Here is a 144,179-nt window from a genome sequence, read left to right as displayed (position 1 = left end):
CTGCTTTTAATAGTGTTTACATCATAGGAGCAGAGACAATCCATGAATAAATATAAGATATGTTAATTGATAATGAGTTCTATGAAAAGAAGCAAAGCAGAGTAGAGGGAATTGAGAGTGACTGGCAAGGCAGTATGTGTTCTATCTCAGAGTTATCAGGAAAAGTCTCTCAATAAAAAAACCTAAAGGAAGTGAAAGAGGAAAACCATGCTAATATTGGGGGGGGGGGGGGCAAGAGTATTTCAGGCCGAGGGAACAGAAGGGGTAAAATCCTAAAGGTGGGGTAAGTTTGACATAATTGAAGAACAGCAAGGAGGCCAATGGAGCAGAGAGTAAGGGGGTGGTAGGTGACAAGGCCAGAGAGGTGGTAGGGATGCCAGTTGGTATAGGGCATGGTTAGGAATTCATATTTTGTATTGGGATCTCTAAGTGCAATGGGAAGGCACTGAAGGGTTTTGACAGCAGAATGACCTAATCATTCTGAGTTATCTTCTGACAAACAAAATAAAATACCAAATAACCTGACAGACAAGTTTAACGAAATGCTTGGGGAGAAATGATTCCCCTAAGAACAAAAATTCCCCAAAACTTGTATAAAAACAGCTCTTTCAAGGGAACTCATGTGAGGGGTGGGGGAGGGGGGACATTATAGAAGAAGAATGCATAGCATTTTTACACTGAAATAAATCAGGAAAGCCAAAGCTACTTTTTCTCAGGATTGTCAAAAAAAAAAAAAAAAAAAGCGTTGGTGCATAAATTTTAATACTCTCTCCAATGCAGAAAATAAATATTTACTGAATGTCCACTATAGGCAAGTCACCTGGCAAGTTCAGTTTGGATGACAAGACAGGGCTCTAACCCTAAAAGCACATATAAAACATCTGAGAAGATAAAACACATGCACATAAAAGACAACGCAAAGCAATGTATGAATGCTGAAGGGGAGCTGGTGCCAAGGCCACAGTTTATAGGAGAATGGGCTGTGCTCATGTATGAGCTTTAGAGGGACACAGGCTCTAGGAGAGGTGGCCTGGGTCTAGCACAAAACTCAAGAAAGTCAAGAAGCTATGCCTAGGCTCAGAGACTCGCAGAGTTTTATAACTGGAAGAGACTCATCACAAGAAAATGATTCTGTATGGATGGTGACAGATGTTGACTTACGGTGGTGATCACTTTGCAATATACAGATGGTCACTAACTTACAATGGTTCGGTTTATGATTTTTCAATGGTGTAAAAGTGATATGTAGAAAACACACTTTCAAAATCTGAATTTGATCTTTTCCCAGGCTGGTGATGTGCAGTACAACACTCTTGTGATGCTGGGCAGCAGGCCAGAGCTCTCAGCCACACGATCAGAAGGGTACACAACCAATACACCTACAACTACACTGTACCCATAAACCATCCTGGTTTTCACTTTCAATACAGTATTCAGTTATATAAAATATTTAGCCCTTAGATTATAATATAGGTTTTGTGTTAGATGAGTTTGCCCAAATATAGGCTGACGTAAGTGTTCTGAGCACATTTAAGGTAGGCTAGGCTAAGCTATGATGTTTAGTAGGTTAGGGGTATTAAACGCATTCCATTTACAATATTTTCAACTTAGAATGGGTTTACCTGAATATAATCCTGCCCTAAGTTGAAGAAGATCTGTATGCAAACATTAAACCATTACATTATACTCCTGAAACTAATATGTTACATGAAAGAAAAAAGAAAATTTGAGATGATTGACTCTAACATTCTTATTTTACAAAAGAGGAAAAACAGGTCAAGATCCTAATGGTTAGTGACAGATCTGGACCTAGAACTAAGGCTGTTGAGTTTTAGTCCATTGCTTTTGCACACCACCACCAGAAAAATGATAATGAGCTTATGGAATTCTTAAAATTATTAGCCAAGGTTGGAATGAGCCTCATGGGACCATGGAGAACATGGCTAATGTGGTGGTTAGAAGGATACAGACCTAGGAGCTAAGTGATCAGCAAGCTGGGAAGAAGTAGTTAGATGTAGGATAATGGAAAATATATATCGGTCCCTGCCTCTTGTTCCTGGCACAGAGCTCCTGAAATCTTTGTAATTTCCCAAGTGATAAGAATACTAGGAGCATCTTTTGTTCTAATAATTGGTCGTTGATCCTGGCTCCTGACACAGGTCTCCTGAAATCCTTGTGATTTTCTGGGTGACAGAGTGCCTTTTGTTTTATGAAGGTGACTCTGGATTTGCTCCTGGATGAAGGCTGTTCACTGGAAAGACTAAGCCATGATTAAAGCTTGGAACTTTCAGCCCGCCCTCATTCTCTTAAAGAAGGGCTGAACATGGAATTAACGATCAATCAAGCCTATGGATGAAGCCTCCAGAAAAATCCCCAAAGTAGGAGCACCTGGGTGGCTTAATTGGTTAAGCATTCAACTCTTAATCTCAGTTCAGGTCTTGATCTCAGGGTCATGAGTTCAAGCCCAGGGTTGGGCTCCATGCTGGGTGTGGAGCCTACATTAAAAAAAAAAAAAAATCCCCAAAGTACAGGGGTCAGGGAACTTCCAGATTGGTGAACACATGTCTAGAGAGGGCATGGAAGCTCCCCATCCCTTCCCACATACCTTACCCTTCTCATCTTTTCCATCTTGGTATTTGTCTGCATCCTTTATCCTAATTCTTTTATAATAAATTAGTAAACGCCTGTTAACTGTTTCCCTGAATTCCATGAGCTACTCTAGCAAAGCAGTCAAACCCAAAGCAAGGATTGTGGGATCCTCTGGTTTACTGCCAGTCTGTCAGAAGCACAGATAACAACCTGTGTGGGTGACTAGCTTCTGACGTGGAGGTGGAGGGGACAGTCTTATAGGACTGAGCCTTCAGCCTGTGGAATCTGATGCTGTCAGAAGGTAGATGTCAGAACTGAGGTAAATTCTCAGACAGCTGGCTGGCTAGCTTCACTAAGCCTCAGGGAATAACTGATCAGTAATTTGAGGCATCAATAAAGTGGGTGTAACACTGAGCAAGGGTGAGAAATCCTCACCCTGCAAATCTGAGCAGGATGCTCACAGAGACTGACACTGAGGGTTCACACTATTACAAGAGGTGGAGAGGAGCCCAGGAACATGTCAGTAAGAAATCACAGGGGAGGGAGAGGATGGCTGTAAATTGATATGTTTTGGACTTTTTTTTTTTTCTCTTTAAAAGATATCCCCCCCCCCTTTTTGTTGTTTGGTCAGATACAACTCCTACATGGATAGTGCTGGCAAATAAAAGATGGAACTAAACTATCTGGGAATATGAAGGTGTGTCATCCTCTTCATACTTAATAAGGTATATCTGTCACTTTTGTTCTAGAAGGCCTTTTTTTTAGTTTTATTGAGACATAATTAATATACAACATTGTATAACTCTAAGGCGTACAACATAATGATCTGATATATATATACACACAAATAGAGAGAAAGAGTGCAAAACAATTATCACAGTACATTTAATTAGCATCCATTACCTCACATAGTTACAATTTTTTTTTTTCTGGTGGTGAAAACTAAAATCTCCTCTCAGCAACTTTCAAACTGGAAGAAATTTTTAATGTGAGTTTCCAGTCAATCTTCCAATCTTATTAAGATTACTAGAGAGATCCAGCTCTGAGAGAGAAGGGAATTTCTGGCTTTTCTCGTGGACCAAGAGAGACACCCACCCAATCGAGCAAGGAAGGCAGCTTTCCATGAGCTAGTCATGCCCCTATCCTCACTACTGTGGAAGGAAGTCACACCCAAGAGAGGCAAGAGTGGAAAGTGAGCAGAAAGCCAAATCTTATCCTACACAGAAAGGAGAAAGAATCAAGGCCAACTATGTCCACTTTCCTCTCTCGTTTCTTTTTCACTTCTCCACTCTTCCATCATTGTCATTCATTAAACAATATCGAACTCACACCAAGCAGACTCTGGTATTGTGGGAGATGAAAAAATGAATGTGACATAGGTCCTGCTCTGGGTCTGATGGGAGGGTGGGATTACTCATGGCAAATATCTTAAACATGAAGAGATTAAGTAAGAGCTTTAATAGAATGCTAAATGTTTAATGCATTAGTTATTTAATGAAAATTCTATAAATGGACTTTTAGTTTTTTTTAAAAAAGATTTTATTTATTCATTTGAGAGAGAGAGAGAGAGAGACAGAGAGTAAGACCAGGAGCAAGGGGGAGGGGCAGAGAGAGGGGGAGCAGTAGGGTCCCTGCTGAGCAGGGAGCCTGATGCAGGGCTCAATCCCAGGAGCCTGAGATCAAGACCTGAGATGAAAGCAGACACTTAGCTGACTGAGCTGCCCAGGTGCCCCCTTTCTGCCTTGTTTATAAGCTGTTCTCCTGTCCTTGAAAACATGAACGAATCAATGAATCAATGAGAAAAGTAGGTGAAAAACTGAAGAGTCTTGTATGGCAAATAAATTTTCATTATTTGCTTAAAAAAAGATTTTATTTATTTATTTGTGAGAGACTCAGAGACATAGGCAGAGGGAGAAGCCAGCTACCTGCAGGAAGCCAGATGGGGGACTCAATCCCGGGACTCCGCCCTGAGCCAAAGGCAGACGCTCAACCACTGAGCCACATAGGCATCCCAAGTTTTCATTATTTTTGTTTATTTAAAGAATGTCAGGTGTACAGAAATGGATTGAGAATAATACTTGTTTCATGACACACCCTCATCATTGGATTATCTTTTATGATTTAGTTTAAGGCAAACATCCACGAACCCAGCCCCATCACAAAACCTACCACCTAGCTTTGTTCTATCTATGCATGCTTCCCTTCCTATCCCCCTACCTCACACCTCCAGGGGAAATCATGCTCCTCAATCTTGTCTCCCTAATTTCCTTACTTTTCTTTTTTATAGGTTTTGTTTGTTCATTGTTTTTACAGATAGATGAGAAATATTCCATAAAAGTACCTTTTAGTTGTCTATGATTTTCCTCAAAGAATATCATGTTGTAAACATTTGGGGCATATTCTTTTTTCACTTAATTTTATCTATTATATAATATTTCATTATATATGTGCCAGTTTATTCATTCACACCCGTCAGCAACTGAGTTACTCCCAGGTGTTTGCTATTGTTAACTGTGCTGTTATGAACATTCTTTACACATTTTATAGTGTAGACGTGCTGCAGTTTCTTTTGGAGATAGACCTATGTGTGTGATTGCTGGGTTGTGGAGTATGTGAATTTTTCAACCTCAGAAAATAATGTCAACCTCTTTTCCAAAGTGGTTGCACCAATTTATGTTCCCTCCAGACTCATTTTAACTTAACCACCTCTAACTTAACCTCTCTGTATCTACATACAGTCACATTTTGAGGTACTGGGGGTTAGGACATCAACAAATGAATTTTGCAGGGTGGGGGGTTACATTATTCAGCTTATAACATCTTCTATTCCTTATTTACTGAGAGTTGGTACGTGAATGGATGTTGGATTATATCAAATGCTTTTTTTTTTTTTTTGCATCTATTGGTAAGATCATGTTGTTTTCCTCTTTTAACCTGCCAATGTGATTATTATTTTCATATGTGCTAATTTTAATGTATTTAATAAAAGTGAGTATACTGTATTTAAACTTATTTAATGCTCTTCTTTCATGTTTATCCCTCTAGCCTATGAAGAGGAGCAACATATGCCACTCTAAAATATGCCCTTTGGTATAGTGATTACTTTGACTTGAGAAACATCAAATTCTGGGAGAGGCTTTCTCCGATCTTCCTATATCTGCCTAAAGACAGATCCTTGAAAAGGAACTCAATGTTATAAATCCCATCCCCAGAAGTTTCATCAACCAGGGAGGGCTGAATCTTATCACAGGAAAGGAGACCAGAAGTCAACACCAATCCCTGACAAACTTTGTCACAAGCTATCATACCTCCCATCTATTCTTCCAGGAGCTCATTCATCTTTGCTAAAACTCAGTTATTCTTCCCTAAGAGGCCTACATAACCCCTTCCCCTTTCCTTATTAAGATGATATTTAAGTCTAAATTCTAAGCCACTTCAGAAAATTACTCATTTTCCCCTAGGTATCTTCCATTCATACATGAGGCATACATGCTGTTAAACCTGTTTGTTTTTATCTGTTAATATTTTATTACAGTGTCTCAGCTAAGAACACAGAAAGGTAAAGATAAAATTATTTTTCCTCCCCTATACCTATAATCAGCACAAAGCAAGAAAAAGATTTTTATTTATTTATTTATTTATTTTTAAATTTTTATTTATTTTATGATAGTCACAGAGAGAGAGAGAGAGAGAGGCAGAGACATAGGCAGAGGGAGAAGCAAGCTCCATGCACCGGGAGCCCGATGTGGGATTCGATCCCGGGTCTCCAGGATCGTGCCCTGGGCCTAAAGCAGGCGCCACCCAGGGATCCCAGAAAAAGATTTTTTAATTTGTGTAAAATAAAAGCCTATTCCTGAATGTGGTAATCTTTTATTTTTTTTAAGTTTTATTTTTTAAAAGATTTTATTTATTTATTCATGAAAGGCAGAGGCAGAGGCAGACTCCCTGTGGGGAGCCCAATGCAGGACTTGATCCCAGGGCCCTGGAATCATGACCTGAGACAAAGGCAGATGCTCAATCGCTTAGCCACTCAGGCGCCCCTGAATTTGGTAATCTTTTAAAAAAAATTTTGTACATAGTTTAAGTTTGCTATCTTGTAAAAAAAAAGTTTTTTTAAAAGCAAAAATTCAAATCCATGGACATGGACATTTTTCCTTCCTTTCTACTTTTTTTTTTTTTAAGATTTTATTTTTAAGTAATCTCTATACACAATGTGAGGCTCGAACTTAAACCTTGAGATCAAGAGTTGCATGTTCTCCTTTAAAGGTGAATATGTGCCAGGTGCCCCTCCTTTTAAAATGGGGTGCAGGGGCACCTGGGTAGCTCAGTCAATTGAATGTCTGACTCTTGAGCATCTGGATCAGGTTATATGGTCTTGGGGTTGTAGGATTGATCCTTGTGTCAGTCTCTGCTTCTCCTTCTCTCCTTCTCCCTCTGCCCCTCCTTCTGCTTGTGCTTTCTGTCTCATAAAAATAAATAAATAAATAATAAATAAATAAATAAATAAATAAATAAATAAATAATATTTTAAAAGAATGTGGTGCAATGAGCAGAGGAAGCCCAAAAGTTGATCCATGAAAATAATAATTTTCTTATCATTGTATCCCTAAAAAGGTATGCAATGTAAACATTCATTCTGCTTTTTTTGTGTGTATGCCTATCTTTCCCAATACTTTATTATGAAACTTTTCAAACAAATAGCAAAGATGAAATAAATTTGAGTACCAATATATCACTACCTACCATTCCCATTAACATTTCTGTATACCTGTTTATCACATACCTATCCATTCCTCTATTGATCCATTAATCCATCTAATTTTCTGATGCATTTCCAAGTAAATTTGAAAAATCAGTATACTTCTCCCGAAATACTTCAATTTTTGTATAGTTGACTATTGTCAAGTATTTTTCAGAGTTTTAATTTCTTTTGATGTAGCATTTATATACAATAATATGTTCAGATCTTAAATGAACACTCATGGAGTTTTGACAAGTGATACACCCATGTCACATTGAACTCCATCAAAATATAGAACATTAACATTACCCAAGAAGGTTTCCTCATGCCACTTCTTGCTCACTTCCCACCCCCAGACACAGAAGCAACTACGTTTTCTGATTGTTTTTCTGCCTTCTTTCTGTTCTAGAATTTCATTCATCATTCTGCTTTTATTTTATGTATGTACATATGTATGTATGTATGTATGTATGTATTTTACCAAGACCCAAGTACAGAGATAGTTGATTGGATTTATGATGCTTTATTTGGACTCTCCAAGAAACGCTAGAGTGGATATGTTAGTCATCATCATTCTACTTTTAAAAAAAGGACTTGGCTTAGATAAAAATGTGTGAATCAGTAGAAAGGAAGACAGACAAATCACTACATCTAAACTTTTTTTATTACATAAGCCATTTGTTAACATTCACTTCTAACAGGAAGGATAAATCTTAGAGGAGAAAATTTCATTTACAGAAGCATGGTAAATTTTGTATTTTATTTTTTTAAGATTTATTTATTTTAGGGAGAGGAGACAGAGAGAGCGAGGGGAGGGGCAAGAGAGAAGGAGAGAATCTTCAAGCAAACTTCTTCCTGTGTGCAGAGAATGACATGCAGCTTGATTCCACAACCAGAAACCAAGAGTCGGATGTTCAATCTACTGAACCACCTAGACACCCCAAATTTTGTATTTTTAAAATGAGATTGTGGTATAATAAAAATTAAATATTTGGTCTTTGTTCCACTTCCTGGCATAGAGTTCCTAAAATGCTTGGAGTCTTGGGAATGACAAGTATCTTCTCTGTGGTAATGAGATGTTTCAAGGTGGACGCCCCTAGATAGATTCAGGATGGGGGGCTAGCCATCAGAAAATCCAACCAGGTAATGAAAGGGTTAGACCTTTTAGCCCCACCTCCCTGATCTCCAGCTAGGGGAGAGGAGTCAGGAGATAATCCAATCACCAATGGCCAATAATTTAATCAGTTGTGCCTATGTACTGAAACCTTGAAAAAGCCCCTAAATGATGGGTTCCAGGAACTTCCAGGTTGATAAACACAATGATGGGCTGGGAGAAGACTATGCTCTGAGAGAGCATGCGAAGTCTGTGCACACATAGTCCCCTCTCCCACCAAAACCTTACCCCATGCATCTTTTCAATTTGGGTGTTCTGGAGTTGTATCCTTTAAAATAACCTGGCAAGGGATGCCTGGGTGGCTCAGCGGTTGAGCACTTGCCTTCGGGCCAGATTGTGATCCTGGAGTCCTGGGATCGAGTCCCACATTGGGCTCCCTGCAAGGAGTCTGCTTCTCTCTCTGCCTATGTCTCTGCCCCTCTCTCTCTCTGTGTTTTTCATGAATAAAGAAATAAAAATCTTTGAAAAAAATAAATAGTCTGGTAAGCATCAATAAAGTGTTTTTTTCTGTTCTCTGTAAGTCATTTTTGGGAATTATCATACTTGAGTGGGTGGGTGGGTGGGGCCACAGAAACCCCCAAATTTTGGTCTGCTGGGCAAGAAGTGTGGGTACCTAGGCTTCTTAAAACTTTTTTTTAAAGATTTATTTATTTATTCATGAGAGACACAGAGAGTGAGGCAGAGACACAGGCAGAGGGAAAAGCAGATTCTCTGCAGGGAGCCCGATACAGAACTCAATCCCAGAACCCTGGGATCATGACCCGAACCAAAGGCAGATGCTCAACCATTGAGCCACCCAGGCACCCCTTCTTATAACTTCTTATATGTTCACTATTAACAACAGCTTAAATTTCTGCTTCTCAGTTATGTTTTAATAGGAATATGACCATGACCATTAACTATGCATTTGGTGCTATCTTTGCCTTATAAATATTAATATCAGAGAACTATATAAAATAAATAAGGTCTAATGTTAAATCTCTTTTAAGAGATATCAACACAGTATAAAAATAAACGTTGAGGAGTGGGTTGCGATTCAGCCTCATCCCTGACTTCCAGGAAGGAGAAGAAGGACTAGAGGTTAAATTCCACAACAACTCATTAAAAGGTATAGAGATAGTGAAAGGGAAAATAAGGGAAGGGAGAAGAAATGTGTGGGAAATATCAGAAACGGAGACAGAACGTAAAGACTGCTAACTCTGGGAAACGAACTAGGGGTGGTAGAAGGGGAGGAGGGCGGGGGGTGGGAGTGAATGGGTGACGGGCACTGGGTGTTATTCTGTATGTTAGTAAATTGAACACCAATAAAAAAATAAAAATAAAAAAAAATAAAAAAAATTAAAGGTATAGAGAACTTCCTGGTTGGTCAACACACCAAAGTGTTGGGAGGGTGGCTGCCAGGAGGAAGCATGGAAGTTCTGCATCGGCAACCCCAACTGCCACCCCATATCTCACTCTGCATCTTTTCCCTTTGGCTGTTCTTGAGTTTAATCCTTTATAATAAACCTCTAAATGTAAGAAAAATGTTTTTCTGAGTTCTGTGAGGCATTCTAGCAAATTAGGCATCTAAGGAGGGTGGCCTGGACACCCCATTTATGAATGGTTTATCTGAAGTATGGGCAGTCTTGTGGAACTGTGGAACCTGTTGGGTCTGTGCTTATTCTTGACAGTGTCAGAATGGAATTAAATTACCAGAAACCCAGCTGTTGTTGGAGACCTGGTTGTTGGTGTCAGAAAAATCACACATTATCTAGTTTGACTTTAAAACTTTCCTGCAAATAGAATACATATTGAAAATAATAATAATATAAACAGAATCTGAAAAGAAAATGACAAGACTGACACATTTTAAGTTTTCCAGGTAAAAACAGTGTGGCAATCAGATTAGATATTACAAGTAGTTATACAATGAGGAAGAAACATCTGCTTTTTAAGAACTCATGCTGTGGAAGAAACATTTTGAAAGTGGATGTGTAAAATTATTTCCACTGTTTGGTAATTTTTTTCCCCAAAATGATATAACTGTTACCTCTTAAGTCTCACCTGCATAGTAAAAAGATTTGGAGATGCAATTTATGATTTATTTTAAAATTTCAGTGTTTTGAAACTATTTGTTAAAAATATTAAAAATGCAAAATTTCCCAGTTCACAAAAACATTGACTGACATCAGGAAGAAAAGAAATTTACTAGCTAGGTCTTAACAAAAACTGAAAAATTGGTGTATTGAATTAAAAACGAGTATCAAGACCTAGTAAATGCAGATAATAGTGTATTTCCATTAGAATCTTTGTATCTTGGTGAGATATCTTTATTAACTAGAATTGTATTAAAACCAAATGCCAAAATAAACTGAACTAGATCTTTAAAGCTGAGACCTGAAACCATAAAACTATACAAGAAAACAAAGGCAGTAATCTCTTTTGGACATTACCTTCACAACCTTTTTCTACATATGCCTCTTCACACAAGGGAAACAAAAGCAAAAATAAGCTAAGCAAATAAAAAGCTTTCACCCAGTAAAGGAAACCATCAACAATATAAAAAGGCAACCTTTACCAAATGGGAGAAGATATTTGCAAATGATATATTCAAAAAGGTTAATATTCAAAATATATAAGGACCTTATGCAATTCAATACCAAAGGCCAAATAATCCCATTCAAAAATGGCAGAGGATCCAAACAGACATTTTCCCAAAGAACACATACAACAAAAACATGAAAAGACACTCAACTTCACTAATCACCAGGGAAATGCTAATTAAAAGCATAATGAGGTTTCAACCTCACACCTGTCAGAATTGCTAGTGTCTAAAAGACAAGAAATAACAAGTATTTGCAAGGATGTGGAGAAAAAAACTAACTATATGCACTGTCAGTGGGAATATAGACTGGTGCAGCCACTGTGGAAAACAGTATGGAGGTTCCTCAAAAAATTAAAATAGAAATATCATATGATCCAGTAATTCTTCTACTGGGTATTTACCCAAAGAAAATGAAAGTGCTGGGATGCCTAAGTGACTCTGCGGTTAAGCGCCTGACTTCAGCCCAGGGTGTGAGCCTGGAGTCCCAGGATCAAGTCCCACATCAGGCTCCCTGCATGGAGCTGGCTTCTCTTTCTGCCTGTGTCTCTGCCTCTATCTTTCTGTGTCTCTCATGAATAAATAAATACAATCTTTAAAAAATATATAAAAAGAAAAAAAATTAAAAAGGACTGATTTCCTTAAGAAAATAAGATAATGAAAATGTTAATTTGAAAAGATACACCCAACTGTTTACTGCAGCATTACTTACAACAGCTAAGATATGGAAGCAACCCAAGTGTCCACTGATAAATGAATGGATAAAGATGTGATACATACACATGTGTGCACATGCGCGTGTGCACACACACTGGAATATTACTCAGTCACAAAAAGAAATGAGATCTAGCCATTTGCAACAACACAGAGAGACCTAGAATGTATCATGCTAAGTGAAATAATTTAGACTGAAAAAGACCAATGACATATGATTTTGCTTATACATGGAATCTAAAAAAAAGAAAAAAAAAGGAACAAACAAAAAGGGAGGAACAGACATAAATACAGAGAACTGATGGTTGCCAGAGAAGAGGGAGATGGAGAGGATGGGCAAAAAGGGGTGAAAGGGAGTGGAAGTTACATCCCCCAGTTATGGAATGAATAAGCCACAGGGGTAAAAGATATAGCCTAGAGATAGAGTCAATGCTATTGTGATAATGTTGTATAGTGACAGATGTTAGCTACACTTGTGGTGAGTATAGCATAACACATAGAAGTGTCAAATCACTATGGTGTACCTGAAACTGATGTAATATTGTGTGTTAACTATACTACAATAAAAAAAATTTTAAAGAAGGGGCACCTGGGTGGCTCAGCAGTTCAGTGCCTGCCTTTGGCCCAGGGCGTGATCCTGGAGTCCCAGGATCAAGTCCCACATCAGGCTCCCTGCATGGAGGCTGCTTCTCTGTCTGCCTGTGTTTCTGCCTCTCTCTCTGTGTGTCTCTCATGAATGAATAAATAAAATATTTAAAACAATTTTTTAATGAAAAAATTATCTAAAAATTAATTTAAAAATAACAAACATATGCAAATGCATTACTCTCACTATATCACTTATTACATTAAATATTGTGGGTAGATGCTAAATTTTTTACTTGACCATATACACACAAAAACTGGACTGGTTTACAATCAGGGTTTTTCCAAGTGTTATCTATGGAACTCTACAGAAGAAACCCCCAGAATATGCATTAAATGCTATTGCTTGAGCCTTGTAGTCAAGACATATCAGCACTAACCTGACCTATCCATCTGTGTTTAATAAGTGAAAGAGAATCAAGCATAGAATAATTTTATGATGCTGTGATTCCCTGTTATTTATCTCTGTTCTCTGTGAAGCATCTCAAGACACTGGTGAAATGCTTCCCACACTTTAATGCATTGATTTTGCAGTGTTTCAACATAGGTTCCACATTAAGTAAAATCAGTATTAATGAGAAGCCTAGACTTTATGCCATCAGCTACTTTATTTAACGGTTTTTGTCTACTTAGTGAACAAAAGGAAGAAACTAGAGATAGAGGAGCCATGGATAGAAGGAATTGAATGAATATAGCTAGAAAGAGAATAGCAGAGATGGCCCTTTCTTCCTCAGGACACTCTTGCCTCCCCATTCTCAAGCTCCTAAACTCCAGAGACTTTCATTTCCACTGCTTTTCATCCATTCACCTCAGACCTAGTCCTCACTCAGAACTGCATGACCTCCAGGGCCTCAAAGAGAGTTTGTTTTCTCTGATCACATCCCTCTTCTTTCCTCATTGCCTGAATTTGTTGACCTGCTTTTCCTTCTTGTAACTCTGGTCCCTTGCCCTTCTCTTGTTTATTTTCCCAGCTGGATGACCTCATTTCCAGTTTCCTTTTCCCTAATTTTTAGCCTAAAAAGGACCTATATTGGGCTATAAAGGTTATAAAATGTCAGAATCCAGAGTCCTTCATGCTACTGACCTCATTTTTTTGTTCAGAGTGCCTTGTAGAGTCTGGTTAGAGGTTCCCTATATTCATAGGACAGCCACTTTGGCACAGGCATAGCCCAGGGACACAATCCAAAGCCGTAAAGCTGAAACTTCTTATTTGGGATTCTAAGATTTTTTTAAAAAACTGAACTGAATAAGTTCCTTGAATGCCATTCAAAAGTATAAAAAGGTAGATATACCAATTAGATTCTATACTCAAGTATTTGTTGAATAGATTACAGTGAAGGGGTGCCTGGGTGGCTCTATGGTTGAACGTTTGCCTTCAGCTCAGGTCATGATCCTGGGGTCCTGGGATTGAGTCCTACATTGGGCTTCCTATAGGGAGTCTGCTTCTCCCTCTGCCTATGTCTCTGCCTCTCTCTGTGTGTCTTTCATGAATAAGTAAAATCTTTTTTAAAAATTAAAAAATAAATAGATTTTAGTGAAAAAATACAAAGCTGTTCATTTTCAATAATTATTGTATTGGAGACTTACTTTTATCAAAAAGAAAGCAACAACAATGATTAAAGTAGAAAGGCATATACGTTTTTCAAATGGGTAGCATTAATTACCTCTGAAACTATATTACCTTATTGTACTTTTTAAAAAAGATTTTATTTATTTATTCATGAGCGACAGAGAAAGAGAGAGAGAGAGAGAGAGGCAGAGACACAGGCAGAGGGAGAAGATGGCTTCATGCAGGGAGCCCAATGTGGGACTCGATCCTAGGTCTCCAGGATCATGCCCTGGGCTGAAGGCAGTGCTAAACCGCTGAGCCACCCGGGCTGCCTACCTTATTGTAGTTTTGAGAGACAATTTGTTTTTTTCTATTAGTCTGAGAGATCATAGGGCAGCCCCGGTGGCGTAGCGGTTTAGCGCCGCCTGCAGCCCAGGGCGTGATCCTGGAGACCCTGGATCGAGTCCCACGTCAGGCTCCCTGCACGGAGCCTGCTTCTCCCTCTGCCTGTGTCTCTGCCTCTCTCTCTCTCTCTCTCTCTCTCTCTCTGCATCTCTATGAATAAATAAATAAAATAAAAAAAATCTTAAAAAAAAAAGATCATAGGTTATAACACACTTTCTCATCACTTATAATTTCAATTGCTTCACATTCTGGCAAAACTTAGTATCAAAAAATATAAGCATTGATACTGTAATAGTGTTGTATGATGACAGATGGCAGTTACACTTGTGGTGAATCTGGCATAACGTATAGAGATGAGTTGAATCATTATGTTGTGCATGTGAACCTAATGTAACATTGTGTGCCAACTATACTCAAAAATTTCTTAAAGAAATAAAGTATTCTTGGGGTGCCTGGTTGGCTTAGTTGGTGGGGCATGCAACTCTTGATATTCAGGTTGAGTTTGAGCCCCATGTTGAGTGTAGAAGTTACTTACAAATAAAAAAATCCGAAAGAAGAAAGAAAAAGAAAGAAAGAAAGAAAGAAAGAAAGAAAGAAAGAAAGAAAGAAAGAAAGAAAGAAAAAATCATTATTAATTCTTTACTGCAAACTTCAGCATTTCTAGTAAATACATAGAAGTTATAGACCTAGCTATATAAAAATTTTGATTTTTTTCAAAGATTTTATTTATTTATTCATGAGACACACACACACACACACACACAGAGGCAGAGACACAGGCAGTGGGAGAAGCAGGCTCCATATGCCTCTTCACACAAGGGAAACAAAAGCAAAAATAAGCTAAGCAAATAAAAAGCTTTCACCCAGTAAAGGAAACCATCAACAATATAAAAAGGCAACCTTTACCAAATGGGAGAAGATATTTGCAAATGATATATTCAAAAAGGTTAATATTCAAAATATATAAGGACCTTATGCAATTCAATACCAAAGGCCAAATAATCCCATTCAAAAATGGCAGAGGATCCAAACAGACATTTTCCCAAAGAACACATACAACAAAAACATGAAAAGACACTCAACTTCACTAATCACCAGGGAAATGCTAATTAAAAGCATAATGAGGTTTCAACCTCACACCTGTCAGAATTGCTAGTGTCTAAAAGACAAGAAATAACAAGTATTTGCAAGGATGTGGAGAAAAAAACTAACTATATGCACTGTCAGTGGGAATATAGACTGGTGCAGCCACTGTGGAAAACAGTATGGAGGTTCCTCAAAAAATTAAAATAGAAATATCATATGATCCAGTAATTCTTCTACTGGGTATTTACCCAAAGAAAATGAAAGTGCTGGGATGCCTAAGTGACTCTGCGGTTAAGCGCCTGACTTCAGCCCAGGGTGTGAGCCTGGAGTCCCAGGATCGAGTCCCACATCAGGCTCCCTGCATGGAGCTGGCTTCTCTTTCTGCCTGTGTCTCTGCCTCTATCTTTCTGTGTCTCTCATGAATAAATAAATACAATCTTTAAAAAATATATAAAAAGAAAAAAAATTAAAAAGGACTGATTTCCTTAAGAAAATAAGATAATGAAAATGTTAATTTGAAAAGATACACCCAACTGTTTACTGCAGCATTACTTACAACAGCTAAGATATGGAAGCAACCCAAGTGTCCACTGATAAATGAATGGATAAAGATGTGATACATACACATGTGTGCACATGCGCGTGTGCACACACACTGGAATATTACTCAGTCACAAAAAGAAATGAGATCTAGCCATTTGCAACAACACAGAGAGACCTAGAATGTATCATGCTAAGTGAAATAATTTAGACTGAAAAAGACCAATGACATATGATTTTGCTTATACATGGAATCTAAAAAAAAGAAAAAAAAAGGAACAAACAAAAAGGGAGGAACAGACATAAATACAGAGAACTGATGGTTGCCAGAGAAGAGGGAGATGGAGAGGATGGGCAAAAAGGGGTGAAAGGGAGTGGAAGTTACATCCCCCAGTTATGGAATGAATAAGCCACAGGGGTAAAAGATATAGCCTAGAGATAGAGTCAATGCTATTGTGATAATGTTGTATAGTGACAGATGTTAGCTACACTTGTGGTGAGTATAGCATAACACATAGAAGTGTCAAATCACTATGGTGTACCTGAAACTGATGTAATATTGTGTGTTAACTATACTACAATAAAAAAAATTTTAAAGAAGGGGCACCTGGGTGGCTCAGCAGTTCAGTGCCTGCCTTTGGCCCAGGGCGTGATCCTGGAGTCCCAGGATCAAGTCCCACATCAGGCTCCCTGCATGGAGGCTGCTTCTCTGTCTGCCTGTGTTTCTGCCTCTCTCTCTGTGTGTCTCTCATGAATGAATAAATAAAATATTTAAAACAATTTTTTAATGAAAAAATTATCTAAAAATTAATTTAAAAATAACAAACATATGCAAATGCATTACTCTCACTATATCACTTATTACATTAAATATTGTGGGTAGATGCTAAATTTTTTACTTGACCATATACACACAAAAACTGGACTGGTTTACAATCAGGGTTTTTCCAAGTGTTATCTATGGAACTCTACAGAAGAAACCCCCAGAATATGCATTAAATGCTATTGCTTGAGCCTTGTAGTCAAGACATATCAGCACTAACCTGACCTATCCATCTGTGTTTAATAAGTGAAAGAGAATCAAGCATAGAATAATTTTATGATGCTGTGATTCCCTGTTATTTATCTCTGTTCTCTGTGAAGCATCTCAAGACACTGGTGAAATGCTTCCCACACTTTAATGCATTGATTTTGCAGTGTTTCAACATAGGTTCCACATTAAGTAAAATCAGTATTAATGAGAAGCCTAGACTTTATGCCATCAGCTACTTTATTTAACGGTTTTTGTCTACTTAGTGAACAAAAGGAAGAAACTAGAGATAGAGGAGCCATGGATAGAAGGAATTGAATGAATATAGCTAGAAAGAGAATAGCAGAGATGGCCCTTTCTTCCTCAGGACACTCTTGCCTCCCCATTCTCAAGCTCCTAAACTCCAGAGACTTTCATTTCCACTGCTTTTCATCCATTCACCTCAGACCTAGTCCTCACTCAGAACTGCATGACCTCCAGGGCCTCAAAGAGAGTTTGTTTTCTCTGATCACATCCCTCTTCTTTCCTCATTGCCTGAATTTGTTGACCTGCTTTTCCTTCTTGTAACTCTGGTCCCTTGCCCTTCTCTTGTTTATTTTCCCAGCTGGATGACCTCATTTCCAGTTTCCTTTTCCCTAATTTTTAGCCTAAAAAGGACCTATATTGGGCTATAAAGGTTATAAAATGTCAGAATCCAGAGTCCTTCATGCTACTGACCTCATTTTTTTGTTCAGAGTGCCTTGTAGAGTCTGGTTAGAGGTTCCCTATATTCATAGGACAGCCACTTTGGCACAGGCATAGCCCAGGGACACAATCCAAAGCCGTAAAGCTGAAACTTCTTATTTGGGATTCTAAGATTTTTTTAAAAAACTGAACTGAATAAGTTCCTTGAATGCCATTCAAAAGTATAAAAAGGTAGATATACCAATTAGATTCTATACTCAAGTATTTGTTGAATAGATTACAGTGAAGGGGTGCCTGGGTGGCTCTATGGTTGAACGTTTGCCTTCAGCTCAGGTCATGATCCTGGGGTCCTGGGATTGAGTCCTACATTGGGCTTCCTATAGGGAGTCTGCTTCTCCCTCTGCCTATGTCTCTGCCTCTCTCTGTGTGTCTTTCATGAATAAGTAAAATCTTTTTTAAAAATTAAAAAATAAATAGATTTTAGTGAAAAAATACAAAGCTGTTCATTTTCAATAATTATTGTATTGGAGACTTACTTTTATCAAAAAGAAAGCAACAACAATGATTAAAGTAGAAAGGCATATACGTTTTTCAAATGGGTAGCATTAATTACCTCTGAAACTATATTACCTTATTGTACTTTTTAAAAAAGATTTTATTTATTTATTCATGAGCGACAGAGAAAGAGAGAGAGAGAGAGAGAGGCAGAGACACAGGCAGAGGGAGAAGATGGCTTCATGCAGGGAGCCCAATGTGGGACTCGATCCTAGGTCTCCAGGATCATGCCCTGGGCTGAAGGCAGTGCTAAACCGCTGAGCCACCCGGGCTGCCTACCTTATTGTAGTTTTGAGAGACAATTTGTTTTTTTCTATTAGTCTGAGAGATCATAGGGCAGCCCCGGTGGCGTAGCGGTTTAGCGCCGCCTGCAGCCCAGGGCGTGATCCTGGAGACCCTGGATCGAGTCCCACGTCAGGCTCCCTGCACGGAGCCTGCTTCTCCCTCTGCCTGTGTCTCTGCCTCTCTCTCTCTCTCTCTCTCTCTCTCTCTCTGCATCTCTATGAATAAATAAATAAAATAAAAAAAATCTTAAAAAAAAAAGATCATAGGTTATAACACACTTTCTCATCACTTATAATTTCAATTGCTTCACATTCTGGCAAAACTTAGTATCAAAAAATATAAGCATTGATACTGTAATAGTGTTGTATGATGACAGATGGCAGTTACACTTGTGGTGAATCTGGCATAACGTATAGAGATGAGTTGAATCATTATGTTGTGCATGTGAACCTAATGTAACATTGTGTGCCAACTATACTCAAAAATTTCTTAAAGAAATAAAGTATTCTTGGGGTGCCTGGTTGGCTTAGTTGGTGGGGCATGCAACTCTTGATATTCAGGTTGAGTTTGAGCCCCATGTTGAGTGTAGAAGTTACTTACAAATAAAAAAATCCGAAAGAAGAAAGAAAAAGAAAGAAAGAAAGAAAGAAAGAAAGAAAGAAAGAAAGAAAGAAAGAAAGAAAGAAAAAATCATTATTAATTCTTTACTGCAAACTTCAGCATTTCTAGTAAATACATAGAAGTTATAGACCTAGCTATATAAAAATTTTGATTTTTTTCAAAGATTTTATTTATTTATTCATGAGACACACACACACACACACACACAGAGGCAGAGACACAGGCAGTGGGAGAAGCAGGCTCCATGCAGGGAGCCCGATGTGGGACTCGACCCCAGGACTCCAGAATCATGCTCTGGGCTGAAGGCAGGCGCTAAACCACTGAGCCACCCAGGGATCCCTATAAAAAGTTTTAAATCAAATAATTTTACCATTTTAAACATAGTCAAAATCCTTTTTTACCACTAAAAGCATGTAAAAATTTACCTATACATCAATAATCATCTCTCAAAGCACAGTAAAACAATTAAAAGGGAAATAAACCAAAATGAATGGACAAGAATTTCTTCCCCTTTCATGATCTGTGCTCCAGTTTGTCAAAATAAAATTCTTTTGTTGCGTATTTGTTTCTGAGGAGCCTTTGTGTACATCTGTAAAAATTACCTATGTTCAGTAACAATTTAGGAAGTGGCTGAGTTACAATGTGTAATTCTCCAATAGAAATGTATCCTTAGAATGTATTAGGTCAGGACAGTGGGGCCAGAATTCACTAAAATTAACACAAAGCCTCCTAAGAAACAATGAATAAGCAATGAATAGGCAACAGAGGAATTTTGACAAACAGGTTTGTTTTCCTTTGAATTTGTTTTAAATTCTCTAACTAATTTTACTATTATTGTGCTTTCCCTGATTCTGTCAGAGGGGACTTTCCCCCTTTTGAACAATTTATTTTAGTTCTGATCAAAGAACTCAGATGTGGGAAAGATTCACTGGATCAATGAAGCTCTCTTCTTTAATTTCCTAACATGAATTATAATTGCTATAAGTGGCCAGAAGACGAAGTCATTGTTTCATGCATAAATTTTTCCTTTGGTCTCTGCCTTTTCAGTACAATAGAAAATATACATGTCAATTTCCAGCCAATTAATAGGGGTTCAGATCCATAGAATTTTTATAATTTCAATGATATTTGAGAGCTGGTACCCTGTTTAAATTGTTGGACAACCCCAGCAAATATTTAGGAACTCCTTAATCCACTCCAGTACAAGACAGCCTCCTGCATTCAATATAGAGCCATGTCAGAGAACTTCAGGCCTCTTCTCAGGCACAAGTCAGGGTGCCATCTTTTACTTTTTACTTTGGCTAGTAGATTTTTCAACTGAGAAATATATATCCCTTTACATATTTTTCCTCTTTGGTGAAGTGGGTCTTTAGGCATAAATCATTTATTCATTATTAGGCCACTATTAATTGAACACCTGCTCTGTGCCAGATACTCTAATAGGTACTGAGGATAAGGCAGTGAACAAAATAGACAAAAATCCCTTCCCTGAGCTTCCATTCTAGGGAGAGAGAGATAGATTAAACCAATAAACAATTCTGTAATGTATTAGATGGTTATATGTTCTGTGGAGAAAATGATAGGGGAAATGGTTAGGGAGTGTGGGGCTGGCAGTGGTGGTTGGTTGCTCTTTCATTTAAGCGACAAGTTGACAACACAGTTGTGCTTCTTCCTTTAGTCACAGTGAGCTACAGGGCAAAGAGTAGATGTAGACCTAATAGTGGTTATATTTAAAGTTGAATAAGGATTTAATAAAAGTTGTGATCTTGCCAAGCATGAAGTAAGAAGGAAGAGGAGTTGAGAGTGATTGCAAGAAGGGATTATCATGATTGACTTTAGTATGAAAGCTGTAAGAAGGGAAGAGGGGACTGTAGGTGAGGGATAGTGAAAAGGTGGTAGGGTTAATGGGTTACTGATTCCGGTGGAAGTGAAGGATTGCTGGAATCTACAAGTTCCTGATTCTCTTCAGGGATGGGAATTGGAAGCCCCATTGATCCTCCATTTTTATTTTGGAGTGTATGACTCACCAACGCCCCTCTTCAGCCCTGTCGGAACCTAAACTTGGGCAAATGGACACTCCTTCACAATGGGTCTTCTTCTCATAAAGAGCCTGAAAATGCAATCAAGGTCAGACAGGCATCCTTGTTACTCAAGAGGGCTAGGAATTTCTGAGGACTTTCAGATTCAGTTATAGCCCTTTCATAGAGACATTCTCTGTTACTTCCTACTATATCTGATTTATATATTTTATGCTAACAGAAATTCTTTAGGTCACAGAGTTTCAGCATTCAAGATGCAAAATTAACTTTTAGTGTTTTCCAATGTTATTTTATTACTTACAAAATCTTGATTGACAGTTAATGGGACCAAAACTTACAAATAAATCTTTTAAAAAAATTTTATAAATAAATCTTCTTAAGTTGATCAATTAGATTCATATTTTGTGGTAGGATATATAAAATTTATGACTTCTTCCCTCACAGATGGGGTGCATGTTTACTGCCCATCTCTCTTATTTGAAATGATTAAATTAAGATAATTCATTGTTTCCCATACACATTCATTTACATCCAAATTTGGATCTTCTACACATTTAAGTTATATATGAGGAATATATATATAATTATATTCAATGCTATTTCTGAACTAAATGAATTTGATAAATGAAATTACAAGTTTATACCAGTGATAAACAGTATACATTTTATTGTTAACACAATTTAAAAACTCACTTTACTTTTAAAAAAAGAATGGAAAAAAAGGGAAAAAAATAAAAATTAAAATAAAAAAGAATGGACAGGCTGCTAATAAAAATATTGATATCTAAGGCAAGTAAATTAAAGTTCAAATTTTCAATCTATGAAATTGAATAGGGAGAAGCAAGAATGGGAACGATGAGTCATACCTATTTTTTATTTAAGTGTATGTGTTATTTGCTCCAAAGCTTTTTTTCATGCTTTGTCAACAATAGGTAGAAAATGTAGAACCTTGAAGATCACTGCAAGGTCTTTGGTTTTCACTATGGGGGAAATGGGAAGCCAATGAAAAGTTCTGAGTGGAGTGACATGAACTGATTACCAAGATCATTCTGTTGCTTTGTTGAGACTAGTCTGAAGGAAGTCAAAGGGAGAAGCAGAAGAATTGGAGATCAGTCTGTTGCAAAAGACTAGATGAAACGTATATATTGACTTGGACTAGTTTGGATTCTGAACGGGTTTTGAAAATGTAGGCACAAAGACTTGCTAATGAATCAAATCCTTTTAAACTTGATTGGGGCAGCCCCGGTGGCGCAGCGGTTTAGCGCCGCCTGCAGCTCAGGGCGTGATCCTGGAGACCCTGGATCAAGTCCCATGTCGGGCTCCCTGCATGGAGCCTGCTCCTCCCTCTGCCTGTGTCTCTGCCTCTCTCTCTAGCTGTGTCTCTATGAATAAATAAATACAATCTTAAAAAAAAAAAAAAAAAAAACTTGATTGGCTGCAAGATGTGAGACGGGATAACCAAAATTTTTAGCCAGAGTAACTATAAGACTGGAGTTGCTATGTACCAAGATGGGGAAGACTGGGGGTAGAGCAGTCTAAATAGGGTTGTCAGGAACTCAGGTTTGGACGTAAACGCCAAATTTAAGATGCTTATTAAACTTCCACGTGGAGACATCAAGTGGACAGTTGAATGTATCAATCTGGAGTTTAAGAAATGGGTTCAGGATAGACAAGTAAATTTGGGAGTCAAGAGCAGATAAGCCTTGACACTGTATGAGCTGCTCCTAGGAGTGTTTCAATAGGGAGAAGTTCCAAGGAGTGAGCATCGGATAATTCCAACATTGAAAAGAAGGAATTAGGGATCCCTGGGTGGCGCAGCGGTTTGGCGCCTGCCTTTGGCCCAGGGCGCGATCCTGGAGATCCGGGATCGAATCCCACATCAGGCTCCCGGTGCATGGAGCCTGCTTCTCTCTCTGCCTGTGTCTCTGCCTCTCTCTCTCTCACTGTGTGCCTATCATGAATAAAAATAAAAAAAAATAAAAAAAAAAGATTTTAAAAAAAGAAAAGAAGGAATTAGCAAGAGCTGACTTTTGGATTTAGCAACATCGAGGTAACAAATATATTTTTTAAAGATTTTTTTTTATTTGAGAGAGAGAGGGGGGGGGTCTTCTATGCATTCTAATACATTTCCTAATACACGTCCACAAATAATAAAGATGTAGTCATCAAGACTCAAAATCCTAAATCACTCTCTTCACACAGCTTCTGTGAAAATGCTCGAATGTCATTTTAAACCCAATGAGCTCATGCGGGCTCCAACTCTTAGCTGCTATCTAACACTGAGCATTGACTACGTGCAAGAGATGGGAGCTTTGGGGAGCACTGGAGAAAAGTAAGAAAAGGACAAAAACAACACAAGCCAAAACTCATGAACTACTCCCCCCCCCCCCCCCCCCATCGCACAGGGCTAATTCATCCATTCATTCATTTATTTAAAAAAAAAAAAAGATTATTTATTTAAGATAGAGACACAGAGGGCATGAACAGGGGGGTGGGGCAGAGGGAGAAAGAGAAGCAGACCCCCTGCCGAGCAGGGAGCCCGACGTGGGGCTCAATCCCAGGACCCCCGGGGTCATGACATGTCCTGTGCTGAAGATAGACGCTTAACCAACTGAGCCACCCAGGTGCCTCCGGGGCTAATTCATTTATTTGTTTTAATGGTAAACTCCTGGGTGGCGCTCCTACTCCTAACCCCCAGGTCTGCACCGTTCCTGCCGCTCAGTAAAGGCTCAACAGTGGTGCACTCACCCCTCGCAAGACCTTCGAGCCCCAGTCCACGTCGGGCTGCGGAGCCGAGACCTGACGCACCTTGCGGGCATCCCGCTCCACAGCCTGGCCACGTGATGCGCTCCGGCCAATGGGACGGCCGCCCGCCGTCGCCCCGCCCACGCCCCGCCCACGCCCCGCCCCCCGCCGCCCATAAAGCCGCCTGCCGCTGCCCGCCAGCGACTGCCGCCATTAGGACGAGAGCTGGCGGCGACGGACGGGGAGGAGCTGCTGCCTCGCACCGCTTCGCCTTGTGCAAGCTGGCGGGAACGATCGGAGAAGGCCTTTTTCACACGACGTGGCGGAGCCTCTGCGCGGACTGCTGCCCTGGATCCGGGCGCTCCGTGCGACGCTGAGCGGGAAACAACCGTTTTTCCCTCTTCTCCCCTCCCCCATCAGCCCTGAGACCGACGAGGCGGTTGGGGAGGCCGGCCCACTGCGTGCCTTGCTGCCCAGGTGAGCTGCCAGTTGCTCTCCTTTGGCTTACCATCTGCAAGCCTGTTGCCCCAGTGAAACCTTTTAAAATTTTGGGGGCTTTTCTCTTAAATGCTTGAGTTTGGTTTTTTGCTTTTTGGGGGGTTTTTTGTTTTTTTGTTTTTGCAAGGAAGCGGTGGGAAGGAGGAGGTTGGGGCGAGGAGGTGAGGTTCCAGTTATACAACTGCCTACTCCCTAACCTGAAAAACGTTCATGGTCTTTGGGGTTCTCTTGGGTCTAGGATTGGCAGATTGTGTATGTACTGCAACTTGGGGAACGCAGGAGAGAGTAACAGAGCTCTAGCAGTGGCTGGCATTTTTGTTTTTTGGTTTTTTGGAGGGCGGGGGTGGTATCTTCATTTGGGACAGGGAATTTCCCACCCTTGATTGATACATTTGTTTAAGCTCTTGGGCCATGCTTACCCATCTGTTGGGTGCTGCAGAACCTGGGCCTGAACTCAACATAGTGGCTTAGGTTAAGAATTCAGATGAAGTATGTACATGGTGCTTTGGGACCCGTGAGAAGGACCCAGGTGGGTGGAAGGGGGTGAGGGAGGCCTCCAGGTAGAGGTGATAACTGAGCTGGGTCTTGAAAGACAGAAATTGGGTCAGAAGAGTGACGGGAGGAGCTCTGATAAGCAGGAGAAAATTTTCAAAAGCATGGACATGTGTGAGCACAGAGTGGGGTGGAACAGTGAAGAACTGCAAGTTTTTGAGTGTGGCTGGGGCAGTGTTGGGCATTGGAATAGTAGCAACGGAAGTTTAATGAACTAGGCAAGTGGTTTATATATGTGTCTATCATGAACAGCGATTGTAAATTACAAAACAAACCAAAACCTCACCATTATATCAAGTGAGGTGGGAGTAACAAGTGATTGAACAGCAAAAAAAAAAAAAAAAAAATGTGGTTTGGGGGGTAGAAAATAGAAACACCTTATTAAGTATTCAGTAAATGTAAATTTATATTCCAGATTCAGGAATGTGTTGATGGAGTTTTAAAAAAAGAGCAAGGGAAGAACCCTGAGGGATATTATTGGATTAGCAGAAGATGAGATTATGAGGGAGATAACTCACTCTGGATTTCCAATCTGATTCTATTTGTTTTCTTGGCAACCTGTTTCTATCTCTGTCAAAGCAGTAATTGTATGTATCCTGTTGTAATTACCTACTTGTAAGTCTCTATAAAGAGACCTTATCCCCAATTCCTAGTTCAGTGCCTGGCACTATTGTAGGTGCTTTATAAGTATGTAATAAATGAACAAATGGAATTTGGGAAAAAAAGTGGTATCCCGGAAACTAGAGAAGAGTTTCAAGAGAGTCACGATAGTCTGGTAGTAGATGTTGCTGAGAGGTCAAGTAAGATAAGACTCAAAAGAATCCATTTAACAACTAAGTATGGTATTAGCCTTAGTATAAAGGGTACTTTTAGAGGAATGACAGAAAAAGTTGAGTGTGAGGTGGGGCGTAAAGACAATGTCCTTTTTTAGGATGCTCTAGTGTGAGGTACAGAAGAGAGAAGATTGAGGCTACAAGGAGACAATAGGATCAAGAGAAGAATTTTTAAGGAGATTTGAGAAAGTGTATATGGAGGGTAAGCTAGTATAGAAATGCTGACAATATAGGCAAGAGAGATCAAGGTCCTTTGTTACCTAGAGTCCCTGGGAAAAGAGTTTAGACAGGGAGGGTGTCGCATTTTTAGACTGAAGGGAGGGGTAGGTGAGAAGATTGAATCATTGTGAAGAATACACATTTTCTAGAAATTATCTATTTGGCTTTAAATGCAGCCTGATTTTTATTTTGAAGAAACCATTTTCTCCCTTGAATTAGAGACAGCTTATTTGATGATGCAGGATTTGGAATCAGTATTTGAGCTCACACTGGGTGGATTGCTTTTGACCTTTCTGAGCCCTAGAACCATCTGGTGTTCAGAATCCAAACTTTTTTTAAAAAAAAAATTTATTTATTTGAGAAAGAGCACAAGTGAGAGGGAGAGAGGGACAAGCAGATTCCCTGCTGAGCAGGGAGCTTGACACATGACTTGATCCCTGGACCCTGAGATCATGACCTGAGCTGAAACCAGATGCTTAACTGACTGAGCCACCCAGGCATCCCCAGAATCCAAACTCTTTAGTTCTATGCTGTACTGCTTCCCTGCATGTGTAAGATCTATTACTTAAGTTCAACCAGAAGTGCCACCACACAGCAGAATAACTTACTCTCTTCCATTTATTGAAATGATGGGAAAATTAAAAAAAAAAATTCTTAAATGATCTTATTCAAAACCTCAAAAAGGGGCAGCCCTGGTGGCTTAGCGGTTTAGGGCCGCCAGCAGCCCAGGGCGTGATCCTGGAGATACAGGATGGAGTTCCACGTCAAGCTCCCTGCATGGAGCCTGCTTGTGTCTCTGCTTCTCTTTCTCAATAAAAAAAAAAAAAAACCTCAAAATTCACTCTATCTAAAAGAGCCTTCTAGGCTCAAGATATGTTAATTTACATTTTTCTATTTTAATCAGCTCAATTCCTTGAGATTTCAGTAAGCACCTAGGGCAACACAATTTAATACTTGCACTACTAAATTAGTAAAAATTAAATTGTGTAAAGTTTTTTCTTGGCAAACTCAAGAAATTGATTGGTCTTGGTGGTTTTTGAAAGCGTAAAACCTTTGCCAAAGAGATCAGACTCTTCCTAATAGTGTCTTTATGTGCATTGAATTAGAGGTGAACTTGTATGTTTCTTGTAACATTTTTAAAAACATGTTTTAGCTTGTGTGTGCGTTTCAGGAAATTTTTGGTTTGTAAGTATTTGCAAGGATGACTGAAATATTCACAAACACTTCAATGACTTTTCTTAGAAGTTTAAATTTTTACTCTTGTACATTGTTGGTAAGGCTATAAATTAGAATAATCTCTGGACAGCAATTAAACATGTAGCCAGGGACGCGTGGGTGGCTCAGCGGTTGAGCGTCTGCCTTCGGCTCAGAGCGTGATCCTGGAGTCCTGGGGTCGAGTCCCACATTGAGCTCCCTGCATGGAGCCTGCTTCTCCCTCTGCCTCTGCCTCTCTTTCTGTGTGTCTCTCATGAATACATAAATAAATACAATAAAAAAAATGTAGCCACATTTAAAAGCATTGTCCTAGAAATTTTTTTTTAAGATTTTATTTATTGATTGATGAGAGATACAGAGAAGCAGAGACATAGGCAGAGAGAGAAGCAGACTACCTGCAAGGAGTCCGATGCGGGACTTGATCCCAGACCCCAGGACCAGGCCCTGAGCCGAAGGCAGATGCTCAACTGCTGAGCCACCCAGGCATTCCTGTCCTAGAAATTAATAGAAATATATCCAAAAGGCCAGACCAAATTCAATAAATCAATAAATGTATATATCCAATAGGTATTGGCTATGTATGGAGTTTAGCAAGGTATACAATGTATACAATGATGTATTTATGAGGATATTCATTGCAACATTGTATTTAATATCTATATGTCCACATTCATATGATATACTGGGCAGCCATTAGGAATAGAGGGGGTTGCCCTGGGACAATTTCTAATATGAATTAAGTATAAAAAACACTATTGCTAAAAGGATACACAAGAAATTGCTGGGATTCCTGGGTGGCTCAGCAGTTTAGCACCTGCCTTCAGCCCAGGGTGTGATCCTGGAGTCCTGGGATCAAGTCCCACATCAGGTTCCCTGCATGGAGCCTGCTTCTCCCTCTGCCCACGCCCCCCCCCTCTGATGAATAAATAAATAAAATCTTAAAAAAAATGCTAACAAAATAATTTACTTGCAGTAAAGAGGGGTCCTAGTTGGCTAGGGGACAAGAATGAGAAAGGAGGGGTGCCTGGGTGGCTCAGTCAGTTAAGTGTTAGACTCTTAGTTTCGGCTTAGGTCATGATCTCAGGGCCATTGGATCGAGCCCCATGCAGGCTCCAAGCTGGGCATGGAGCCTGCTTAAGATTCTCTCTCCTTTTCTCTTTCCCTCTGCCTCTCTCCCTCTCTATAAAAGAAAGTCTTCAAAAAAAGAAAAAGGAAACTTTGTTGTATACCATTCATACTACATGGATATTAAAATTCAAGTAAAAGTTTTATTAAGTCTCTATATTATTTACAGATTATTACCTTTATATTGAACTATTGAGTGGGCAAAACAGATTTGATTTTCAGTTAATTTGCTCATGGAACCATAGAATGATATGACATGGTGATGCTAGTTATGTGATTATCTTCATCAAAGTAAACCAGAACTTTTCCTAACCTATTGTACATTGTCTTTGAGCAATTGTAATGGGTGATTATTATATAACACCCATTGAATAATATAGAATTCTTATTGACATTAGATTTCATCTGCCCATGCTATCTGTCTTTGTAGAAATGTGTCCACAGGTAAAAACTTTTGAAAGCAAAAGTAACAATAAAATGACAACTCACCATAAACATTCAAAACAACAGTAGACTTTCACAGAGACAGAATAGGCTATAGGTTATATATATTTGTCTGTATACTTATAATTCCATAGTTTAATCATCTTTGAATATAAGTAAGTGATTTTAGAGAAAACCTTGAAGTAACCAATCCACTTAAATAAATGACAAAGTGTGACACTGTTCAGCTGATTATGACCCACCATTATATCAAATAAGGTGAAAATCTTTTGAAGGGTGTGGCTGAACCATTATGCTGGTATTTTCTGTTTTTTTCTATTAACCTTTTTCAATAATTAAGAACAAGAGTTACAATTAATAAAAGAAAGACTCTGTAGAAAGTAAAATAGTGGCAACTAACACAGAAATTTGCCAAGAATAAAAAGCCAAAAAAAACAACTTAAAAAAAAATTTTTAAATAAGATTACATTGAACAGAAAGACAGTTAGTTACAAAGAATATTTTATAAAGGAAATGATTCCTAGTCCTCTATTGTAAGCTCTCTAGCTAGAATCCAGGACCTCCAGCCAAAGAACACAGGCATACTTCTGAGATCCTTATCAGATTATCAAATACTAACTTTTTTTTGCTTTGCCCAGTGATAATTATCACAGCTCTTACTCATAGTCTATCTACAGCTCTCAAGCACAATGTACTGTAAGTTTATTGCTTAAAATTTCTAACCTAAAGAAAAAGATACGAAGAAGACCTATATATCTACCAACAATTGTCAATATTTTGCCAAGTTTGCTTGTGTATATAGGTTTTTCTCCTACACCATTTAACCTATTTTATAGATGTTACTATTGACATCAAATTTGTTGAGCATAGATTTAAACATCTTTTTCTACGTAATCACCATACTATTCTCATACCTTTCAATGTGTTCTCACAACAGTCAAAATGAATAATTTCCTAAATTTTCCTAGTTGTCCAAAAACGTCTTTAATAGCTGATTTCAAACCAAAATATGATCTAGGATGATAAATTGAGTTCAGTTATATCTTAATTCAGAGCAGTTACTCCACATTTTCTTTTATAATCTTTGTATAAAAGGCCATTTGTCTTTTTTCATCTTTTTTTTAAACTTGTTTTAGGTCATTTGTCTTATAGGATATTATATTGTACACTTGTCTGTTTTCTTAAGATTTTGTTTCATTTTCTCAAGCATTGTCCCACATAACTTCTTTGCAGTGATGGCAGTGCTCTATAGCTGCGTTGTCCCATGCAGTAGCCAGTAGACATATAAAGCTATTGAGCATCTGAAATTTGGATGAGTTTTTTTATTTTAGTAATATTAATTTAAACTTAAATAGTTCTATGTGGCTAGAGCTTGTCATATAGGACAGTGAAGACCTAGCCCTTTAATTTCCTGTTACATGTAAGTTAAGTCTAAAAGCTTGTTACATATTTTTGGCCAAAAGCCTTTATAGGTACTGTATATATTGTATTTTGTCTAATCAGGAGACATAGTCTTTTATCCCAATACATGCTGTTTCATTTTATTTTTTTTAAAGATTTTATTTATTTATTTATTTATTTGAGAGAGAAAACACAGGGAGGTGGAGGGACAAGCAGACTATGCACTGAGTGCAGAGCCTGATGTGGGGCTCTATCTCATGACCCAAGAACATAATCAGAGCTGAAATCAAGAATCGGACACTTAACCAACTGAAAATAAAGGCTCCTTTTTATTTCATTTTTTAGAACTTTAAAAAGATTTTATTCATTTATTTGAGAGAGAGAGCACTGGCAGGGGGAGAGGCAAAGGGAAAGAGAGAAGTAGACTCTTCCCCCACCTCCTGCTGAGGAGGGAACCCAACCTAGGGCTCCATCTCAGGACTCTGGGATCATGACCTAAACTGAAGGCAGAGGCTTAACCAACTGAGCCACCCAGGTGCCTCATTTTTTTCTAGATTTAAAAAAATTATTATTTATTAGAGGGAAAGTTAACACAAGTAGGGGGAAATGTAGAGGGAAAGGGAGAAGCAGACTCCCTGCTCAGCAGAGAACCCAATGCGGGGCTTGATCCCAGGACCCTGAGATCATGACATCAGCTGAAGGCAGATGCTTAACTGACTGAGCCACCCAAGTGCCCTTTTAGATTTTATTTTTAAGTAATCTATACCCAATATGAGGCTTGAACCCTCAACCCCAATCAGGAATCACATGCTCCACCAATTAAGCCAGCCAGGCGCCCCCCAATACATGCTATCTTAAGTTTTTACTAGTTAGTATTATCTTATAGGTACTACAAAAATCTAATTTTGGGATTTGACTAATTTTGTGCAGATATTTGATCAAAGTACCAGAAACAAGAAAACAAGGACAAGTGGGGTTTGAAATATAAGGGACATATGAGGAGGTTGTATAAATAGAAAAGGATATATAGGATATAAAGGAGGAGAAAAATTTTATTTTTAAAAAATATTTTATTTATTCATTAGAGGCACAGACAGGCAGAGGGAGAAGCAGGCTCCCTGTGGGGAGCCCGCTGTGGGACTCCATCCAAGGATCATGACCTTAGCCAAAGGCAGACACTCAACCACTGAGCCACCCAGGTGCCCTAGGAGAAGAATTTTAAGAGAGTTGTTAGCCATTTTAAATACTACAGAGAAGTTTGGGAAGGTAATTGAGGAAGACAGTGAGGGCTTTGGAATATTTCAAGATGTTAGTGATCTTTGGAAATGCAGTTTCATAAGGGGGTTGGAGAAACCAGATGGATATATTTTGTACCTACGGCTGGTTGGTTGACTGTTTTCTATGTTAATAAGCATGTAGCAAGAAAGGTGTTTTCTTTAGGTCCTTATTTCTTAAGAGGTGGGGGTGGAGGGAGAGAGAATCTTCCGGAGATTCAATGCTGAGCACAGAGCCTGACATGAGGCTTGATCTTATGACCTGAGATCATGATCTGAGCCAAAATCAAGAGTTGGACACTTAACCTACTGCACCGCCCAGGCACCCCTAAGTCCTTATTTTTTAGAGCAGTTTTAGGTTCACTGCAAAGTTGAAAGATACAGAGATTTCCTATATACCTCCTGACTCCCACATATGCTGCCCTCCCCCTTATCAACATCCTCCACCAGAGTGGTACATTTGTTATAGTAGATGAACCTACAATGATACTATCACCCAAAGACCTTAGTTTGCATTAGAGTTCACTCTTGGTGTTGTACATTCTAAGTGTTTGGGCAAATATATAATGGCATGTATCCATCATCATGAGCTAATACAGGCTTTCCACAAGCCCTAAAAATCCTCTGTTCTCTTTTTATTCTTCCCTGTCCTCAACTCCTGGCAACCACTGACCTTTTTGCTGTCTCCTTAGGTTTGCCTTTTCCAGAATGTCATATAGTTGGAGTCATATAGTATGTAGTCTTTTCAGATTGGCTTCTTTTGCTTATATACATTTAAATCCCTCCATGTCTTTTCATGGCTTGATGGTTTATTTCTTTTTAGCACTGATAATATTCCATTGTCTGGATGTTGTTCCAGTTTATCCATTCTCCTACTGAAGGACATCTTGGTTGCTTCCAAGTTTTGGCAATTTTTGAATAAAGCTGCTATAAACATCTGTGTGCAGGTTTTTGTGTGGAAAGGTGTTTTTAGGGAAAAAATTTAAGACACTGACTAGAGCATATCCATAGACAGATACCAGCAAAAATTAATTACAAAAAAAGAATTAAGTGCAGAAAATGTAGTCTTAAGAAGAGCAGGAAATAAAATTATGTATTTTATGATCTTTATGTAGAGGAAAGGCTTCCTAAACCTAATAAAAGAAGAAACAATAATGGAAATAAAGGAATAATTAATGAAATAGTAGGATTCTGGAAAAGGGGACAGAAGATCTTCATGGAAAAGAGATGAGGCACTTATGAAATACAGATTCTGGAAAAGGGGACAGAAGATCTTCATGGAAAAGAGATGAGGCACTTATGAAATACAGAAAAGGAAATAAGCTAAGGAAAGTTAATTTTTAAAGGGTCTCTTGTAAATTGAGATCCTCTTACATTCTGGGAAGGAGGGAGGGGTGGTTGAGAGACTGTAAACAAGTAGACAAACATGGTAGTGGTGAAGCAGAGTAATGGCTGATGGATTAGCATTGGGAAGGAGGGGATAAGAATACCTACTCAAAATGAGGTTGTGAGGGAAAAGCATGGAGAAGATACTTAGAACACGCAACAAGGACTTTGTATTCAGACTATATGAAGAACTAAAAATAAGATAATAGTAGACAATCCAAAAGAAAAATGGGTAGGACTCTTCAACAGGTGATTGAAGAAGATATTCATGTGGTAAATAGACATATTAAAAAGGTGTTTCATATGAATCCTCAGTGAAATACAATGAGATCCCATTATACCCTCACCAGAATGACTGAAATGGAACAAACTGATACCAAATATTGACAAGAATGTAGGGAAGGTAGGATTCTCAGATTTCTGTTGTGCATATAAATTGGTACATTTTGGAAAACTGGTTATCTACTAAAGTTGAACACATATATAACCTCAGACCCAACAATTTTACTTCTGGGTTTATACTCAACATAATGCAAGCACATTTTCATTACAGTCATGTTCATGGAAGCGTTATTTATCAAACATTGGACACAACCCAAAAGTTACAACAAGAATGGATAGACTGGTATAATTCAATCATAGAATACTATACAGCAATGAAGATGAATGAATAACATAGTTAAATCTCACAAACATAACATTGATGCAAAGCCAGACTGTAATATATAGTAAATACTATATTTATGTAAAGGTCAAAATAATCACAATTTAAAGGGATAGAATTGATCATAGTGGTTATCTTTGTGAAAGAGGGAGGATATAGTGATTGGGACACTCCAAAGATAGACCAACTTGAAATAATTATAAAACAGTAAGAACCAGTTTCAGTTGCAAGACTAAAATATCTTTGTTCTTAACGACATTAAGAGTTTTAAGTTTTAGTTCATAGAGTGCCTGGGTGGCTCAGTGGTTGATCGTCTGCCTTTGGCTCAGGTCATGATCCCAGGGTCCTGGGTTTGAGTCCTGCATCGGGCTCCCTGTGGGGAGCCTGCTTCTCCCTCTGCCTATGTCTTTAACTCTCTCTCTGTGTCTCTCATGAATAAATAAATAAAATCTTTTAAAAAATAGTTTTTATGTTTGTGTAACATGAGAAGAGTGTAATGAAGTGTGATGAATTACAAGATTGATAATCACCTCCAAGTTAATTGGTTTCAGCATAGTGTTTCTTGATCCTGGCTACACATCACAAGCACTAGGGAAATTTAAAAAACAAGCAGATTTGCAACCCTTATCTCCAGTGCCCGGGCATTGCTATTTTTAAAATGATCCACAGTAACTCACACCCATTAGAACAGCTGCTGTTAAAAAAACAAAATGGAAAGGGTTGTGAGGATATGGTGAAACTAGAACCCGGTAGACTCTTGGTGAGAATGTGGTGTTGCAGGTGCTGTGGGAAACAGTACCAGATTTTAAAAAAAACAACTTACCATATGATCCCTCACTTCTCACTTCTGTACTTCTGAGGTCTATCCATACGAATTATAGGTTATTGAGGTGATAATTATACACCGATGTTAATAGCACTATTCACAACAGCCAAGAGGTGGAAGTTAACCCGTGTCTATTGATGAATGAATGGATACACAATATGGTATATATATATAATGAAATACTGAACCTTATTAAATGAAGGAAAGTCTGACATATGCTACAGTATAGATTAATCTTGAGGACATTATGCTAAGATAAACAGTCACACAAAAAGACAAATACTATATGATTCTACTTATAAGAGACCCTGAGTAGTTAAAGTCATAGAATCAAGTAAGAGTGGTGGTTGCCAGGACTGGGGGAGAGATGAGAATGAGGAGTTATTTAGTAGGTATAGAGTTTTGGTTTTGCAAGATGGAAAAGTTCTAGAGATTAACTGGTCAAAAATGAATATACTTAACGTTACTGAACTGTACACTTAAAAATGGTCAGATGATAGGAGCACCTGGGTCGCTCAGTCAATTAAGTGTCTGGCTCTGTCTCAGGTCAGGTCTTGATCTGAGGGTTGCAAGTTCAAGCCCCAAGTTGGGCTCCATGCTGGGCATGTAGCCTACTTAAAAAAAAAAAATGGTTAAGATGGTAAATTTTATGTTACATATTTTATCATTTTTTTAAAGATTTTATTTATTCATGACAAAGAAGCAGAGACACAGGCAGAGGGAGAAGCAGGCTCCATGCAGGGAGCCTGACGAGGGACTCGATTCCAGGTTTCCAGGATCATACCCCGGGCTGAAGGCGGCGCCAAACCGCTGGGCCATCAGGGCTGCCCTGTTTATCATAATTTTTGAAGATTCAGAACTGGTTAATATGCAGTTGAGAACTAACACTGTTTTAATGGAAACAAAGATATATTGGCTAAAAATAACACTATTCTCAAAAAATAGATGATCTATTAAGTAATTGCACTTTTCATTATGTTGATATACTTGGTAGTGCCTTTGCTTTTTTATCCTTTAATAATGCTGTTTAGGAATGTTAGATACTGTCTGTCTGAAATACAAAGTTCTGTTTTTAATTTTAGATGTTTTAAAAAATTTTTTAGATGTTTTAGTATGCACTAAAGAGTAGCATTTAGCATGTGTCATATTTCTAATAGGTTTTAAAGTAAATTGCCTTAGGAGTGCCTGCCTAGCTCAGTTGATAAAACAAGAGTCGGTGACTCTTGATCCAAGGATCCTGAGTTCAAGCCCCACATTGGGGGTGGAGCCTACTTAAGTAAATAAATCACTTTAAGTTAGCTAGAAAAATCCTTTATTTTGCTTTTCTGCTTTCAGTGAATCAATAATTTTGGAGTAACTGTATACTACTGTTACATTTAACATTCCTATTATTTTTTACCAGAAACGTAAGACTTTCCCTGCTGAGACCTCAATTTGTGTTTTAGAAAGGCAGAAGTAATACTGTGAAAGTTTGAAATACCTTAAATCATCCAAAACTAAGGCATAATGAAACTACTCTTACCTATACAGACAAAGGTTTGTATTTGTTTACAAATGGATTTATTTATCATTTGGCTTTTTTGTTGTTTTAATCATGATGTGCTGTAAAGTATAATATTACTCTTTAACACTTTTTACTTCCTATAGAAACCATTTCAAATGTGCTTTGAAGGTAACTAAGTTTTGTTTTTGTGTTTTAAGGACATGTATTTATAGGCAACATTGTAATATCAGAATTTGACCCAGTTGACAATGTCTCTGTCAAGTCGACAAACAGCCATTGTTAACCCTCCACCACCAGAATATCTAAATACAAAGAAAAATGGGCGATTAACAAATCAACTGCAGTATCTACAAAAAATTGTTCTGAAGGCTTTATGGAAGCATAGCTTTTCCTGGCCTTTTCAGCAGCCTGTGGATGCTGTGAAACTAAAGTTGCCGGTAAGTATATCTTATGATTATGTTGGTTGTAAAAGAGAAAACCCTTGTGAACCCCTGAAAGAAAGAAACTAGTCTTTAATCTTATAAAATATATTGAATTTAATAAAGACCTCTAATTTATTCTGTATCACTGAAGAATTTCCCAATGAGTATTTTTTCCTAGACAACAAAGTTCATTTTTCTGAGCATTGAAATTCTTATTTTAACAGTTTGGTACATTATAATAGTCCATGTTTTCTTGTTATAGAATGTGTTATCTGACTTTTCTTTTTTTTTTTTTGAATGTGACTTTTTTAAAAAAGATTTATCTATTTAGAGAGAGAGAGAGTATGTGCATGTGTGAGCAGGGGAAGGGGCAGAGGGAGAAGGAGACAATCTCCAGCAGACTCATTGCAGGGCATGGAGCCTGATATGGGGCTTGATCTCATGCCCCAAGATCGTGACCTGAGCTGAAACCAAGAGTTGGATGCCCAACCAACTGAGGCACCCAGGGGGCTCTCGCTTGACCTTTTGATGCAAGTTCTCATGAAGGTGACCTTCATGAAGTTGCTCTTGACACTTCTTGGTAGACTTATGTGCATCATGTATAGAATTCAACTTTAGGTCTTCTGTTAGGTATTTTCAGCCATCTGATAACAGGATGGTTAAGTAATTTATGGCATAGTTAGTAAGTCATGGCACTGGGATTATACTCTGGATCTGTCAGATTCAACAAATTCTAGGTTTTACTTCTTTATGTCCTTCACTTTTTATTTTCCAGGATAGTTCTACTTTTACATCATTGTCTTTGTTATTCTTTGTTATATTTTCTCTGAAAAAAAAAAAAACATGGCTTAGTTTCTCAACACAAAAATTTTGGTTTAAACTTAAATTTAGTTGCAGTGAATTTGTTCTTACTAACATTTAGAATTTCTTCTTAAAAACTGTAGGATTATTACACCATTATAAAGACCCCAATGGATTTAAATACAATTAAGAAGCGCTTAGAACATAAATATTATGTGAGGGCTTCAGAATGTATAGAAGACTTCAACATAATGTTCTCAAATTGTTATTTATACAACAAGGTATGTAAGCCTTATGTTATACTTAATAATTCTTTGCTCTTATTTATAGAAGATGTATATAAAAAGTGTGCTGATTTTGGATTTCAAATCTTGATTTGGGGTATTTTACATATTTTTAAGAATAGTGTTTATTTTTTACTGGATTTCATGATTTTCATGTATCAGTATTTATTCAATCCATTTACCATCATTTTGCCTAAATAGCTGTAACGATTTGTTATGTTCTGAAAAATGAAATACCAATGATAGCTGGTTTCTGTGAGTATCATTTCAGAGCGTTCTCTACCATATTTCTACCATTGCAGTTATAAATGGTAAACTTTATTATATACTAATCTTAGTTAAATGTTCATGGTATGGACTCAAACAAATTACATACATATGAACTCTGTGTCAATTTAACTTAAAGATCTGACACATTCTGTTATGTTCCAGTAGTAGTATTTTCATTTGTGTTCATGCATTGGCTTGTCTGATAATATATGTGGACATTTGGACCTTAACTTTAACTTTTGTTTTCATCTGTAAAACTGGATTTATATATTCAGCTTTTTCTCCAAATAGTATTCCTGTTTTCTAGAGTGCTGCATTCTTTTTAAGCTGTTATATATCTAAACATTTTTTAACTTATATCCCATCTATTTAAAGTCACTAGTGATGCTGAAATGTAATAGAAATTTTGGTTCCCAAACTATCAGTCCCATCTTAAATTTAAGATTTCGCCAATATGAATTTTTTAAAATATCAGAAATAATGGGATTCTGAAAGTGCCATTGGTAACTTAATTTTAATTTAACAGTTCCAAGTAAACTTTTACATTTAACATTTTAAAATGAAGTTCAGTAACTTCAGGAGACTAAGGTACCTAACTTTGAAATAAGTGTTCTCTATTTTAGGCTTTCGCTTTGTAATTTACTTAGTTTTTTATCAGTGGTGAATAAAGCAAGCCAAAGACTTTTAAACAGATAGTTAGATTTAAAAACTGAGTTAGCTTTGCAGCATCATTCTGTCACTTAGTTAATTGAAAAGTGAATCACATTAAGTCAAATCATGCACTTTGCACAGCCATGAACATGTTTTGTTTTAACTTATTTGTGAAGTAGAAATTTTACTTTTTCGTATTAGTAGGATTGGTTGGATTGTAACCCTCTAGTACTAAGAAAGGTTACCTGGGTCATTTTTAGAAGTTAAAAGGGTAGAATGTTAGAATTTAAAATATGAACTGATACTTCTACTTCTTACACTTAATTTAGAAACAGTAAATACTGTTTAATAATGTCGAAGAGTACTGTGTCACTGCCCTTCTAAGGTAGCCTGAATTGTTGAAATTTGGTACAGTGACCATATTGTGTAACCTTATGTTTATATATTTTCTAGCCTGGAGATGACATTGTTCTTATGGCACAAGCTCTAGAGAAGTTGTTTAGGCAGAAATTATCTCAGATGCCACAAGAAGAACAAATTGTGGGTGGTAAGGAAAGAGTAAAGAAAGGTAAGACAGAAAAGGTTTAAGTTTTCTTACTTTCTCTGTCTTTTGTATTATATATGAATGTATGTAAGTACATGTATAAATATAATGACTAGAACTAAATAATAAATCCTTCAAAGGAGATAGACATTCAGAAGTTCTTCTATATGCTAGGACACCCAGATGGCATGTCAGCTAAGTGTCTGACTCTTGTTTTGTAGTCAGGACCTGATCTCAGGGCTGTGGGATTGAGCCCCACACTAGGCTATGTGCAGACTTGGCTTCGAACTTTCCCTCCCTCTTCCTTTATCTACCACCACTACCATGTGCATGTTTCTCTCTCAAAATAAATATATTAAAAAAAATCCTTCTATATCCTATTGTATTCGTATAAAATGTCCATTTAAACAATAAGGCAAACTTTGAAAAGAAAGATGGCTATCATGCAAGATTAGGGAGGATTGTATTGATTATGGCTCCAATGCCATAGTATAATATAGTGCCATTCACACAGTAGGCACTTATAAATTTATTAGTATTTTTTAAAAGATTTTTTTTTTAAATTTTTTTTTTTAATTTTTATTTATTTATGATAGTCACAGAGAGAGAGAGAGAGAGGCAGAGACACAGGCAGAGGGAGAAGCAGGCTCCATGCACCGGGAGCCTGATGTGGGATTCGATCCTGGGTCTCCAGGATCGCGCCCTGGGCCAAAGGCAGGCGCCAAACCGCTGCGCCACCCAGGGATCCCTTTTTTAAAAGATTTTATTTATTCATGAGAAATACAGAGAGAGAGAGAGAGAGCCAGAGATACAGGCAGAGGGAGAAGCAGGCTCCATGCAGAGAGCCCAATGTGGGGCTTGATCCTGGAACTCCAAGATCACACCCTGAGCCAAAGGCAGACGCTCAACCGCTGAGCCACCCAGGTATCCTAATTTTATTAGTATTTTTAGTGGATTTTGTATCTGTACTGTACTAATAAGAGGGCCAAAATTGTCAATGTTCCTTGTACCAAAAGATCCCATAGCTAAGAATGAAATGTTACTGTTGAGTCTGAATATCCTCCTTTTTTCTCTTTCTTAATTAAAACCAAACCAAACAAAAAAACCACTTTACAGCTGATATTTTAATATGAGCTACAAAATAATCTTAAGTATTCAAATGGATTTATTGTAGAGGTTAACCAATCCTGTCATAGATGAAATGTTTTATTTTTGGATCAGTCATGGTGTACATTTTAGATAAATTCCTTAATTCCATGTTAGTTTCTTTTTGTATAATGTTAGGAAAATATTTCACTTTCATGGTTGTAAATGTTTATAAAGTTAAGTGGCTGGGATGTAGGAGACTTACCCCACTACAAACATTGTTTTTATTGGTAATGTATACTTTTTTCCTTGTTGGTAGATCTTTAAGATGGGTCATGACTTAAAGCTTTACTTAATCCTGTGAGATAGCCACTCTTTTTTTTTTTTTCTTTCTTTTTTTTTTTTTTTTTAAGATTTTATTTATTCATAGAGACACAGAGAGAGGGGCAGAGACACAGGCAGAGGGAGAAGCAGGCTCCACACAGGAAGCCTGACGTGGGACTTGATCCTGGGTCTCCAGGATCACACCCCAGGCTGCAGATGGCGCTAAACCACTGCTCCACCGGGGCTGCCCTAGTCACTCTATTTTTATTAAGATTTTATTTATTTATTCATGAGAGACACAGTGAGAGGCGGAGAAGCAGGCTCACTGCAGGGAGCCTGATGCAGCACTCATCCCAGGGCCCGGGATCACGACCTGAGCCAAAGGTAGATGCTCAACCACTGAGCCACCCAAGTGCCCTGATATTCACTCTTTTATTAAAGTTTTTATTTTTTTTTCTCACCTTTGGAAAAGATTGAACTTAAGTCTGAAAATATAAGGCCTAGGGTTCTGAAAGAAAATTAAAATAAATCCTTACAGGGGTGCCTGGGTGGCTCAGTCGGTTAAGCATCTGCCTTTGGCTGAGGTCTTGATCCTGGACTCCCAGTAGCCAGTACCAAGTCTGGCTCCCTGCTTGGGGGGAGAGTCTGCTTCTCCCTTTGCCCCTCATGTGCCTGTGTGCACATTCTTTCTATCTCTCCCTTTCTCTCAAATAAATAAAATCTTAAAAAAATAAAATAAAAATAAAACAAACCCTTTTAAGTTAGATAATATATAGATTAGTATGCAATTTAAATTGTTAAAGCAGAGTGATAATCATTGCTGACTTAAAATATTATTTCTAGCATGCTTCCCTTAAAAAAACACTTTAATACATTCCTGATATTTAAGTTGTAGCTACATTTTCGGGTGATCAGATAACTGCTAAAGCATAAGTTTCCCTCAGACAAAATTTCTTTGACTTTGTTTGTCAATATGTATTTGGATGTTTGTCCCTTATAATGCCCATTTTATGGGGTTACCACCCTAACTCTCAAGTTTAATTTACATTTTAGTTTCAAATAAAATTTGAGGGGCACCTGTGTGGCTCATTCGGTTTACCAGGGGACTTGATTTCAGCTCAGGTCATGATCTCAGAGTTCTGGGATAGAGCCTTGTGTAGGGCTTTGTGCTCAGTCAGGAGTCTGCTTCAGGATTCCCTTTGTCTCTTCCTCCACTCTGTCTCTGTCTCTCTAAAATGAATGGAATAGGGTGCCTGAGTGGCTCAGTCAGTTTAGTGTCTGCCTTTGGCTCAGGTTATGATCCCAAGGTCCTGGGATCAAGTCCTAAGTCAGGCTTAGTGAAGAGTCTGTTTCTCCCTCTGCTCCCTTCCCCCACTTGTGCGTGCTCTCTCTCTCTCTCTCTCTTTCTCTCTCTTTCTTTCTCTGTCTCCAATAAATAAATAAAATCTTTTTAAAAATAAAATGAATGGGGGGATCCCTGAGTGGCTCAGCGGTTGGGCACCTGCCTTTGGCCCAGGGCACGATCCTGGAGTCCTGGGATGGAGTCCTGCATCGGGCTCCCGACATGGAGCCTGCTTCTCCCTCTGCCTGTGTCTCTGCCTCTCTCTCTCTCATAAATAAATAAATAAATCTTTAAAAAAAAATAAAAGGTTTTTTAATAAAATAAAATGGATATATCTTTAAAAGTAAATATAGCTTAAAATAACAGTGAGAAAATGTTATAATAAAAGTCAGATGAATATTATGCATATATGTGCTTTGGTTCAAAAATGTAGGAAACTGATTCACACTGGTAAACCTGGGAAAGGCTTTAGTGGTGATAGAACTTGAGTCTGGCCTTGAGGGATTAGTGGGATTTGGCTGTGGAGTAAAAATCGAGGTTTCCAATTAATTTTTTCTGGGAGCATTCTACTGCCAGAGTCATGTCATTTTTATGCACAGTGGTAGGGAAGCTGTCATTATGACAGTAGGGAGTCCAAATAATGTGGTTACATGTTGCTACTTTATGGAAAAAGAAAACATTAAAATTTAGTACAGTAAATTGAATTGGTGTTGACTTATTTTTTTTTTTTAAAGATTTATTTATTTATTTATGATAGACATAGAGAGAAAGAGAGGCAGAGATACAGGAGGAGGGAGAAGCAGGCTCCATGCCGGGAGCCTGACGCGGGACTCGATCCCGGGATCGCACCCTGGGTCAAAGTCAGGCTGAGCCACCCAGGGATCCCCGGTGTTGACTTATTGATTGATGAAATACTTGAGTAACTTTTAGGTGCTACAGCATAGTTCTGCGTACCCGGCATATATCAATGAATGAAACAAAAAATTTTGCCACCTTGGAGTTTACGTTCTAGTAGAGAAAGAGGCAAATACATATTATGGGTTCTGAGTGGGCCTCATTAGGAAGTTAAGATTTGAACAAAGAACAAAATTCCAGGCAGAGGGATCAGCTAGAGCAAAAGTCTAAGAACAGGATCCTTTCCTCCTCTGTCACTTTGGGACATTGCCTTCATGACCTGGATATTCTCTCTTCCGTCTTGACCTTGTCAAGGATTTTTATTCCTTTGGTTCTGTTTCTAACATCCTTAATCTCTCTTTTGTAGAGTTAGTCCCATTACTCGTAAACAAGCTGTAGTAGCTTATCTTTTTTTTTTTTTTTTAAGATTTTATTTATTTATTCGAGACACAGAGAGAGAGGCAGAGACACAGGCAGAGGGGAGAAGCAGGCTCCATGCAGGGCGTCTGATGTGGGATTCGATCCTGTGACTTCAGGATCACGCCCTGGGCAGAAGGCAGGCACTAAACCACTGAGCCACCCAGGGATCCCGTATCTTACCTTTAAAATTCATGTTTTGGGGATCCGTGGGTGGCTCAGCGGTTTGGTGCCTGCCTTCGGCCCAGGGTGTCATCATGGGGTCCTGGGATTGAGTCCTGCATCGGGCTTCCTGAGTGAAGCCTGCTTCTCTGTGTCTCTGCCTGTGTGTGTGTGTGCGTGTGTGTGTGCGCGCGCGCATGTGTCTCATGAATAAATTAAATAAAATCTTTAAAAAAAATTTGTGTTTTACTTGTTTCTTTCTGGCTGCTGTTCCATTTTTTGCTTTTCTCTTATACATTCATGAATTCATTTCAATATAAGCTCTAGCTTCACTATATCACCTAGAAAATTCTTAACCACACTACTTTAAAAGTTCTTGTCAGTTACGGTTACTTACAGTTTTGATGTGGCAAAATTTAAGTAAATTTTTTCTATTCTCATTTTATTTAACCTCTATCAGTATTTGCATTAGAAGGCTCTTTTTTTTTCAATTGATTAGAGAATATAAATTTTATTTTCATAAGTCCAAAAATAGAATGTTACTTTGTTATGATTTTGATTTTTTTTCTCACAAAATCAAATTTTATTCAGCCAAGGCAGGAATTAGTAAATAGCTAAATACTTATCATAACGGTTGTAGAAAACTTTGCTATGTTCATCCTTTTTTAAAAAAATTAAATTCAGTTAATTAACATATAATGTATTATTTTTTACAGAGGTAGAGTTCAGTGATCCATCAGTCTTAGATAATACCCAGTGCTCATGACATCATGTGCCCTCCTCAGTGTCCATCAACCATTACCCCATTCTCCCACCTCCCTCCCCTCTAGCAAACCTAAATTTCTTTCTTAGGATTAAGAATCTCTTATCGTTTATCTCAATCTCTGATTTTGTCTTATTTTTCCTTCCCTTCCCCTATGATCCTCAGTTTTGTTTCTTAAATTCCATGTATGAGTGATTTCATTTTTTTTTAAGACCAGTACTCCTTTTAAAATTTTTTAAAAGATTTTATTTATTCATGAGAGACACAGTGAGAGAGACAGAGGCAGAGGGAGAAGCAGGCTCCATGCAGGGAGCCCGATGCGTGACTCAATCCTGGGACCCCAGGATCACGCCCTGGTCTGAAGGCGGTGCTAAACCATTGAGCTACCCGGGCTGCCCAGGATTTTATTTTTTTGATGGCTGAGTAGTCATTGTGTGTGTGTGTGTATCCCCCACATCTTTATCCATTCATCTGTCGATGGATATCGGGGCTCTTTCCATAATTTGGCTATTGTGGACATTGCTGCTATGAACATTGGGGTACAAGTGCTCCTTCAAATCACTACTTTTATATGTTTGGGGCAATAATTGGTAGAGCAATTGCTCTATTTTTAACTTTTTGAGAAACCTACATACTGTTTCCCATAGTGGCTGCACCAGCTTACATTCCCTCCAACAGTGTAAGAGGGTTCCCTTTTTCCATATCCTTGCCAACATTTGTTGTTTCCTGTCTTGTTAATTTTAGCCATTCTGACTGGTGTGAGGTAGTATCTTATTGTGTTTTTTTTTTTAATTTTTATTTATTTATGATAGTCACACAAAGAGAGAGAGAGAGGCAGAGACACAGGCAGAAGGAGAAGCAGGTTCCACGCACCGGGATGCCTGACGTGGGATTCAATCCAGGGTCTCCAGGATCGCGCCCTGGGCCAAAGGCAGGCGCTAAACTGCTGCGCCACCCACGGATCCCCTTATTGTGGTTTTGATTTGTATTTCCCTGATAATGAGTGATGTTGAGCATTTTTTCATCTATCTGGTGGCCATTTGTAGGTCTACTTTGAAGAAATGTCTGTTCATGCCTTCTGCCTATTTCTTGATTGGATTATTTGTTCTTAGGGTATTGAGTTTGATAAGTTCTTTAGAGATTTTGGATACTATCCCTTTATCTGATAAGACATTTGCATATATCTTCTCCCATTCTGTCAATTGTCTTTTGTTTTTGTTGACTGTTTCCTTTGTTGTGTAGAAGCTTTTAATCTTGATGAAGTCCCAATAGTTCATTTTTGCCAGTGTCTCCCTGGCCTTTGGAGATGTGTCTAGTAAGAAGTTGCTACAGCTGAGGTCATAGAGGTTGCTGCCTCTGTTCTCTTGGATTTTGATGGTTTCCTTTCTTACATTTAGGTCTTTCATCCATGTTGAGTCCATTTGTGAGTATGATATAAGGAAATGGTCCAGTTTGATTATTCTGCATGTGGCTGTCCAATTTTCCCAACACCATTTGTTGAAGAAACTGTCTTTTTCCATTGGCTATTCTTTCCTGCTTTGTGGAAGATTAGTTGACCATAGAATTGAGGGTCCATTTCTGGGTTCTCTATTCTATTTATCTATGCGTCTGTTTTTGTGCCAGTACCATACTGTCTTGAGGATACACTTTGTGATAGAGCTTGAAGTCCGGGATTGTGATGCCACCAGTTCTGGTTTTCTTTTTCAACATTACTTTGGCTATTTGGGGTCTTTTGTGGTTCCATACAAATTTTAGGATTATTTGTTTCAACTCTGTGAAAAAAGTTGATGGTATTGTGATATGCATTGCATTGAATGTATAGATTACTCTAGGTAGCGTAGACATTCTCACAATATTTGTTTTTCCACTCCATAAGCATGGAATGCTTTTCCGTTTCTTTGTCTCTTCCTCAATTTCTTTCATGAGTGTTATGTAGTTTTCTGAGTACAAATCCTTTGTCTCTCTGGTTAGGTTTATTCCTACATAGAGTATCATGTCATCTTTGAAGGGTGAGAGTTTGACTTCTTTGCCAATTCAGATGCCTTTTACTTTTTTGTTGTCTGATTGCTAAGGCTAGGACTTCTAGTACTATGTTGAACAACCATGGTGAACGTGGACATCCCTGCTGTGTTCCTACCTTAGGGGAAAAGCTCTCAGTTTTTCCCCATTGGGAATGATATTCACTGCGGGCTTTTCATATATGGCTTTTATGAGATGGAGGTATGTTATCTCTGTCCCTACACTGTGAAAGTTTTCATCAAATGCTTTTTCTGCATCTATTGAGAGGATCATGAGGTTCTTGTCCTTTCATTATTAATTTAGTGTATCACATTGATTGATTCATGGATTTTCAGTCACCCTTGCAACCCAGGAATAAATCCCAGTTGGTCACAGTGAATAATCCTTTTAACTTACTCTTTCTTGAAATTCCTTTATTCTTGGTGCACACTCTAGTTTTGTGAATTTATTTCCCATTCTGTATCTCTTGGCATTATCATCCTTTTCTGTTAAATCTCTAAAATACTAGATTTTTCTTTTCAGGGCTTGATATTAGGTATTCTTTTTCTAAATTCCATGTGTGTGCTATTAATCCCCAAATTTACATCTCTAATATAGTCTTCTCTGAGCAACCAACTATTATCCTCAAGCCACTGGACATTTTCACTTGGATGTCTTATACACATCTTAACATTTAACTGGCTCACAGTTAAACACTGATGTTCCTCAGATTCTTCTGTGTAGTTGAAAATGGTATTAATACACAGTTATTTAAGCTATAATAGTAGAATTTGTCCTTGATTCCTTCCTTGTTTTGATTCTTTCTCACATTCTGTTCATTAGTAAGTCAGTTGTATTCAACCCTCAAATTGTTTTTGCAATGATCCTAGTTGAGGCTACCATCTTCTTACTCCCTGTGATCCTGATTATTTCTGTGGTCTGTTGTTTACACAAGAGCTAAGGCAGTATTTTAAAAATAAACTAGAATACATCATTAACCTGCTTAAAGCTTCTCTTTAGCTTCCCATGTTAAAATGAAATCTAACTTCCTACTGTGGCCCTTTGTGATCTGGTATTTGCCTAATTCTCCATTCTCCTTTTGAACTACTTCTCACTCACTGAAGTTTTCCCTACTGATTGTCTTAAAATACATTTTTACTGCCACCCCATTCTCTGGCTGGCTACTTCTTATCTTTACAGTAACATCTTAATTGGTGTCTCTTCAGAGAGGTCTACATTGGCTGTTTATAGTAGCTCTCTGCCTTATTTTTTTCAACACCCCATTTATTTCCATTCTAGCACTTAACATCACTTGCAATCAGTTTGATTGCTTTTCTCCCTATTAAACTAGACAATGTCCTCACCAAGTACAAAAACTTTGTATGTATCTTGTTCATTATTGTGCCCTAGCACCGAGAATGGTAGCCTGATACATAATTGGCATGCAGTAGATGTTCACAGGGCCCTCTTATGTTCCAAGTACTGTATGAGGCATGAGAAATATTGTAGAGATCAAAACAAAATCCCTCCCCCTCACAGAGCTTTTTGTTCTAGTTAAGGAACTTGGTAAAATTAAGTAAATGTCAGGATTCCTCATTATGCTTTGCTGTTTAGCTTTTGAGTTCAAAGAGCCACAGTTGGGCTATCAAAAGATATGAGGTTATCTCAATCTATTTGTTTCTTAAATTTTAATTAGTAGATAATGAGAACTCAGAGATTGAGGAATATAAACTCTATCTTAAAATATATTCATATCTATTTGGTTCCTGAGTTTGTTAAGAATTCGGAGAGTCTGGAGTACCAATATGATGTGTGTTGAATGTTATAATGGCAGGAAAAAAATAAGAATGAGAGAACAAGAAAGTAATGGGGGTCAAAAGAGAGGGTTGTTTTACATAGGATGGCTCGAGAAGGTAATATTTCAGTAGAGGTATAAAGGGAATTTAGAATGAGCCATAAGGATATCTCCCAGGCAGAGAAAACAGTCTGCTATGCTTACCAAATTTGAGGGCAGCAAGCCAATAGGCTGAAGTGAAATAAGTGTAGGGGGTAGTGATAGGAAATGAGAGTGGGAAGAGTGGGGGTGGGAGCATGCATAGGTAGAGACATCATGAAGGTTCTTACAAGCCATCGTAGGGACTTTGGCTTTTACTTAGTAAGATTAGAAGTCATTGAGCAGAAGGGTTATGATCTTATTTGAATTTTAAAATATCACTTTGATTGTGGGGCACTTGGGTGGCTTAGTCAGTTAAGCTTCTGCTTCTGCTCAGGTCATGATCCCTAGGTCCTGGGATCAAGCCCCGCATTGGGCTCCCTGAGGGAGTCTGCAAGTCCCTCTCCCTCTGTCCACCCCCCCCCCCCCCCCCGGCTCGTGCTCTCACTCTCTCTTTCTCAAGTAAATAAAATCTTTTTAAAAATATCCCTTTGCTATTTTGGGAATAGACTACAGGATGTAAAAGCAGAAGAAGGAAGGCCTCCTAGGGTGCTACTTGCAATAAGAGAATTGATGATGCCTGGAACCAGGGTGATTACCACTTGTAATAGTAACCAGATTCTGGATAAAAAGATAGAGCCAAATGGGTTTGCTGATGGATTGGGATATTAGATTTGAAATACGGTGGAGTCAAAGATCACTCCAAGGTTTTTGGCTTGAAAAATTAAAAGAATAGAGTTACCTTGATAGAAGGATAGACTTTTGAAATAATAGATTCCAGAGTGATGTTGATCCAAATGTCGTTAAGTCATATTTTCTCTGGGAACATACAGGGTGGAAGAACATACACAATTGTTCTTTTGGCAGAATCACCTGAAGGATATATAGATGAGAGAATTATATTCCTATCTGTTTTGTGTCACTCAATCTCTGTCACAATTTTAAAGTTCTTGGATATTTATACAGAGCATTCTGGAGACCTCACATAGTAGTATTTACTTTGTCTCCAGGATGTCTCAAATTTTTGCTTGTATTCACAGCTACCTGAAACTAATCACAGAGCTCTATTAGTGTGAGTTTAATAAGCCAGACACCTTTTTGAATAAAATTGATAAGTCTACCATTAATAGCAGGTTTGGAGTCTCTAGTATTATATCGAAATTGGTCTAACAACTGTTACAAGTATGAATGGGAGGGTTTCAAAGGGGAATGGGAATATTGTGTTTATATTGCTAAAAAACTGAACTAAGTGAATTAAAGTAGAATACTAAGGGAAAAGTAGTTTACATTTTACTCATTGACTCTGGTTCACACTTTAATAGGCATTCAACATAATGTAACGGTTCCTTCTGTTAAAGAAAAACAATCCCCCAAAGCACTGGAAAAAGTATTTAAGCAGCAAGTGATTCCCTCTGTATTTCCTGAGACATCTATGTCTCCTTCAAACATGGCACAAGGTACTCCACTCAACTCTACCTCACAAACAGTGGCTCAAGTAAGTTCATTGTAGCTTTAAAAAATTTCAGTGTAAGGGGTTGTTGTGACTAAACCTTTGTTAAGTTAATATGAAAATTGGTCTTCGGTATACCACAGTCAATCTTTTTGTCTGTGTATATTTTGTAACAGAGACCTAGGATGTGAACCAAATTTTAGAGATTTCTTGGTAGAATTTGAACTAGTTTAGTATATTTTTAGTATTAATATTGATTGCCCAACTACCTATTTTATGTGTGTTATACAACTTCTGTTGGGTTGATAATTTAAAATTGTATACTCTAGCTGATTTCAGGTATTCAGAAACTTTTTTTTAACTGATTTTTTCATATATCTTTCATTTATCTCAAAGGTTTATTCAAGACAATTCTTTGGATATTAGGAAGAAAATACTTAAACTATTTTATTTTACGTACAAAAGAGAAATTAGCCTTTACTAATATTTAGTATGGGGAAGACTTGGTTCTGGCAAGGTTGAAAACTTGCTCTGAATATCCCCGTAATTATAGTTTTTGTTGTTGAATTATTTCAGGTTACAAGGGGTGTGAAGAGGAAAGCAGATACCACAACTCCTACAGCTGCAGTAGTTAAAGCAAGTGGCGAATCTTCCCCAACACTTACAGAACAAAAATCAGTGAAAACACCACCTCTAAAAGAAAATGTGCTGAAGACTGTTTTTCCAGATTCTCAGCAACAATGTAAAGTTGTAAAGAATGTTAAAGTGACCGAACAGTTAAGGCACTGTAGTGAGATTCTTAAAGAAATGCTTGCAAAGAAACACTTGTCCTATGCATGGCCCTTTTATAATCCTGTTGATGTTCATGCTTTGGGGCTCCATAACTACTATGACATTGTGAAAAATCCAATGGATCTTGGAACTATTAAGGTAAATGTTATCTTAATAGGAGGAACCTCTTTTCTTGATTATAAAAGTAACCTTATCATTGTAAAAAATTGTATTAATTCAGAAAAAGATAAGAAAATTAAAATTGTTAGTAAGTCATATCACCTGGAATGAGTCATAGGAAAATTTTTAAATCTCTTTCTTTTTCTTCTATTCAAACATACCCATGGTTCTTTGCCACAATGTTTGAGTTACAGTATTATAATATAACTCTGTACCCTGAATTTTCACTTAGTATATTATGAACATTTTCTCCTTACATATTCAAGATTATATTTTTAATAATTGCATGATTCTGATGCAGTGTTTTTGGGTTTTTTATTTTGTTTTTTTTTTGTTTTTTTGGAGGGGATAAGGCATTTATGTAGTTTCCAGGCCTCTCTACATTTTTTTAATTTTTGGTTGTTTGCTGGCTTCATCCGGGTTTTTGAACTAATTATTATCTTTTTAATTTCTTTTTTTTTTTTTACTTTTTTTTTAAGTAAACTGACCCCCAACGTGGGCCTCAGATTTGTGACCCCAAGATCAAGAATTAATCAACATATAGTTGACATACAATGTTATGATTGAGATGTACAATACAATGATTTGACAGTTCTGTACTTTATGCAGTGCTCACCATGAAAGTATAGATCTGTCACAATATATAATGTTATTATGATATTATTGAGTATATATTCCCTATTCTATACTTTTCAACCCTGTGGTTTATTTCTTAAGTAACAGTTTGTACCTCTTAATCTCTGTCATTTATTTCACTCATCTCCCACGTCCCCCTTGCAATCATCAGTTTGTTCTTAGTACTTATGAGACTATTTCTGTGTATATGAGTGTTTGTTTTTTTAGATTCCACATACAAGTGAAATGATGTGCTATTTGTCTTTCTCTGTCCTATTTCCCTTAGCATAATACTCTAGATCAGTCCACATTGTTGCAGATGACAAGATCTCATCCATTCTACTGTGTGTGTGTGTGTGTGTGTGTGTGTGTGTGTATGTGTGGAGAGAGAGAGAGAGAGCGACATCTTTATCCATTCATCTGTTGATAGACACTGAGGTTGCTTCCATATCTTGGCTGTTGTATATAATACTGCAATAAACAGGGGTGCATATATCTTTTTGAGTTAGTATTTTTGTTTTCTCATATGAATTATTTATAGATCTTGGATAGTAACCCATATAAGATACTTAATTTGCACATCTCTTCTCCTATTCAGTTGGTTGCCTTTTTGTCTTATGATATTCTTCACTGTGTAAAAGCTTTTTTGTCTGATGTACTTTAATGTTGCTTTTGTTTCCCTAGAGATAGAAAAATGTTGCTAAGGCTCATGTTCAAGAGATTACTGTGTATGTTTTCTTCTAGTTCTGTGGTTTTAATGATTTCATTTAGGTCTTTAATCTGTTTTGAATTTGTGTATAGTATAAGAAGGTGGTTCAGTTTTCATTCTTTTGCATGTATGCTAGTTTTTGCAGCACCATTTGAAGAGACTGTCTCTTTATTCTAATGGTTCTTTTGTGGAGTTTTAAGGTTTTCTATATACATTATCATGTCATCTACAAATAGTGACAGTTTGACTTTTCCCTACCGCTTTCAGTGCCTTTTACTTCTTTTTCTTGTCTGATTGATGCAGCTAGAAGTTTGAGCACTATGTTGAATAAAAGTGAGAATGGACATTGTTGTTCTTAGTATAGAAGAAAAGCTTTGTTTTACTAACATCGACTATGATGTTAACTGTGGGTTTTTATATATGGCCTTTATTTTGTTGCAGTATGTTCCCTTTAAACCCACACTCTTGAGAGTTTTAACATGAAGAAATTTGAATTTTGCCAGATTTTTTCTGCATTTATTGAGATGACTGTATGGCTTTTATCTTTCATTTTGTTCCATGTGTTGTGTCCCATTGGTTGATTTTCACAGATACTGAATCATCCTTGCATCCCTGGCATAAATCCCACTTGGTTATGGTGAATGAATTTTGCTGATATTTTGTTGAGGATTTTGCATCTGTGTTCATCAGAGATACTGATTGACTTGTGATTTTTTTTTTTTTTTTGGTAGTGTTTTTGTCTGGTTTTGGTATCAGGGTGATGCTGGCCTCATCAAAGGAATTTGGAAGTTTTTCATCCTTTTCTATTTTTTAGAATAGTTTGAGGAAGTTAGGTATTAACTCTTTAAATGTTTGATAGAATTCGCTTGTGAAGCCATGTGGTCCTCAACTTCTGTTTCTTGGGAGTTTTTTTGATTACTGGTTCAATTCCATTACTAGTAATTTGTCTGTTCAGATTTTCTGTTTCATCATGATTTAGTCTTTGAAGATTGTGTGCTTCTGGGAATTTGTCCATTTCTTCTAGGTTATCTTAATTTGCTGTCATTATTATTATTAGTTTTTGCAAGTGTCTTTGTATTTCTGTGAATATGTTATTACCTCTCACTTCTAATTTTAAGTCCTCTCTTTTTTTTTTTTTTTAAGTTCCTCTCTTTTTTTGATGAATCTGGCTAAACATTTATCAAGTTTGTTTTATTTTTTCAAAGGACTGGCTCTTGGTTTCATTGGTCTTTTCTGTCGTTTTGGGTTTTTTTGAGTCTCTTTATTTCAGCTCTGATCCTTATTATTTCCTTCCTTTTACTAATTCTGTTCAATTTCAAATGTCTTTTCACTTAGAGGAGAATTTTAATAAAAACCTTTCATTTAAATGTTCAAGGTTGGTTTAAGGAATGTATCTTTTCATGGCTTTCCTAAGATCAAACTTGTCTAAGATGATCTGGAAATGCACTGTTTTCCTGCTTTTGTGATTTTGTTCCTCTTCTTTTTTTTTCTAATTCAGAATATCCTCCTTCCTTATCTCTACTTGTCAAATTTCACTGGATATTTTCAAAGTCAAAAAATATGAAACAAGCAGAATTTTAACATTTGTCAAATTTGGAGGGTGGGTATCTGTTTTTGGTATTACCTGTATTCTTCTGTATATTTTAACTATTTCATAATATAAATAAATAATGGAAATTTTCAAGTGATTATTGAACTATACTATTTGTGAATCCTATAATTTTTCCTTAATTTAGGGAAAAATGGACAACCAAGAATACAAAGATGCATATGAATTCGCTGCAGATGTTAGGTTAATGTTCATGAATTGTTACAAATACAATCCTCCAGATCATGAAGTAGTGACAATGGCAAGAATGCTCCAGGTAAGTTGATAGCTGTGCTCTGAAAGTGAGTTTCCTCTGAACATGGTATGGAGATTTTAGAGCCATAACTCAAAAGATAAAGAATGCCCCACTTCCCAAGTATGAAGTGTAATTTATTAATTAGAGTATTAAAATGTGGGGGTTGTTTTTTGAGGTATAGCACACATTAGTTGCAAATCTTTTAAGGAGGCTGCCTTACACATAGAGGATATTGGGGAAATATTAGTGAAGAGGGGGTTAATAGATATCTTAGAGAGGATTGACTAGAGTCCATGTCCCTCTTAAGGTAAAGCTCTAGATTTTTGAGGCTGACACAGTGGGAGGTAGTGGAATGATGCACTAGTCATGGGCAAGAAATCCTTGAAAGGTCCTCCTCTCTACAACTTGAAAGGTCTGTCTTACATAGAAGAGAGGAGAAAAATTGCTATGGTTGGCAGGCAAGGAAGCATGAGTCTTATGTTTCTTCCTTGGTAAATACCCCCCATCCTCACCCCGTTTTATAGAGATAAAATTGACATATAAAATTGTATAAGTTTAAGGTATGTAATATGGTGATTTGATGTATATATTATGTAGTGATTACCACAAGGGAAAGTAGAATTATTATCAAAATATGAGACTTTTGTTAAAGGGTGTTATTGCTGTATGTATTTGAAAATACAGAAAATCTTTATAATCTAAATTTCCATTATAGGATGTTTTTGAAATGCATTTTGCAAAGATCCCAGATGAACCTATCGAGAGTATGCCTGTCTGCTACATCAAAACAGATACCACAAAAATCCCTGGTAGAGAAAGCAGTAGTGAAGCTTCCTCTGAAGATAACTCTTCTGGTGATTCTGAAGATGAACGAGTTCAACGTCTTACAAAGCTTCAGGAGCAGGTATTTAATTGTATTGATAAATTTTTTTGTATTTTTATGAGTTGTTGCAGCAAATCTATTATAAAATCCTTTTTGTAGATTAAAAGTCGTTACATTAAGATCACTTAGCATCTATGGCATTTACTTCTTGGCACATTTGTAATGCTTAATATTCTTTCCCTACCCAAATATCTATGTATCTTTAAATTCTGTTATTTATATTCCTCACCATCATGAGTTCATTCCATTGAAATGATTTATACGACATAATCCAGGATATTTTATGGATGAGATTTTTAACATTGCTACCTTTTGTGAGAAAATGTTAACTTACTCTGAGCTCAAGCCTGAAAAAAATAACATTATCTGGAAATGTTAATTTTCATGGTCTGTTTTTAGTTGAATATCTAAATTTATGGGTTGAGCACATGATAGTATTTTGATTTAATGTATGCCTTCAAAATAATGAATTTGTGGAATGAAATAAGACCCTGACAGAAATGTAATATAAAATGAATTTCAGGATACGTTTAACTTTTGAGTGCCTTCATTTTTTTTCTAATGTCTTTAATTATCTAGAGCTATCAATGTTTAAAGAATTTTTTTTCTTTATCAGCTGAAAGCTGTTCATCAACAGCTACAGGTTCTCTCTCAAGTACCTTTCCATAAGCTAAAGAAAAAGAGTAAGTCTAAAAGGGAAAAGAAGAAAGAAAAGATTAATAGCAGAGATGAAAATCCAAGAAAAAAGTTTAAGCAAATGAAATCAAAGGAAAAGTCCAAAAACAAGTAAGTATCCTTTATAATGCCTTATTCATATAATAATATTATCTAAAATAAATTTGACTAAATTTAATTTTTGTTTAGTCAGCCAAAGAAGAGGAAACAACAGGTGTTTACTTCGAAACCTGAAGATGAGGATAATGCTAAGCCTATGAACTATGATGAGAAAAGGCAGTTGAGCTTGGATATAAACAAACTCCCTGGAGATAAACTTGGGCGAGTTGTTCATATAATACAATCAAGAGAGCCTTCACTGAGAAATTCCAACCCTGATGAGATAGAGATAGACTTTGAAACACTGAAAGCATCAACACTGAGAGAACTGGAAAAGTACGTTGCTGCATGTCTAAGAAAAAGACCGCTAAAGCTTCATGGTATGTATTACTGTGTATCAGTAGAAATCAGTCTGTACTTGTGTTACTTTTTGGTAATACTCTTTTTTACTCTTAAATCACATAGGTAAGAAAATAACAAAGTCCAAGGAGGAATTTCATTCACAGAAAAAACAGGAGTTGGAAAAGCGGTTACTGGATGTCAATAATCAGTTAAATTCTAGAAAATGTCAAACAAAATGTAGGTGGCAGTTTTTTATGTGTTTTTTGTTTTTGTTTTTTAGGATGGCAGTTTTTAAAAAAAAATGTTCTTGTGATTATTTTATTATACTGGCATCGTAATGTGTTTCCATGTTTTGTAGCTGAGAAAACTCAGTCATCCAAGGCTGTTGGAAGTGGTTCCCGACTCAGTGAAAGCAGCAGCAGCAGCACAAGCAGCTCATCGGAGACCGAGAGTAGTAGCAGTGACTCGAGCTCCTCAGACAGCAGTGATTCCGAATCAGGTTAGCTGGCCCTTTACGTGTGCCTCTGTTTGTGGGAGCAGTTTTTTGTTTTTTTGTTTTTTTTTTGTATTATTGAGACTTAAACTTTTAAGAAATGTTTGTCACTTACCCAGAACCTATGGTTTGGATGCCACACTTATTTCATTACATGTTGACAATCTCACTATTTTCTTTAAAAAAGATACTGTGTAAAATGAAACTTCATAATATATGTATATGACTTAGAGGTTTGTAATATTGAAAAGAAGTTTACTAAAGGTGGGAGATACCTTCTTAATACATAATGCCAGATCTTCATGTGAGAAAATAACAAATAATAAAATTCCAATCTTCACTTCTTTTTATAAAATATTATTTGAGGACATCTTTTACTTTACTCCCCATGATATATTAGACCACTCTAATGTTGCAAAGTATATCCTGTTGTGACAATATATTCTAAATTGAATAATCACTTTGAATTAAGACACCAGTCATCCCAGAAAATGTTTAAAGCAGACTCTTAGTCACTTTTGTGTTTTCTTCACTATAGAATATTATCTTCCATTTATAGAAAAATGTACTTCAAATAGAAATTTTCAATTATGCTAAAGTAAGGTACCATATTATTTTAGTAGTTTATCATCAGCTGTATCAAGCTTAATTCATTCATGTTTTCTTCGTGCTCTTTCATTGATGGTTATGTAATTGACAAGTAATCACTGTCCCAGGGATACCAACTTGGCAGTGGCATTCCATTATTGTCTGCCAAAAGGCACATTCAGAATACAGGGCACTTTTGTCTCCAAAATTTTGCTTTATTTTAAATGAGATGTTTCTCGTTTGTCCTGAAATTCAGTTCTCTTTAAAAAAAAAATCCTACACAGAATATTGTCATATCAGGGATTCTTACCATTTGTAAGAATATCTCTCATTTCAATGTGTAGTAAGGATCTGCTGGCTTGCAAGTACACTATGTTTCACTTTTGGTTCTGTTTAGTTTGCATTTACGCGGTACTGATTGCTGCATTTTGTTTTTACATTTCTGAAGTATATAGTGGTAAACGTTTTTGTTAGAATAAAAAAATTACTTTTGTTGGAATTTGTCATAGAAAATTTTTAAATTAATTTAGGGCTCTGATTATACATTATTTCCATATATCTGACTTTAAAGCATAAAACAATGCTGGAAAACTCTAAGTTGCATTTAGTATTTTAATTGTTATTAGCATTTGTAATTTCATCTAATAAAGCATTTGTGGCCTAATAAGTTAGAGCACTTTGTCTTTTATTTGTAGGGTAAAACTGAGTTATCCAATTATGTACTGACTACTGATTAATAAATGCCTTGAGCATTAGTGGGAAAGTGGAAAAGTACTCTATACAGAGTACTTCAATAAAGGTGTTCAAAAATACCTTAATTTTAATTGGAATTAGTTTCTGATAGATTCTTTCAATTACATTGCTTGAAGAGGTTTATTATCCACTGTGTTCTTAAAATGGTGTAATATATGTTTCCCTAATTTTCTAGCTGAAAAAATTATAATTTTTTATCATATTTGTGTTGAATTTTTATTTTATGACTGGCATTCTTGTTTAATGTCATCTTTTTCAATAATGGACTGTTTTTGAAAACATTGTTAAAATCAGAGTAGCACATTTTTATATTTCAGCTGACATTATGGATAGTGTGTAGGTTTGTGACACTAAGGTCAGTCTGTCTTCTAACATGATAGTATGAATTTGCATTTTCCTTTGAAGTTTTTGTTTTATGGACATTGAAACTGTGTACTTCATTGAGAAAACACTGTTATAAATTGCAAACACAATGCCTACCTCCAATGAGCATTAAGTTCTGTTTGAGTTTTTGTTTGTTTTATTGTTTCACAAAATAAATTAGTGAGTGAATTTAGGACCTCTGTCCTAAATATTAACTTCAATTGCATGCATTAAAATGCTGTGAGGTTCTTAATTTTTAGTGTGTAATCTAAGAACATTTTTTACTTTCTTGAACAACAAAAACTATAAATAAAAGGATTATAAATGATGAAAAATAATTAAGTCAAATTGTATCAATAGCAATACTTAAAGTAAAAATAAGTAAAGCATCTACCATTCCTAATTGTGTACATGACATTCTCAAGGAGCAGATGACAAATCCCAAGTCTAAGTCTCAGGGTGGAGGGAAATGGAACTACTTACTGAGAAAATACAATTTGTGAAAATCAGGAATATTAGCAAACGCTTTATCTGTTATATAAGTAAAAATTAACTGAAAATATGCATAAGATTGTAGCTTTAAAATTTATTATGATTCGCCCAGAACTAAAACTTAACATTTGGAATATCTTTATTACCATAACTCTGGTTAATAAGACTTTCAGTTATTCAAGATAGGAGATATGAATAGAAGTTCATTTCTTCAAAATTTTAATAGAGGAAAGTTTTCTGGAAGCTTTGGTGAGAAATTCTTTTTTGATAGAAGGATATTGTCATAAGCCATTTTTTCTTAATCTATTTTTTATACCGGCCTTCTGGAATTTTTATAGCAGCCTGTACAGTCTTCTTAACCAAGTCATAATCTTTTGTAATTTTGGTTATCAGGGATGGAGCTCTACATTAACTTTTCTTAATCCTCCAATATTATTGACTCATATGGTTCTTTAGTTATCCTGTATTATGAGTTGGTCTGTCTTTACTGCAGTAGCATTCTTTTCAGATGTGCAAAATGTGTGTGTGAAATGTTTGAAAGGTAACATCTGTGAAAAACATTTAAGTGTTGTAAACTGTGTTGCAGTTGTTTATTCCACATTATTTAAATGATTATCTTCTATGTATTCTCAAACTTATTTTATGCACTTTTGAAAAATACAGACTCAATTCTGCTTTGCTAAATAGGATTAAATGGCAGAGCTGTGATTTCCAAGGCAAGTTTGATTTAAAAATTCTTTAACACTTCAAACAAGATATTAAGTCAGTTCCAAAATAGAGTTGGAATGAAAGCCCAAATCTTTGAAAAATATAAACGAGATATCTGTGGGGTAGAAACAGTACTTGAGTGCAGATTTGTTGTAATTTGGTTTTATTGTTTATTTTCTTGATTAACAGTGGCATATGCAAATTGTCATGTACAGGTTAGTCAAGAACATTTATTGAACATTGGAATAAATATAAAACCTTCCTAAATTATTTTTTCATAACCATCAAAATGTCATCAACTGTCAGACAGGTTTGACCATAAAGTGAATTTCAGATGCTTATACCCTTGCTGGGGTCTGCTTGTATATACATATAACCTGGTGAGAGTTTTCTAATGTTCAACAATTTTGGCTATCCTGAGTGATATAACAGGGGAGGAATATAATAATTAATAGATTCAGTCCTGTGGATAATATTACTGAGAAATAATCAAATGGGAGTAGCTCATTGGTAGTAATGCTTTTGATAGAAATCTTATAGGAAACAACTTTGGAACTGTCTAAATGTAAGCTCAAATACTTGATTAGTGTAGAGTAGAATATTTTCCAGGAATGTTTATACTTTTAATTGTTTAATATTTAACACACAAAGGAACCCAGTGGTTAATTTGTCGCTTCATTTATTAGACTTCTTGCTTTTATTGGCTTCAGTGTAATATTCAGAGAATGAAATTTATAAAGTTCTTTAACAGGTTCTTTTTTAAAAAATTTCCTTAATCATGAATGAATTACAAATACGAACAAAACAACAATTTTTCTTTTTAGTTCTACAACCTAGGTTTTCTATAGAAATGACAAGGATATGATTTTTTCCACACAAGGGGAAAAGGACAAAAAGGACTTGGTTCAAGTCTAGATTTTGTTTTACCCCTTTAGGAGAAGGATGGTTTAGTGAATGTAGGATATAATAAAATGACAGTGTAGAGTAATCTTTTCCATTTAGGAGAAATGATCAGAGTTAATTATATAAATTTTTAAGACTTTATGACATCCTCATCAGTTAAAGTTTTTTCAAAGCAAAAGCACCATAGTGATAAATTCAAGGACCCAAGCTTGATATATACTTGTATATATTGAGGTCCATATGTGAGCCTTGAGTCTTAGAAATTAGTGATGAATTTTGTCTTGTGAATTTAAAATTTTTTGTCCTATATGGGCCTTCCTGCCTGAATAAGCAGGCTGTGTAGAATAGTGTTATCTCAGTACATTAGAATCACCTGTAAAACTTGAATGGAGAATGGGGCCAGGTATATGTGATGTTAGAAGTATCTCAGGTGACTTTAATGTGCTGCCACGCTTGAGAACCATTGGCCTTGGGTTTTTTCCTTTTGTTTCCACTTTTCAGCTCTAGTTTTAATAATTTAGTAAAAGGAACAGCAGTGTATTTAGTAATGAACCTTGCTTCTCCCTCTGCTCCACCCTCACGTATGTGTTTGCGCTCATTCTCGCTCCTCAAAAAAATAATTGGGTATTTCTCTTATCTTAAAAAAGCACCAAATGCTTCAATAACAATTGCCAAGCAAGCAAATTTTTTAGTTCAAAAGCAAAATGCTTGATTTCTTTTTTCTTTTAATCAATAGAATACATCTTTGGTCATAAGTTTGGGCAAATCATTTAACATCTCTGGACATTCTTTCTTACAAAATAAGGTAGCAAACCCTAGTACTGAATTCCTATTACCTTTCTAAATCCTGTACTAAGTAACACAGTGTGTTTTATTTTTCTAACTTAAAAGTATTTTTTTCCTGCTTATATGGCATAAAGTTCTGGTTTTGCACTACAGTATTATATTTATATTTAGCTTATTATGTTTTTTAGGCCATACTATCTTGCTGTCTCTAGAGCATTCATCTCAGTGCTTTCATAGGTTATGCTATTAAACCAACTCTTGGATTGGTTTAATATTTGATTGCAGCTCTCTTTTTTATTCTATGATTGAATTTTTTGCGTTAGTTTAAAATGAAGACTTCCCAATCAAAGTTTTATATTGAAGTTCTGGGAAAGATTTGAAAATAGAACATATTACTACATAACACGCATAATATTCATTTGCATATTTGCATAACACGTATACCTGATTTGATCTTCTTAAGGTAGGTATGCATATTATCACAGTTCCCCAGAGAATCAGTTGACACCATAATGCTCAATTTCATTAATGATTGTAAAACGTGGGGCTTCTTCACTAATTAAAATGAGATCTTAAGCTTAATAGTACAAATGTGTATGTTGGCCTTTTAATTGCAAAGTCCAGGAACTCATAAATAAATAGAAATAAACAGCTTAAACTTTACTATGTTTCTGGAAGGTCAACTATGTAAGAGTAGAATAAGCCAAAAGGCTGAGTTTTAGTCTGTCATTATTCATCTCTCCATAGTCTGTAAGACTTTTATGAAACATTCTGTATTGGGTGGTTTTGACATTTTTTTAATTGAAATATAATTGGCACACAATATCCTATTAGTTTCAGGTATATAATACAGTATTCAGCATTTGTATACACTGCAAAATAGTGACTACAATAAGTCTAGTTACCAGTCTGATTTTTTTCAATTAAAAATTCTTTGATTCCTTTTGCTACTATCTTCAGATTTGGAGATGGTAATTTTTAAAATTCTGAGTTTTATTTTTATGTATCAGAAAAATAATGCCCTTCAATTTCTTAGTAGAACACTAATGAGGTATGTCATATTTTATTGTACTTAAAGAGTTTATGTAGATCATAGAATAATGTAGTTTAGCTGCATATTTGAATAGTTAAGATGGATGTGTAGATGTGCATATAGTATATGATCATATTAATTAAGTCTGTTTTTTGGTTCAAAGCCAAAACCATAATGTATTCCCTAAATGTGAGAGCTACCTGGATCTATAGCCTCAATCTTTGCTGTCTGTATTTTTCCCTTCCCTTCCATCTAACCCCAACACTTAAATAATACTTACTGGAGTGACATTAAGATGGTTTGTGTCATTTCAAATATTTGAATTCTTTAAATTAAAGCACTTCATTGAGTAGCATTTAGCAGTTTTAACAATGTCCAGCATCAAACATTTTAGGAGAGGAAAGAACAGTAACACATCCAGTGGAAACTGATGGCATTTCAGGAGGCAGAAGGTAATTATTAAAATTAGAATGTTTAAAGTTTGAATAAGATTTTATGTTAAACCAGCTTTGGTGCCCTGGGGCCTGAAGCAAATGAGCTCCGGTGGCTCATGAATGCTGACCTGGAGAGATGGGTCAAGGCATTAACTGCCTATTTGGTGCTTTACCACATTGACCTAGGCTTATGATTGGGGAGAACAGCACCATAACCAACTGTAAGATTAAGAAGAACCTATGAGCACCATGTCAGATCTTTTTATATCTATTCTACCACCAGTGTCCACTATAAAGGTATTTCTAAAGGTAAAGAAGGTAGTGTAAAAACCATTTTTTGCTACATAGTTGAGGCTGCCAAATAGCTAGAAAGTAAATAAAGGATTATTTGGAGTCTTTCCTATAATGTTTAGTAAGCAGAGCAAACTTTACCATGAAATCGAAGCTTCACTTTTCATAAAAGACTCAGATAAGTGACATATCCTTCTCTTTATAGTATTCTTAATTATTTTAATTAAGTCCCTTATGGCTTTATTTATGGCTAATTGATAAAAGATTTTACTATAGTTCATCCTACTTGTTTAAAACCTTATCTGTGTTGTAACTTGTTCCTTTTTAAACTATTACTTATTCAGACTCTTTGCTATGCTATTCTTTTTGCTTAAATAACCCAAATTGAAATTTGCGAGTGGATATTTATTCCATTATATGGAAAAGAAAATATCCCTATTAAAAAGCAAGTATCGCTTTATAATTTTGACTGATTGAAAGGTCAAAACTTGGTAACTATAATAATTTCTTGATCTAAGGTATTAAAAGTATTTTCTTGAAATGACCATTTTATTTCTAATATGAAAAACATTTATAACTTAAATGGTAAGTTTTTAAGCTGCCAAAGAGTGAAATCTTTTTTTATATACATTTGCAGAAATGTTTCCTAAATTTACTGGAGTAAAACAGAATGATTCTCCTAAAGAACTAGTAAAGGTAAGTTAATTCTTCATTTTTTATCTTAGAATTTTAAAATGTATGTTATGTCGCTGGTGTAGCAATCATATAAAATTTGTTTTGATTTTATTTACAATGAAGAGCTGTCACTCTTTTTCCATTTGTTAACTAAATATTGAAAGATGTTTTCCTCAAGAATATTGAACACAGGAACTGTTTGGCTACATTTTTTCTAAAAAGATATAACTGTTCTATAAATAAAACACAGTAGAACAAATTATAAAAGTATGGAATTAGTCTTGAGGTCTAAATACAGAGGGAAGGCCTTGCTTTTTCTATATGCACACAGTAGGATGGTAGGGTATGCACAGTCAGGTGAAATTTCTAAAGGTAGGAGGAAAATGGTAGGGTTTAAGATGAAGCTCATAATTACCAGCTATTAATTTTAGGACATTTAAGATTAGTAGTTGATGTGCTTTGGAAAGGATAGAAGTAATTTTATCTCTTACTAATTCAGGTTGGTCTCATTAAATTTTAATTTTCTGAACTCTTCTCAGATATAGAATTATAAGTATATATACCTTTATTAAATTATACATTTTTAACATCTAACTAGATTAGGGATGTTCAACATAAATACTTGTTTTGAGGGAGCTCTCAGTTGTAAGAAGAAATATAATCACATGGTTAACAGGTTGCATGAGGGACGCCTGGGTGGCTAAGCGGTTTGGCGCCTGCCTTCGGCCCAGGGCGTGATCCTGGAGTCCTGGGAGAGAGTCCCACGTTGGGTTCCCTGCATTGAGCCTGCTTCTCCCTCTGCCTATGTCTCTGCCCCCCCCCCCCCCTCTCTCTCTGTCTCTCATGAATAAATTAAAATATTAAAAAAAAAAGAGGTTGCATGGTTAGTGCTGTAATTTATATTCATAATTTATTGAGAAAATGAAGAATATATACACTGCCTGAAGGAGAGAATGCTTAAAACAGGTTAACTAAAGGGAAAAGGAAGGAATGGTTAGTTACTACATTGACTCAGATTAAGGACTTATTTTTTTAAAGGTGTAGCATGAAGAGAGGCAAAACACAGGTGGTGTATTCAGGGAAATGTGGTAACGGTATTTGTAAAGGATTAGTTGGCTTGGGAGATAGAATAGGGAGGATTTTGAATACCTAGGTGAAGTGTTGACTGATTTGGTAGGCAAGAACGAGTTCTTGAAGGCTTTTGAGTGGGAACAAGAAACATAATCTGTTGTCATAGGTATTGGAGGAATCAAAATTATATCAATGAGTTTTGAAATTTTATACCTATAGAATGCTGTCTTAATGATCTGCTTGTGGCCAGAATTTTTTCAGTGCCCCTCACTGAGGAACAGAATGCCCATTGATAATAAAAAAGGGAATATATTTTTAGGAATATGAATAAATGCATATATTTTTGTGTTTCAGAAAGTGATTTTTTTTTCTGATTTAAACCTCAGCATTTGACTTTAGGTATTGAGCTTGGGCTTATATTATTGTAGGTATAAATATTCCTAGGGCATTAGTTTTATTCAAGCTAGCATAGGTATTCATACACTTGCCTTGTCTTTTCATTCACCCTAACTCCTTTGTTAGATGGAGGAGAAAGACTGTCTTACTCATCTCTGTACTACCTACAACTTAAAGCTTAGTAGATAAGGTACCTAGGCTTTGGTATCTTAGCTTGCAACTGAGTAGATGTGAGATTCTAGGTAAATTGCTTTTATTATATTTAAGTCCCATTGTAAACTGTAGATGGGGATGATAGTTCTACCAAACTCAAGAGATTATTGTGAGAATTGAACTATATGAAGGGTTTAGCCTAGTACCTCATACATTATAGGCATTAAATAAGTGTTAGCTATTATACTAGTTTTTACTTAATAAATTAATCAGAATTTGTTGATAGTCTACAGGTTAACTATCATGTGACTTTTACCCATTCTTCCCATTATGCCTATAATTCAGTAAGGATAGGAGGTAAAAAAAAAAAAGTGAATTAGCCTCTAGATTGGGTATAAAAGCTCAGTTTTTATTTTCCATAGCTCACAGAAAAGCATTTCAAAATAAGCAGCACTATTTAATATCATGCCTCAGGCTATATGTATTATTAAGATTATCTGTTTCAACTAACTCTGCTTAAAACTATAGGATGGCCAAGCCATTTAATCTTTCCACATCTTGATTTTCTCATCTGTAAGAATGGGATAATTATACCTTATAAGTTTGTGTAACTTAAGTAATACCATTTTTTAAGAGTGTTGTTATGTTTTTTCCTCTTGTGTTTTAAATTTTTTTAGTTAAACTACTTGTGTGGTTAAAACTCTGAATGACAATTTTATTTATCTTTGTCTTAACAGATACAGCGTTCTGTGCAAGATAAAACCTCTGCAAAAACTACCCTTGTTTGTCAGACTTCATATTCGTGTGAAACACCACCAAATCACCATCAGTCAGCATTGAATCATCAAGAATTAGAACATTTACAGGGTGTAAAAAACATTTCACCTTTACAAATTCCACCTCCCTCAGGTAAAAAGTTAATTAGTAAATAATAAACTCCAGGTTAGAAAAAATCACTGAAGCACATTGTTAGAGATTATCTGCTTTATACTTAAGATACTCATTACATTTGAATAAGAAAATTATGTGTACAGTTCACATGCAGCTTACTTTCAAGTAGATTATGTACATTGGCATTGGCATATGCCATATATTAAAACCTTCCACTGCCAGTCTACTACTACTACTACTACTACTACTACTACTACTACTACTGAGTTCTGAGCAGATTTAGAATTTTGCTCTAACTTCCATGATGCTTATTTGAATTGGAAAGGTAGGATGGAATATGGAAAAGATAGAGATTATATAGGTAGAGAAATTAAGTTATATACATGAGAAATCGTTTAAAACTAAGGAAACCTGGGCTAGAAATACTTGCCTAGCAGTGGTTCCCATTTGCCAAAACATCTTCGAACATTTTATATTGTTAGATTCATTTGACTAAATATCCTGTCTGTTAGTTTTGTCAGAAGTGAAAATATTGCCTGTCTCATCTTGATTCTCCTGCCAGTGTTTGGCACAAAGGATAATTCTCTGATACTGATGAACTCAGCCTAGGAGTACCTGAACCTTAAGATACTATTCAGGTCTAACCTAAAGGCAGATGTGAATGAATGTTCCTTATCCACATCTCCTTCCCTTTAGGCTGCTCACTGGTTTGTATTTGGCCTTCCAATGACAGTGGTTTCTCCAAAGCAGAAGAAATTTCTAAATTGTTTTACAACACAGATTAGGAGGAACAGAGAAATTTTGATACTCCTTTATTGCTTCTAGTGGTAGCTCCCTACTGTTCTTTAAGTATTTCATTTTGTATTTAACTCAAGTTATAGCTCTTCCCAAAGCAACACTGGAGGGCATCCCAGAAATAAAGATAAAAATCCAAAGTATGAAATACTTACATCCATCCTTTTGTGGAAAAAAGTTTTCAAATTATGCAGGAGCATAACTGAAAATGTAGTAATTCATGAATTACCTTAAATACAAGTGTTCCATTTGGGTCTTTTATTTTGTATACAAGTAGCTTCAAACAGGAGCATAGTGAAATCTGATTTTATATTAGGAAGTGGTTGTTGCTTAACTATATAGAGGATGGATTAAAGTGAAGATGCTCTGGAGTAGTTGGGACCAAGTAAGGAAGCTGAGTGCTGTAGTTTAGGAAGGAAATTATGAGGACCATAACTAAGGCAGTAAGTATGGAAAGGAAATGAATAAATTATAAAAATATTTTTGTGGTGCAGCTGATAGGCTTTGTTATAATAAATATCTTGCCAAGGTATCATCCAATAGCTGGATTGAGGATAAGAGGTAGGGCTGCCCGGGTGGTTTGGTGCCACCTTCAGTTCAGGGCGGGATCCTGGAGACCCGGGTTCAAGTCCCAGGTTGGGCTCCTTGCATGGAGCCTGCTTCTCCCTCTGCCTGTGTCTCTGCCTCTCTCTCTCTCTCTGATGAATAAATAAATAAAATCTTAAAAAATAAAAAGAAAAGAAGAGGTTGTGCTCACTTTGGATGTGTTTGAGGTACTAGAGTATCTAATTGGAAATCTACAACCGTAAATAGGTTTCTGAAACTAACAGGATATAATGAGAACTATAATTTAGGAATTACCAGTGCATAGAAGCTACTTGAAACTGATAATGAATGAACACACCCAGGAAAATGTATAGAGCAGGAAGAGAAAGATCAAGCACAAAATTCTAAGAAACAAAACTTCCTCAGTTAAAATAGAAAAAAGTAAGGTTAAAAGATGATGTCATCAAATCACAAGAATATAAAAATACCACAAGAGTATATACTGCAATGGATTAAAGTAAGATGAGAAGTGAGGAGAGAGGATTAAAATTGGCAGTGTGAGGGCAGCCCTGGTGGCCCAACGGTTTAGCGCTGCCTTCAGCCCAGGGTGTGGTCCTGGAGACCCGGGGTCAAGTCCTGCATCAGGCTCCCTGCATGAAATGGAGCCTGCTTCTGCCTGTGTCTGTGCCTCTCTCTCTCTCTTTCTCCCTTTCTCTCTCTCTCTCTCTCTCTCTCTCTCTCTCTCCATGTGTCTCTCATGAATAAATTTTTTTTTTTTAAGATTTTATTGAGAGAGAGAGAAGGGGGCAGAGACGCAGGCAGAGGGAGAAGCGGGCTCCATGCAGGGAGTCCGACGTAGAACTCGATCCTGAATCTCCAGGATCACGCCCTGGGCTGAAGGCGGCACTAAACCGCTGAGCCACCTGGGCTGCCCAATTAATTAAATCTTAAAAAAATAAAAATTGGCAGTGTGAGTTTTTTTTTGCTTTTGCAAAAGGTTTTTTTACTAGCCATTGTGATTGGGGTAGAAGACAGTTTTTCTAAGTTGAGAAATAATGGAATGTGGATGTACACCAGTCTTCCAGTAAGTTTATTGGTAGAGAAGATAGCTATGGCTTTAACAGAAAAATAGTTTTGGGGGCGTTTTTTTGGTGGGAGTTTATTGGTTAGATGAGGAGACATTGTTTCATTATGTTTGAGTTTTTGAATCAAAGAGATTTGGACATGTTTAAAGGTTGATCAGAAAGAGCCATAATATAGAAACTGTTTTTATTATAGTAAATTCATGGAATATTGGTAGGCATAGCCCTGAAGAAGTAGATAGTGGAAAATAATGCAGTCAAGATGGTCCTTTGTTCCTATTTTAAGAAAACATCTTATCTATGGAAAGTCAGGCTTTCAAAATCGAAGCCTTCTGTTGGAGTAATTTTATTGTATGGATTAAATTTTTATTTATATGTGATTGTGAGTAAAAGGAATTTGTGTGACTATTATATAAAAGGAATGTGAATGTTTGGACAATGCCAGAGTGGCTATTCTATTGCACTTACCAAATTTTTCAGAATCAAGTGTTTTGCATTTTCCAACTGTAGGTGGCACAATGCCCAAGGGAAACTGCAAATGTATAAAAGCTAAAGTTACTTTTCTGGAGTTTAATCTTGATGGAAATAAAGTTTTAGTTAAATCTTCTTAAACAATGAGTTTTTTCACTTAAGTTTTAATAAAAGTTTGACAAAATGTCAACTTTTGTCAATGTTAGGAGTACATAAAAGCTTTAAGAAATTGAATCACATGTTAGCAGTTTATTTCAAAATTACTGCCATCGTTTCCACATGAACTGAAAAATGCCTTTTTTCCTTAAAATAAGTTGGTCTTAAGTTAAAAAAGATTAATGGCCTTATCCTTTTAACTTCTTCATTTCCCAGATTCATTTCTCAGCTTATAAATCTTCACTCAATTATATTAAGAATTTTTTAAAAAATCAAATGCTTATGTTGTCATATCATTGTGAATTAACATAGCAAATGAAAAGGTAAATCAAAGAGTTTGGTATCTAGTAGGAGAAATGAACAACTGGTATACAAAGTAAAAAAATATTGTTCCCTAAAAGAATCAAAACAAAATTTAAGGAGTTGAGGAAGGCAAAATTACCCCATCTCTTTGGCAGATGTATATTTTACAGATTAAGTATCATTTGCACTGGATATTGGAGGAAGAAGTAAGACTTATCTATATATATCTAGGACTGAAAGGCATTTTGGATGGAGGAAACAACATGCATGAAGGTATTTAGGCAATCGATAATTTAATGTGATTAAAGCTTTGGTTGGATAAATAGGCACGTGGGAGAATGAATTTGGAAAGGTACACCAGGTTCAGATCATAAAGAACCGTGTTATCTACAGACTTTGGACTTAATGCTATAGTCAGTAGGGAGCCAGTGAAGATTTTTTTTTTTTTTGAGTAAAGGGTGTGCCTCAAGTTACTTAATTTACAAATATTATATAGGCCAGTTGGAGGACTGGGCCATAAGGACCTGAGAAAGAAGAGACCAACAGGGCTTTTGCAGTAGTAGGGGAAAAAAATGAAGTAATAGAAAGAAAGAAAAGGGAAAGGTTGAAAAAAATGATAAGGGCAGAATGAGCAGGTCTGTAAAACCTGAATATGTGCTAGATTTTAATAACAAAGTATTACAAGCTTAAGTGGCTCAGAATATAGGCTAGATACTGGTACAGGTTGGAAAACATAAGTCTGAGGAAGAGAAGTTTTGTAGGACCAGAGGGTCATCCCCCTAAAAACATTTTTCAAAGAGACCCTTGACACACTTTCTAGGCTTCTGTCACTCTATTTCCTTTGTCATCCCATCTCTTTGAATGTTCCTTACAGATATCTCTGTATCTGCCTAGCTTTAAATGCTGATAACACGGAGTTGTATCATTAAGCCTTTATCTTTTTACTTCAGAGCATTCCAGCCATGTTCCAAAGCCTATGTTTACTAAGCTAGTGATCCCCTCGGCTTTATAGCAATATTCTTGGAACAGCCTTCCCATTTACCCAGTTATGCCATACATTGATTATTTCTACTTATTAGAACATGTAAAAGGTTGGAAGGCAATGATCTATACATCCTGCCTGAATGATCTCAGTGTCTGTGACTTCTAGTCTCATTTTTACAAATCAAGCATCCAGGCTTCATGCATATTTATACAACTCCACTGAACATCTTAAATATCACATAGGCATGTCAAACACAGCATTCCAAAATTGAATTTCCCTATTTTAATGCCCACATTTTAATCTTTCTTGTTTTCTTTAAAAAACACTATTGTTTTATTATCAGCAGGACTGCCCTGCATGGGGCAGTGGACACTGGGTTGAGGATATGTGTAGGATGTGAGGAGGAGATAATGATTGGGTGGCTGCTTTGAAGGAAAGGGGTGATCTGGAGGCCAGGTACAAGAGCCCTGCAGTTTCACTTCCAGCAATATGTAGACCTCTTAAAGGAGTCCTGGCAAGCTATGGCCATACCACCAATAAGATTAAGAAATTCCTGGAAATCTATCTGGCCATCAGAGTTGAGGTCCAGTTTTTTCATCATGCAATGAAGGATACAGAGTCCATCTGGTTCTTTGTGCCAGTTCTGTATTCATGAAGGTTAGGAACTCTGTCTTGGAGAGTGTGCAGTTGTTACTCCTATCCAGCACACTTGGAAAGCAGCCATCAGAGAGTCGATGCACTGCTCAGTTTCAGTAGGGTTGGACATTTTTGCCATACCTGCTTGGAGGAGGCATGGAGCCTGTGACCAGGTGGCGGTGGTGCTATTCCTCTTTAATTCTTGATAATAATATTGCCACCGCTTATCTCAGCAAACTGAGAGTTATTTAGAGTTTACTTCTCTTGTAATATATACTCTATTTTTTAAATACTATCTGGCCTCAAGCACAAAATGGATATAGTTCTAAATTTATAGTTTTAACTCCCTATTTTTCCATTCCTTGTTGAACGGAGAAAACATAGGTACCATTGGGCTATGTAGGGATATACAAATTTAAACTTTCTTTTCATTCATGACTCCTTTGTAACTGTTTTTTCTCACTCTTCTCTGCTTACTCCCATCACTTAACTTTCTTCTCTTCTTCAAGCCTCAACTTCAACTAGTAGGATTTGGCCAGAGAATCAGTCAAGGACTTGATGGGTAGTAGGAGCTTAAATGTAAGTTCCTCCAATATGTAAATGGCTAGGATTTTGTGAGCTTGAATCAATTAACAAAGATAGCAACTTAGTTTTCATTTATCTCCTCTGTCCTTGCTCTACTTGTTAAGCCCTGTAGAAAAGAACTAGGGAGAATTAAAAGAGAAATGACCCAAATAAGTTCATGCATCAGGATGTTCATGGTTGTGTATGACAGAAAAGTCACTTCAAGATGGCTTGAAGGACGGATGCCTGGGTGGCTCAGTGGTTCAGCGTCTGCCTTTGGCTCAGGGTTTGATCCCGCCATCTGGGATAGAGTCCCACATTGGGCTCCCTGCAGGGAGCCAGCTTCTCCCTCTGCCTATGTCTCTGCCTCTCTCTATGTGTGTGTCTCTCATGAAGAATAAATACATCTTTAAAAAATAATTTTAGGGATCCCTGGGTGGCGCAGTGGTTTGGCGCCTGCCTTTGGCCCAGGGCACGATCCTGGAGATCCGGGATCGAATCCCACATCAGGCTCCCGGTGCATAGAGCCTGCTTCTCCCTCTGCCTATGTCTCTGCCTCTCTCTCTCTCTCTCTCTCACTGTGTGTGACTATCATAAATAAATAAAATTTAAAAAAATAATAATTTTTTAAAAAGATGGCTTAAAGGATATAAGGAATTTTGTTAGCATATATAACCACTATAGTTCAAAGATAAGTTAGTCTTTAGGCATGATTTGACCAAGGCTTACGCTCTTTTTCTGTAGTTATCTTTATCAATAATAAGTGAAATATTTGTATGAAAAATTAACAAATAGGATTACATGGTCTATTCTCTTCACCCCAGAGTCAAGCCAACCTTTTACATTTTGTACTCTTATCTCCTCACTAGTTATTATAGGTATTTAGTGTCTTAGTTCTTCCATTCTTTGTGTTTTCTTTGTTTTTAATTTGGCCACCAAGAAGTATCTTTCCCTGGGAGCCCTGCATTGGCTTCAGACTGCTCTTTCCTGAATGACTCACTAGTGTCTGTAGGGTTACCATGATTGGTTTGGCCTAATAAAAACCTGTCTCTAGAGCTGAGCATCAGTTTGCACACTGGAGGACTGTTAGACCAAAGGGACAGATAAAACAGATTTTGGTAGGTGAGTCACGGTGTCAACTATAATGGAGATGAAACAAGAGGACAAATTTCAAGTGAAAAAATGTTTATTTTACAGTTCCTCAACTAAGAATATTCCAAAGTTAAAACAATATCAAAAATTAATCACTTTGTTTTCATAGTTTCTGACCTGGGTGGGGTGGGTAGGGAAAAATGTCAAATTATGGACAAACAAAATGAAATCACTTCATTATACTGTTCTAAAACTGTGTGCATCTAGGTGATACTGAACAGCATTTGAATGGCCTAACTGTGACGCATCAGTCTGATGATAATGACACAAGAGTGTTAGAATCTGAATGTCAAGTACCTGTGCAGAAGGTAAGAGAGTGATGTTATTTTTTCCTCACAGATCTTGGAGGGTTTTAAAATTGAATATGGAAGTGGAACAAGGGGTATTTTAAGCCTTATCTTGCATGAGATTTTGGATCTCTAAGCTTATTTAATTAAAAAGAAATATTCTTTGGCCTCTTCAATTAAAAAAAAAAAAGTTATTTGTGAGCAACACCTCCCCTGTACCCTCTACCATCAGTTCTCATGCATGTATTTAATTATAAGTTCTATAATGCTGGTATTTGCCAACTATCCTGATTTTATTTTTTTAAGATTTTATTTTATTCATGAGAGACACAGAGAGAGAGGGAGAGGCAGAGACACAGGTAGAGGGAGAAGCAGGCTCCATGCCGGGAGCCCGATGCGGGGCTCAATCCTGGGATTCCAGGATCTCACCCTGGTCCAAAGGCAGGTGCTAAACCACTGAGCCACCCAGGCATCCCAATTCATCTCTGTTCTTAATTCTTTTGCACTCAGCAGATTTATTTTGGAGGTCTCCTGCCATCTCTAAAATCTTTATTTTTCCTTTTTGTCTTATTTTTCCACTAGGCCAGGGTTTCTCTAGTTTAGCACTATTGACATTTTGGGCTTGGATAAGTCTGTATTGGGGGTAGGGCTATGCATTGTAAAATACTGAACAGGAACCTTAGCCTCTTCCTCACTGGATGCTAGTAGTACCCTTTCCCCCACCCCTGTGTGGCAACCAAAAGCATCCACTTACATTGCCAGATGTCTTCCCTGGACAGAGGGGAATCACCCCCAGGTGAGAATCAGTGCCTTAATTTTGCCTAGCTGCTCCCCTATCCCTATTATTTGGCTTATCAGAGGAACCAGTGACCTCTAAAATTGTTACATCCTTCCCAAAATTGATACAGTGAGAAGCCAGAACGTTCTACTACTTCTCTATCTAATTGAACATCCACTATGGTGATTTCAGTTTTAGTCTCTCTGTAAATGACCCAAATACGTATTTCTAGTCCTGACTTCCTATGATAAACATTTTTGATGACTTCTCGGTCTTCTGCAGCCTAGGAGTTGCCACGCAGGGGTGGGAGAAAGGGTGCTGCTAGCATCCAGTGAGGGAGGCTAAGGTTCCTGTTCAGCATTTTACAATTCTTTGATTTATTTCTAATATGTCTCCTTTTTTTCCAACCTCATAAACCAGTACTTACTCTTTTAATCTGAGCTCTTTTTAACATAACTGGTCTAACTTGAGACCCTCCTTATTCTAATCCATTTCACTTTTAACATTCTTACATTGTTCTTCCCGATGTGTTCTCTTGATGACATTACTCATCTGTATGAAACCACCACTGGTTTCCAACTTTGACTCCAGAATGAAGATTAAACACCTTTACATTATGACCCGAAACTAACTTTTCAATCTGAACTAGATGCCTTATAACTCATTGCAACTGAACTATTCATTTCTCTCCAGATTATCCCTATTTATGCCTTTAATTATATTCATTCTTAATGAGGAATGCTTGCCATTCTCATATCTATCTTTCTAGTTGTTTTATTCTTTGTTATTCCTGAAAAACTGTCCTATACTCCCAAACCCACATACAAAGTTTACTATTTTAGCATCTGCCAAAATTTCATTGCAGTTAAGTAGAAATTTCAGGCACAAAGCTAGAGACCAATTTTGATCCTTCCTTTATTCCCTGTTTAATATATACCATCGGGTATTGCCATAGTTGTTTCAAACCTCTATCTGAAGATGGTATGCTTTAAATGACTGAGTAGTCAGATGAATTCTACAGTGGGTATTTAGCTTATTCCATGGGTAAAAACAAAAATAGGTTTTATTGACAACATATGGGAAACACTTCCAAAGGACATCTGGGTGACCACTGATAATGTCTGACTTTTATTAATTCATATATAGCTTTTATTATATGAGGTACCTTAACTCAGGTACCTTAACTCAATGTTCACTTTGTTGAGAGTTTTTATCATATAAAAACAGCTGTTGGGGTGCTTGGGTGGCACAGTCAGTTAAGCATCTTGACCCTTGGGTCGTAGTCCAGGGGTCGTGCGATTGAGCCACACGTTGGACTCTGTGCTCAGCACACAAGTCTGCTTGGATTTCTTGCTTCCTCTGCCCCTCCCCCAAAAATAAATAAATAAATCTTTAAAAAAAACAAGGGTTGAATTTGCCCATTCTTTTTCTGCATCAGTTGAAATGGTCATATGATTCTTATTCATTTTGGTAATGTGGTGTATCATATTTAATCTGTGTTCATCAGGGATATTGGCCTATGATTTTTGTGTGTCCTTATCTGGTTTCAGTATCAGGATAATGCTGGCCATAAAATGAGTTTGGAAGAGTTCCTCTCCTATTTTGGGGGAGAGTTGGAGAAGGATTGGTATTGGTTCTTAAAATGTGAAGCTATCTGTTCTTGGATTTTTGTTTGTTTGGAGGCTTTTGATGATAGACTCAGTGTCCTCACTAGTAATCAGTCTGTTTCAGATTTTCTGTTTCATCATCATTCAGTCTTGGAAGATTGTATCTTTCTAGGAATTTATCCGTTTCTTTCCAGGTTGTTCATTTCTTTGATATAATTGTTCATAGTAGTCTCTTATCTTTGTATTTCTGTGGTATCAGTTGTAATATCTCTTTCATTTATGATTCTACTTTTTGAATCCTCTTTCTTCTGACGAGTCTACCTAAAAGTCTGTCTGTTTTCTTTATCTTTTAAAAAAATCAGCTTTTAGTTTCATTGATTATTTCTGTTGTCATTTAAAACTGCTTCTGCTCGGATCTTTGTTGTTTCCTTCTTTCTCTAACTTTGGGCTTTGCTCTTCTTTTTTCTAGTTCCTTGTAAGAACTAGAAATGTATAAATTAGGTTATACATGAGATCTTTCTTGTTTCGTGATGTGTACATTTATCACTGTAAACTTCCTCTTGAATTGCTTTTGCCACATCCCATACATTTAGTAGTATTTCCATTTTCATTAGCCTCAAGATATTTTTTATTTTTTTTATTTCTTCCTTGAGCCCTTGGTTGTTCAGTAGTAGCATGATATTTAACCTCCATGTACTTGTGTTCTTTCTAGATTATTTTCTTGTGGTTCCCTGCTAGTTCCATAGTGTTGTCAGAAAAGATGTATGGCATGACTTTGATATTTTTGAATTTATTGAGATTTTGTTCTGTGGCCTAATGTGATCTATACTGGATAGTGCTGTTTACACTTGGAAAGAATGTGTATTCTGCTGGTTTAGGATGGAATGTTCTGAATATATCTATTGGATCCATTTGGTCATCCAATGTGTCATTCAAAGCCACTGTTTGTTGATTTTCTGTTTGGATGATCTATCCATTGATGTAAGTGGGGGATGAAAATCCCCTAGTATATTGTATTACTATTCCATACTTTCTTTATGTTTGTTATTAGCTGCTGTATGTATTTGGGTGCTCCCATGTTGGGTGCATAAATACTTATAATTGTTATATTTTCTTGTTGAATTGTTCTCTTTGTGATTATATAGTGTCCTTTGTCTCTTATTTCAGTCTTTGTTTTAAAGTCCATTTTGTCCAATACAAGTAATGCTCCCCTGACTTTCCTTTCTCTTCCATTTGCATAAATGCTTTTCCATCCCTTCACTTTCAATCTGCATGTGTCTGTAGTATGAAATTAGTCTCTTGGAGACATCACATGGGTGAATCTTGCTCCTTTATCCATTCCATCATCCTGTAGCTTTTGATTGGAGAATTTAGTCCATTTCCATTCAAAGTAATTATTGATAGGTATGTACTTATTGCCATTTTGTTGCTTGTTTTATGGTTGTTTTTGTAGTTATTCCTTGTTATTGATTTTTCTTGCTTTCTTGTTCAGTTTGCTGGTTTTCTTTAGTAACAGACTTGGATTTGTTCTATTTTTTTACATATCTAGTACTGATTTTTAATTCTTGGTTACTGTTAAGTTTGTATATATAACAGCTTATGCATATAGCAGTCCTTATTACATCGATGGTAAGTTGACCTATTCTTTACTCTTCTCCACCTCTACTGCCCCCTTTACTATGTTTCAGGTATATGGTGTCATACCTTACATCTTTTTATTTTGTGAATCCCTTGACTAATTTTTATAGCTATACTTAATTTTACTGCTTTTGTGCTTCCTATTCTTATTCTTACTTATGGTCTTTAATTCAAGGAATCCCCTTTAATATTTCTCACAGGGCTGGTTTAGTGGTAATAAATTCCTTTAACTTTCCTTTGGGAAACTCTCCTTTTCTGAATGACAGGCTTGCTAGATAGATAGAGTATTCTTGATTGCAGGTTTTTTTTAAATTTCCTTTCAGCATGTTGAATATATCATGCCACTTTTTTCTTTCCTGTATAGTTTCTGCTGAAAAATCTGCTGATAGCCTTATGGGGTTTTCCCTAGTATGTTTTCTTTTCTCCTGAAACTTTTAGAACTGTAGTTTGCCATTTAACTACTATGTGTCTTGGAGTGAACTTCCTTGATTGATTTTATTAGGGGTTTTCTGTGCCTCCTGGATTTGGGTTCCTTCCCCAGATTTGGGAAGTTTATAGTTATTATTTCTTCAAACAAAGTTACTCCCCCCTTTTCTGTGTCTTTTTTTTTTTCTTCTGGGATTCCTATAATTTGAATGTTTCTCTGGTTGGTTCTTTTTTATGTTTTCTGTTTTCTGTCTCTTTTTTGGTGGCTTCATTGAAGTCTCCCACCCTTTCCTGAATTCCAGTGAGTATTTTTATGACCAATACTTTAAATTCTCCATCAGTCATATTACTTATTTGTTTCATTTAGGTCTCTTGCTACGATTTTTGTCCTCTTCTTTCATTTGGAACTTACTCCTCTGTCTCCTGATTGTGTCTAATTCTCTGTGTCAGTTTCTCTGTTATGAAAGTCAGCTATGTCTCCTATACATGAAAGTATTGGGCTTTCGAAAAAAGGTCCTGTGGTGCCCTGCAGTGCAGTGTCCCCTGTTCACCAGAACCTGGGGTTGAGGGGTATCTCCTGTGTGTGTCATGTGAGCCCTATTGTGGCTAAGCCACTTTTGCCTTCAGCCTCCTCATCTGCAATGGCTTTCTCTGCCTGTTGTAGGCAGGATTTGGCTCCAGTTTTATTAGTGAGCCAGTCTTCAGTTTCTCCGGGTTTGAGTTGAGTCATACCAGGCATTTGCCATAGAGGCAGTAGCACAGAGCTGTTGAGTGCTCTCCCTGTGTTTTGCCTCAATAAGCTTTCATTGGTGGTTGAGTCCTGCAGCCGGACTAGATGTCTGCCCCCCAGCCCACAGCCAGGGCTATAGTTGGACTGCTGTGTGTGTGTGTTTATCTTTCCTTCTCTCCAAGTTAGTGGTCACTTTGGAGTGGTACTGGTTCCTGTCAGGGCTGCTTGAACACTGCCCAGCTTATGGCATCACTTTGAATCACTCTCCTGCCAAGAGCATATTGGAGGGGACAGGTACATAGGAGAATGCAGGGTGGAGTACAGTGCCAGCAAGAGCCACTTCAGTTCACTGGACGGGACCAAGGCAAACCAAGTTTTAGGGCACAGGTTTGTGGAAGCATGGGGGCAGAGCAAGAGGTATTAATAAGTTATGTGGAGAGTGTTGAGGTCATGCTGGTTCCAATGTCTAAGCTGAGGGTGAGAGGAGGGAAATGGCATCCACCACTTCCTTTGTTCTTGGAGAAGTCTGTCATTGATTCCTGCCCCTCTGGTTCATCTCCAGCACACAATCTGAAAGGAGTAAACACATCTCCCTCTCATATACACCAGCTGTTTCAAACTAGTGCTTCTATTGCTGTATCTTCACAGTGCTGTTGTGTTCTTCCAAGGATTTGGACTCCACTCTCCCAGTTCTCCCATAGAGCCTTCTAATTTTTAATGTTCCAAGTGTTAAAGACCTGCTAATTTGATTGTAAGAACTTGTGAAATTCAGTCTCTCTGGTCTCCAAAGCCAGATATTATGGTCATCAACCTTCCTGTGCCTAGGGTGGGTGTCTGTTTCTTTCTCCTGCCCATGCTCAGCATCCTTCCCTCCTGCAGACAGTCTCATAGAGAGTCCAGTGGGTCTGTTTGGCTCCTCACCACCCTTGGTCCTTTCTACCCTATTGTGGCCTCTTCTGTATATTTAGCTGTGCAAAGTCTAGTCTACCAATCTTTGGAGTCATTTTCTGAGTTATTTACACTGATGTGTATGTTACCTATTTGTATCAACAGGACAAGGTGAGCTTAGGATCCTCCTCCTTTGCCACCTTCTATATATAATTCCTATACATTTATTTTATTTTTAAAATATTTACTTATTCACTTGATAGAGCACATGGACATGAGCAGGGAGAGGGGCAGAGGGAGAGAGAGAATCTCAGCACACTGCCTGCTGAGCATGGAGTGCAAAGTGGGGTTTGACCCCATGACCCTGAGATTGTGACCTGAGCTGAAACTAACAGTTGGACACTCAATGAACCAAGCCACCCAGGCACCTCTGTATTGGAAAATTTTAAAATACATATATTTCTATGGGTTGCACTGATCTAGATCGTGATCATTTAAGAACAGTGTCACAATCAGTTAACTTTTTAAGAAAGGAAAGATAAGTCATGTCAGAGGGTTCCCAGCAAATTACTATGTCATTCTTATGGCATCATCTTTCCTTCATTATTAATAATTTGTATATTTGATTTAGTTTTCATATAGGACCATAAATATCTTTTTACTTATTTTTATATTCCTTGAAGATTCTCATACTCTTAATATAGAGTAACCCCTGAACAACACAGAGTTGAACTGTTGGGTCCACTTATAACCCAGCTTTTTTCAATACAGTATAGTACTGTAACATATTTTTTCAGTATGATTTTCTCAGTATTATTTTCTCTTTATTATAAGAATACAGTATATAATACATATAACATAGAAAATATGTGTTAATCGACTGCTTATGTTATTGGTTAAAGCCTTTAGTTGACCACAGGCTATTAGTAGTTTTGGGGGGAGTCTGAAGTTACACATGGACTTTTGACTATGCAGGTGTCAGCACTCCTCATCCCCATGTTGTTCAGTGTCAACTGTATATGTTTTACATTAAATTGAAATAATTGGTAAGCATTCTATTTTAATTTGGTCTTAAATGATTAATGAATAGCTTATCTGTTGTCATATTTTCATATTTTAAAATAATTTTTAAGTAAGATTACATAGAGACCTTTAGAATCTTAATTTGATCTATTATTGTATCAAAAATATTGTTTTCCTTCCAGTATATAGTTGACATCTGTAGACATATACTGAATCAGATATATTTGTTTTAGGATATAAAGATAAAGAATGCAGACTCTTGGAAAAGTTTAGGCAAACCAGTCAAAACATCAGGTGTACTGAAATCCTCAGATGAGCTCTTCAACCAATTTAGAAAAGCAGCAATAGAAAAAGAAGTAAAAGCTCGAACACAGGAACTAATACGGAAACATATGGAACAGAATACAAAGGAACCAAAAAGAGTTCAAGAAAATCAGAGGTCAGTCATTTACTGGAGTAAGGGAGCCTAGGAGATATGGACTTTTTTTCATTTCAGTTTCTTTTTGTTCAAGTATTCATTCATGTCTGCATGCATTGACTATGTATAGCAATCTCCATTCCCAATGGTGGACATGTAATTTTAAATATATTTCTTTTTTGTCAAGTGACCATGATTTAGCTATTTAGTAGAATACAAAGCGAATTATAATTGTAAAAAGTAAATTTTATTGATATTTTTAATTGACAAGTAGTATCTACTTTGAAGAGGATAGAAATTATCAAGTGATTAAGATATTAAAGATACTAATATAACTAAATCATAAAGACATCATTATTTTCAAGAAATGTCTTGTTTCCATTCTATGTGTAAGAACGTAGCAATATACTTGCTTAGTTTCCATAACCTTCTCTTTGTTAATATAGATTGCCTTTGCAAAATTTGACATCAAAAGTCAAACTTAAAAATGATATAACATATGAAAGGAGGGATCTAAAACATTGCTTTATGCTTATAATTGAATTAACATATCTTTATAATAAAAACTTTTAAGGAATTTGAAACCTACTTTGAGCTATATTGTTTCTTTAAGGGACCTTGGCTTCACTCAAGAATCTTTTTCAAACAAAATGCAAAATCAGTACCTTGGAGAACAGAAAGACCATCAGCAGTCTTCAGAAGCTCAAGATAAATACAAACTCTGGCTTCTCAAAGACCGTAATTTAGCAAGGGAGAAAGAGCAAGAGCGGAGGAGGAGAGAAGCAGTAAGTAAATTTTACTTTACTAAATCTAACTAAGGAAAGATTTAATAAAGCAGTGGCTTTTACAGGTTCAAAGATATATTCAGGGTGATTTTCAGTGACAGTGAATTTACATTGTTGGTACATTTACCTATCACTCTGGGCTGTTAACTAATTACAAATTAAAAACAAATAAACCCTTTTTTTTTTTTTTAAAGATTTACTTATTTATTTTAGAGATAGAGTGGGGGGCGGAGCAGGGGGAAGAGGGGGGATTCAAAGCCAACTCCACCCTTACCTCACCAACTCCACCCTTACCTCAGAGCCCAAAGTGGGGCTTGATCTCACATCCCTGAGCTGAAAAAAAAAAATTTCATAGTTGGGGGGCACCTGGGTGGCTCAGCGGTTGAGCGTCTGCCTTTGGCTCAGGTCCTGATCCTGGGATCCTGAGATCGTGTCCCACGTCAGGCTCCCTGCATGGAGCCTGCTTTTCCCTCTGCCTGTGTCTCTGCGTCTCTCATAAATAAATAAATAAAATCTTTTAAAAAAAATAAATAGATTTAAAAAATTTCATAATTGATGTCAGTTTGGATGTCATCAACATGAACATTTAGAGAAGGCTTCAGAGTATAGGAAACATTTATTTCCTTTGTCTTATTTATTAGATTTTATTTATTTGAGAAGGAGAGCACAAGTGGGGTGGGGGTGGGCAAAACAGAGGGAGAGAGAAGCAAACTCCCTGCTGAATAGGGTGCCCCATGGGAGGCTCCATCCCAGGACCTTGAGATCATGACCTGAGCCAAAGGTAGAGGCTTAATTGACTGAACCACCCCTGCATCCCTATTTCTTTTGATTTAATTAGAATTCTGTTTACTTTAGCTTATTTTTAATGGCTTCTTAGCATTTAATGAACATACTGAGTGTTATACGTGCGATTTGGTTTAATTTTCATAAATACCTATATATAAAATAAACTTGGTTAAATAATTTGCCCTAGGTTACACAGTAAGTGGCAGAGTCAAGAAAAGCCTGTAGCTTTATTGCTATGCATTTTAGTTTCCTCAAATAGTTAAAGATACTGGTTCATTCAGAAAATAATTTTATGTGTCTAGCACTATTTTGATTATAGAGATAAATGAAACAATATACTCAGTTCATGTCCTTGTTAATAGTCTATCAACACTGATAATTTTCTCTTATTTGGAGAAGTTTAATTTAGTGTTTGTGTAAGCTTTAAGTTTTATTTATCACATGAACAATAATTTAACAAAAATCAGTATTTGAACAGAAATAGAAAATTAGACTCATTACATTAAATAAATTGTGTTCATTTTGTAGATTCTGTTCTAAATGTTTTGATCATTTTTATATATATCTAATGAAGGCATAGATATTTTTAAAGTAACATTGAATTTTTTTTCCTTGTTTCTACAGATGGCTGGTACCATTGATATGACTCTTCAAAGTGACATTATGACAATGTTTGAAAACAACTTTGATTAAAACATTAAATTAACCATCAACTTAAAATGAATGATATAAAAGATTAAAATGTATATGGTAAAATGATTGCTTTAAAACACCACGATACCAATCTTATATTGTACTTGCTCTAAAATGATTAAACAATTTTCACATATATTTTTAATAGCTATATGTTCATTTTCTAAATGACATAATTTACAGGAAATTTTATAATTTTGGATCCCTAAAAATTGAATAAATTCCCAGATGTTATTTATTTTATAAATAATTGTCTGCTATGTATTATAGTCCCTGTCTAAGCAGTAAAAATCCAAAAGAGACCCTTGTTTAAAAATGAAAAATACATAAAAGTGTATCAAAAACAGCTCCTGTTGTTTTTAACTTTTAAAACAAATATCTATCTGCCTTAAAATATTTTGAACTTCTAACAAATAATACTTGGTTTCTTTGTCAGGTTATATAATATTCTCTGCTGATTCTGTATGCAAAATTTATATTGAAATTTAGTTTAAAGAGTATTATGTATGGTTTGGATAATGTTAAATTTGAGCAAAATAATAGTAAATATTATGATGTAAGTTTCTATAGGAACTTATACAATTCTTATATGCATATGTGATAGTAATGAATGTTTTACATTTTTACTTAACTATGTAGTCTTTAAATCTGTAAATTATTTTTGTTTCATCATTCTCAAGTTGCAATTATGTATAAATCATGTGTATCCACTTCATATATTTTAGCATTTTGGACTCTTGAAGTGTAACATGACTCAGGTCCTATTATGATACCATCTAAAGTGAAAACTCTGTGTGTGTGTGTGTATGTGTGTGTTTTAGAGCAAAAGAGAAAGTTTTCTTGACTTTATTTGTTTTTATACTCAATATAATTTTTTGAACTATCTAAACTACAGTCATTTAAAAAATATCAACTAGTGGCTAAATGATAGTGACACTTTCATGAAACATAGCTAGAATCAAAGTAGCTGTCATACTCATTAACTACAACTATTATTAACCAAGTGATTAGTGTGTATATACTAAATAGTATGCATTGTTATTTTCCTAAAAGATTATCTACAGATTAGATAGATCTCTATGTATTCTAGAATATGTATTTTTAGGAAGATATATCAGGTGTACATAGTGATTAGCTTTAGGTGATGGAATTACAGGTGTTTTTTTTCCTTCTCATTCTTTTTAATATTATGTAATACTTTTAAGATCTGTGGGAAATTTTCCATTTTGAAGAGAGAATGAAAATAGTAAGGATTTTTATCAAATACACATTAAATCTTTCAACAGCTGCCTTTTGAACAACTAATAAAACTGATGAATCAGTGAGCTTTGGCTACATCTAAAAAAAGTTCAGTTTTGTTAACATCATTTTATATTAAAGAATAATGGCTTACTTGGAGGTTTTCCTATTAACATTTGGAAGAGCCCTGATAGAGCTGTGTTATGGTTGTCAGTGTTTTGTTTAACCAGCTTAACACTTTAAGCCTTTGTTCAGTCAACAAACTTTTTGGTAGGTTGGTTGAAGTCAGCTTAGCAATCAAAATAATCAGTTTATAACTGATCCTTCCTATATTATGCTTTATTTTTTAGTAAAAGATTTTTGTCTTCTCTTGACTTCTGTGGAGTTTACTTCTGTTAGTTTTATGCATGAAATACTGCATGTAACTTGTCTTTAACTGAACTCTTGTTTTGTGAGGACCCCTTTTCTGTCCATCTGTCACTACTTTCCAGTTTCTAAAACTTGTTCATTTTGTTTTCTGGGATTCATGATTGTTCATCCAAAACATTCCCTACATGATCAAACTTTTTGTTTGTTTCTTCCCATTTTTTGTTCTTGAGTTCTGGAAGTGTGGTCCATGGACCAGCTACATCAGCATCACCTGAGAATGTTTTAGAAATGCAAATTCTCAGACTTCAGAATTACTGAATCAGAAACACTGGGTGTAGGGTTCAGCAACCTTTAGCTGAACACTCCCTCCAGATGATTCTAATACACACTACAGTTTGAGAACCACTGCTCTAACCACCTGGGCACTCTGCTGCAGGCTCTCATTTAGTGCCTGTTTCTTTTCTTCACTAATGTTTTTCTTACCTTTGGGGTGCCACTTGAAGACCACCATGACCACCCCCACCACCCCTGCCACCTTCCCTTTTTCATGATCACCAGACTGTACCACCCATAATCATTTACCATCCCTGTTTCACACCGTCTTGTTCCCCAGAGATTTTAGTCTCTATTTCTCTCTAAATTGACACTTCTCAGTCCCTGAACTCTGCTAATTATCTTAATAGCTAATCAACTTTAACCATTCCTTTATCATTGTCAATAACTAAAATCTTTCCTTAGTCTCAGTTTCAAGCAAGTTAGTCTCTTACTACTTTCTCATATTTTTTTCTAGTTTATTCTAGATAGGCCCTTGACTCCAACAATCATTAGGCTTCACCATGACCTTACAACTCATTAATCCTAGTGCTTTTCATAGTACCTCTCCCCTTCATGCCCTTTTTAAAAAAAAATTATTTATTTATTCACGAGAGACACAGAGTGGGAGGCAGAGATATAGAGGGAGAAGCGGGCTCCATGCAGGAAGCCCGATGTGGGACTCGATTCTGGGGCTCCAGGATCATGGCCCGAGCCAAAGGTAGATGCTCAACTGCTGAGCCATCCAGGCATCCCCATGCCCTTACTTCTTTTTCTTTTTTTTAAGATGTGGGTGGGGATGGGGGCCTTGTAATTTGAGGGTTGGAATTTTTTTTTTTAATTTATTTATAATAGTCACAGAGAGAGAGAGGCAGAGACATAGGCAGAGGGAGAAGCAGGCTCCACGCACCAAGAGCCTGATGTGGGATTCGATCCCGGGTCTCCAGGATCGCGCCCTGGGCCAAAGGCAGGCGCCAAACCGCTGCGCCACCCAGGGATCCCCCCCATGCCCTTACTTCTTATGCAAGTTTGTTGGCATTATTTATACCACTCCCTTGCATATACCCTCAACTCCATTGCTCCTTTCTTTGTTGTATTCACTTGGCAAAAAATCCTAATTAAGTCTGACTGCTTCCTCTGCACCCATTAAGTTGTTTGTGGTTACAGAAACACATGCAACTATGATAACCAATCTCACTTCAAATTCATGAGCATAAACTCAAGTTAGCCATAATGCTGCCCAGAAATCTTACTACCAATGTAGAAATAAGTTTCCCCCCTCTCTATCCCAACTATTGAGAGATCAAAGCTTGTATATTTTTCAGTCTTTTTATGCTCAAAAATTGACATGTCAGGACTTTGAGGGGATTGTTTTTACAAAAACATGATCCTCTATACATGTTACTTGGCAAATGAGTTTTTCTTAATGCATCAGGAGCATCTGTATAGATCTTTAAACGGATATAGATTGATTTGATTCATTCTTTTTAAGAAGGCTGCATGACATAAATTAGAACAGATATATCATGATTTATGTGATCCCCCTATTGATTCAGTTGATTCCAGTCTTTCTCTACCATGAATAATGCTGCAGTAAATACACCACGTATAGAGCCTTACATAATTGTATTGCTATTTCTAAAGAGTAAAGCTCCTAAAATAAGGTTTGCTGGGTCAGAAGTTACAGTCAGAGGGAGTAGTTTTTATTTTAATAGGAGGTACCAAAAGACATTTCCAAAAAAGGCTAGAGCAGGTCACATTCCATGGAGTCTGAAAGTGCCTCTTTCTCATTATCCTCACCAGCATTGGATATTACTGCCCTCATATTCTTTGCTAATCCAAATGAAAAAGTTGTACTCAGTTACTTTAATCTTTACTTCCCGGATATCAAGGGGGCTAACTTGTATTTGTTAGGTGTGTGACTTGCCTAGTAACCAACATCCTTTAGTCATCCTCCTTTTGGGTTATCAGTTTGTACAAAGCCTTTTTTTTTTCTAGGTGGTATAGAAACATTTTTTTCCCCACAATCTGTTGTTTGTCTTCTGAGATTTATGGCCTTTTTTTCCATTTCCATAAAATTTCCATAAAATTTTAAATTTTATGTAGCTGTATGTCTGGATTTTCCTTTATAGTATCTGGCTATTCAGCCTTGTTTTACATTGTATCCCCCCACATCAAAATGATAAAAGTCTCTTTTGTGCTTAAAATCCAGATAATTTTTACACTAAGATTCTAGATGGATCAAAGACATTTTTATGTATATAATAAGAGACAGGGAACCAGATTTCTTTTTTCTAAATGAATTCTCAGTTATGCTGCCACAAGTTACTTACTGACTCTGATTTGCAACAGTTGTCATTCTGTAAGAAATTCATAATCACTTTATCCAATTTGTAAAAGTTGAGTGAAATTAAACATTGGAATTTTGTTTGGGATTAGATTAGAAATAATTTTTTAAGGTTTTTATTTATTCATGAGAGACACAGAAGCAGAGGCAGAGGGAGAAGCAGGTAATTGTGCTGAATTTATGTTTACTAGACTTTGATTCAATAAAATTATCAGCTTGAAATTCTGTACCCAGGAAAACTATTAAAATGAGGATGAAATAAATGAATGAAATTGTGAATATCACTAGATCCTACAACCATTAAGAAGATAAAAAGGAAAAAAAAGAAGATAAAAAGGAATACTATAAATAACTTCACATTTGTAAATGTGAATAAGTGGCCAATTGCCAAAAATGATAAACTACCAAATTTCAATATGAAATAATCCAAACAGCCATGTATCATTAAAAAAATTCAATTGATAATTTTAAAGCTCCTGAAAAAGAAATTCAAGCCCATATGGTTTCACTGGAGAATTATACCAAACATTTAAAGAAGGATTAACATTAAGTCTCTTCCAGGAAATCTATTCCAGAAAATGCTTCTTCTAGAAATTGGTCTGTTATGTGATACAGAGGACATTTTTTTAAGATTTTATTTTCAAGGTGTCTGTACACCCAATGTGGCTTGAACTTACCACTTCAAGATCAAGAGTTGTATATTCCACTGACTGAGCTCACCAGGCACCCCACAAAAGGACAAAAATATTTTTTAAGATTGTATTTATTTATTTGAAAGAAAATATAAGCAGGGGTAGGAGCAAAGAAGAGGGAGAAGCAGACTTCTCACTGAGCAGGGAAGCCTGATGTGGAGCTTGATGCCAGGACCCTGAAATCATGGCATGAGCCAAAGGCAGATGCTTAATCAACTGAGCCACTGAGGCACCCCAGGACAAATTTTATTAATAGGAAGAAGTATACTTCCCAACTCATTTTATAAGGCTAGCCAGTATTACCCTGATACTGAACCAAAGACAATATATTTAAAAGGAAAAAAGCTTAAGGCCATTATCTCTAATGTACTTAGACACCAGAATCTTCCAACAAAATGTTAGCAAACTAAATCCCACAATGTATGAAAATAATTATATACTATGACTAAGTGATTTATTCCAGGTATACAAAGCAGTTTCAACATTTGGAAATCAGTGTAATCCAAAATGAACTCACATTCACATTTAAAAACAACAAAAAACTTCGGTAAGTTTTTCAAGGGAATTACTTCAATTTGATATGGAGCATCCACAAAAAATCTGCAGCTAATGTTACACTTAATGGTGAAAGACTTGACGCTTTTCCCCTACATTTGGGAACATGGCAAGGATATCCACTCTCACCATTCTTATTCAATGAGTACTAGAAATTCTACCCAATGTAATACAGCAAAAAAAAGAAAAGTCATTCCGATTGTTTTGGTTGGGTTTTTAAATTTTATTTCATTAGCTATAATATCCTAAAATAGTACCAAATAATGGAAGCAAGACTAGTCATTCTCATTTACAATTTTAAAGTAAATGGGATGCCTGAGTGGCTCAGTCAGTTAAGTGTCTGACTCTTGATTTCGGCTCAGGTCATGATCTCAGGGTTGTGAGATCAATCCCTGCACTGGGCTCTGCCCTGAGCATAGAGCCTGCTTAAGATTCTCTCCCCCTATCCCATCTTTCTCTCTCTCTCTCTTTCTCTCCCTCTCTAAAAGAAAAATAAAAGATAAAGTAAATGGCCACAGGATTTCACCATAAGCTGTTTGGGAGGTTGTTTTGTTTTGATAACTAATGTTTGAGCAGTTTCTGAATCAATTTAGCTTTAAGGACTAGCTGTTGAATTTTTGCACATGATTTTATATGTAGAAAATCCTAAGGAATATACAAAAAAGTCTTACAACTAGCAAATGATTTAAGCAAGGTCACAGGATATAGAATCAACATACAAAAATCAATCTGATCTCTATTACTAATGAACATATGGTAACTTAAAAACATTAACATAATCATTCCAAAGAATATGAAATACTTAGGTTTATGTTGAACAAAATGTACAGGATCTGTATGCTGAAAATCACAAAATGTTTATGGAAGAAGTTAAAGAAGAAAGACTTAAATAGACATACTATGTTCATAGATTGGGAAAACTCAACATAGGAAAGATTCAGTACTCCTCAAATTGATCTGGTTTAATGCACTCCTATCAAAATCCCAGCAAAGCTTTTCATAGACATAGACAAGCTTGTTTTAAAACTCAGAATGACACAGTCACTAGAATAAATAATACTGAAAAAACAGAGAGGAATCATTCTGTATGATAATAAGACTTACTATAAGGCTACAGTAATCAATAAAATGTGGTATTAGTAAAGCAGTAGACCCCAGAATAAAGAACTGACACCCACACAAATATCCTGAACTGATTTTTGACAAAGGTGCAATTCAATGAAGAAAGGGTAGTCTTTTCAACAAATGGTGCTGGAGCAATTGAATATTCATAAGCCAAAAAAAAATCTTAATTAAAACTTACATCGTATGCAAAAGTTAACTCAAAATGGATCATGGGTTTAGATGTAAAATACAAAAAAGAAAAAAATCCTTGAGGCTCTGTGATTAGGCAAAAAGGCTTTAGACTTGATACCAAAAGTATGATCCATAAATGAAAGACTGGTAAGTTGGATCTTGTCAAAATTAAGACTTTTGCTCTGTGAAAAGATAAGTTACAGATTAGTAAAATATTTGCAAACCACATATCTGACAAGAAATAGTATATAAGAATATATTAAAAACTCAAAAAATACAACAGTAAAAGAAACAATTAGAATGAGCAAAAGACATGGACAAAATTTTACCAAAGAGGATATGCATATGGCAAACACACATATGAAAGCATGTTCACCACTACTAGTAGCCATCAGTGACATACGAATGTAAACCACAATGAGATAGCACTGCACATCTATCAGGAAGGTTTAAAATAAAATAGTGACTACACAAAATGCTGGTTGTGTAAAATGGTATACAGCCACACTAGAAACCAGTTGTTACTTCTTTTAAACAAAACATACAAAGCCATATGACCTGGCAATTGCACTACTGGACGGTTATCCCAGATAAATGAAAGCTTCCGATCACAAACCCACAAAGGTTCATAGCAGCTTTATTTGTAATAGCCCAAAACTGGAAACAACCTAGATGTCATTCAGTAGGTAAGTGTTTAACAAGTTGTAGCAGCATATTCATAATTTAAAATACTAATCAGCAGCAAAAAGGAATGAACTGTTGATACTTGCAATAACTTGAATTTCTAGGGAATTGTGGTGTGTGAAAAAAACTAATCCCAAAAGGTTACCTACTTCATGACTTCACTTTTATAACAGTTTTGAAATGACAAAATTTTGGAAATGGAAAACACATTAGTGGTTACCAGAGGTGAGGGATAAGGTGTGAACATGGTTATAAAAGGACAACATGAGGGACACCTGGGTGGCTCAGCGGTTGGCCACCTGCCTTTGGTTCAGGTTGTGATCCCGGGATCCGGGAGAGTCCCACATCGGGCTCCCTGCGAGGAGCCTGCTTCTCCCTCTGCCTGTTTCTGCCTTCTCTCTGTGTCTCTCATGAATAAATAAATAAATAAAATATTAAAAGAAAAGAAACTTAAAAAGAAAAAGAGGACAACATGAGACATCCCTGTGGTTAAAGAACTGTTCTATATACTTGACTTTGGTGGTGGGTAAACAAAGCTACACTATAAACAAAATTATAAAGTGTAAAGTACACTGTTTGAAGTGTACACAGTTTCTCTATTTCTCATGAGTGCATATAAATTTCTAATCATCTCATTTAAAATTTCAATTTTAGGGCAGCCCGGGTGGCTCAGCAGTTTAGCGCCGCCTTCAGCCCAGGGCGCGATCCTGGAGTCCTGGGATCGAGTCCCGCATCGGGCTCCCGGCATGGAGCCTGCTTCTCCTTCTGCCTGTGTCTCTGCCTCTCTCTGTATCTCTCACGAATAAATAAATAAAATCTTAAAAAAAATTTTTTTTCAATTTTAAAAATACTCAAAATTTTAAAAAAGTATAAAGTTTATTGTAGTAATCATTTTATAATATATATAAAATATATACACATATATCAAATCATTATGTCATATACCTAAAACTAATACAATGATATATGCCAATCGTATCTCAATTTTTAAAAATTAGGAAATTCAGGCTTCCACTTGGGATAAAGAAAGTTGGAAAAGCATTTCTTCACCATTACAACAATCTGAAAAGCCAGAATTTTTTTTTTAAGATTTTATTTGTTTATTCATGAGAGACACAGAGACACAGGCAGAGGGAGAAGCAGGCTCCTCAAGGGAGCCCGATGTGGGACTCGATCCCAGAACTCCGGGATCAGCCCTGAGCAAAAGGCAGACCCCCAACTGCTGAGCCACCCAGGCATCCTGAAAATCTTTAAATTTACGTTTCTTAAATTAATCTGGGGGCTGAGATTGTGGGGTAACCAATAACCTGAAATCTAAGAAAAGACAAGTTCATCAAAGGAGAGACAGGATATAAGTACTGGCTTACCTGAGGCAGATGTCTCCAATGCCATATAATGTGGCAATAAAAACACGATGGGACGTCCCAGTGGCTCAGTGGTTGAGCGGCTGCCTTCAGCTCAGAGCATGATCCCAGGGTCCTGGGATCGAGTCCCACATCGGGCTGCCTGTGAGGAGCCTGCTTCTTCCTCTGCCTGTGTCTCTGCCTCTCTCTCTGTGTTATCTCACAAATAAATAAATAAACAAACAAACAAAAAAGCCAAGCAAATGAAATCATCTAGAAGTAACAATTATGAAAGCCCAGTTGTGGGCTAGTTGAGAATATAGAACCCCTGACAGCACATAAGAAGTTTGCAACCACGTGCAGATTCTTCTTCAAGTATAGACCTCATCAGTACTTACAAGAAGGATTTGAGTGACAGGATGAGGTTCTGAAAAAGCTATCCTCCTTTCTTTTCTTTTTTTTTTTTTTTTAACTCATGAGACACACACACACACACAGAGAGAGAGAGGCAGAGACACAGGCAGAGGGAGAAGCAGGCTCCATGCAGGGAGCCCGATGTGGGACTCGATCCCAGGTCTCCAGGATCAATGCCCTGGGCTGAAGGCAGCACTAAAGGGCTGAGCCACCTGGGCTGCCTGAAAGCTATTCTCCTGATGCAGGCCTGGAAGAGAATAGTACCAGATATAGAAAAACAGAGAGGTTTCTCCAGATCCTTCTTCCCTATCTTCCTTAAGGAATACCAGCCTTAAGCTTCTGGGGGAAGAATAGCAAACCCTGTCACCTAGACAGGGCACTGATGAAGATCTACTGCAGTGAGGAGGGAAGAAAACAGAAACCTTCTAATCTAGGACAGGAGCAGGAAATACATCATGGGTCCACACCATTAGAAAGACCTTGTCACTGGGAACAGGAAAGGATCATTGAGAAAATCCCAACTGCTATCCAAGATACCCTGATATCCTGATATCCACAGTGCCTGTCTGGGAGGAAACAGGACAGCAGAGAATGCCCCTCTACCCTCTGCACTTCCTACCACAGGGTAATAAACATTCAATAACAAAAGCAGTTTACTGCTATCAGAGGAGCAAAAGCATGGAGAAAGGCCATGTCTGTATCACTTATCACCAAGCATAAATAAAGACTTAAAGATGAGCATGTAGCAGGTACTGAGAAAAATTCACCAGCAAACCAGTCTCCACCCTAACCACAAGGTAACACTAGAGAGATTTGAGATCTGTGCTGTGCTGAAGATAACCATAGCAATAATAAAATTCAATTCTAACTCAACTTCTGACTAGATTGACACAACCTCCATACTAAAAGTTAGGCAAAAGAAAACATCAATTACAGGCAAAAACTATATACCTTTGTCTCTATTGTCTCACACAAAATGTGTTTCAACAAAAATTATGAGAAATACAAAACAGCAAAGAAAACAGGAAGTTCCCTGGTAGAAGGAATATGATACCAGACAGAAATTATAACTATATAATTAACGAAAAACACTGAGAATGGTAGAAATGGAGGTAATTATAAATTTCATTTTATCTTATTTACAAATGCCCCAAAATATAACTATCTAAAGCAAAAATAGTAGCATTGGTAGATCCAAAAGAAAGGAAGAAAGCAAATAAGCAAGCAAGAAGAAAGAAATCTATCATTACATGTAGATTTCAATATTCTTCTCTCAGCAATTGATAGAACAAGTAGACAGAAAATCAGTAAGGATCCTAACAGTCCCAAACAGCATCGCCAATCAATTTACCTAATCAACATTTATACCACACTCCAGATAACAACTTTCAAATGCAGTTGGAACATTCACCAAAATAGACCATAATCAGAGACATAAAGCAAACCTTGACAAATTTAAAGGAACAGGCAGTTTTGAAGGTAAACTCTTGGAACATACCATATTTAAACTAGAAATTAACAATGAAAAGATACCAGCAAAATCCTCCAAAATATCTAGATGTTAAGCATTTCTAAATAACCCATGGTAAAAGAGGAAATCACGTGAAGAATTAGGAAATACTTTGAATTGTATGAAAATAAAAGCACAACATATTAAAATTTGTGGGATTGCTGTGGAAGCATTTAGAGGAAATTTTTTTTTCATTAAATGTTTACATTAAAACAGAACAAAAATTTCAAACCAATCACTTAAACTTCTGTCTTAAGAAACTAGAGAAAAGCAAATTAAACCTAAATCTGGCAGAAGAAATGAATAAGAACATAAATGAATGAAATTAAAAGCAAAAAAAAAGAGAACAAAACCCCAATAAAATCAAAGGCTGTTTCTTTGTTAAAAAGACAATAAAATTGGGATGCCTGGGTGGCTCAGTGGTTAAGCATCTGCCTTTGGCCCAGGGCATGATCCTGGAGTCCTGGGATCAAGTCCCACATCTGGCTCCCTGCATGGAGCCTGCTTCTCTCTCTGCCTGTGTCTCTGCCCCTCTCTTTCTGTGTCTCTCATGAATAAATAAATAAAATCTTTAAAAAAAAAGACAATAAAATTGATAAGCCTCTAACCAGACTCAACAAGAAAAACAAAAGACACAAATTACAAATGTCAAGTGTAAAAGGAAGAACATTACCTACCCATAGACAGTGAAAAGTTAATAAAGGCATGGAGAGCTCTTTGGGCCATAAATTCAACAACTAACATGAAATGCATAAGATTCCTAAAGGATACAAACCAGCAAAGAAAAAACAGATCACCTGAATAGTTCTATAACTTTAAAATAGGTTGAATTATATTTAAAAACCTTAAAAAAATAATTAGAAAAACAACTTGAGGCCTAGGTGGCCTTTTTGGAGAATTCTACCAAACTGTATGTAGAGAATCTTAACTATAGGAAACAAACTGAGGGTTGCTGGAGGGGAGGTTGGTGGGAATGGGGTAATTGGGTGATGGGCATCAAGGAGGGCACTTGATATAATGAGCAGTGGGTGGTATATGTAACTGATAAATCACTGAATTCTACCTCTGAAGCTAATAATACACTGTATGTTAATTAAATTGAACTTAAATAAAAAATTTGAAAATTTTTTTATAATTAACTATATTAAAAGATTAAAGAGGGAAAACTATGATTATCCCAAGAGAAGTAAAAGCTCTTTGAGAAAATTTAACCTCCATTTATGAAAAAAAAGAAACTTCTCAGAAACTAGAAATAGACAAGAACTTCCTCAACATGATAAATGGCATCTTTAGCTAATATGATGCTTAATAGTGACAGACTGAATGCTTTCCCCCTAAGATCAGGAATAAATAAGCTAAAGATATCCATTCTTATTAATCTTATTCATTACTGTACTTCAGGTCCTAGCCAGTGCAATAAGACAAGAAAAAGAAATAAAAGGCCAATATATAGGAAAGGAAGAAATAAAACTATCTCTATTCAGGGCAGCCCCGGTGGCTTGGGGGTTTAGTGCCACCTTCGGCCCGGGGTGTGATACTGGAGACCCAGGATTGGATCCCCTGTTGGGCTCCCTACATGGAGCCTGCTTCTCCCTCTGCCTGTGTCTCTGCCTCTCTCTGTGTATGTGTCTCTCATGAATAAATAAATAAAATCTTTAAAAAAAAACGGGGGGGTGGACAGTCCGGGTGGCTCAGCGGTTTAGCACCGCATTTAGCCCAGGGCGTGATCCTGGAGGCCCGGGATCGAGTCCCATGTCAGGCTCCCTGTGTGGAACCTGCTTCTCCCTCTGCCTGTGTCTCTGCCTCTCTCTCTGTGTGTGTCTCTCATGAATAAATAAATAAAATATTTTTAAAAAACTACTAGAACTAATAAGTGAGTTTATCAAGGTCTCAGGGTCCAAGACAAAAAAAAAAAAGATATTTCTTTATGCTAGTAATATGCAACTGGAAATTTTTAAAAGTATCATTTACAATAACAAAAAAATAAATAATTAGGTCTAAATGTTACAAAATATATGCAATATTTGTATGTTTTAAACAATGAAAAACTGATAGAAATCAACAAAGATCTAAAAAATGGAGTGATACATCATGTTCATGAATTGAACAACAGAATATTATTAAAATACTAGTTTTCTCCAAAATGGTTAAGAGATTCAATGCATTTCAATTAACAACTTTTCCCTAAAATAACTAATAATAATTTTTTTGGCAGAGGGGAGGTAAGTAAGTAGAATAGCCAAAACAATTTGTGTAAAGAATAAAGCTTAAGCCTTGCTGCTGTGGACTGTGGGCCACCGGGGTCGGTGAAATATCTCAAGATGACTGGGTGAAAACTTGCTCTAAAAACCATTGACTGGGTAGCTTTTGGGGAGATCATACCCCGAAACCAGAAGGCCATTGCCAACTCCCTGAAATTCTGGAATGAGATGCTTACCTCCAGGTTGGCTACTCTTCCTGAGAAACCACCTGCTATTGACTGGGCTTACAAGGCCAATGTGGCAAAGGCTGACTTGGTAGATGACTTTGAGAAGTTTAATGCCCTGAAGTTTCCTGTGCCAGAGGATAAATACACTGTCCAGGTGGATGCTGAGGAAAAAGAAGATGTGAAAAGCTGTGCTGAGTTTTTGTCTCTCTCAAAGGCCAGGATTGAAGAATATGAAAAAGAGCTGGAGAAGATGAAGAACATAATTCCATTTGATCAGATGATCATTGAGGACCTGAAGTCTTCCCAGAAACCAAATTAGACAAGAAGAAATATCCCTATCGGACTCACAAGCCAATCGAAAATTTATCAACTTGAGTTGGGGTGAAAGCCCTTTCCCTCATCTTATAAACGTTGGACATTAAAAATAATGATATGGAAAAAAAATAAAGCTTAAGGACTCATACTACCTGAATTATAGACCTACTGTACTGCTTTCAAAAGTGTGACAAATGTGGTATTGAAGAAAATATAGACATAAAGATCAATAAAACAGACTAGAGGCTTAGAAATAATCCCATACGTCAAGTGATTTTCAACAAAGGTACAAAGACAATTCAACGGAGAAAGAACACTCTTTTCAACAAATGGTGCCAAAACAATTATATATCCACACGCAAAACTTAAATGTCAATCCATACTTTGTACCCTATACAAAAATTAACTCAAAATGGATCATAGACCTGGTTCCTCAAAAAATCAAAAATAGAATTACCATATGATCCAGTAATTCCACTCTGGGGTATTTATCCAAAGAATACAAAAACAAGGGATGCCTGGGTGGCTCAGTGGTTAAACGTCTGCCTTCAGCTCAGGCTCAGGGCATGATCCCGGAGTCCTGGGATCGAGTCCCACATCGGGCTCCCTGCATGGAGCCTGCTTCTCCCTCTATGTCTCTGCCTCTCTCTCTCTGTGCCTCTCATGAATAAATAAATAAAATCTTAAAAAAAAAAGAATACGAAAACACTAATTTGAAAAGATACATGCACCCCATGCTTATTTCAACATTTACAATAGCCAAAGTATGGAAACAGCCCAAATGTCCATCCATAGATGAATGGATAAAGATGTGATACACACACACACACACACACACACACACACACACACACTGGAATATTATTCAGCCATAAAAAGAATGAAATCTTACCATTTGCAACAACATGGATGGATCTACAGGGTATAATGCCAAGCGAAATAAGTTAGAGAAAGAAAAATACCATATGATTCCACTCACATGTGGAATTTAAGAAACAACAAATGAACAAATATAAAAAGAGATTACCCCCCCCCCAAAAAAAAAGATTCTTAGCTTTAGAGAACTTACGGTTTCCAGAGAGGTGGTGAATAAGAGGATGGGTGAAATAGCTGTGGGGGATTAAGGAGTACACTTATCATGATGAGCACTGAGTAATATACAGAATTGTTTAATCACTATATTGTACACCTGTAACTAATATAAAACATTGTGTTAACTATACTAGAATTAAGATTTTAAAAATAATAAATAGGGATCCCTGGGTGGTGCAGCGGTTTAGCGCCTGCCTTTGGCCCAGGGCGCGATCCTGGAGACCCGGGATCGAATCCCACATTGGGCTCCCGGTGCATGGAGCCTGCTTCTCCCTCTGCCTGTGTCTCTACCTCTCTCTCTCTCTCTCTGTGTGACTATCATAAATAAATAAAAATTAAAAAAAATAAAAATAAAAATAATAAATAAAACAAAGCCATAAAACTTTAAGAAGAAAACATAAGGGAAAGAAATCCTGTTGACCTTGACTTATGCAAAGGTTTCTTACATTAAAGGCCCAAAAGGCGGGGGCACCTGGGAGGCTCAGTGTTGAGTGGCTGCCTTTGGCTCAGGGGTGATCCAGAGTTCCTGGGATCAAGCCCTGCATCAGGCTCGCCACAGGGAGAGTGCTTCTCCCTCTGCGTATGTCCCTGCCTCTTTCTCTGTGTTTCTCATTAATAAATAAATTTTAAAAATCTTTAAAAAAATAAAGGCCTTTTTTAAAAAAAAGTGATACATTGGATGTCATCTGGGGGGCACCTAACTGGTTCAGTGAGCAGAGCATGTGACTCTAGATCTTGAGGTTGTGAGTTGAACCCCACATTGGGCAGAGAGCCTACTTAAAATAAATAAATAAATAATTCTTTAAAATTTTAAAGAAATTCTGCTCTTCAGAAGTCTCTGTTATAAGAATGAAAAGACACGGTCTGGAAAATTATTTGCAAATCTCATGATGTACAATAAAGGATTTATATCCAAAATACATAAATAACTCTCGAATTGAATAGTAGGAAAACAACACAATTTTTAAAAAATGTGTAAAAGATTTTAACAGACACTGTCAAAGATTATATTTGAGTGGCATAAAAGTACATAAAGATGGTCACACATTATTAGTCACAGGGAAATGTAAATTAAAATCTCAGTGAGATGCTCCATATCTCTTAGAATCGCCAAAATTAAGATTGTTTGGACAATCCCAAGTTCTTGCAAGAATATAACCTAACCTTAACTCTCACACATCGCTGTTACGAATTCAAAGTTGTACAGCCACTGTGGAGCCAGTTTGGCAGTTTCTCATAAAGTTAAATGCACACTTACCACCTGACCCAGCAACCCCCCCCCCCCCCTTCTAAGTACTTATCCAGGTGAAAGGAAAACTTAGCTTCACACAGAGATTTCACACGAGTGTTTATAGTGGTTTTATTCGTAACCACAAAACTGGAAAAAAACTCCAATGTCCTCAAAATGAAGAATGGATAAACAATAGGACACCTGCATTCAACCAAACACAAGTAATAGAAAGGAGACCATATATGCAACAGCATAGTGGAATCTCAGATGCATTACGCTGAGTGAAAGAAGCCAAAAATAAAAGGTTACGTATTATATGATTCCATTTATGGAAGAGTCTTGCAAAGGAAAAACTTAGAGGGATGGAAAAGAGACCAGGGGTTTCGAGAGGCTTGCCTTTGGCACCAGAGAGGCCTAGCTGGGCTGATCACCCTTCTGAACCTTGCTGAAGATCAACAACTTCAGAAGATTGTTAGCAATGCAGAAAGTAACAGCATCTGTCCCACGGAAGGGAAACCCCTCCCTGCCTCTCTTGCCCCCCACCCCCCACCCCTCACCCCCCATAATTCCATGATCCAGAAAAAGGCCCTAATGAAATCCTCCCAACAGTTCCCAGGGCACTGCGAGCACTCGAACCCCGGCCCGTGTGGCAGCGGCCGTTCCGCGCGCGGTTCCGGGGAGCACTCGCGGGAGTCTCGGCCCCAGCCTCCCCCGCAGCCGGGCCGTGTGGCCCCGGGCGCTCACCCTGCGGGCCGAGGCCCCTCTACCCCCGCGCCCAGTCCGGGCGCGGCGGCCCCGAGCGCGCACCGCGAGCGCGGGAGCCCGCGGCGGGGCCTCCGGACGCCGGCCGAGCGCAGCCGCCCGGGGCCCGCGGGGAGGCGCGCGGGGAGGCGCGCGCGGAGCCGGCTCCCGCCGACCGGTGGCGGGCCTGGCGCGCCGCCGCGCGGGCTGTCCGGCTCCGCAGCCCGGCCGAGCGCCGCTGCTCGCGCGCCTCCGGAGGGCAGCGGGCCCCGCCGCCGGCCCCGCCCGATGGCGAGGCTGCGGGACCGCCTGCTCCGCCTGGCGCTCGCGATCCGGTCCCTGCTCTTCTGGTCGCTGGTCTACTGCTACTGCGGGCTCTGCGCCTCCATCCACCTGCTCAAACTTTTGTGGAGCATCGGCAAGGGCCCCGCGCAGACCTTCCGGAGGGCGGCCCGCGAACACCCTCCCGCGTGTTTGAACGACCCCTCTTTGGGCACCCACTGCTACGTGCGGATCAAGGTGAAGGCCGGCGCGGGCCCCGCGGGGCCGGGAGGGAGCGCGGCGGCCGGGGGCGCGGGGCGCGGGGCTGCCCCTGCCGAGACGGCGCTCCCGGGGCTCGCGGCGGGGACGGGGACGGGGACGGCGCCCGGGGCAGGCGGGGCGCGGGGGGCGCGGGGGGCGCGGGGCGCGGGGCGCGGGAGGGGTCGGGGCCGCGCGCGCGCGCCTGTGCGGGAGCGCCCGAGAGCTTCCCCAGCGGGGTCCTCGGGACACACTACTGCCTCCCCCCCCCCCCTCCGCCGCAACCCCCTGTAAGGCAGAGCGCTCTCCTGTCACCTTTTTGCCCTTTAGAGCTCAGACCGGCGGTAGGGAGTTGGTGCTGGTGGTGCCCTGTACTGTCTCCTGGGGCTGCCTTGCCCACCTTCTAGAGGCTGAAAGAGTAAATAGAATAAGTCATTGGAAATAGGACTTTATTCAGAGTAGCAGAAGGGAGCCTTCACGGATGACCTAACCAGCATGAAACAATAAATACATGGTGTACGTTTGTGGGCAAGGAAACAGACGTGGGAAGTCAGAGACCAAAGGAATGGAATAAAAAGTAAATGTCAACCATGCATTGAGACTGGAACCGTGCGTGCTTGTCCCAAGCCACCTGGCAGCCCACGGATATTCCATTTCCTGAGGCTCCAGGTGGTGACGGGATATGGCCCTTCATGATGCACCCTGCAGTCTGACTCACAGGCCTTTCAAAAGTAGCCTCACATGAGGGGATATTTATGTCACCAAGTGCAGGATTCCTATTAGGAGCTAATTGTCCAGCTGCTAGAGTTCAAAAGACCAAGGGCACATTTTTCTTATCCTTATTCGGCCTGCGGTTGGTATGAGAATGAAATGAATTGATATTTGTAAAACGAGAGGCTTCAAAAACAACAACAACAACAACAACAACAACAAATAAAACCTTAGAGCAGTGCCTAGTGCACACAGTAAGTGCAATAAGGTATTCGTTCCCTAAATCCAATCAAGTGGCGGAGACTCATCACCAATAAAAGAAGTTATTGAACTTCTGGAAGGGCATTCTGCAGTTGAGGGCAAAGTCAGGTTAGTTATCTTGGTTCCAACCTGAGGAGGAAGAGCAGGAAAAAAGAGCCATCTGGAATTCCTTGTAATGCTCTTTTCCTCTTACTCTGGACACCTAAAGAGTTTCCCCAGAGACAGAACCAAGGAGTGGAAAGAACATTGTCCTGTAAGGTAGGACAAAATGGGGTTCTGGTCACAGCCCTGCACACAATCACCTTTATGAGCCATGTTAATATCTTTGGACTTTAGTTTCCAAATACGTAAAAATGATGGGGTTGCATTAAATGACCTTTTAGGATTTTTTTTACATCTGAAAACCCTCTTGCTTGGGTTACCTGATATAAAACTCAGTCTCTGTGCTCATCTTTTGGTTCTTGGTCTCTTTCTTCACTTCTTTTTTTTTTTTTTTTTTTTTGGTTTTCTTCTTGGCTTTTTCTCCATTTTCTTCTTTATAGTTTGTTTTGTATCTGCTGTATTCCTGTCTCACCCCCATGCTGTTTATTTTCCTTGGGCAGTCTTGTCTCCCACATGCAGAGAGAAGTCTTGAGCACTCAGAGAATTCTGCTGTTAGAAATACATTGACATGACATGAGCAGGAAGCAAGGGGAGCTGTACATGCAACTCCCAACTTAAAATAATAATGTGGGAAGGAGAGAACTAAAAATAAGAAAAGGAGGTGTGAATTATATAACTGATGGCACAGCTCTTGACGGGCAAGCTGAGAAAAGTACGTGACTAGGAGGTAAACATGGCAGGAATATAAATTCAGATCAGAATTATTTACATGTCCTGTGGAATTTGGATGAGATGAAATGTGACACATCAGGAAGATGAAAGTCACAAATTGTGACATTGTTCCAGAGGCCTGTAACATATAAATTGACCTTGTAAGTAGAACAAGAAGGGAAGGTACTATAAAGGGAATGCCAACAAAAGTAAATATAATTTACTCTATTAATAAATCATGTTTTTTTTTCTTTTTGAAATTTAATATTTATTTTATTTCATGATATTAAAGATAACACAAGTGTACTTTCTTCTTGAATCAAGTGGAAATGCTAAATGCACTACTTTTGGCAAAATAACACTAAAATTCCATACCCTCTATTTTCTACTGCAGGATTCGGGGTTAAGGTTTCATTATGTTGCTGCTGGTGAGAGAGGCAAACCACTTATGCTGCTGCTTCATGGATTTCCAGAATTCTGGTAAACTTACCAACCAACTTTTGATTTTGCATTAAGGACTTGGCTTATCACAGTGTCATTTTCTTATGACTTTTAATCGACCTTACTTTGTGATCTCTTACCCAATTATCCTTCCCAAATGTTCCTGAATCACAGGAACACTTTGCCTTCTATTCTAAAGAACAATGCATGGTACCAGGTTAATTTTCTTTTTCTTTTTTTTTTCTTTTTCTTTTTGAGAATTAAAAGAAGTATGGTTTAATGTTTCAGATTTCTGAACCAGCTACAAAACAGTTTTTATACTATTTACTGTGGACCAAATGCCACATTGGGTAGGGAAAGGAAATTGAAAAGAAACCAAATGTATAGAGTGCCTATTATCTGGAAGGTCTGAGCGAAGCCTTAGGTAAAGGGGAGGTGGAGAAAGAAGAGGACTCTTGGAGACTGAAGATGAACTATTTTCTGTGCATGTAGCAATAGGCTCATATGAATGCAGGATAAATTAAGGACCTAAATATTTCACATTAGGAAGAAACCTATAACCAAAAATATACAGTTGCTAGGTACTTAAGAGAAAATGTTCTGTTCTCCTTTGAACCTCGCAGAGTCAAGTAAGTACAAATGAAAACAACATATGATTAAACTTTTAAAACACGAATATCTTTTTAAAAGATGCTGCCTATGGTTGTGAAAAGAAGACTAGATTTTTGGTAACAGTGCTATGATCTTGAGATAGTTCACGAACTAAATGTAAAGAAATTGATGAAAAATAATCCTATTCTCTGAGCCGACTGCAAGGCAGGATATGTGGTATCTTTTGAAAGGCCTGGGGTAATGCCCTGTCCCCAGATTTCTCCCTTATTATCACTCTTAACACCTAGAATTTCACCATTATATATTCTGCACCTCCTTCACAGTTTTAATGATCCTGTGTTATCCAAAGTCCTGATTTAAAATGCATCTAGCTCTGAAAAAGATCTGATCCTGATACACCTTAGTTAATACTTTATCAGTGAAAGAGACTTTATAGTAAATACATTGAGAATGCTAGTGCATGAGGAAGTATTAGGCATTGAAGAAAAGACTGGAGCATGGCAACCTCATCATTTTTCCAGAGCAAAAAGTCTATAGATGTCTTTTTCTGAGATTTTTCCCCTCATGAAGATTTTTCTCCCCTCTGTATTCGCCTGCATGAATAAACATAAGTCGTTTTCATGTTAAACTTTTATATGTTCTTCCATCTGGAGACAACTTAATTAGGTGGTAAACAGCCCAGTGCAATTCAGGCATATGTATGTGGACTCATTTAGTGGAGTGCTTGACATGATTGGCTCACAATAAAATGTAAGTCTGAAGCATTAGTCAAATCTGCATAAAGTAATGTAGGCGGTGAATTCTGGCTTAATCACTTACTCTGCAGGATCCTGCACAATCATCTGCAATAATCTTGCGGTGTTGTCATGAGGATAAAGAGAGTCAAAATATGCAGAAGGCCTTACATGTAGCCCCAGTGAATACTCAGTAAATGGTCATTTTCTTCCTTCACTTCCATTCACTCAGTGTGGAAATCCAGCACTAGCATCCACCATGCATTTATTGATACAGTGCCTTTCAATGATAAAGTATTAGCTAAAGTGCACTGAGATTATATCTCTTTGAGAGCTAGCTGCATCAGGACTTTGGATGATACAAAATCTTCAACTCTAAAGGAGATGAAGAATATGTAATAGTAGAATTCTAGTTTTAAGAGTAATACTAATGAAGACATTTGGAGATAGGCCATTGTCCCACCAATAAAAAAATAATTTCTTGACTCTGCTGCTGCTCCTGCTAATTAACATTTACGGACCATTTACTGTGTGCCAGGCACTCTTCTAAGTGTTTTACATACATCATCTCATTTAAACATCATAGCTACCCTTCTAAAATTGGCAGCATCAGAAAGTAAGGCACACTTCATTTTTGAGCTTCAGGGCTGACCTCTCCTGCTGTCTTCAGTATATAGGAATGACAGTCTGATATCACACACTGATTTTCACCCTTCAAATTTCACACCTTACAGAAACATTCAAGAGAGTGTTAAAAGTTAGCTAACAATGTAAGAACACCTCACTCTAACATTTTGGATCATCATTCTAAATAAAATTCATGATCTGTTGGGGTGTGGTGGTTGATATTGAACTTTTTAATTTTTTAATTCTTAAAAATTTTATTTATTTATTTGACAGAGAGAGTGAGAGAGCACAAGCAAGGGGAGCAGCAGAGGCAGAGGGAGAAGCAGGCTCCCGCTGAGCAGGGAGCCCCGACTCGGGGCTCGATCCCAGGCCCTGAGATCATGACCTGAGCCAAAGGCAGACGCTTAACCAGCTGAGCCACCCACGTGCCCCGATATTTAACTTTTTAGAAAGAAAAGATTTAAAAGCTATTGTGTCTCTCAGCCTCATACAAACCCCGATACTTGTCCATGCTCTTTTCTCTTCTGGAACTTCACTTTATTACATGTGGAACAGTCTACCATGAAGATAAAAATAAACCTACAATTACTTCAGCCACTTGGTAATTGTTTCTAAGAAACAGCCAATAACAATGATATCCTTTTAATATAGGACAGTTGATACCTTCTGTCATATTTAAGAATACTTTTTTAAAAAATATTTTATTTGAAAGAGAGAGTGAGTGAGAGAGAGAGCACATGAGTGAGGGCAGAGAGAGAGAGGAAGAGGGAGAAGCAGACTTCCCTGCTGAGCAGGGAGCCTGACGTGGGGCTCGAACCCAGGACCCTGAGATCATGACATGAGCCAAGGCAGACGCTTAACTGACTGAGCCACCCAGGCACTCCAAGAACAATATTTTTGTACATTTTTCACAGCATTGTCTCATCATTTACTCTTCATAAGAGCCCTTTTGCAAAATAGAAATGCCTGGTGATTCTTGTACGTGTCCTTTAATCTTCAGTGGATGGGGCAGCCTGGGAAAGGCCCAGCACCTGTCCCTGGACATCAGCCCCATTTGCTCTAGCAAAGTTAAGTCTTGGTTGTGTTACTCCAGGAACACCCTTGCTATGATTTTTTTTTAAAAAACAACAGGGGATCTCTGGGTGGCTCAGTGGTTTAGCGCCTGCCTTTGGCCCAGGGTGTGATCCTGGAGTCCTGGGATCAAGTCCCACGTCGGGCTCCCGGCATGGAGCCTGCTTCTCCCTCTGCCTGTGTCTCTGCCTCTCTCTCTCTCTCTCTCTCTCATGAATAAATAAATAAAATCTTAAAAAAAAAACAACAATGAACCCTCATAACTCAGTTACTCAAAGAGCATATCGAATTAACTAAGCTCTGCTGGCCATTAATCTGAAAGCTACCCATTTGTTTAGGGAGAGTCGTAAAGCAGCTACATGGAGATTGCTGATAATCAGAATCCTGTTTAACTATGTCATACCCTAAACCAAGACCACTATGTTGAACCTTTGTCTTTCCTTCCATTCAGACTGTCACCTGTTAGGAGTGACACTATCACCTATTAGGAGTCTAGTCAATTCCATTCAGGAAAAAGTCAAATAAAATCAGAGTTTAGGATAAAGCTGTTTTGATTAAGCCACTTCAAGTCTCTCTCTTGGCTTCTCTTTTTTCAAAATCCCCTTCTCTTTCATTTCTGTCTCCTTTAAAAGCCAAAAACAACAAAGCAAAGCAAAAATTTCAAACCAATTTAAGCTTTTAAGTGTAAATATTATCCTTCTATTAATCAAGTTTTGCCTAAATACACATTAAATTATGAGCTTATTTGTAGACCAAGTAGGTCAGAATATTTGATACTTTAAAAAAGTAGTCATCAATTGGCAATGTATGTAAAAATGATTTTAAACAGAAAAGCGCAGGATGCCTGGGTGGCTTCACCTCAGCGTGTGGCCCAGGGGTCCTGGGATCCAGTCCCGCATCGGGCTCCCTGCATGGAACCTGCTTCTGCCTCTCTCTCTGTGTGTCTCTCATGAATAAATAAATAAAGTCTTTAAAAAATAAACAGAAAAGCACTATACAAATGCAATATATGATCTGCATTTATCATCAACACCTAAGAATAGCTGTTGAGAATTGGTGACATTTAATATTAGATGTTACATGGAAACAATATGAAATTCTGGGTCTTCTTTCTTAAAATCTAAAGGAAACATCAAACAAGATCTGCATCTCTGAGACTGTTAGCTAAATTATCCCAAAATAAAGTTGTTTGTCAGGAGATGGTTTTTTCTCCCACTCTCTCTCCACCTCAATTTGCATCGCTTTTAAAAATATTTGGAGCTGATGCAGGCAGTTTCTTTGAGTTGTCTTCATCACCAGCTGTATGGAATGCATTCGTCATTACTCAAGTGCTGAGGCCAGGGAGGGCTCTTGGTACACACAGCTGAGCATAGTCTGATGACTAGGCCCTTTTCTCTGTTGTGAAGGGGAAAAGGATATTCTACATTTGAAGGTGGCTATCATGGTAAATCGGAAGCCCTCTTATGTCAAGAGTAATCACTAGGAAGGGGGTTATTTTTAGCAGTGTCTCTGCTATTACCTAAGGGTACTAGAAAAAAAATGGATGAAAATAGCTAGCTTTATTTGTCACATTTTTAAGAGTCACTGATTTTTTTTATGTAGGCTCCACACCCAACATGGGGTTTGAACCCACAACCCTGAGATCAAGCATGCTCTACAGAATGAGCCAGCCAGGCACCCCTGAGTTACTGATTTTGCAAGATGTTTCATTCCTGGGTCAGGGGTTCGATTTTGTTTAATATCATATGAATGAAATGCCCATCAGTCTATCTCTGGGGTGATCTCTTTTTCAGTTTAAAGTGTGAATCAAATATGCAAAGAAAGTATGAATTCAAATATGTGCTCAAAAATTTATTTATGAATTCTGGAAAGGTTACATTTAAGAATTTTTGGCAATTTATTATAATAGCTGCCCTGTTTCTTTCTTTCTTTTTTTTTTTTTTAAAGATTTTATTTATTTATTCATTAGAGACACAGAAAGAGAGGCAGAGACACAGGTAGAGGGAGAAGCAGGCTCCATGCAGGGAGCCCGATGTGGGACTCTATCCCAGGGCTCCAGGATCATGCCCTGAACCAAAGGCAAGCGCTTAATTGCTGAGCCACCCAGGCATCCCATCTGCTGCCCCGTTTCTTAGAAATATTTAAGATATTGTTTGGTTCCTCTCATGGATAATATCAATAGTTGAATTTATTTGTAAGGCAATTTAAATTATTAATAAGAGAATGAAATATGCAGGTATTATGTTTGCATACTCTCTAATGCGATTTTAAATGTAAAATATCGCAGGATTCTACACACTACTTTGAGTCAAATTTCTACCTTGAAATCTCTAACTACATGAAATCTAAATGAAGACCCAGATACTTAAGATATTAAAACAATGCATATTTTCTTTTTTTTTAAAGATTTTATTTATTTATTCATGAGAGACACAGATAGAGAGAGAGGCAGAGACACAGGCAGAGGGAGAAGCAGGCTCCATGCAGGGATCCCGATGTGGGACTTGATCCCCGGACTCCAGGATTAGGCCCTGGGCTGAAGGCAGTTGCCAAACTGCTGAGCCACCCAGGGATCCCCAACAATGCATATTGACTATAAATTCCCCAACAGGAACTTGGGGACTTTAGTTGTCCCCACCAGTTAGCCAAATTGTGAATGCTATGAAAAAGTTCTTGAAGGAAATTGAAAGTGCTACTCCAGTGAACACACAAATGATAAGAAAGTGAAATAATCTTATTTTTTGAGATGGAGAAAGTTGTAGTGGTCTGGACAGAAGATCAAACCAGCCAACACATACTTCAGCCAAAGCCTACTCCAGAGCAAGTCCCTAACTCTCTTCAATTCTGTGAATACTCAGAAAGGTGAGGAAGTTGCAGGAAAAAAGTTTGAAGCCAGGAGAGGTTGATTCATGAGGTTTAAGAAAATAAGTCATCTCCATAACAGAAAAGTGTAAGGTGAAGCAGCAGGTGCTGATGTAGAAGCTGCAGCAGGTTACTCAGAAGATGTAACTCAATTCATGAAAGTGGCAACAATAAATTTTCAATGTAGATGAAATAGTCTTATATTAAAAGAAGATGCTTTCTAGGACTTTCTTAGCTAGAGAGGTTAATGCCTGGCCTCAAAGTTTCAAAAGACAGGCAGACAATCTTATTAAGGTGACTTAAAGTTGAAGCCAATGCTCATTGATTATTCTGAAAATCCTAGAGCCCTTAAGAATTATATCAAATCCATTTTGCCTGTTTTCATAAATGGAACAACAAAGCCTGGATGACAGCACATCTGTTACAACATGGTTTGCTGAATATTTTAAACCTACTGTTGAGAACCACTGCTCAGAAAAAGAAAGATTTCTTTCAAAATATTACTGCTCATTGATGGTGCACCTGGTCACCTGGTGTAGGAGCTCTGATGGAGATGTACAATGAAATTAATGTTTTTTTTTTCATGACTGCTAACACAATATCCATTGTGCAACCTTGCATCAAGTCTCATTATTTAAGAAATATATTTCATAAGGTTATAGTGTCATAGATAGTGATTCCTCTGATAGATTTGGGCAAAGTCAGTTGAAAACCTGGAAGAGTTGCCATTCTAGATGTCTTTAAGAACATTCATGATTCATGGCAAGAGGTCACAATGTCAATGTGAACAGGAATTGGAAGAAGTTGATTCCTACCCTCATGGATGACCTTGAGAAGTTCAAGACTGAAGTGGAGGCAGTAACTGCAGATGTGGTGGAAGCAGCAAGAGGACTTAAACATAGCAGTAGAGCCTGAAATGGGACTGAATGGCTACAATCTCATGATCCAACTTTGATGGATGAGAAGTTGCTTCTTATGGATGAGTAAAGAAAGTGATTCTTGAGCTGGAATCTACTCCTTGTAAAGATTCTGTGAAGGTTGTTGAAATGACAATAAAAGATTTAGAATATTACGTACATTTAGTTGATAAAGCAGCAGCAGGGCTTGAGAGGACTGACTCCAATTGTGAAAAAAGTTCTGCTGTGGGTAAAACGTTAGTGAACAGCATCACATGCTACAGAGAAATGGTTTGTGAAGGGAAGAGAGTCAATCAATGTAGCAAACTTCATTGTTATCTCATTGTAAGAAACTGCCACAGCCACCCCAACCTTTAGCAGCCACCACCCTGAGCAGTCAGCAGCCATCAACACTGAGGCGAGACCCTCCAGCAAAAAAATTACAATTTGCTGAAAGTTCAGATAATGGTTAGCATTTTTTGTAGCATTAAAGTATTTTTTCTTTTTTTAATTTTATTATGTTTTTAATCTTAATTCTAGTGTAGTTAACATACAGTGTTATATTAGTCTTAGGTGTACAATACAGTGACTCAACAGTTCTATACAAGCAATACTTTTTATTTATTTATTTTTGAAAGATTTTATTTATTTAGTTATGAGAGACACAGAGAGAGAGAGAGGCAGAGACACAGGCAGAGGGAGAAGCAGGCTCCATGCAGGGAACCTGACGTGGGACTCGATCCTGAGACTCCAGGATCATGCCCTGGGCCAAAGGCAGCACTAAACTGCTGAGCCACCGGGGCTGCCCTCAATACTTTTAAAATTAAGATATATACATTGTTTTTTAGACATAATGCTATTATACACTTAATTTACTACAATGTAAACAATAACTTTTTATATGCACTGGGAAACCAAAAATTCATTTAGCTTACTTTATTGTGATATTTGCTTTATTGTGGTAGTCTGGAACCCAACCTGCAATATGTCTGAGATTATGTCTGTAATTAGGGATTCAAGATAAGATGTTAGGCAGCGAAATTACATGACAGAGTTTGTGTTTTTGCGACCTCAGTCTGGTGTTGTATAAGATAGCGCTGAGGGGAATGAAATGCATATAGACCAATCAATAGGTTGTTGCATTAATGGAGGCCTGAATTAAGGTAATGATAGTAGGGATGGACAGGAAAAGTGATTAAATAAATATTTAAAAGGTTAAATCTGTAGAACTTTATTGATTGGGCATGAGGTAATCCCCAAAGAGGGAAGAGCTAGGCTCCAGTTACAAGGACATAAAAAAATCAATTGAAAATTTTAAATAAAGCTAATGAGAAAATAATATCACATGTGTCGACAGATGAGTGTCTTTAAGGAAACCAACTGCTTTATTTGTTACAACCTAAAGACAAGATTAATAAGATTGCTATGACTTTGCTAAGAAATATACTTTTTAATAAACATTTTCAAATCTGTCTTAATCGGTAATGCTTTTGCAGATTTTCACAAATCATGGATATCCTAATAACAGATCAAAGATTTTGTAATCATGCATTATTACAAATATGTGTCTGACACTCTTCCTGATGACCTGTTGATGGAAAGTGCATGCTTTGTTTTATTGATCTTATTGCTTTGTGACAGTTCACATTGCAGTCTCTTTCACTATTGGTTTATATCTGAGATCCCTGTGTACCCTTGCCTATTGCACTCCAAAAATGTTTTCAGACAATTATCTCCCATTTGGCTTATGTCAGATAATTCTCTACACTGTTTCCTTGAACAGATGTGCATGCAGATTCATTTTTTAAAATGCATATTTGGAGTTCCAAAATAGTCACTTTGAAAAATAGTCACTTTGAAAAATCCACATCTTTTTTTTTTTTTTTTTTTTCTATTTGTTATCCTATTTGTTTGAAGAAGAAAGTCTCATAGATCAGGAAGCCTGGCTGGCTCAGTTGGGAGAGCATGCAATTCTTTTTTTTTTTTTTTTTTTTGAGAGCATGCAATTCTTAATCTCAGGGTTATATATTTGAGCCCCATGTTGGGCTGCAGAGATTACTTAAAAATAAAATCTTTAAAAAAAGAGAGAGAGAAGAAATCTCATGGAAGAAAATCTCATGAATTTCATTTAATTCTGCAGTTTTATGATCAAGCACAGAGGGAATACCTGGTCCTGTGCAGGCCTTCAGGACTTGGCTGTAGCCCACTGACCATTCTTTTTTTTTTTTTTTTTTAAGATTTTATTTATTTGGGCACAAGTGGGGTGGTGGTTGGGGAGGAGCAGAGGGAGAGGGAGAAGCAGACTCCCCTCTGAGCATAGAGCCTGTGAGATCATGTGGAGTCTGTGAGATCATGAACTGAGCTGAAGTCAGACGCTTAACTGACTGAGCCACCCAGGCGCCTGCCCCTTAAATGTTTTTAATATCACACTTGCTTATACTCATTCAGGATCTTCTCTACAGAAGAATTTTGTTTTAGCTAACAGAGGTTTATCTTCAGCAGCTGTTTTATTGGATTCTTTCAGTGATCATCTTCTTAAAAATCTTTGACCTTTTTCATCCATAAGTAAACTGTTATTACTAAAATCTCAGAGCCCTATTTACAATGGAGTAAAGTGAGTAAAATCTACTTTTTAGGGAAATATATTTTCATCTCATAAATATTTTCAGAGAATCAAATGGTTTTGCGGTACAGAAGCATTTGTAAGTATGGATTCCCTGATAGCTGTAAGCATTATTGAAGAAAAGCCTACAAAAAAAAAAAAGAAAGAAAAGAAAAGAAAAGCCTACAAGATAGAAAAGCCTACAAGATTAATTTCTCAAGTACATACAAAAGTATATTGGTTTTAGTATCAGATGTTTTGTAGTTTCTGTAGATACTGGCCCTTTGTTACACGCCACTGGAGCTGGTAAAAAACATTACAATAAATTTTTATAAAGAATGTCAGTGCTCCCTTTTGAAATACATCCCTTACTCTGGCTCACACACAGCTATATAACCTTTCTCAAAATAGATAGTTTCTTACAGTTGCCCACTTAGAAAAGCTGTAATGTTACTCTTTGGATTCGCTACTGTGGTCTTTTTAATGTTTCTTATTTCCTGCAGGTATTCTTGGCGTCACCAACTGAGGGAATTTAAAAGTGAATATCGAGTTGTAGCCCTTGATCTGAGAGGCTATGGAGAAACGGATGCTCCCATTCATCGAGAGAATTATAAATTGGACTGTCTAATTACAGATATAAAGGATATTTTAGACTCTTTAGGTAGGTCAGTTTTAAAGAAATAGTATTAATCCCTTTTAAGGAACTAACATTCAACAAATTGTGAATTGGTGACTTCATTTCTTGGAAGGAGGTGTTTTCCATTTACCTGAGCTGTTACTTGAATCCTGTCCCATGGTTTTGGGTATACCGCTGAAAATATTTACAGGGGAAGTAGAAAATAATACATCCAGAACGACTATTCAGTCCACTAGCCAAGAATGACTTTGAAAATTTGCCTTTAAAAGTATTTCTGATGTGTGAAATTTATTATTTTCAGAACTAATTATTGGAAATTTGATCCTTATATTCAGAAGATTCATTTCTTCAGAACCCACATCTAAATCATTTAAAAATGTTATAAGTTGCAGAAGCACTTGCACTATCTTTCTTATGTTGATCAGCTGGTGCTACAACATTATTGTGTAACAGACTTGCCAAACTCAGGGGCTTATAGCCATAGGCATTCATTCATTCACATGCTTATGGAGTATGCAGATCAAGTATGGGCTCGACCCCTGGGTCTTTGCCTCAGGTTACAGGTCCTGCTGGACTTCTCCCTCTGAGTTGGGCTGGAACCCAAGCTAAAAGGGAATAACTACCTAGTGATAGCTCTTCGTCTTCTGACAATGGCAGAAATGGCTAGATGATGAGGTCAGCTGCAGAAGTGTATTTCAAGTTTCTGCTTGCAGCACATTCATCAAAGCAAGTCATATGCCTGAGTCCAAAGTCAAGTTATACTCCCACCATATGACTGACCCAAGCAAACCACATGGCTAAGTCTAACATCAAAGGGGTAGCAAGGTATACTCCTTTTATGGCAGTGGGGAGAGCGGGGGAGTAAATATTTTTTAACAATAATTGAATCCACTGGGCAGCTTTGGTGGCCCAGCGGTTTAGCGCCGCCTTCAGCCCAGAGCCTGATTCTGGAGACCTGGGATCGAGTTCCACATCAGGCATCCTGCATGGAGCCTGCTTCTCCCTCTGCCTGTGTCTCTGCCTCTCTCTGTGTGTCTGTCATGAATAAATAAATAAAATCTAAAAAAATAATAATAATAATTGAATCCACCACATTGCTTTTGATTAAAACCCAGCTGCTACCATGGTACGTTAATGGAGCTAATATAGTGAGAAACCCATGAAATCAAATTAAAGGCCTTTTCTACAGTAATCTGATGAGAGCAGAGATCAAGCCAATATTCTAAGAGGAGAAAAAGAAATGGATGAGGTCTGGGGGTGTCAATGCAGTGTTGTCATTTAGTCTGATTGCAATAAAATAGACTGAAAGACATTGATTTTCAACAGCCATATTTTGTTCCTCTTTTGTGGTAATTCAGTCAGATTTGGCCTAAATTTGTCTTCATGCAATTTTCTAGGCAAATCAATAATATAATCTTGATTATGACTTAATTATGTGTAATCTTTACTCAGGTTCGTGGGACAAAAGCTGAGCTAGCTATTTCAGATTTGTAAAAAAATATATATATATAGATTTCTGGGAGAGATTTTGAATCTGTAGGTCTAGAATGGAGGTTGGACATCTAAATTTTCTAAAAAGCTATTTAGGTGATTCGGACATACAGGTTTTGGAAACACCAAACTCAGTATCTACATAAAATACATAATTAGAGTCAGATTATGGGAAAATTAGTTTCAGAGGTGTACTCAGTTTATGTGATGTGATGATGCATCCACCTTCAATGACATCAACATTTTTTTTCTTCATTTCAGGGTATAGCAAATGTGTTCTTATTGGCCATGACTGGGGGGGAATGATTGCTTGGCTAATCGCCATCTGTTATCCCGAAATGGTGATGAAGCTTATTGTTATTAACTTCCCTCATCCAAATGTATTTACAGGTGAGTTTAAATTTTAATTAAAACATCTTTGCTAATGTGACAATTTGCTATGGTTACTGACACTTTGAATTAAAAACAGCAAAATTTAAATAACAGTATTTTTTAAATTAAAGACTAAAATATATTAGCAAATGACAATGTCAGATATTTTGGCTTTAAATATTCCATAAGAGTCTGAGAAATTGTAGCTTCATATTTGCTTGCTTAATTTTATTATTTTTTAGAGAACATTTTACTGCTAACTTGGAGAGTGATAAAGGGGAAATATGCAGTAACATTACTTTGACAGTAATGAATTTTGACAACCTAGAAATAAATTCTCCTCTTGCCTGACTGCTTAGGCTATCAGGAATGACAGCATTCTTTAAAGCCATAGTTCTCAAATTTTGACTTTTAGGACTCCTTTAGACTCTTAAAAATTATTAAAGACCAAATGAGCTTTTGTTTACATAGGTCATATATAAACATATTTACTGTATTAGGAATTAAAAATGAGAAAACATTTAAATTATATATTAATTCATTTAAAATATAATAAATCCAATACCTGTTAACATGAATAACATTTAAATGAGATTTGGCTACATCTTCCAAACAAAAGTTTAGTGAGAAGTATGTCATTGTTTTACATTTTTGCGAACGTCTTTAATTTTTGACTTAATAGAAGACAGCTGGATTCTCAGATCTGCTTCTGCAGTCTGTTGCAATATGTTGTTTAAATTGAAGTGTATTAAGAAATCTGGCCTCACACAGATTTGTAATTGGAAAAGGGAGGAGTATTTTAATAGCCTTTTCAGATAACTGTGGATTTTCTTCTTTAATACTATACCAAACTCAAAAATTGGTGTTTCTTAAAGATTAGTAACAGTTTAGAATCTGATGTCATATTAATGAACTTTTTGTACTCTATTACATTAAAATCCATTAGTCTCCCTAGCACTTTGAATGGATTTTTAACCCATGCATGATTTTGCATCATCATGCATTGGAAGACCCTGTTTCATGGAGTTATGCAGATTATTCATAAGTTGACACATTTTATTATATCAAAGAATTACATTCATTAATATTGCCCCAGTTTCATCAAAAAGCTGAGTATTGCAAAGCTGTCACGCTCACAGTAGCAAATACACATCTTCAAAATTCTAATTTTCATTTGAAAGCTTGAATTTTGTCATTGGCAACAAATACTGTTGATTGTTTTCCCTCAAATGACAGGCTCACTTCGTTCATTTTCAAGAGATATCTGTCAAATACTTGAGTCTGGCTGATAATAGTTTGTTAGTCATCCTTTCAAGTAAAGATGGTATTCCATAAAAATGCAGCTAATTCAACTAATCAACTCAAAGAATTGCAGAAGTGCTGTTCCTGGAGACAACCACTGTACGTGGGTGTTCAACAGAATTGCTTTATATATACTTTCTGTTTCATCTCCATGTTCAAAAGATGTGTGTGCAAAGGTTGAAATTTATAAAATTAATAATTTTTGCTATTTTATCTAGGACATTCCTAAGTGAAACTGGCACCTAATTTTATGTATTTATGTATCTGTTTGCTGCAAATGTGTAGTGTGAAGAATACAATGCCTACTAGTATCGTTTAGTGTCACTACCTTGATTTGTGTTCAGTCAGCAATGGTTTTATCTTCCATTGCTTTTGTACCATGAGCACAAATGTCAACCAAAAAAGAAAAGCTAATAATGTCTTAGTATTGTAATGGAATAATTTTGACTGTCTGGATTGCTTAAAAGGGTCTAGTGGATCCCAACTTGTCCAAGTGGGCTGTACTTTGAGAACCTCTGCTGTAAAGGGAACTCTTAAAATCCTCAGAATGCTTAAAGACCAATGAACATTTTTATTTGGTTTTGACAAAAATGATAATCTAGTCCTCTTTAACTATCTTTGTCAGATTTTCTGAGTCTCAGGTACTGCTATGACCCACAGCAGCCCTCTAGGAAAGAAAAAATTCTATGTTGGGAACATGATACACAAAAGGAAGAAAGGGAACATGACTACATAAGTATTGTACATTATAAGTGTAGGAGTTTAATTTTATTTCTTTATTTTTTTAAAGATTTTATTTATTTGAGAGAGGGTGCGAGAGCACAACAGGGGGAGCAGCAGAGGGAGAAGAAGGAGAAGCAGGCTCCCCGCTGAACAGGGAGCCCAATACTGTGGCGCCCCATCCCAGGACCCTAAGATCATGACCTGAGCTGAAGGCAGATGCTTAACCAACTGAGCCATCCAGGTGCTCTGAGAGTTGAATTTTAGATATATATCTGTCCTATTTCTGTTGAGGTGATAGCATGGATGCTTAGAATTCAAATATTAAACTGAGATTCACTGTATTTTTCTGTTGCATTGGGTAGCAAAAATTGTGCTACATGCTTGTTCCATTGATTGGGATCCTTGAGTAAACGTTATTTTTATGATGTTGCTAAATGAATAAATTTCAATTGGTCATTTCAGCAAGAAGATTCTTGAAATATTTCTGGAATTGTTTTATCCAGAGTAGGTTCAACCCTAGTCAGATTAATATAAGATCTTCAACTAATATGCCTCTATTTTTTCCTTAATTATATTGATATCTCTTAATGCAGGGCTGAGTAAATTTTGTCCAGTGATGACTTTACAAAAAGTATAGCATAATGATATACCACTTACCTAAGAATTATAGTTCTAAAAATTCCAACTGTGTTAACACTAGCATGTTAGTTACAAAATTAGAAATAAGAAAAAAATAGCTCTCTAGCAAAGAAAATAAAAATATAGTGCACAAGAAACAAGTATGCACACTTAATATGTGTGATTACACTACTCTCCAGTTTAAAGCTTTAGTGTCTTCCCAAAACACTTAAAATCCATCTCCTCTGGCCCTCATTGACTGGGCTTCTGCTTTGCTCTCTGACTCATCTCATGCCACCTCTCCCTCATTCACTATACACCAGTCACACTGACGTTCTTTGTGCTTCTTAAATGTGCCAAGCCCAGGACCTACTTTCCTTTCCTGGATATTCTTCCTAGATATTTGCATAGCTGACTCCCTCTTACCATTTAAGACCCAGTCTACATATTACATCCCCACAGATGCCTATTCTGATCAGTTCTGCTAAATAATAGTCCCTCCACAGCACCCAAGCATTACTCTCAATCAGATTACTTTGTTTTAATATTCTGTATGGTATTATTGCTATCTAAAATGATCTTTTAAAGTATTGATTATTTATTGTATAAGTTCCTTATTAATGGGAACCTCTTCTGTCTTATTGATTGCTAAACCCCTCACACACAGTACATATTCAAATATTCCTTGAATGTTTTCTAGATACATGAATGAACTAAAAGATACACTTTAGTGTCTGTTTGAGGCCAAATGAATAAGGTATTCAAATCTGCATGTAAACAACAGAAAATTACCTTGCCATATAACCCTAGGAAAAGTGTGAGGTCAATCATCATAACCTTGGAGAGAAAGCAGTGTTATTTGGGTTTCCTGTTCCTTAGTCAAGACTTCATAAAACGAGACTTTCTTTTCTATCTAAAGTGCTATACATTTTCTAAATACTTGAAATATCTATAACAAAATATAAGAACACAGAAATTGTCCCAAAGAGAAATATACACAAGGCTTACTTGTGGGTTCTTTCTCATCTCAGAGGTGAAATTGCCTTAAAAAGGAGTTCTTTCTATAGTAAGTAATTTATACTCCTTGGATAAGGTCTAACATGGCATTTTAATTTCAGAATATATTTTACGACACCCTGCCCAGCTGTTCAAATCCAGCCATTATTACTTCTTCCAAATACCATGGTTCCCAGAATTTATGTTCTCAATAAATGATTTCAAGGTAAGTCAAATATTGTGATGGGTGTTAACTAGATTTATTGTGGTGATCATTTTGCATTGTATACAAATATTGTTATCATCATGTATACCAGAAACATGTTATATGTCATTTATATCTTATATGTCAACTATACCTCAATAAAACTGAAAAACTGGAGCCCAAGAAGATGACAAAATTAGGAAGTTAAAACTAAAATATAGACAGATGCACTTAAAAAAATAAATAAAAGAGAAAAAGAAAGTTGGCTTATGTTATTTGATTTGTTTAAAATAATCATTAATTGATTATTGTTATATGCTGTCCACTGTTAGGCATTTCCTCCTATGCAAAAAAAAAGGTAAGTCAAGTGAATAATGTATTAAAGTTCATCATACAGAAATAAAAATAGGCAAATGCTAAAATTTAATACATGCTTCTAAGACCTCATATATAGGCTTGTTATTAGGCTCATATTAGGCTTGTTATTTTTGTAGGCCCTGTATATTTGAGTGCCTGGTTATTGTTCAATTTTTTGTGAGAGCCTGTACCCCTACAGGCATACCTCTTTTCAGAGAACATTCCATGGGGAGACAAGGGAATATGAATGCCAGGTGAGAGTTTGACACAGCAGAAGTGGAGGACTGTGGGTGTAAACAAAACCCTGAAACAAAGTAAGTGCAGGAATTGGTGTACACGCACAACCAGGAGTCATGTGTTGTATCTATTTCTTGAAAGCTTATCGACTGCTTCTTGTATACCTAATATGGTATTAGATATTTAGGGAGGTTTTAAAAAAGCAATATTATTTTACCTACAAATACTTTTTTGTATATTTTTTATTGGAGTTCAATTTGCCAACATATAGTATAACACCCAGTGCTCATCCCGTCAAGTGCTCCCCTCAGTGACCATCACCCAGTCACCCCATCCCCCCGCCCACCTCCCCTTCCACTACCCCTTGTTCGTTTCCCAGAGTTAGGAGTCTTTCATGTTCTGTCACCCTCACTGCTATTTCCCACTCATTTTCTCTCCTTTCCTCTTTAATCCCCTTCACTATTTTTTATATTCCCTGAATGAATAAAGCCATATAAAGTTTGCCCTTCTTTGATTGACTTACTTCACTCAGCATAATACCCTCCAGTTCTATTCACATTGAAGCCCATGGTGGGTATTTGTCATTTCTAATGGCTGAGTAATATTCAATTGTATACATAGACCACATCTTCTTTATCCATTCATTGTTCGATGGACACCGAGGCTCCTTCCACAGTTTGGCTACTGTGGACATTGCTGCTAGAAACATCGGGGTGCAGGTGTTTCAGTTTTTCACTGCATCTCTATCTTTTGGGTAAATCCCCAGCAGTGCAATTGCTGGGTCGTAGGGCAGGTCTATTTTTAACTCTTTGAGGAACCTCCACACAGTTTTCCAGAGTGGCTGTACCAGTTCACATTCCCACCAACAGTGCAAGAGGGTTCCCTTTTCTCCACATCCTCTCCAACATTTGTTGTTTAATTTTAATCTTGTTAATTTTCACCATTCTCACTGGGGTGAGGTGGTAGCTCATTGTGGTTTTGATTTGTATTTTCCTGATGGCAAGTGATGTGGAGCATTTTCTCATGTGCTTGTTGGCCATGTCTATGTCTTCTTCAGTAAAATTTCTGTTCGTGTCTTTTGCCCATTTCATGATTGGGTTGTTTGTTTCTTTGCTGTTGAGTTTTATAAGTTCTTTATAGATCTTGGATACTAGCCCTTTATCTGATATGTCATTTGCAAATATCTTCTCCCATTCTGTAGGTTGTCTTTTAGTTTTGTTGACTGTTTCTTTTGCTGTGCAGGAAGCTTTTTATCTGGATGAAGTCCCAATAGTTCATTTTTGCTTTTGTTTCCCTTGCCTTCATAGATGTATCTTGCAAGAAGTTGTTGTGGCCAAGTTCAAAAAGGGTGTTGCCTGTGTTCTCCTCTAGGATTTTGATGGATTCTTGTCTCACATTTTAGATCTTTCATCCATTTTGAGTTTATCTTTGTGTATGGTGTAAGAGAATGGTCTAGTTTCATTCTTCTGCACTTGGCTATCCAATTTTCCCAGCACCATTTATTGAAGAGACTGACCTTTTTCCAGTGGATGGTCTTTCCTGCTTTGTTGAAAATGAGTTGACCATAGAGTTGAGGGCCCATTTCTGGGTTCTCTATTCTGTTCCATTGATCTATGTGTCTGTTTTGTGCCAGTACCAGACTGTCTTGATGATCACAGCTTTGTAGTACAACTTGAAATCTGGCATTGTGATGTCCCTGGCTCTGGTTTTCTTTTTCAATATTCTCCTGGCTATACGGGGTCTTTTGTGATTCCACACAAATCTTTAAGATTATTTGTTCCAACTCTCTGAAGAAAGTCCATGGTATTTTGATAAGGATTGCATTAAATGTGTAAATTGTCCTGGGTAGCATTGACATTTTCACAATATTGATTCTTCCAATCCATGAGCATGGAATATTTTTCCATCTCTTTGTATCTTTCTCAATTTCTTTCAGAAGTGTTCTGTAGTTTTTAGGGTATAGATCTTTACCTCTTTGGTTAGGTTTATTTCTAGGTATCTTATGCTTTTGGATGCAATTGTAAATTGGATTGATCCCTTAATTTCACTTTCTTCAGTATCATTGTTAGTGTATAGAAATGCCACTTATTTCTGGGCATTGATTTTGTATCCTGCCACACTGCTGAATTGCTGTATGAGTTCTAGCAATCTTGGGGTGGAGTCTTTTGGGCCTACAAATACTTTTGCATAAATCTCTGATAGTTAAGGACTTTTTAAATGATTTTATTTACTTATTCATGAGAGACACACAGAGAGAGGCAGAGACATAAGCAGAGGGAGAAGCAGGCTCCCTGTGGGGAGCCCAATGTGGGATTTGATCCCAGGACCCCGGGATTACCTGAGCCAAAGGCAGATGCTCAACCACTGAGCCACACAGGTGCCCCAGCTTTTTTAAAAACATAACTCCAGGGATCCCTAGGTGGCGCAGCGGTTTAGCCCCTGGCTTTGGCCCAGGGCGTGATCCTGGAGACCCGGGATTGTATCCCACATCGGGCTCCCGGTGCATGGAACCTGCTTCTCCCTCTGCCTATGTCTCTGCCTCTCTCTCTATCTCTGTGTGTGACTATCATAAATAAATAGAAACATTAAAAAATAAAATAAAATAAAAACATAACTCCAGTACCACTATCAAACCTAACAAAGTGAATAATTACTCCTTACGATCATTTAATTCCCGTTCAAATTTCCCTATTGACTGTCTCAACTGTCTTTGCACACTTTGAATCAGGAACCAAACAAGGTCCACACACTGCATGTGATTGTTATGGTTTTTTTTTTCAGTCTATAACAGTTCCTTTGTTAACACCATTTTTTTATTGAAGAAATTTGGTCATTTGTCCTGAGGAATGATCCACATTTTAGATTTGGCTAACTCCTTCATTATGGTGTTATTTAACTTGTTTTGCTAACCTTTGTTTTTCCTACTTCATGGATGTTATTAATCTAGAGGCTTAGTTAGACTGATTTTTAATTTGGCAAGAATACTTGTAGGTGGTGCTGTGTATTTCCTAATGAATCACATCAGGGAACCACATAAAGTCTAGTTCTCTCAGTTTTACTGAACAGGGGGCTCATGAATTGTCAGCCTATCTAAATTTCCTAACAACTTGTCACCAAATAATTTTAGCATACCTTGATCATCACTGCCTAGGTCCATTATTTCATTAGGATTTTCAGAATGGTGATTTCCTAATTCTATCATTTCCCCCTACTTTTATTAACTGGAATTCTTCCTTTTATTAACTGAAATTGTCCAATCTACTGTTTGGTTATTCTGAAATACAGTTCACACAAGAATGGCAGGATAAACACTTCATTCTTTACCTTTTTTTTAAATTTTTTTTTATTTATTTATGATAGTCACACAGAGAGAGAGAGAGAGAGGCAGAGACACAGGCAGAGGGAGAAGCAGGCTCCATGCACCGGGAGCCCAATGCGGGACTCTATCCCGGGTCACCGGGAGCCCGATGCGGGACTCGATCCCGGGTCTCCAGGATCACGCCCTGGGCCAAAGGCAGGCGCTAAACCGCTGCGCCACCCAGGGATCCCCATTCTTTACCTTTATAAACAACTTCCAGAATAATGATTTGATGCCCTAGAAATCTCTGATGATAACCAATGAAGTATTTTTTCCATATTACTATGAGCTCATGAGTTTTATTTTATTTTATTTTTAAATTTTTATTTATTTATGATAGTCACACAGAGAGCAAGAGAGAGAGGCAGAGACACAGACAGAGGGAGAAGCAGGCTCCATGCACTGGGAGCCCGATGTGGGATTCGATCCCAGGTCTCCAGGATCGCGCCCTGGGCCAAAGGCAGGCGCTAAACCGCTGCGCCACCCAGGGTTCCCGAGCTCATGAGTTTTAAATATATATTTGATGTGTATCAATCAATTACAGTCATTGTCTTTGATGCTAAGATTGTCTCACATTAGGCAAGTGGAAACTCCTTCAGGTTGGATCCTGTGTCCTTTTGACATAAATCTTCAGTCATTGATAGCTTGCCTCTTTAACTTCCTAGGTTCATCTTTTATTTCCTGCCACAAGTTTGGAATTAGTTATTTATTGAAGGAACTTTGGCTTCTATTAGTAGGAATTGTATTTAGAAACCACAGTCTGGGTGTCAAGGTGATCATTGTTACTGGGTTTTTATTGCTTCTAGATCTTTCCATTGGACAGCAACTGTACATACATATTTTTTAAAGTGAAAAAAGTAATGAGTTCTTATTCATATTTCCAAAGCAAAACTAAGACTACAAAGGTTTACTTAACTTTTATATTTTGTAAAAAACATTTATGTGGTGCTAGTCAAAACTCTAAAACAAGGTAAAGAGATGTCTTACTTAGTTCTCTGTTTCCTGTTTCTCTGGCTCCATCCTATTTCCTCCTTCTCCATAAGGAAACCACTTCGGTTGTTTTTGTTTCATTTTCTTTACTGTTCCTTTTTTTTTTTTAATATAAGCATATGTATATTTGTCTACTCCTTCTTATGTAAAAGATAACATACTACAAATACTATTTTCCACCCTTTCTTTTTTTCCCTCCTCTTAAAAATATGACTTGGGGATTGGCCACTCCATAGCATGTAATCATCTCCATCTTCTCTTGCAGTATTCAGAACACATACCAACCCCCCACTGATGGATATTTTTTGTTTCCAGTCTTTTGCTATTACAAATAATGTTTCAATTAGTCACTCCTTGCATAAATCATTTCATAGTTTTACAGGTGTGTTTTGGGGTTAAGGGATCTGCATTTTACTTTTTAAAGATTATTTATTTTAGAAAGAGAGGGCAAGCAGGGGGAGGGACAGGGGGAGAAGAAAAATCCTTAAGCAGATCCCCTCTAAACGTGGAGCCAGATGATGGGGCTCATCCCGAGACCCTGAGATCATGATCTAAGCTGAAACCAAGAGACTGATGATGCTTTACCAACTGAACCACCCAGCCTCCCCAAGAGATTTTCATTTTAAAGAAGAATTCCAATGATTCTGATGCAGGTGATTTAGATCTACGTTTTGAGAAATGCTGATATAGAGCAATGTTTTTCAAATCGTACGTGAGGAGCCATTGGTGGGTCATGAAATCCGTTTAGTGGCTTGCAATTTAATTTTTTTAAATAAAGTAGAACAAAAGTGAATTGAAAATATCACTATACACAGTAATAAGAGTAAGGGATATTTCTTTAAACTTTTGTTTCGGAAACATATGTGTGGGAGTATGACTGGATCATGATATAAAAGGTGTTTGTTACTCTGGATTGTGGTCAAAAAAAATTCAAACAATTGTGAGGGGAGGAGAGTAGATAGTTTGTCAGTAAACAGATAAACTACTTTAGTTAGAATATTAGGGAAGACTTTAGGGTGGTGATAGTGTCTTAGCTTAGCCTTGTGGAACGTGAATAGGTACCAAGAAGACAGGTTGCTCTTCATAAGGGTGATGTGTCCATGGGAGATTAGAAGGGAAGCTCTCAAAAGTAAAGCCAGGAAAGTAAAATGTGTCTCACGTGTCCGTATATAGTGAGGTATTCTATCTGAAGAGGAGTTTTCACTGACACGGACCATTATTCTCTTTCAAAACTCAAAGGTTTAGTCCATTGTTAGGTAACTAAAAAGTTTTAATTCTTTTCATTTAAATTAGGCTTTGAAACATCTGTTTACCAGTCAAAGGACTGGCATTGGAAGAAAAGGATGTCGATTAACAACAGAAGATCTTGAAGCTTATATTTATGTCTTCTCCCAGCCTGGAGCATTAAGTGGCCCAATTAACCATTACCGAAATATCTTCAGGTCAGTATAATTTCTTTTTAGAAATGAATGAGTAAAATATTCATTCCCTGTAGAGCCAATATTTTATTTTTATTTTTTCCAAGTTTTATTTAAATTCCAGCTAGTTAACATACAGTGCAGTATTAGATTCAGGTGTAGAATTTAGTGATTCATCAATTACATGCGACACCTGGGGCTCATCACAAATGCCCTCCCTAATACCCATCACCTGTTTAACCCATCTCCCCACCAACCTCCCCTCTAGTAACCCTCAGTTCTCTATAGTAAGAGTCTGATTCTTGGTTTGCATTGCTTTTTTCCCCCCTTTGCATTCATTTGAAATTTCTTTTAAAACTAGATCCGTAGGGCATCTGGGTGACTCAGTGGTTGAGCATCTGCCTTTGGCTCAGGTCGTGATCCCAGGGTCCTGGGATGGAGTCCCACATTGGGCTTCCCACAGGGAGCCTGTGTCTCCCTCTGCCTATGCCTGGGTCTCTCATGAATAATAAACAAAATCTTAAAAAAAAAAACACACAACTAAAAAAACCCCACAACTAAATATCAGATTGGATTGAGTTACAATTAAAGCATAAGGACAAAAAAAGGTTGAAAGTAGGAGGAAGGAAAAAAAGTTTTACTGGGTGTATTTTATTTTAAGATTTTATTTTTAAGTAATCTCTACACCCAACATGAGGCTTGAACTTACAACCCCCAGATCAAGAGTTGCATGTTCCACCCACTGACGCAGCCAGGTACCCCTATAGTGGGTGTTATTTTAAATAAAATCTCTCAAACTCTTTGAATAGAAAATCCAAGAGGAGTCATGAGATTATGTGAATGAGGGAAGAAGAGGTAAACCCAAACCTTCTTTTGTGACTAACAAAAACAACAAAATTTACAAGTATAAATGTAAAAATCTTTGCAAAACAGAGATGTTAATTTAAAAGGTATTTTTAGGTACCCATTTATCAGGTAGGGCAATGAATAGAAAGGCAGACTGACATTGCAGAGGTTACAGGTTGTATCTCTTAGGATATAGCAACGTTGTCTCAAGTCTATGTATTGTCATTTTTTTGTTTTTTACAAATAACATTGGTAAAGAGAATTACAAGGGAAAATAAAGAGAATGATGTAATTTCATACAAGTCAAAATTTTAAATGGGAGTTAAAATGATAGTTTTTAAATGTTCTTGATTTATCCCTTTATCAAAGCTAGCTTTGTGATACAAAGCAAGTAGCTGTAAGGAAAGAGAAAATATTCTCATCTTACTGGGGTTCTTTTACTAAAAATTGTTCATTAGGAGGACTTGCATTCCCAAGAGTAAACTCTAGAATCCTGCTAATTAGCATGGAGGGAGAAAGAGAGAAAAAGAAACAGGCCTGTGAAGGTCAAAACTTACAATTTTACATAAAGGTGAAAGACAGTTTTGAACTAGATTGCTATAGGGTAAATCTAGCTGGGTTGAGGTCACATCAAACCTTCTGGAAACTCAACTGACCTCTTCTGATGGTTCTTTACATTAGAATAATTAAGGCCAAGTACATAATTAAAAATTGTTATGTAATATATAGTGACTACAAAGTATAGTACATTATACTTGGGTATGGAAATCATCCTCATTTGTCACCTTAAGATTCCTCAGGACCATAGACTCATCCAAGGACTCTCAAAAATTTGGAGCTAAGGAGCCAAAATGAACTAGGAATTGGATTAGCTATAGGATCTAAGCTGCAAAAAGATTAACAAGTCTAAGCTTATAACAGAGCACCAAAAATAAGGAAAAATAACAAATCCACAATTACTACTGGAAATTTTATTTATTTATTTATTTTTAAAGATTTATTTATTTATTTATGATAGAGAGAGAGGCAGAGACACAGGAGGAGGGAGAAGCAGGCTCCATGCCGGGAGCCCGACTCAGGACTCGATCCCGGGACTCCAGGATCGTGCCCTGAGCCAAAGGCAGGCGCCAAACCGCTGAGCCACCCAGGGATCCCCCCACTACTGGAAATTTTAACTCACCTCTCTTAAAAGTTGATCAGTGAAGCAGGAAAAAAAATAATAAAGACATGGAAGATTTGGGACACCTGGGTGGCTCAGTGGTTGAGTTTGTCTGCCTTTGGCTCAAGGCATGATTCTGGAGTCCTGGGATCAAGTCCCCAGCTTCTCCCTCTGCCTATGTCTATGCCTCTCTTTTTCTCTGTGTCTCTCATGAATAAATAAAATCTTTTTTAAAAAAAACGTGGAAGATTTGAACAACCCAATTAATATCTTTGATCTGATGAATAATTCTAGAATCCTGCATCCAATAATTAGAAAATATGCAATATTTTTAAGTACATAGAAATGTTTACAAATATTGATTACATACTGGACTGCAGAGCAAATCCTAACCAATAACAAAGGATCAATATTGTATAGATTGTATCCTCTGAACATAACACAGTTAAAAATTAACAATAACAATAAACTTTTAGAAAACTCCATATATCCAGAAATTTTAAAAACTTAAATTACTCATGGCTACAATCCAGCAATTGCACTAGTAGGTATTTACCCAAAGAAATAAAAAAATAGTGATTCAAGGGAATACATTCATTTTTATAGCAGCATTATCAACAACAGCTAAATTATGGAAATAGCCCAAGTGTCCATTTACTGATGGATGGATAAAGAAGATGTGGTTTACATATACCATGGAATATTACTCAGACATTAAAAAAAATGAAATCTTGCCATTTGTAACAATGTGGATGGAACCTAGAGAGTATGATGCTAAGTGAAATAAGTCAGAGAAAGACAAATACCATATGATTTCACTTACATGTGGAATTTAAGAAACAAAACAAATGAGCAAGGAGGAAAAAAGAGAGACACAAACACACAAGAAACAGACTCTTAAACTAATGGTTACCAGATGGGAGGTGGGTGGAGAAAAAGGTTAAATAGGTGATAGGGATTAAGGAGTGCATGTGTCATGATGAGCACCAGGTATCGTATGGAAGTGTAGCATCACCAAATTGTATACCTGAAACTAGTATTACACTTTATGTTAACTAACTGGAATTTAAATTAAAACTTTAAAAAATTTTTAAAATGACTCATGGATGCCAAGTGGCTCAGTTGGCTAGGCATCCAACTCTTGATTTCAGCTCAGGTCTTGATCTCAAGATCATAAATTCAAACCCCATATTGGGCTCGATGCTGGGCATTGAGCCTACATAAAAATTTTTAAAAAATTACTCATGGATCAAAAAAAGTCATAATGGAAACTAGTAAATACTTAGAAAAAATAATATCAAAACATGTGGAATACAGTTACAACCATAGTTAGAACGATATCATGGTTTTCAATGCTAATATTAGGAAAGAAGAGAGAAAAGAAGATTAGTGAGTTAAGAGTCCAATTTGAAAAGGGAGGAATAGAGCAACATGTAAACAAAAATAAACTGGAAGGAAAATAATTTAAATTAGACAAAAAGCAGAAATTAAAGCAATCAAAAGTAAAGACACCACAGAGTCAAAGAAATCAATAGCAGATTCTTTTAAGATTATTAATGTAGGTAAAATTTTGTCAAGATTGGCTTAGAAAAAGCATGAATAAACAATATTAAGAAACAGAAAATAGGGCAGCCCAGGTGGCTCAGCAGTCTAGCGCTGCCTTCGGCCCAGGGCCTAATCCTGGAGACCCGGGATCGAGTCCCACGTGGGCTCCCCGCATGGAGCCTGTTTCTCCCTCTGCCTGTGTCTCCGCCTCTTTCTCTTTCTCTCTCTCTCTCTCTTTCTCTGTGTGTGTCTCTCATGAGTAAATAAATCTTTAAATAAAATAAGTAAATAAAATCTTTTTAAAAAATGAAGCAGAAAATAGATATAAATATAAACATAACAGATGAAAATATAAATTTAGGTTAACAAACTGGAGAACTTTGACAAAATGGGCAGTTTTTAAGAAAAATCTAGCAACCAAAACTGACTCATGAAGAATTAGCAAACCTAAATAAATAAACATAGCCATTAAAGAAATGGAATTATTAATTTAAAGCACATCCACAAAAACATAATACCCATCTGTACAAACAGGCCTAGGTGGTTTTAAAGGTAAGTTCTGACACAGGAATCCCTCTCTTTAATAAACATACTTAGACATTATAAAAAGGCATATGCTTGGGACGCCTGGGTGACTCAGCCATTGGGCAGCTGCCTTCTGCTCAGGTCGTGATCCAGGGATCTGGGATCAGGTCCCACATCGGGCTCCCTGTGGGGAGCCTGCTTCTCCCTCTGCCTTGTCTCTGCCTCTCTCTCTGTTTCTGTGTCTCTCATGAAAATAAATAAATAAATAAATCTTAAAAAAAAAAAAAGAAGACATATACTTTAGCTCATTTTGTGAAGCTGATATAACTTTCAGTACAAGGATTATATAAAACAGGAAAATTATAGGTCAGACTATGTTATAAACAGATCCAGAAATGCAAAATGAAATCTTTTCAAGCTGAATCCAGCATGTGTTAAAAATTTATTGGAAGTAGTAAAGAATATAGGGTCAAGGCAGTAGCTATTTACTAATCAGTAGAGAAGCATTTTAATATTTTAACAATCCAGGGTCGCCTGGGTAGCTCAGTGGTTTAGCACCTGCCTCCGGCTGTGCTAACAGGATCAGAGCGTGATCAGAGCGTGATCCTTGATCCTTGAGTTCTGAGATCGAATCCCATGTTGGGCTCCCTGCATGGAGCCAGCTTCTCCCTCTGCCTGTGTCTCTGCCTCTCTCTCTCTGTCTCTCATGAATAAATAGATAAAGTCTTTTAAAAAGTATTTTAACAATCCATACAGACTTGCTGTTTTAAACTAGTGAAAATTAGCTCTGGTTTATCATGTTCATGATTGGAAAACTTCAATATCACAAAGTTTTTTTTTTTAATCACAAAGTTCTTGATTCCCCTCAAATTGATCTATAATCAATTTCAATTGATTAATTTCAATCAAATTTCAATCAAAACTGTAAGAAATTTTAATGAAACTTAAAAAACTGATTCTGAATTTTTATAGAAGAGCATAAGGCTGAGAATGGCCAAGATAGTTTTAAAGAAAAGGATAGATGTGTGCCTAACCCTATCAGATATTAAGGCTTGTAATGAGACTATAAAATTAATAAAATATGCTGTTGACTCTGGGTTAGACAAGTTGATTAATGGCACAGAAAAGAAAGCCTCAAGATGGAACCACACATATAGGAACTTGCTATAACAGAGAACATTTTAAACCAGTAGTAAAAATATTCAGTACATGTTGCTGAAACAATCGGATATTCATATAGAATAAAATGAAATTAGATTCCTCTCTCTTACTATACAAGAAATAAAACTTAGGGAAATAAAAAACCTAAACATGATAAGCAATACTTTCAAATGTTTGGAAGATAAGAAAAAATTTTCATGACATCAGGTAGGACGGATTTCTTAAATAAGACACAAAGAGCTTAAATTATGAAGGAGACTGATAAATTTGACTACTTTAAAATTAAAAACATCAAAAGATATCATAAAATGATAAGGCAATCTTAGATGGGGAGAAGTTATTTGCAATACACAATCAATCATGAATTAATAATATCTAGATTTTATAAAGAATGCCTCCAAATTGATAAAAAGGTAGGTCAATCAAAAAAATGGATAAAGGATATAAAAAGGTGATTCACAGAAGAGGAATTTAATGGTCAATAACATGAAAGATGCCCAGCCTTACTAGTAGTCAGATATAGAACATAGGTTTTACCGCTTTGAATAGAGACCTAAAATAACAGTAGCAGAAAGAAAGGAAGATATTTCTCTCACAAGTGAAAGTCTAGTTTGGTGTGTTGGCTGTGCTGCATGAAATCATCAAAATGGTTAGGTCACTCTTTGGTCAGAGACCTAGGCACCTTATGTCTTGTAATTCTGCTATCCCTGGGGTGTTGCCTTTGTTCTTGTGGTCCAAGATGGTTTACCACCATGTCTACATTTCAGTCAGTGGGAAGACGGGAAGGGAGGGCATACTGGGCACAGCTTAGAAGTTGTGCACATAGTGTCGGATAAGCCACATATCCTCACTTTGCTGCAAGCATTCTGGTAAATGTAACCAGTCTTTATTCTGGGTGGCCCTTGGTCCAAATGAAAATTGGATTTTCTATCACTGTAGTGGAAAGGAAGAAATTTTACGGAGCAATCTCTACCACATCAGGTAAAGAAAAGTATTCCAGTCTCATTCGAATGGAAAAATTAAATCTTTTGAGAACAAGTGTTGGCAATGGTGTGGAGAAAAATGAATTCTTACATGCTGCTTTGGAGCATACAATCAATTTGGAAAACAACTTGACAATAAGGTTGAAGATGTGCATACTCTCTGAGGAACCATTCTGTTTTAGGGAATATTCTGTAAGGAAGCCTTTCCCTGTGTGCACAAGTGGACATGTATAATAATAAGTTCAATATTATTTGAATTATCAAAATAATTGGAAAAATTTTAATGGCCATTAATGGGAAGATGGATCAATTGTGGTATAATCATAAGATGAAATTCTATATAGGAGTGAAAATGGAGTAGAACTAAATGTATCATTAATGGATAATATTAAAAATATAATAGGCACAAAAGCAAGTTTGGAAGAATAGGTACAGTATGAGACCATTTATATAAAGTTCTAAAAATGCAAAACACCTCCATATATTGTTTATAGAAATATATGTACTGTTTTGGGGAGGTCTGGCAAATAGTACCCCATTTTTCCTGCCCAATTTCTGGACCAGTTAAGAAATAAAACAAGAGTCAGCAAATGAAAACCAAAATATACCTTCATTACTGATAAAGGATAGATTGAAGACTATGGCTTAATATGAGAAACAGAATGGTCTTGCTAATTCCCTAGTGCCAGTCTAAACTTTAGAACAGATCACCTGTGAGAAGGTTTCCAGAACAAACTTGACTTCCCCTGCCTCTCAGGTCACCTGCCACAAATCTGGTAGAGAGAGGAGGAGAAAGAGATTGAATGTCTTACCCTCAGGACATATTTGATAGACACACCTAGTTCAGCACCCTGAACCAACAAATGTCACTCACTCTTTAGGGGTGGGACAAGGATGTGGGGAGGCTTAAGGAAAAACACTCCTCAAAGAAACCATAGGAATGGGGGAGAGGTATCTTAATACATATAACAAAAGTTTAAAAACATCATGGGGAGGGTAAGAACTACATTCACTAGTCATTCCTCCTATGGTAGTGGTTCTTCACTATGGCTTGTATCAGAATTACCTGGAGAGCGTGTTAAAACACGCTCCAGATGTCTGGACCCCACCATTCAGTCAGTCTAGGATGGGTCCCAAGCATTGTCATTTCTGACAAGTTCACAGGTGATATTCATGCTGCCACTCTATTGACCACACTTTGAGAACCACTGCCTTAGGGTGAATAGAAGAAAAATGGTATCAAGATAAGGTCAGCAGAAAGATGTAACCATGTTTGCAGTGCTTTATTTCTCAAGCTGGTGGTGAGCATATGGGTGTGATTATTTTATACATTGTCTTCTTAAAGTATTAAAATATTTCCACATACGAAAGTTATGTGGAGTATACAACACTCTGGAAACTGCTGCCTTGATACTTACACATCAGTTGATAACTCAGAGTTTAGAAAAGTAACATGGTAAAATGAGACTTAGCATACTCTCCTAAAATTATGTTTTACTTTATTTGCTTATTTTATTTATACTGAAGTATAATTGACTTCAACCATTACAATGGTTTCAGGTGTACAATGTAATGATTGAGTATTTGTATATATTATGAAACGATCTCCACAAGTCTAGTTAACATTGTCCCTGTACATAGTTACACATTTTTTCTTGTGATGAGAATTTTTAAGATCTATTCTTCCAGCAACTTTTAAATATGCAATACAGTATTATGAACTATAGCTATCATGTTGTCCATACTTTCTTTTGTGATTTTGTTTTCTTTTCAAGCTTTTATTTAAATTTTAGTTAGTTAACATCTATGGTAAAATTGGTTTTAGGAGTAGAATTTAGTGATTCATCACTTACATACAACACCCAGTACTCAAAACAATAAGAGCCCTTCTTAAAACTCATCACCCATCTAACCCATCCTCCACCCACCTTCCCCCATTAACCTTCAGTTTGATTTCTATCATTTTCTTCCTTACATATGTTCATCTGTTTTTTTTCTTAAATCTCATATGAGTGAAATAATATGGTCTTTTTCTTTCCCTAACTGACTTATTTCACTTAGCATAATATACTCTAGCCCAACCATGTTGTTGCAAATGGCAAGATTTCATTCCTTTTTATGGGTGAGTGGTATTCCATGTATGTATACATATATACATATACATTAACACGAGATGATGTAGAGATTCTCATGTGTATGTATATATACATACATACCACATCTTCTTTATACATTCATCAGTTGATGGGTATTTGGGCTTTTTCCATAATTTGGTTATTGTTGATAATGCTGTCATAAACATTGGGGTGCATGTGCTCCTTTGAATCTGTGTTGCTGGGTCATAGGGTAGTTCTATTTTTATCTTTTTGAGGAACCTCCATACTGTCTTCCAGAGTGGCTATGCCGGTTTGCATTCCCACCCACGGGGTAAGAGTGTTCCCCTTTCTCCACATCCTCACTAATACCTGTTGTTTCCTGTGTTGTTAGTTTTAGTCTTTCTGACAGATATGAAGTGATATCTCATTGTGGTTTTGATTTGTATTTTGCTAATGATGAGTGATGTTGAACACCTTTTCATGTGTCTGTTAGCCATCTGACGTCTTCATTGGAAGAATGTCTCTTCATGTCTTCTGCCCATTTCTTGCCTGGATGGTTTATTTTTGGGGGGTTGAGTTTGATAAGTTCTCTACAGATTTTGGGTACTAACCCTTTATCTGATATGTCATTTGCAAATATCTTCTCCCGTTTTATAGAGGAACACAGCTTTGTTGTGCAAAAGCTTTTTATCTTCATGAAGTCCCAATAGTTCATCTTTGCTTTTGTTTTCCTTGCCTCTGGAGATGTGTCTAGCAAGAAGTTGCTACGGCTGAGATTAAAGAGGTTACTACCTGTGTTTCCCTCAAGGATTTTGATGGTTTCCTGTCTCACATTTAGGTCTTTCATCCATTTTGAATTTATTTTTGTGTATGGTGTAAGAAGATGGTTTAGTTCCATTCTTCTGCATGTTGCTGTCGTGGTTTTCCAACACTATTTGTTGAAGAGACTTTCTTTTTTCCATTGGATATTCTTTCCTGCTTTGTCAAAGATCAATTGACCATATAGTTGTGTGTCCATTTCTGGGTTCTCTATTGTGTTCCATTGATCAGTGTGTCTATTTTTGTTCCAGTACATACTGTCTTAATGATTGTAGCTTTGCAATATAGCTTGAAATCTGGAATTGTGATGCTTCCAGTTTTGTTTTTCTTTTTCAAGATTGCTTTGGCTATTTGGGGTCTTTTGTGGTTCCATACACGTTTTATGATTGTCTGTTCTAGCTCTGTGAAAATGCTGGTGATATTTTGATAGGGATTACATTAAATGTGTACATTGCTTTGGATAGTATAGACATTTAAAAATGTTTGTTCTCCCAATCCATGAGTGTGGGATATTTTTTCATTTTTATGAGTCCTCTTTAATTTCTTTCATAAGTGTTCTATAGTTTTCAGAGTACAGATCTTTTTACCTCTTTGGTTAGGTTTATTCTTAGGTATCTTATTGTTTTTGGTGCAAATATAAATGGGATCAATTTTTTAATTTCTTTTTCTGCCGCTTATTATTGATGTATAGAAATGCGACAGATTTCTGTGTGTTGATTTTATATCCTGTGACTTTGCTAAATTCATGTATTAATTCTAGCAATTTTTTGGTGCATACTTTCTTTTACATGTAACATATTTCAGGAGCACTTGGGTGGCTCAGTCAGTTAGGCGTCTAATTCCTGATTTCGGTTCAGTTCATGATATTAGGGCTGTGGGATCAAGCCCCACATCCAGCTCTGTGCTCAGTAAGGAATCTGCTTGAGATTCTCTCTCTCCCTCTCCATCTGCACCTCCCCCCAAATCATGCACACACACACTCTCTCTCCAAAATAAATAAATCTTTAAAAAATATATATACATATAACATTTCATTGAAGTTTAGCAATTTAAAACCTCAGGACCCAAGAATATACTCTTCTTCTTCTTTTTTTTTAAGATTTTATTTATTTATTCATGAGAGATAGAGAGAGAGAGAGAGGCAGAGACATAGGCAGAGAGAGAAGCAGGCTCCATGCAGGGAGCCTGATGTGGGACTCGATCCCAGGAGTCCAGGACCATGCCCTGTGCCAAAGGCAGGCACTAAACCACTGAGTCATCCAGGGATCCCCATATGCTCTTCTTTTTATTTTCTTTTTTTCCCAATTTGATCTGGTGAAGAAGTTTTATTTTTCTTGCTTTCTTCTTTTTAAAAAATTAAAAACATTTATTTATTGTGTTAATTCAACTATAATTACCATAGTAATTATTTTAGTCTCAGGTACACAATATAGTGATTCAACAATTCCATGTATTACTTAGTGCTTATCACAAGTATACTCTTAATCCCCATCACCTATTTCATCCATTCTCTGACCCACTTCTCTTCTGGTAACTACCAGTTCATTCTTTATAGTTAGGAGTCTGGGTTTTTTTGATTGTCTCTTTTTTTGTTGTTCATCCGTTTTGTTTTTTAAATTCCACATATGAGTGAAGAATTTATATTTTTCTTTGTTTTTTGACTAATTGTCTTTTAACTCCCCCTCACCTTACTGATTCAATTATTACATGCTCATAAATTGTTAAATATGCAGATAAGTTAGAAAATGTTTTACTTTTGAGTATTTTACGAGTTCTAGAATTTGGGTGACTTATAAGTTTACATAGAAATCCATGTATCGAAATTAAGTATAGAATATATTTTTCTATCAGTTTACCCATTCACAAAGGACTTAATTTTGGGGAGCATTATGACCAAATGATGGCCACATACATGGGAGTCAAAAGTTAAGCCCTTAGTGGACATATGTGATATCCTGCACATTCTAGCAGCATTCTATCAGGCCCAAGTAGCCACGAGTCATGAGTTTTGATAACTAACAAAAATAGAAGTTAGTGCTTGAGAGTGTCTAGGTGTAGGTTCATTCTTATGCTTAATCAACAAGAGTATAAGTATATGTAATTAATACTATCCCACCTTTCTGAAAAATAGTGTAGCAGTAGGTGTCAAAAAGCTTTAAAAATATTTATACTCTTTAGCTCAGGAATTCCACTTCTAGGGCTCTAGCTGAAATAAATGATAAATGGCTAAAATGCCAAAAAAAAGAGCTAGGCACAAATTTTCATTATAGCATTACCTAAAACATTCCCTTGTTTTATAATCTAATATTCAGGTATAGGAGAATAGTCATTTATAGGTTATTATACTATATTTTACAATTATTTTTTAAAAACATGAAATGAGAACATTTTCAAGTTATAATTCAATATGAAATTTGAGTATGGATACTATATATAAATTGTGTGTGTTTACTGCATTTTATTTATAGTGTGGTTTCAACTATATATGTAGAAAATGATCAAAAGGTTGTTTTTTAATGATGGAATTATGCATGGTTTTATTCTTTATACTTCTTTAAGAAAATACATAATAGAACATTGTTTAAAAACAATCTTCTTGCAAAATAAATATAGTATCATTTAATGGTAAAGTTCAGTCCATATATATTTTCTGAATTTTTAGTTCCAGTTTCACATAAAATGTACTATGTTATCTAACAAGCAATTTAGAATATATTTAAAGTAACACCATTTAAACTCTAATTACACCATTCAGAAATTCTGGTATTTTTTTAAAGCAAGTCATTCCTCATAGTGATGAATTTCATATATAATTTACAACCTTCAGTATAAATTTTGCTAACCTCATCCAATTAAAAATTTTATTGAGCCCTTTCTTAAATAGCCTTTTAAATTTTTTATTGTATAGATTGATTGCCTAATGCAGTGTTTCTCAACCATTTTTTCATCATCACTTCCTTAAGGAGCCTTTTTAGATATTTTTTTCTTAATTCGCCCCCCCACCCTATGAAATTTTAATACCTGCTTAGGTACTATGTGCATATACATGACTTATACATTAAAAAAGTAATTTTTTTTCACTGTCCCGAGAATCAACTTTTACTCCATTGGTGGTGATATTGCTTCTTTTGAGAATGTATGGCTTAAAAGAACATTATGGAAAAATGTTATTTTAGCTTTTACAATGAGTCTCAAGTCCATGTGTTTTGTTTTTATAGCTGCCTGCCTCTCAAACATCACATGGTGACCATTCCAACACTACTACTCTGGGGAGAGAAAGACGCATTTATGGAGGTTGAGATGGCTGAAGTCACAAAGATTTATGTTAAAAATTATTTCAGGCTGACTATTTTGTCAGAAGTTAGTCATTGGCTTCAGCAAGAACAACCTGACATAGTGAACAAACTGATATGGACATTTCTGAAAGAAGAAACCAGAAAAAGAGATTGACTTTTCTATATCTTCTATGAGGGGTCTGTAATGAATCTCTAAATTTTTAATAATTGTTCATCAACCTCTTAAGCTTCATTAGGAAAAAATTGTTTTAATATGCTTTATCATAAATATTCTGACAAATGATATTAAAAAAATCTAAGAATGTGCGAACTTGTAACATGATGTTGATTTTCTTCTGTTGAATTTTGCACAGAAAAGCATCTGCCTTAAAATGTGTACATTGGTACAAAAAGGAAGTTGGGGAAAGTAGCTCAGTTTTGGTTTCTTGCCCTGTTATCTGGTGCCTTTTATAAATGTATATTAAAGATTAGGTGTGCCATATTAAAAAAGGCAAACTTGCAATGGTATAAATTTTCATTTTATTGTTCAAAACTTCTTTTTACTATTTTTCATTAAAAAATTATGTTGTCAAATCTCTCAGATTTATGAGTTTGAAGGCAAATATGATTAGAAGAATATGATTCTTAAAACAGGCCATAAATACTACTTATACTGGAAAGATTAACAAGAGATAATGTAGAGATTTTCATGAATACATATATATACATATATGTATACATATGTACATACCTAATATGTACATATTTAATACGTATGCACATACGTATTTAATACATATACAAAATAGGAAAGCACATCCATCAAATTACTTGTCTTCATTTTCTAGCTAAATCGGTGAGAGATTGAAACAAAAGATCAAAATATCCTTTTGACCCATTATTGCAGTCAGAATTGAATTCTATACTTCCTATGTGCACTAGAATCTAATCTCCACAAAGCATAGATTTTTTTACTGTTTTATTAACTGACATATATACAACATCTAGAATAAGGGCCTGCTCGATTATAGGCACTCACATATTTGCTTAATGAATAAATAGCATATCTGACACACTGCTAGGCACTGTGAGGGAAATATAAAGGAAAGATGGTAATACGGAACTTTTCCGTAAGAAGTATACACAGCATGCAGTTAAATTAAACAAGGATTCAAGAGTGGTAACGAACATTACAAATAAAAGTGGGAAGACTTACAGAGTAGAGACTGATACAAGCTCAAGGGAATACTCATTGTCTTGGGTTGCTCTCATTTGGCATGGGTGATAACCAGTAGCATTGCCAAATCATGGCTCCTTAGAGACTACAACTGTATTCCCAAATAAGACTAAGTTGGTAAAAAAAAAAAAAAAAAAAAAAATTGTCTCTCTCACTAAGTGTAGTTCTGCTAGTGACAGAAGAAAGTGGAATGTCCTTAAGAGTTCTCATCATTGTATTGTAAGCAACTTGTATTTACTAATAAAAACTCAATTTTCTATATACATTGTGTTGTGCCTCATAACATTGCAAGGTAGAGAGTATTACTAATTTATAGATGTGAAAATGAAGTTGGCCAATGCCCATAGTATAATTGTTGGAACCAGAATCTGATCTAAATTCATCTAGTTTTAAAGCCTCTACTTTTTCCACTAAGATAACAGGCTCTAATATATACACTGCTCTATTTTATTGGTAACCTGGTGTGCTCCAATAAATAGAAACATCTCTCAGAAACCTACAATTTGACTTTTAATTCTGGGGAAAGCAATTTAAATCAGTAATTAGCAAATTAGCATTGTCAGAATTGCAAATGTTACAAGGTATAGAAAAAGAGAGCCTGGTTCACACCAACTTGGATTATGTTTCCCTCTTGATCATTTCTGAAGGGCAGCAACAAAGGGAGAAATAGGACTTTGTATATTTTGAACCAGTAAAATAATCCTGACTTATTTTACTGAAAACAGGTTACTGACAAAGGTGATTTTAAGGTTTATTGTTGTTACATCAGTTTTGAATGCTAACTGGTTCATGTGGACTCATGTTAAGAATATGAATCAAATGTGCCATGGCTTATTCTGGCCAACGTTAATGGATGTATTCTAATTTTCTATGCATGTGGAAAGTGCTTGTAACATATAAAGGCTCAAGGGTGCCATCAGTTAAACCTCTTAGCATAAAGAGATATTATGGTCTCTGTAGAGATCAATTTGTAGGGAGAGTAAATGAATTTGACTACCAGGTCCCAAAGCATCTCACAGTAAATAAACTTTACTGGTAATGGCATTTAAATGAAAAAGTTGTAATTAATATTCATCTATTTAATATATTCCTAGTAGTATATAATATATCCTTAATACAAACATCAGAAATCATGTGAAGATAATTTATTAAGCATATATGTCAAAAGGAAGACATGTACAAAAAGCAGAAAAGATTGTACTATTGATATGATTCTATTATGCCATTTATCATTTTTAATATTTCTGATTTTAAAAAATAATTAAGGGTAATACATCCTCATTTCCTATTAACCCATGTTGTATCCAAGAGTTCTAATTATGTGTGAATAGGAAGAGTACTTGAATATGGGGAAAGGGTGTGCTCTAGGGGCTGCCCTCAGATCTAATCTACTGGCATCCCGAGATCACTGAGAAGTTGGCCTCATAACTTAGCCATCCTTGAACTTTGAGATGAAGGTGTGAGAGTCCACCTTCTGCCACAGGATGAGCAAGTCCTAATGCCTGCAGTGGCTAACCCCTTTATGCAGCAGAGGCGCATCAGCCATGGCACTGGGCTACATCAACCTCACTGGGATTGTGCTGACGCCAATCTGTGAGTCCTGCACTGCCTTCCTCTTCATCATCCTCTGGCCAATTCTCCTCACTTTCCACCAAGGGCGGTTCTGCTTGACCAGTCAACTCCACGAACAGTTAGGGGATAAAACTGGTGCAATCACCCCTCAAATTCATGTTTCAGGGAATGTTCTGTTTAGCAGCATTCCTAGTTAAGGTGAAAAGGAAAAAGCAATCTGAGATGAGGCCCTCTCATCTGTATTACAGCCCCTCACTCCACTGTCTTTGACCAAATCACCTGTGTGGTGGTGGGGTTACCATTGGTGGCAAATCAAAATGGGCAGATTCAAGTGGCTGGAAAGCTCCTACTGTCAGCATGGCCTGTGCTTGTGATCCCAGAGGACCCCAAATTCCAGGAAGAATACCCAGGATGAAATCCTGAAGGAAGTGACATTCAAGAGGACATGGCCACAGATACTGATTTTCTTGGAAGGAGTACATACCAACTGCTCCTCTCTGGTCACTTTTAAACTAGGGGACTTCTCTCCAGGTATTCCTGTGTAGTGGGTGCTACAAACATACTGGGCACAGTGACCTAGGCCTGGCAGGGGTTTGCAGGTTCTTAAGTCTATATGTTGATCTTCAGTCAGCTCTTCGCCAGAAGAAAAGTTGTGTTTATGCCTGTTTATACACCAAATGACCAAGAAAAAAAAAGACCCATCTCTTTTGCCAATACATTGAGGATCAACATGCAAATGCTTTGGGGGTTGTCTTTGATAGACCACACTTATGAAGATTATAGACTGATGATTTTCATATGTAACCTTCAACTACCCATGGAAGCTAGTTTAATGGAATTACAAAAATTAGCCAGAAACTGAAATTAGATTGGAATAATATTCATTAGCAACTGGATAAATATACTGCAATTGCAGTTCCTCCTAAAGGAGTCACCACTATAGGAATTGAAGAATTTGCAAATTACTTAAAAGTCCTAATTTCGGAGTCCTTGGAACAATATTTTTGCTCCCTTTGACAGGAATAATGATGGAAGCATAGAATTCAGAGAATATGTGACAGATCTGACTATCCTATGCAATCCTGCCGATACTGAAAAATATTCTGCAAGTGTTGTTTAAGCTTTTTGATCTTGTTGAGGAAGGTTTCATGATAGAGCAGGAGTTAGCTGCTATACTTTGGACAGAGTTTGGAGAGTCAGATCTTGATATTTCCAGACTCAGGAAATATCTGGACAGAATTCAGAGTACATTCATACAAAAACTTTAAGAAATTTGCCTTGAAGCATCCAGAATATACCAAATTATATAATTCATAGTTACACCTCTAGACATCCTCTATATATTCATTACCACATTAAGTACTGGTTTAATTGCTGTATTCAAATTTAAAGTCAGCCCTGAAAATAGTGAATGTACTTTCCAAGTAGAAACTATGATTGAAATAAAATTATCCTTGAAGAAAAAACACAATAGTTTTTATTCTAGGTGGCTTAAGCACTTAATTATGATATGTAAAATGTGCTTGAGAAATATATATTTCAATTAGATCTTATAGTACCAATTTTTCTTAAGATATGTTTATATCAACATGACTAAAGTTAGAGAATAAGAGATCTATTTATAAGGGGAGTTAAGGTGTCAGTATAGTAGGAGGACCCTAGCCTTGCCTTGTCCCTGGAACACACCTAGATAATTATCAAATCATTCTGAATACCCAAGAAATCAACCTGAGGATTGATAGGACAAATTGCACAACCAGAGGGAGAGAAGAGGCCACACTGGGAAAGGCGAGAGGTGGAGAGACTCAGTTTGGGGGAGAAATGGATAGCGAGTGCTGTGGAGGTGGGGGAGCCATGGTCACAGAAAAAGACAAGAGAGAGTGGAGCACAGAGGGGAACACACAAGGAGAATGTTTCTCCAAAGCCATTGGCTGGGGAAGTGAGAGGAGCTGATTTTCTTGTTTTTGCAACCAATGGGGGCTCAAAGAATGGAGTTTTAGAGGTTGGCAGGTTTGGTTACAATAGTCTTGAAGGCGCTATCTTACTCCTGGAGAGAAGGCAGGCAAGCAACGCCAGGGCAGATATTATGATCTGAGGCTCACCTAAGGAGCAAAGGGAGGGACTGTTTGCTCTTTTTGGAGCATACCTGTGAAAGGTGGCATTTTCAGAGTCACCTCTCTGGGAACAAAAGAGCCAGCATGTGCCACTTACCTCTGTGCATAGGCACAGAGACACCTGCTTAGGGTACCTAATCTGGACACTGGCTGTTTAGCCTGCTTTGCTCCAAATCCTATGCCCCTATATTCTGGCATGACTGAAAATTCTTTGGTCAAACCTGCATCCATCCCAGTGCAGTGTAAACCTCCCCCACAAGACCAGTTCAGGCCCCTGCCACAGCATGTCCCTAAAGTTTGGAGTTTTAAAAGTCAGCAGGCTTGGCTGTGATAAAGCCAATGGGCACTGCACTGCTCCAGGCAGGTGAGGAACCCAGAGACAGATTGCATGAAAATAGCACAGGAGGGGAAATTATGTGCTCTTCTGGGAATGCTTCCTCAAGAGCAGCAAGCACAGAGACCCCTCTCCAGGGGACAAAGAAGCTGGCTGGCACCATTTCCCTCCTTCAGTAAATAGCACAGCACCAACACTGGCTACCTATCCTGCTTACACCAAGTCCTATCCCCCTGCACTCAGCTGGTGCTGCTTTTCTTGGGCTAGTGTTCCTAAGGACCACAGCAGGCCCCCTCCCTCAGAAGATCAGCACAAACCCCCCATACACAATGTCTACTGATCATAGAGTTCTGCAAGGCTTCAGTTCTAGTGGAAGTAACATCAGGTCTTATTTAACAAGCAGACCAGAGCATGCCTAGTTAAAACTCACCACACTCTGGCTAAGGTCCAAACACTGCCCACTGTAGGCATGGAGAGCCTCTGCAGATGATTGACCTGAGGGATAAAGTTGGCAAAACACAGCAGCAGAATGCATACAGCACACATCAGAGACACTTCCTGAAGCACAAGGGCCTGACACTGACACTATATGACCTCTTCTTCATAAAGCCATCACTCTCCAGGCTTTTCTAACATCAAGACAAAATAATCCATCCCCAAAGAAAGAACAAGAATAGATCACGGCCAGAGATCTAACCAAAACAGCTGTCAGTAATATGCCTGTTGGAGAATTTAAAGGAGTAATCATAAGGATAATCTCTGGGCTTGAGAAAAGCATGGAAGACATCAGAGAAACTCTTACCACATAAATAAAAGAGTTAAAAAAAAACATGGTAATGATCATAAGGATGGAAGAAGCAGAGGAATGAATAAGTGATATAGGAAATAAATAATGAAAATTAATGAAGCTGAACAAAGAAGAAAAAACTATAGAGAGAAAGAAGAATAGTTCATGGATCATGAGAATAGATTTGGGGAACTCAGTGACTTCATCAAACATAGTAACATTTGTATCACCCAAGTCCTAGAAGAAGAGAGAAAAAAAAGGGCAGAAGGTTTATTGGAGGAAAATTATAGCTGAAAACTTCCCTAATCTGGGGAAGGAGACAGACATTCAAATCTAGGAAGCACAGAGAACTCTCATCAAAATTAACAAAAGCAGGCCAACACCAAGACATATTATAGTTACATTTGCAAAATATAATGATAAAGAAAAAATCCTAAAAGCAGCAAGACAAAAGAAGTACTTAAATTGCAAGGGAAGACCCATAAGGCTAGCTGCAGGTCTCTACACAGAAGCTTGACAAGCCAGAAGGGAGTGGCATGATATATTCAACATGCTGAAAGGAAAAAGAATACTCAATCCAGCAAGGCTGTCATTCGGAATAGAGGAGAGATAGAATTTCCCAAACAAAAACTAAAGGAGTTCATGACCTTAAACCAGCCCTGTAAGAAATATCAAAGAGGACTCTTTGAGAAAGAAGGACCAAAAGTGACAAGGACTAGAAAAGAACACAGAAAATTTCCAGAAACAATGATAAAACAAGTAATAAAATGGAACTAAATACATATCTATCACTAATTACTCTGATTGTAAATGGAAGTGTGTCAGAATGGATTAAAAAAAACAAACAAAAAACATGACCCATCTATATACTGCCTACAAGAGACTCACTTTAGACCTAAAGACACCTGCAGATTGAAAGTGAGGGGTTGGACAAACATCTCTCATGCAAATAGATGCCAAAAGAAAGCTGGAATAGCAATACTTACATCAAAAAAAACTAGGTCTTCAACTGAAGACTATAACAAGAGATGAAGAAGAGCACATAATAATAAAGGGGTCTATCCAACAAGAAGATCTAACAATTGTAAATATTTATGCCTCCAACTTGAGAGTGCCCAAATATAAAACAATTAATTACAAACATAAAGGAACTCATTGATAATAATACAATAATAGTAGGGGATTTTAACACCTTTTAACATCAATGGACAGATCAGAAAGCCAACAAGGAAACAATGGCTTTGAATGACACACTGGACCAGATGGATTTGACATATATATTCAGAACATTTCATCCTAAAGCAACAGAATACACATTCTTTTCAAGTACACATGGACATTCTCCAGTATAGATCACATACCAGATCACAAATCAGGCCTCAACCAGTACAAAAAGATTGAGATCATACCATGCATATTTTCCAACTACAACACAAGAAACTTAAAGTCAACCACAATAAAAAATTTGGAAACACCACAAATACATGGAGGTTAAATAATATGCTACTAAATAATGAATGGGTCAACCATGAAATCAAAGAAGAATAAAAAAAGTAAATGGAAACAAATGAAAAAGACACAATGGTATAAAACATCTGGGATGCAACAAAAGTGGTCATAAGAGGGAAGTATATAGCAATACAGGCCTGCCTCAAGAACTAAGAAAAATCTCAAATAAACAACCTTATCTTACACCTAAAGGAGCTAGGAAAAGAACAATAAACGAAACCTCAAGCCAGCAGAAGAGATATAATGAATATTAGAGGAGAAATAAATGGTATGTTGGGATACCTGGGTGGCTCAGTTGATTAAGCATCTGACTCTTGATTTCGGTTTAGGTCATGATCTGAGGGTTGTGAGATTCAGTTCCACATTGGGCTCTGCACTGGGCGTGGAGCCTACTTAAGATTCTCTCCCTTTCCCCCTACCCCTCTCCCTTCCTCTCTCTCTCTCTAAAAAAATAAGAAAAAAAAAAAAAAGAAAGAAAGAAATGGTATAGAAACTAAAAATCAATAGAACAGATCAATGAAACCAGGAATTCGTTCTTTGAAAAAATTAATAAAATTAATAAATAAAAACCCCTAGCCAGACCTATTAAAAGGAAAAGAGAAAGGACCCAAAATAAATAAAATCAAAAATGAGA

General features: G+C 37.0%; 2 protein-coding genes, 1 long non-coding RNA gene and 1 pseudogene across 4 annotated transcripts; 2 read left to right on the top strand and 2 right to left on the bottom strand.

Moving 5' to 3' along the window:
- Positions 1-24,163: 24,163 nt before the first annotated feature.
- BRDT (bromodomain testis associated) lies at positions 24,164-82,506 on the top strand. Its single transcript, XM_025417673.3, has 19 exons — positions 24,164-24,460; positions 35,823-35,956; positions 36,122-36,361; positions 37,291-37,428; positions 38,806-38,920; positions 49,138-49,310; positions 49,842-50,195; positions 53,277-53,405; positions 54,100-54,288; positions 54,884-55,053; positions 55,132-55,421; positions 55,507-55,620; positions 55,742-55,882; positions 62,865-62,923; positions 65,260-65,431; positions 72,311-72,411; positions 79,714-79,919; positions 80,512-80,683; positions 82,094-82,506. Exons 3-19 carry the CDS (start codon positions 36,173-36,175, stop codon positions 82,160-82,162), a joined length of 2,781 nt encoding a protein of 926 aa, XP_025273458.1. The 5' UTR covers positions 24,164-24,460; positions 35,823-35,956; positions 36,122-36,172; the 3' UTR covers positions 82,163-82,506.
- LOC118355113 (protein S100-A11-like) lies at positions 70,158-70,526 on the bottom strand (annotated as a pseudogene).
- Positions 82,507-88,512: 6,006 nt separating the features above from the next.
- On the bottom strand, positions 88,513-91,473 carry LOC125755317 (uncharacterized). The gene is made up of 2 exons (XR_007411496.1): positions 91,024-91,473; positions 88,513-89,154 (listed from the first exon to the last, which is right to left on the bottom strand). It is a non-coding gene; the product is annotated as an uncharacterized LOC125755317 (long non-coding RNA).
- Positions 91,474-98,954: 7,481 nt separating this feature from the next.
- Positions 98,955-137,490, top strand: EPHX4 (epoxide hydrolase 4). 2 transcript variants are annotated; one of them, XM_049111688.1, is made up of 7 exons: positions 98,955-99,249; positions 101,429-101,514; positions 111,383-111,540; positions 113,269-113,397; positions 117,141-117,244; positions 123,459-123,607; positions 129,759-129,909. In XM_049111688.1, the coding sequence occupies exons 1-7, from the start codon at positions 99,019-99,021 to the stop codon at positions 129,802-129,804; spliced, it is 903 nt and encodes a 300-aa protein (XP_048967645.1). In that variant the 5' UTR covers positions 98,955-99,018; the 3' UTR covers positions 129,805-129,909. The 2 variants fall into 2 exon arrangements, with proteins under 2 accessions (XP_048967645.1, XP_025273457.1); XM_025417672.3 differs by lacking the exon at positions 129,759-129,909 and adding an exon at positions 135,936-137,490 and having other exon boundaries at positions 98,958-99,249.
- Positions 137,491-144,179: the final 6,689 nt, after the last annotated feature.

This window comes from Canis lupus, chromosome 6, assembly GCF_003254725.2.
Source record: "Canis lupus dingo isolate Sandy chromosome 6, ASM325472v2, whole genome shotgun sequence".
NCBI lineage: Eukaryota > Metazoa > Chordata > Mammalia > Carnivora > Canidae > Canis > Canis lupus.
Note: the sequence above shows the minus strand (reverse complement) of the source record. Positions and strands in the feature narration are given on the sequence as shown.

Bases quoted from the DNA above. Each gene is read 5' to 3' on its own strand.
- BRDT (XM_025417673.3), top strand. From the start codon at position 36,173: ATGTCTCTGTCAAGTCGACAAACAGCCATTGTTAACCCTCCACCACCA. The intron at 55,054-55,131 runs GTAAGTATCCTT...ATTTTTGTTTAG, and splicing joins AAGGAAAAGTCCAAAAACAA to TCAGCCAAAGAAGAGGAAAC. The intron at 79,920-80,511 runs GTCAGTCATTTA...TGTTTCTTTAAG, and splicing joins AGAGTTCAAGAAAATCAGAG to GGACCTTGGCTTCACTCAAG.
- EPHX4 (XM_025417672.3), top strand. From the start codon at position 99,019: ATGGCGAGGCTGCGGGACCGCCTGCTCCGCCTGGCGCTCGCGATCCGG. The intron at 111,541-113,268 runs GTAGGTCAGTTT...TCTTCATTTCAG, and splicing joins GGATATTTTAGACTCTTTAG to GGTATAGCAAATGTGTTCTT. The intron at 123,608-135,935 runs GTCAGTATAATT...TTGTTTTTATAG, and splicing joins CATTACCGAAATATCTTCAG to CTGCCTGCCTCTCAAACATC.